This window comes from Haliotis cracherodii, unplaced genomic scaffold (assembly GCF_022045235.1).
Source record: "Haliotis cracherodii isolate W230 unplaced genomic scaffold, xgHalCrac1.p SCAF_4, whole genome shotgun sequence".
Taxonomy (NCBI): domain Eukaryota; kingdom Metazoa; phylum Mollusca; class Gastropoda; order Lepetellida; family Haliotidae; genus Haliotis; species Haliotis cracherodii.
Genome location: NW_027266297.1, coordinates 364,650 through 473,152, shown reverse-complemented (window position 1 = coordinate 473,152; position 108,503 = coordinate 364,650). Strand labels below are relative to the sequence as shown.

Here is a 108,503-nt window from a genome sequence, read left to right as displayed (position 1 = left end):
CAGGATTCATATACCTATACTGCTACTACAGGGGGGATTTTTTATGTGTAAATGACTATGCGATTCAACGATAGTCATGAGATTCAGCTCCAGCTCACCACCACCTGGGGCCAATCATTGCTTTAGATGAGTCTAAATGGTAATAAAAATATTCTTTATTATTTTTATCGATAAAGCGATATTCAACATTTTTATTAAGTTCTTCGTTCATTTTACTAGGAGACCAGACTATATAACTACACTCTTTTTGTAAATTGATAAGAAACAATTGATTACCGTATTTGGTTGGTTTGACATCACTGATATAATAAAAACCTTGTGGTAATTCTCTCCATTTAATAGTTTTTTCCATTATTATATATTTATGTAAGCATTTGTCTAAATGTAATCACACGATAGTAAGCAATTTATTTTTAATCTCCAACCAGTTCTTTGGTTTTGGCACGGAATAATTGACGCGCTTGTTGCCTCCCTTGTTCTATGAACTTTTTTTTCTCGTCTTCGCTAATACCATTGGTCTTACGAGATTTTGATCGAATCTCCTGCTTCATTTCGTTGTATTTGGTGAGTTCCGACAGCACTAAACGAAACTCATCCTCGGATATCTTACAATCGGCCACTGCTGTCGAAATATGATCCTCGATGCTGTTCAACTTTGCATCGGCGAGTATCCGAATACTATCGTGTTTTAATGCTTTCTTTTGCAACCTACGAGAAATGAATTTTATCGCTATTCCTGCCAGTCCCGAGACTCCGGCGGTTATTTCCATGCCGAGCACGATAGGCGCGGCGATTATAGTTGATAGTAAACCGACACCGGCTACACCGAGTCCCATGCCAGCTGCTACAAGCGCGGTGTCAACTCCGTCCAGAGCATTCACGGCTCTGCGATACTTTTTATACAATCAAAGTCTCAACTCCCTATCCTTTTCTATTCGATGTTTTATGTCGCTTATTTGATGTAATCGAAATCCATCAACAGTTTCCATCATTTCATCGAGCGCTGGATATAAACTCATAGTGTATATTACGAATATATAATAGTCTTTAATTGGTCTTGCTTAAATGTTTTGAGAGTATACATCAACCTTATCAAATGTATATTATACGGCAAGAATATCTTAGAAAGAGAAATACTACCACTTTTAATAATTTGAACCCCCTCGAGGGATGTAACGGGTGATGCACCGACATGAATAATACTGCAACGTTGACGCTCGTGTTTCTTGAGCCATTTAATCGATAGACCTGGTAATATTTCGAAGGCATCTACCGGTGCATCTCCGAACAAGACTTCAATAATAAGCGTAGAAATATTAGGTATTGCACTCAAGTTCTGTTTAATATCATCGAATTCTGTAACCAAATTTAAACTAACATTTTGGATTGCCGGACGACTATATAACATATGACCTGGTTTTTCTGGCAGGGGAGTGACTAACACACTTTTTCGTTTTGACGGGATATAGGCCGCGAGTACGATACCACTATTTATTATCTTAGTTAAATTATGTCCCTTACCCATCATCGCATAAGGTGGGGTAATGACGATATTCAGTAGCCACTTGATGTTTGCCTCGACCATAGTCCATTTATTCTCACTGTTGTAAATAATATTGTACGGAGTGGTTTTAAGGAGTCTACTAACGTCGACATCGCTTAAATCTTCTAGATTACCCGTGAATGTGACTTCTTTCCGCTTGTATACATTATCATGTAAGTGTAAAGCGTATAACTTACCATTGGTACCGGGTTTACCGAATCCTTCCGTGTCTCCAAGATCGGAAAGCGCAATTGTATAACATTGTCTTATCGTTCCAGGGCCTGATGCATCAACCATTATTTATAATATGGAGTGTTACACTTAAGTATCCTATATGTACAGGTCGGTGTTTTACATCTAATACAGAAATTTTAAGGTCTGAAATAATTCCCTGCTTTAATTTTTTATATTGTAATAACGAGAAAGATTCCGTTCTACCGCTATTGTATTTTTCATTTTTCACTGGAACACTTCTGAGTAGAGTTGAAGGACTTTCGTGTTGAATATTATCCGTCGTTCTGATTTGATCAAGATGGATGCACAGCTCTTTATAGGGAGCTAAATCGGGTAAATAGAGTCCCTGATCTGTTGTCTTGATTACTGTTATTTCTCCTCTCCATCCAAGTGTGTATGCTAAGATCCTGTAAAGCTTTACATCCTTTTTTCCAGAGTTTAAAATCAGTAACCCATTTGACTCATTTTGTGTTAGACTAATTCCATTAGGCTTAAAAAATTCATCATTGAGTGAGCATACGCTGTAATACCCATCAGGTATAATGTATTTTTGACCATTTATTTCTGTCTCATTATTATAACCTCTCGTAGCATTTATATTGGTCCACCGCGGGTAATACGTTACATCGCATAGAGCGACTTCGAGTTGTCCATCCGAGTTATCGATAGTACGAAGCAGTTCAATAGACTGACTATTTGTTATTCCCAGGAGTGTAACATACATATCAAATATACAATGATACTATATCATAACTTAAATATGGAATCAACCATTATTTATAATATGGAGTGTTACACTTAAATATCCTACATGCACAGGTTGGTGTTTTACATCTAATACAGAAATTTTGAGGTCTGAAATAATACCACGCTTCAATTTTTTATATTGTTATAACGAGAAAGATTCCGTTCTACAGCTATTGTATTTTACATCTTTGACCGGAACACTTCTGAGTAGAGTTGAAGGACTTTCTAGTTGAATATTATCCGTCGTGCTTATTTGATCAAGATGAATGAACAACTCTTTATAGGGAACTAAATCGGGTATGCTGCCTGCAGTAAATTTTACGCCGCGTGTTAATGTTATTGCCCGACCCAATCCAAGTGTGTGTGCTAAGTTCTCACCAATAATTATATCTGCGTCTCCATTGATGATTTTCAATCTCCCAGCGGCCTCACTTTGTGTGATACTAATTTCATTATGAAATAAATTATTAAAAATTCCCTCCTTAAAATATTCATCATTGAGTGAGCTTATGCTGTAATACCCATCAGGTATAGTAGTAATTCTATTATTGTCATATGTTAATATTATCTCATTATTACCTCTCGCAGCACTTATATTGGTCCACCGCGGGTAATACGTTATATCGCATAGAGCTACTTCGAGTTGTCCATCCCAGTTATCGATAGTATGAAGCAGTTGAATAGACTGGCCATTTGTTATTCCCGGGAGTGTAACATACATATTAAATATACAATGATACTATATCATAACTTAAATATGAAATCAACTAACATTACTAATCAATCGATTATAGTAACTGCCTCTGGTGCTGAATTTTTAGTTAAATTCCCCGATATCTTTGAAAAGTACAGGGTCACGGCAACTAGCGATAAAATGGTTCACGATTGGTTTCACAATCCGATGCAATTTTGGCAGAATCAGTTAAACTTTGCCGTATGGTGTGCCACAACGGGATGTGGCGTATCTCTTTACGCTCCAGGATTTGAACTGAATAAGTCTGTTATGTCATTTCACGTGTACTATCAGATTAGACGTATACTTAAAGAAATTAGTGCTCCATTACCGCAGGATCGAGCGTGGAATTCCACAAATAATAATTATGATAGGTCCGCGTATGAGCGTATTTGTCAGGAATTTAATGTTTCTACGAGTAAAGATTGGCGTATTAAAGGAGCAAACCATGGTCTAGGTGTTCCTTACACAGAGGAAAATAAATCCGTCAAAGAAGAAAGCGATTATGTATATAAAGTACTTAATAAACCTCCAGTTAATTTTGGTAAGTTGTATAGTACCAGCAAACTTTACGCAAGAATATATGATCATTGGCATAAAACCGGTGATTGGTATAAAGGCTGGGAACTTTATAGTAACGATTGGAGAGGGGATATTATGAGTTTTAAGAGTGGTTTAATTTACATTGTTACAAAATTTATACAAATGAACGATACCGCAAACGCTTGGAATGAATTTCTTAATGATAAAACTGAAAATAATTTTACTAACCCAGGATTTGTAAGAGTTAATGAATCGATAAGAACTTATGTATGGGCAATTCTCGGAGCGCAATCTCAAACACGAACGTCCATTATCGGTTCTGGGACGGCGCTCGATGCGCAAAAACAGTTTGTCGCAAACGTGGAGGACGCCATTAATTCGCCAGTTGACATACCATCGTCTATAAAGCGTTTTCAAGATGCATTACAGTACGCTCAATCCAAAGTGGACTTTGTTTATGCGCCGGGACTATACATGTCTCCGAGTAATATGGAACTTAAGATCGGTCAAGTGATAGGCTATAATAATAAAATTGTTATCGCTACCGATCAACAAAAACCAGGTATAAATTCAGATATGAACGTCGAATTAATAACGCAAACGATCACGGGTGAAAAGGGAATAGTCAAGCCGCAAACATCTTTTAATGCGCAACCATCTACTGATGCGCAAGTGTCACCGCATATTGCGGCTAAAAATCAACAACATATCGATGAAAAAACAGCGCTTGTAGTGGGTGGAGTCTCGGTTGGCTTACTCATGATTTGGTTAAATAGTCTTTAGCGAATACGTACAACAACCCTGCAATTGCTACGATCAACCCCCACAAGTTTTGACTAAGCCAAGTGGTGGTCTTAGCTAATAAATTCAATAGCCAGGAAACAACACTCCCTATTATACCGGGAAGTGCAGCCGCGGCTTTCTCGGCTAGCTTTCCCAGTGCTGAACCTAATGCTTTTAAATGCTTTTTTATCCACTCTCTTATACCGTTTTTATCGTTAGGCGGTGATCCGCCTCCACCACCTGTTAACGAGAGAGTCAAAGTCGATATGATAAATCCCAACGCGGTTAAAATACTAGCAATTGTTATTCCCTGTTCTCTGAACAATGTTTTAATTTTATCGGCCAGTGTAGTGTCATCGTTGAGGACTTGATCGATAGTTTCTCGAATACGACTGATTTGCGAACGAAGTGCCTTTCTATTACTGGAAGCAGCTTCGAGGCGGGCCAATCTTTCCTCTTCTAGGTTACGCAATCTTTCAGCAACGCGGCGTCTACTGAACTCATCGCCCGCCTGTTCGAGTTTTGTTTTCTCTTGAGCTATATGCTTGTCGATTTCGGATAGCTTGGCTGTATTATTGATGAGTTCTCCCCGCATAGTTTGCATTGCCTTGTCAAGACCTCGTAATTCCCTAATACTGAACTCTGAATATGGTGGTACCTGTAACGTGGAATTATCGTAATAGGTATCTAAGATTTCTCCGAGTCCGTTCGAGGCCACCATCGAGGCTGCTTCCAAATCATCTGTATTAACGAGTTCTTTCCTCATAGTCTGAAGAGCCTTAGTAGTCTTCGCGGGAAGTCGTCCGTATTCTACAAAACCTAATTTATCACGAACAAACTGGCGGCTATATCTGCCGGCTATAGTAGACAAGGCTAGGGGCTTACGAGTACTATAATGCATAAGCTCAATATGCGGAGAGTCACGCACTCGCAATGTTCCTTTACTATCTAGCATAAACTTTGAATAGTCACGACCTATTGGGATAACATAATTTTTATCATCTTTTAATGCATCGTAATAATCATCAACGGCTGATTGTAAAAGTTCATCATTTACGGTTGGGATCATAAAGCTTGTTTCATCAGTACCCTCTTCGATGGTACTAGTATCAGTTATGTTATCTAGATCAAAGTCATTATGTTCAAAATTAGTCATTTTTATATTAAACATAGGGTACATGTTTTCAATATAACAATGTCTTCGCAATACGGACGCAAGTTAAACCCACAACGTAGATTTCGGGATCCATTAGGGGTCAAAGCAATTCGTCAGTCTGTAACTATAACTAATAACCCTAGTACCATCGATCAGAATCAAACGCTTCTGGTTCGCTTTCCTAATCTCGGCGCACACGATGTGTTAGTTCCGGGAACTGTCCGACTATCATTTACGATTATTTTGAATTCTACCGACGTTAACAGGGAGCCGGTTCAGAACTAACGTGCTATCGTTAAGAAAATCGCGATTAAAATTAGCGGTAATGAGGTTTTGAGTATCGACGATAGCGATGTATACTATTGTTACATGGATCTCTGGAGAACGGATAAAGAGCGGGAAAACTTACAGTACCAAGGTATTTGTAATAAGAACACTTTGAGACTGCGCGTAGATGCTTCTAGTGGTGATGGTACTGTCGTAAAAGATCAGGCCGTTGCCGACGCATTAGGTAACAGATTCTATATTCCCCTAGACTTTGAATTACTAGATTCCCACATGCCTTTTTATCAAGCATCCCTAGGAGATAGGTTAGAATACGAACTCACTTTTAACGACTACGGTAGAGTAATCAGAGCTGCTGAAGATGCTAGCTATTCCATTGACAATATCTCGCTCGAGTACGATATGATAACGGATCCCGAATTAGCCAGACAAATTCGTAACCAGTATTCGGGAAGTTTAGCCATTTTGTACGATCGCGTGCTGCGACACCGAAAGATCACGAGGGACAAAAAAGATACGTTGTGGAATATCAATCTAAACGTCCCCACGAGGTCGTTGAAGGGTATTTTAATGTAGTTCGAGGACCCCTCCGATGCGTTTAAAAGAAATACCGAGAAGTTCTACAATCCCAAGATTACGAAAGTAGAATTGACTATCGAGGGCGTTCCTAATCAACTATATAGCCAAGGAATGCTATCGCATCAACAATGGGATGAGATTAAAAAACTTCCTTCTATAAAACGTTCTCCAGAAGTTAACGCGGTCGTGAAAGATCTGTCTCTCGGGAGTGTATCGATGGGTGAATACCTCACCTCGAAGTACGCGCTATGGCTCGACATGCGAACAACGGACGATGACCAATTACACGGCAGTGGGAGGAGAATAGAAAATGCTAGCGAGGGTGTCACCATACAGATATCGAAGCTCCTCGAAGCGGCTGGTAAATTAAACATATATTTGTACGTGATTATGGATGCGCAACTTAATATACAAAATGGGAGATTCGTGCAAGCGATCTATTGATAATCTTTTACCTAAAGATCCGCACTGCGCTATCATATGCGGGCAAACGGGCTGCGGAAAAACAGCCTTTATTCTAGATATTTTAGAAAGTCATTATCGGGACGTTTTCGATCATATTATTATTCTGTGCCCGACTATAAGCGTTAATAAAACATACTTATCGAGAGATTGGGTAATGAATGACGACGGAATACACAGAGTCGATCCGGGCGATCGTTTACAAGACTGTCTCCGAGTATGTCACGAAAAATACAAAGGAGAATCAACCCTCTTCGTAATAGACGACTGCAGCGCGAGTAAAGAGCTCACAAAAAAGAAAGATATGCTTTCGTATTTAGCATTCTCCGGTCGGCATACTCAACATAGCGTTTGGGTACTTACTCAAAAATACAACTCTGTCCTGAAAGATCTCAGAGAGCAGACCAAATGGGTAGCGCTGTTTCATTGCAAAGACCGAGATTCATTCGAGGAATGTTTACGCGAAAATGATGTCATTTATACCAAGAATGAACGTGACAAAGTCAGAAAAGTGTTAGCAGCAACGAAGCACTGTAAACTCGTATTAAAAACCGATCAACCAGCTGCTTACGCAATTGCTTAGCAAAATGTAGCAAAATTATAGCAAAATTATAGCAAATATAGCAAAATTGTAGCAAAATGTAGCAAAATTATAGCAAATTGAACATTAGCGGTTAATATTACATAAAATGTGGTTCGAAATCCTCATTCTTTCGCAACAGTTCATTATTACGGGATGTATTGGATACGTCATATTATATTATGTTAGACTTAAATATCTCCTTAGGTATTACATTATGGAATGCGACGAACTCATCGAACAAATGCTCAAAGAATCTGATCAAAATGTAGATACACATACATATCAACATGCAGATAAACATAGAGAAAGACTCGCTGCTTTGGTAGCCGGTGGAAAATGTTCCCAATATTTGGGAGAAAATTATACCAACGAAAAAATTGATAACATGACCGACGAAGATATTAAAAAACTGTACGCGCGTTACGAGTCTAGACTGGGAGCTACCATGACTAAAACTATAGGGTCGTCTATATTACAACTATACACAGTCGTAGCTAGTACGTTTCTCCCCATCCCGGCAGAACATCGCATGTATTTATGCGAATCTCTAGAGAAAGACCCATTCATCGAACACGCTATAAGCTCAGTGAGCTGTGAGTTTTATCATAGATTCGGAATGTTCTTAGCTCCGTTCACCACAGCTTTAATAACGGCTAGGTATTGTCAATTTAAACATACGTGCCCACTAAATAATATAAATGGAGACTCAACAGATTGCGGAAACACAACAGGTGACACCACAACAGATTGCGCAACCACAACAGATTACGGAAACGCAACAACAGATTGCGGAAACAGAACCACAAGTGAATGAGGATGAACCACAAGTGAATGCACCACAAACACAAAAACAAGCTAGAGTTACTAAGAACCCCAAAAAAATAGCTGCAGGACGGAAGGGAGGGCTGGCGCGCAAAGCAAAGTTCATAAATTATTCAAATCCGATTAAAACATGGGCACTAGTAGGAGTTGCTGGTATAGCGGCTGTATGGTTCTTTTATAAGACCGGAGAAGAGAAAACGTCACCCCCGCCGCAACAACAAGTTCAATTAGAGGTTAGTCCTCATATAATGCTATAAGAAGCATGACTACTCCAGTTACAGACGGTAAAATGTTGGTAAACGCGACTTATCATTCAGCGGTGGTCACCGGCTTGGCCATTGGCTATGCCCGTATGGCTAAAATGCTTACTAAAGCCACACCTCCCAAGCTAGATTTTAATGGATATGACATAGGTATGATGATTCTGGATATTGGATTAGCAATGGCAACGAAGGATATGCTCATCAAACAAGGACTTATCCCGGAAGACATAATGAAGTAATTAAACATTTGAATATTTATATTCATATAAACATTTGAATATTTTATATGGCATCAATTGCGATGATGGTCGGTGGAGCTGTTGTTAATGCTCTAGCTTTTTCGGGGAGTAATTATTTATTTTCCAGTATGAGGGAATCAAACGCTACAGAAGTTGAAGAGGAGCGTAAACGACATAATAAAGCATTAGAACAATACCAAGCAGCTCAGTTACAATATACGCAGCAGAGAATGAAGAGATTAGACTTTATTCATGAAAAACTGATTAAGGAAGGACATTCAATTCAAACGTTTAAGGATGTCGAATCTGCCATGCACGAATACTACCTCGTTTATGGGAAAAAACTCGACCCAATACCTAGACCAACAATGAGTCAGTTTTATACACCGTCAGAGGCTCAGAAAGACCGAGAGGTCGCATTTGTTATTATGGGGATATCCGCTGTATTGATTTTCAGCTATACAATAGTTTAGATGTGATTTGCATTTAGACAAATGATATGATAGATGTATATACCATGAATAACTGCAAGTTTACACTCATGGGGAAGACGACTCTATGTAACCGCCGCTGTGTTGATGTTTACTGCGGTATACACAATTATTACATCAAGCGTGGACACATAAACTATAAGTGTTCTGAATGCGGGATAGGGGTCAAAGGTCATTATTGTTTATGTAAGAAACACGGTGCTGATAGGGTCAGGAATCAGATTATTTATGCTAGGAAGAGAGATTACATCAATGAGAGGAATAGGTTGGGGAGGATACGTATTTAGATATATGAAAACAACCAATTAGACAAATGAATCATTTTGCATATACCATTCAACCACAATGGTTTTTGTCAGAGAGTTAAAAGCTATGGCAAAGCAACGTGGTCTACGTGGATATTCTCGAATGAGAAAAGCTGAATTGATTACCTTACTCGGTTTGGAACCACCCCAGACTGTTAGAGAACTCAGAGTTCGAGCGAGAAACAGTGGGCTGAGAGGTTATTCTCGAATGAGAAGAGCTGAATTGATCGCTTTACTAGATAATAATGATGATGATAATCAACAACAAGAATTAATATTTGTACCCACATCCGCCGGCGTTGGTAAATATCTAAGAGGTTGGAAGATGGATATTAATTCCAACATGGATGTTAACGATATTAAGCCCATCATATTGAGTAAAATTAACGAGGAATTAGATGATTTACAAAGTATAAAATACCAGCTGACGATTAAAATGACATTGAGTAAAAGTAACGCAGACGATAGCGTCGAATATACCGAACCATATTTCCGTAGCAATCAAGAAGTTATAACCGAATCCGTTACTATAAACGCATCATTAGATACATCAATTCAGAGGATACAGGAAACCTTAGAACGCTGGACTAATAGAGGTTCGGGTTGGGGTGTGGATAGAATCGATAGTTTATATTTAGATATAGCAAATTATATGCCTTTCAAAGGTGGATCTTATATAGATTTACCCCCGTATTATAAGAAGAAAAAAGCCATAATTAACATCAAAAATAAATCCGATGATTGTTTAAGAATGATGATAAGATCTGCATTGTTCCCCGTAGACAAGCATCCGGATAGACCTTCTAGCTATCCCCAAAACGATGGACTCAACTTCCATGGTATAGACGAACCTACACCAATATCGCAAATTGATAAGGTGGAAAAGCAAAATAATTTAGCTATAAATGTTTTCGGACATTCTAAAGGAATTGTTGTACACAGAATAAGCTCCGCTCCGGAACATATTCCCAGAATCAATTCATTTCTGATCGAAAAAGATGGTAAATATCATTATACGTGGATAAAGAGTTTAAACAGGGTGCTATACGATCAAACTAAATATAAGGGAAAGAAATATTTCTGCGAAAGATGCCTGCATGGGTACAGCAGACAAGATCTATTAGAATCGCATAAAGAAGACTGTAGAGGTGTTGGACAGACCGCTATCAGGATCGATATGCCTAAAGAGGGAAAAAATATATTAAAATTTGAACATTATTGTAATCAAATGCCAGTACCGTACGTAATTTATGCCGACTTCGAAGCGCTTATCAAGCCCATAAAAAATACCAACCATAATAATCAAGAGAGTAGTTTTACGTACAAAACTCAAGAACATATTCCTTGTGGGTTTGGATATATAGTTGTAAGGTATGATGGGAAAACAAACACTCCCGTGATTTACAGAGGTCCCGATGCAGCTGGAAAGTTCCTAGAATATCTACAAAATGAAGAGAGAATAATCAGGGAAGAATTATCGTGTAAGAAACCCATGCGTATGTCGATAGATGATTGGAGGGCCCACAAGAAGTCAACGAGTTGTCACGTTTGTAATAAACCTCTGGATGGGGATTCCGTAAGAGATCATTGCCACGTCACGGGTAATTATCGGGGAGCCGCTCATAACGAGTGTAACTTGAAACTAAAAATGAATGCTCAAACAATACCCATCCCCGTTGTGTTTCATAACCTTAGAGGATACGATTCACATCTCATTATGCAAGCTATCTCAAAGACCGACGGCGGTTTAACGTGCATTCCTAACAATATGGAAAAATACATATCGTTCTCGTTGACTAAACCTATACATTATAGGGACAAGGATGGGAAATCTAGAATAAAGCAAAGTAATGGGCTTAGATTCATAGACTCCGTACAGTTTCTGTTATCTTCCCTGGACAATTTAGCTAAAGCGAACAATCCCGATGACTTCGCTATAACAAATCAATATACAGATAAGATAACTCGTCATTTGCTGCTGAGAAAAGGTGTATATCCTTACGAATATATGGATGATTGGTCTAGCTTCGAAGAAACTGAATTACCACCCCTCGAATCATTCTATAGTAACTTAACGGAATCTAGAATAACAGATGCCGATTATGAACACGCTCTTAAGGTCTGGGATAAATTATGTTGTAAGAATTTAGGTGATTATCACGATCTGTACTTAAAAACCGATGTACTGTTACTCGCTGATATATTCGAGATATTTAGAAAGACGTGTTTAAAACAATACGGCTTGGACCCGGCATGGTACTATTCCAGTCCCGGACTATCGTGGGATGCATTGTTGAAGAAGACCGGCGTAGAACTAAAACTACTCACAGATTACGATATGCACTTGTTTATTGAGAAAGGATTAAGAGGGGGTATATCGATGGCGGCCAAAAGGTATTCCAAGGCTAATAATAAATTAGTGGAAGGATATGATCCGAGTAAACCCGACACGCACATATTATATCTCGACGCTAACAATTTGTACGGATGGGCTATGAGTCAACCTTTACCCACGGGTGGTTTTGAGTGGGTCAATGTGAATGATATCAATAATAATGATGAGAATAAAGGGTACATACTAGAAGTTGACTTGGAATATCCGAGTTCCTTACATAAAGACCATAACAGTTATCCGCTAGCTCCCGAAAGATTAATGGTTAATAAAGACTGGATGTCGGAATATCAACGTTCATTGATGGGTAATAATAGGTTAGCTAACGTAGAAAAACTCGTACCAAATTTGATGGATAAGACAAAATATATAGTTCACTACAGAAATCTCCAGTTGTATCTATCGTTAGGTATGAAACTTAAGAAAATACACAGAGTTCTTAAGTTTGATCAAAGCCCTTGGATGGAGCCCTATATAAGGTTGAACATAGATTTAAGAAAGATAGCCACCAGCGATTTCGAAAAGAATCTATATAAGCTCATGAATAACTCGGTATTCGGTAAAACTATGGAGAATCTAAGGAAGCGTGTTGATGTTAAATTAGTCAGATCTAATGAGGAAGAAAGACTCAGGAAACTCATAGCCAGTCCGGCTTTTAACAGAAGCAAGATATTCGATAACGACTTAGCAGCGTTGCATATGCAAAAGAGTAATATAAAATTCAACAGACCGGTGTACGTCGGTATGAGTATTCTCGACTTGTCAAAACACTTAATGTATGACTTTTATTACAACGAACTTAAGAAGCAATACGGCGATAGATGCGAGGTGTTATATACCGACACAGATTCTTTGTTGATGGAAATACAAACCGAGGATGTGTATAAAGATATGGCAGAAAAAATAGATATGTACGACACGAGCGATTACCCAAAAGATAATCCACTGCACAGCGTAGTAAATAAAAAGGTGTTAGGTAAGATGAAGGATGAATGTGCTGGGACTCCTATAGCGGAGTATGTAGGATTAAGACCTAAGATGTATTCTATAAAAAAGTCCGATAATGGAGAGATAAGAAAAGCTAAGGGTGTTAAGAAGTATGTGGTAAAAAAGCATATCAAACACGAACAGTATAAAGAATCATTATTCAATGGTAGAACGTTCAAACACGAGATGAACTCTTTAAGAAGTTATGATCATAGGATATATGGATTAAGAATGAACAAGACATCATTATCCCCCTTAGATACAAAGAGATGGATTGATAATGATGGTGTAACTACCTATGCTTATGGTTATGGTGGTAATACCGTACCGTCGGGAACTATGAACAACTCTTCTCGTACAAATGCCCTGCCCGGTCCATCTTGAAGATAATAAAGAATAGGCTCTCCTTCTTTCGTAACCAATCGACTAATGTTATACGTCTTAAGGGACCATATGGGATCGGTTGCGCGACGTAGGCCTCCTTCGAGTTCACCGGGCTGGTATAAATATCTTACCCTTACTCTATCCGGAAGTTTTTGTTCTTTGCCTCTCCTCGGTGCTGAAGATTCGGAAGTCACGGATTTCATTTTAATCGCATCGGATGGTTTCTTCCCTATTAATCTCGTTACTTCATTATTCAGCGCTGATACAACGGCTGATAATCGTGTCACCCATTCGGTTGATCTCAATCGCTCGGATTTCATTTCGATCCCATACTGATAGCCAAACAAACGTTCCGCTAGAGTCCGGTTAAATCTTTCGACGATAGCTTGACTGCGGTGGGCCTCTCTTTCACCATGGACGATTTTGACATCGTGCTTTGTTAAAAGTTGAGTTACCGATCCCATAAACTCTCGACCGGGATCTACTTGAAATAGCTTAGGCCATTTTAGCGGTCCGCGTTTATATATGCGACTCAGTGCATTAGCTACTTCTGTTGAATCTTTCGAGGTTAATGGCTCAGCCTCTTTGTATCGACTAGCCACATCCACTACTGTTAAAGCGTATTTATACGTTTTGCGTTTTACCTTATCGTGAGGAAGAAACAAGAGGTCAGCCTGATGAACTTCATTCGTCGTAGAAATATCAAACTTCTTCCTCGGTATATAACGCGGTGCCGGTAAATATATTTGCCACATCGCTTGTTTCTTTAACCAATCCTTGGCCACATCTTTAGATACCTTAGCAGCGGTGGCTAATTTTTTTATTGCTCCTACACCTTTCCAATATCCTCGTGGGCTATAGTAAATTTTATTCATTATTAATTAATATTGATATTTCGTTTAATACAAATCATGACTATCGTTGAATCGCATAGTCATTTACACATAAAAAATTCCCCCTGTAGTAGCAGTATAGGTATATGAATCCAGCTCCAGTGGAAGTGGTCCAGAACCCCTATTACCTATACTACTCTCTAATGTCTCTTTCCGCATAACTTGCAGATGACTGTTGTTAATCGTACACATAATGTTTGCAGATGTTAGAACAATTTACAGAATGCCGGTTTATTTTACTCCATATTATATATTCGTATTTCTTTATTCAGGATAATTTCTAGTGACTGTGACTTGCCGTTTGACCTTAATATTATCTGGCGAGCAGACTGGTCTATATAATGACGAAGTATTTTCTTAGCATTAAAATATTATTTCATTTATGTTGGCATGATTGCAAATTTGAAATCCTGTATATGTTACTGTCAATGTGTTAAATGACCGATTTGGCTCAAGCAATATTTACAAAAAGCAAAAATATTTCAGTCTTTTTACAATTATTTTCCTGTCAGATTGACTAAAAGTTATTAAGAAGTTCAAAAGATCTTAAAAACATAACAGTAGACTAATTATGCTGGGATTAGAAGCCAAACAATTAAAATCCGATTGACACAAGATACACTGACTTTCGTTTTCTTTTAATCCAGTCATTTTCAGTCACTGCATGGGTGAAGAAATAGTCCATAAAATGTGTAGAACTGGTTATCATAATTAAATAAACGGGAAAATAACTCTGAAATATTTTGGCGTTTTGTTAATTCCCGAAGTGGTTTAAACATAGTTATGTTCACAAAAGTGTGAAAATGGATTGGTAAACAAGCGAAGCGCTTATGTTAATTCCCCTCCATTACGCACAGGACATATTTACAATAAATACATAAATGAAGGTTAGACGTAACAAATAAATTGTACATTACAAGCTAGATGTGTATATATACTGAACAGCACTGAAAACGCACCACCATGAAAAATGGATATATTTTTATCTGGGCTTAAGTCATATGAAAATATATAAGTGAATGCGTAATATACAACGTTCTGGACGAAGCATGAAGAAGAACGTACAGCTCGTCAAAACCCCTGCCTAATTTTTTTGTGAGCGAAATCACCAAAACGCAACAAATTGCGTGCACATCATGGAAAACGTGTTTTGTTTCACGGGAAGCATGCAGAATAGGGCTATAAAAGACAGACTTTTAAAAGCCACGTCACTTATTGCTGCAGACGTAAAGGGTACTCACACAAGAAATGCCAAGATTAACAGCAGAGGAACGTGAACGTGCCTTGAGCATGCTTCAAGTTGGTACCTCAAGTAGAGTCGTTGCACAACGGTTTCAATGCCATCATTCAACAGTCCTCAGGCTACTGAGCAGATACCAGCAGACAAGAACCACCAGAGATCGACCACGTCCGGGTCAACGTCGTGTAACTACAACAAGTCAGGATCGCCATATTGTTCCTCGGCATCTTCGTGATCGTACTCTTCCGGCTACCAGGACTGCAGCAACCGTACAAGGCCGACGGGGTTTGATCAGCGTTGACACCGTACGTCGACGTCTCCGCTCAGCAGGGCTACGTGCTCGACGTCCATATGCTGGACCCACACTCACTGATCGACATCGAAATGAACGTCTGTGTTGGGCCAAAAGGCATCGTCATTGGAGATGGCGGCAGTGGCATGGTGTGCTGTTCTCTGATGAGTCCCGTTTTCATTTACGGAATGCTGACGGTCGCCTGCGAGTGTGGCGTCGACGTGGAGAACGTTACCACAATGACTGCGTTGTACAGACAAATCGATGGGGGGAGGGAGTGTCATGGTGTGGGGCCATCGAACAGAGCTCCATGTTTGTCGTGGAAGAGTTAATGCCCTTTACTACAGGAATAACATATTGGCAAATCACGTCATCCCATTCTTTTATCAGCACCAGGATATGCACACCTTCCAGCTAGATAATGCAAGAGCGCACACGGCACGTGTTTCAACACAGTACCTAGCGAACAATAATGTGCCTCTGCTTCAATGGCCAGCCCTGTCACCCGATCTATCGCCAATTGAACATCTATGGGATTACCTGGGAGCATATAAACGTGTAATTTTTCCAATAAGTTAGCTTGTTCATTAGTACCGTTGTCCCAAATATAACAACAATAATCAAAATTGGTAAAATAAATTATTTGTACATAGTTTCTAATAGTGTAGTTCGGGATAGACGATATTTATAACTTCTTAAACAATTAACCAGAGGACAAAATTTCCTTACAATACTTAGGTGCTTATGACGCTGTGCATCTTTGATTTCTGTACCATTCATATATAATTTAGGTTTGCGACTAGGGTTTACTTTCCCGATAAATTGAAAGGATTCAGTTTTTTTTCGGGACTAAAGTTAACTTGCCATCCAGCAGATCGATTGCAAACCGCGCTCTCCTCTCCTAATGTTGAAGGTATCATTCTGTAGTATTCGGGCCTGGCCTGTCTTTGTCACATGTCACACAATACCTCATTTTCATTCGTTAAAAAATTAGATCTGACCATGAACTCATGTGTGTCGTAATCGGAAAAATACAGAGGCCTACGTGCCAGATTGCTCATCTCTCTATTGATTTTCTGACTCACCCCGGATGCTACAAATGAAACATATCTTGCCTCTCTGCTTGTTTCATTAACTAATATAAGGGTAACACTATTTTTCAGGGCATTATCCTTTGCAGAAGCCCGAGGTTTTCCATTAACTGCCCGACGAAGGAGTCCCGTACACTATCAACGTCTGTCACAATTCCCGAAGTGAACATTTCAGTCATTTTACACATTGACTGTAACACATACATGGAGGAGAGTTCATATGTCTGTTGGAACATTTTGTTTCTCACATCGAGTGACGGGGAGAGAGGAGATAGTTTCCATGAGTGAGGCCTGCAGCTGTGTGAGTCATTTTTTGGCCGGACATAGGGCGTCAATGTCACGTCACGGCCTGTGGCGTTCATAATATTAACCACTGGTTTGTCTCATCAAGACAAGTGAACGTACAGACCGACGTCAACCACCAGGCTACCACACCGCCCGTATTATGAAGGGATAAGAAGCGTGTAAATAAACAATTGTATGTGATAATCGTTTCTTATTTAAACAACAACAATGTCGTTTTGCTCGATATTTGACATATTTTGCATTTCGTTTGTCAAAACAAAATTCGGTATATCAACTGACGGCCAAAAGAAACGTTACCAACGATATTTCTAGGATAAAATATGACCAACACAATTTGAAGCAGCAATAACAATTGTATTGTAGAAATTCATCATTCAGAACAGTAAAATGCGAATTTACTAATTCAACAACAAAGTCCTTGACCTCCAACAGGGACATTTCTTGACAAGGGGTCATTCGTCCAGTATTCGATCAACAACATTAGTTACAACTTTAAGGTGACGACGGCCTAGACCGTTCAATACGGGATATGACCTCCATGAGCGTCAATGCATCTCCGAATGCGGCGTCGAACTGAGTAGACAAGCGTCCTCACATCAACTGCAGGTATGCGATTCCATTCCTCACGGAGGGCAACGACCAACGCTTATCTCGTGAAGGGAGGATGTTGACGTTTCCGAAGACGACGCCCCAGCTAGTTCCAGAGATGTTCTATGGGTGACAGATCTGGTGATCGAGCTGGCCACGGCAGGACAGTCACGTTGTTGGCGTTGAGGAAGTCTCTAGTAATACGGGCTTTATGGGATGTGGCGTTATCTTGTTGGAATACCATCCGTTGTTGACGCTGGATGAAAGGAAGAACCACTGGCCGTAAGATATTGTCAATGTAGCGTTGTGGTGTCAGATTGCCTTCGATGTTGACAAGTTCCGTCTTCTCGCACTGCAAATGCCGCCCCCGACCATCACACTTCGCCCCCGTAAGGTTCCACCTCCTGGACACAACAAGGAGCCGTACGTTCCCCACGTCGTCGATAAACTCGCGTCCGCCAATCAGGTTTGAAGAGTTGGAACCTGCTCTCGTCACTAAACAGCACTCGCCGCCATTACCTTTGTTGCCATCGCTGAGTTTGCCTGCACCACGTCAATCTGGCACGTCGATGATGACTGGTCAAGGTCATGCCCTTAAAAGGGCGATAAGCCCGGAGACCACAATGTCGTAGTCGTCTGGTCACTGTTTGTCTGCCGATCGGATGTCCTAAGCTGTTGGCAGTAAGAAATCACAGTAAGAAATTTGTTCCTCAGATGAAGTACCCGTATGTCGCCGAATTTATTTAGGGTTAGTTGCTAAGAGTTATCTCTGTTTCATTTTACGGACGCTTCATCTCTCAATCTCACTCCTGGTTGTCTTACCAGCAGTATCTCGTGCTGATACCTGGGGTGTGACGTGGACACTTTCAAATACCACTTTATGTCACGCCATTGCCGAGGGAAGACATTCTTTCTTCCTCGACTCATCAATTCTTGTTGATGTAATTTATATATTTTTACAGGTAATAAATCCTTTTATACCTCATCCGCACCGCCTCAGTTCCCTCAATTACATCGTTGGCAGAACCCGCGACACGTAAAAAGCGGTCATCCTGCGGGGTCGTGACCTTTGGTCTGCCACTTCGTGCTCTGTCTGCGGTTCTGCCAGTCTGTAGGAGACGTGCGACCAGTCTGGTAATGGTCATCTTGGAGCAGTTCTTGTTAATGGCAACCGCTCTCTGTGTCGCTCCCATGTGCAGCATACCTATGGCTCTCTCCCTCTGGACAGCGGTCAGTCTTGGCATGTTCGTTGGTGTAAATCATCGCAACCAATGATAGGGAACAGATCCGTGAGTAATTTATACCCGGAAATTGCACGATAATTTGGGAAAGAATGTTTTAAAAAATTGCTGAAGAACACCAATATCTCCCAAAATCCACAAAGCACGTGCAAAGAACGACAGAGAACATGAAGACTGTATTCGTGAGATGTGTTTTTAACTGTTTGTGAACAGTTTGGCATCTTTGTTTCAAAGTGGCAACTCAGTTAATGTTGGTAACGTTTCTTTTGGCCCTCAGTTTAGATAAAACATTCCCTCTAGTTGTGCCTAATCGTTATCTATAGAGGAGAGAGCTTTGGGAGTAGATCTCTGTCTTCATAGTTCTACCCTCGTGTTTTACAAGCCCAGTCATAGACTGGGAATGGTTCTTTACGCTACAGGTACAGACAGCCACGGGTTCAACCAAGACAACAGAGGGAGTCGTACAGTGTACGAGCGTTTCGAATGCAGTTTTGACAGTCTTTTTCTTGTCAACCTAGACTGACATTTAGTCCCAGAAGTTTAAAAAACGTATCTACAAATTAAAAAACCCGAATAAAATCCAAATGGAGCCCAGAACAATCTTTACTTTCAGGCAGAGCTGAGGCAATCTAGACTTAACAAATCATTCTAGACTTGTGTTGGACTTTTTAAAATTTATTCTCTCGGGTCTGGGAGACGCATGACATCGCGTACAATAAATGTTTTATTTTCTACTGGTTTTGGTGTATATGTCAGGCAGTTGGAAATGTAAATATCTTTCTTAATGAATTTCGAAATCAGTTTATAAATATGTTCTTCCAAGAATGGCATTCCACTTTAGAGGATAGTTAAAAACATTCAAGACTAAATCTTTACTTTAACCAGAAATATATTTATCAGTACTCACTACGAAAACTTAGAAAACTTTTAATTAAATATCGACTTGGTTTACTAGACCTATTTGTAAATGAAGGAAGAAAACTGTTCATTGCAAAACTGAAATTAATTTGTCCATTAAATAATCTAGAGATAGAATATGAAATTCATTTGGTGTTTGTCTATCCATTTTACAATGATCTTTGGAAGAAATATATAAAAGATTATTTAATAGCAATGTCATCGATAAACGCCTTAGCAGTTATTCTAACGACAAAGAACGAATAAAATATATTACATCGTTCTCGACATATTAAGCATGCATTAGCCAAATGAAATGAATTAATAAAAAAAACGTGTATATCCCAATGTGTAACATTTATCAAGTCTTTGAAAGGCATTTAGAAGAGATACACATGAGGAAGAAAATTTATGGAAGTCAACTTTTTTATTATGAGGACCACAACGTTTCTTGAGTATGTAATGCCACACATGTCATGTGTCATACAGGCCATCAGTCATACAGGCCATGTGTCATAAGGCCATGTGTCATACAGGCCATGTGTCATACAGGCCATCAGTCATACAGGCCATGTGTCATACAGGCCATGTGTCATACAGGCCATGTGTCATACAGGCCATCAGTCATACAGGCCATGTGTCAAACAGGCCATGTGTCATACAGGCCATCAGTCATACAGACCATGTGTCATACAGGCTATGTGTCATAAAGGCCATGTGTCATACAGGCCATCAGTCATACAGGCCATGTGTCATACAAGCCATCAGTCATACAGGCCATGTGTCATACAGGCCACATGGCCTGTATGACTGATGGCCTGTATGACACATGGCCTGTATGACACATGGCCTGTATGACACATGGCCTGTATGACACATGGCCTGTATGACTGATGGCCTGTATGACACATGGCCTTTATGACACATGGCCTGAATGACACATGGCCTGTATGACACATGGCTTGTATGACACATGACCTGTATGACACATGGCCTGTATGACACATGGCCTGTATGACTGATGGCCTGTATGACAGATGGCCTGTTTGACACATGGCCTGTATGACTGATGGCCTGTATGACACATGGCCTGTATGACACATGGCCTGTATGACACATGGCCTGTATGACTGATGGCCTGTATGACACATGGCATGTATGACTGATGGCCTGTATGACACATGGCCTGTATGACTGATGGCTTGTATGACACATGGCCTGTATGACTGATGGCCTGTATGACACATGGCCTGTATGACACATGGCTTGTATGACAGATAGCCTGTGTGACACATGGTCTGTATGACTGATGGCCTGTATGACACATGGCCTGTATGACACATGGCCTGTATGACTGATGGCCTGTATGACACATGGCCTGTATGACACATGGTCTGTACACGCCATGTGTCATACAGGCCATCAGTCATACAGGCCATGTGTCATACAGGCCATCAGTCATATAGGCCATGTGTCATACAGGTCATCAGTCATACAGGCCATGTGTCATACAGGCCATGTGTCATACAGGCCATCAGTCATACAGGCCATCGGTCACACGGGCCATTTGTCATACAGCTTATAACAACATAGGATATGCATGACTGGGCCACTAATCCCCTGCCTTCTACCTATCAATATGGACTGTTCCACACAGATCATTAAAGGGGCACTTATCCAAAGCAATTCTTCGGGACTGGCTGTTGCCTTTGTTAATGTTTTTTCCCGTGAATGATATAGCAGAAACCTAGACTAGTTCGCGACCTGTGCTGCACAATTCGTAAGCGCATTTGTCACTTTTATTGATAGTATAACGGCGTATGGTCACATTGATCAATAAAATGAAATACAGTTTTGGAAATAATAAGAAAATGTAGGTATCTTTGTGGGTAGCATAGGTAATGGTGACGAAGTTTTGATAAGTCACTTGTTTGGTAGTTGTGCGATTTTCGTTTACACTATTTGACTTGCAACACAAAGTAAATATTTCTCCTGAGCATTGCGTATTTCTATATTGTTTGGCTTCTAATCCTACATGATAATCTTTTGTGACGTTTGTAGGCCCTATTGACCGTCTTAATCTATTTTGGTCAATCTGTTAAAGAAATGGACAGATTTTTCAGTCAAAATGACTGAAATACTTACACATTTTATAAATTGCCTAAGAGAATCACATTTTGCAAATTGACTGTAATGTATACACGCTTACAAAAAAAATACTTGTGAAAACAACGTCTATCGCGCATTGAAGAATTTCCCAACCAAGACGTAGAGGAACAAGAATGAATCTGTCCAATGCTACTGCAAATGAAGGAAAACAAAATGCGAATATCATAATTACAACCTACCAAATTTATGTGTATGATTTTAGGCAGCTTCCTTGTTCGAGGAATATATTTGTGAATATCCACACAAAGGAACAATATCCCAAACGTCTGCAGCTGTACAAAGAAACGTATTCGATGTCACGTGTCTCTGTAACAATCAAATATTTTAAAATATACATATCGTTTCGGGATATTGTAACCCGTGTTCGTTTCTCAACTGATCACTTAGATTGTTTCAAGTGTTTCACATAGGTGTCAAGTCTCTAAGGTCGGCTGAGAAAGCCCACGTTACAACTATTTTCATAACGTCCACGGTTCCTAAAATAATCCGTTGAGTTGGATAACAATGAGCAATTAATCAACGTATTATCGGTTAACCCTTTACAAAGTATGTTGTTTTTACATCGGCACTTCACGCAAAGATATGAGTGTATGCCCTTTGTTTTTGTAAACCTAGACATGTAAACACTCACTTTTGAGATATCCACCGTGCAAGATAACAGTGATTAATCAATCAACGTATTTTCTGTTTTGATGACTACGAACGATCCTCTGATTTACAAAAAAAAGTAAATCAGCTGATCATTCATCTCTTGCTCGGCTGCCACGTGCATATTAAATAACACAAATTTCACCTCACTTCAAACCTGTATTTAGATTGAATAATTACCCCAGACACAAATGCCAAATGGGAACCTTCGTCAGGTATTCGGAGTGGTGCTACCACTAATTATACCTGTAATAAATTCATTAACTGAGCTTCAAGTGAATCACGACAAATACACAAGTGTAGGGTTATACCAGAAAACGTGGATGACAACAAGGGAGTAGTAATCGTATTATCGACGCAATCCGAAATCCGAAAATGCTTTCACTGCGTGGATACTTTTTTAAAAACTTTAACAATCAGGGGTATTTCCAAATGACGACAACCGATGAGCTCCGCCGTTCTTTTTGTTTGTTTAGGCTGAAGAAATTAATTAACATGCACCCTGTGTCGAAATCTTTATTGGTTAACCAATCAGTATTCAAAAATAGGTAAAACAAATATTGTCCCAAGTTTATTTTGCTGTCCTTCAGCCTGATTGCAAGATGGACAAACCTTGTCATAGTGCTTTTTGTGACTGAGTCTGAGGAGTGAGATGGCAATTTCAACTTTTCCTTTTATTTGAGTATGAGTTTGGCTTTTGGTGGATCTTGAGTTGAATTTTGTATAGCCTAGAGTTTGTGTTTCTGCCGCTGGTGGCTTGAAGTCACTTAGCGAGTATGATAGAACGACTGCCTTTGCTTCCGGTAGTTCCGTTTTGAGTTGCATGATGAATTGTCGCCAATTCAGCGGTGAATCCTGACTGACCATCAGGCAGGCGGACCGAAAGTGTTTGGGGTTTTGAGCTGTGGATATGGATCTTGTAACCAGCACTGTTGTTGATAGGATTCTTGGATCCATCAGTGTATATATGGGGCCATATAGTTTGAATTGTAGTGATAGTTACTGATCGTAGTAGGGTTGGGCTTTCGTTTTTAGTGACTTCTGATGTTAACTTGGGAGTTTTTAAAATTCAGAGAGGGTGTAACACTTTGTAGTGACTTTCTGGTGGCTGAAAGAAATCACAATTGTGACTTCGGATGAGTTCTGGTACTAATCACTTATCATACAGGGCAGAGACACAGTTGTCTTTATCATAAGGACAGATACACTTGTCTTTATCATACTGGGCAGAGACACCGTTGTCTTTATTATACAGGGCAGAGACACCGTTGTATTTATTACACAGGGTAGATACACTGTTGTCTTTATCATACTGGACAGACACCGTTGTCTTTATTATACAGGGCAGAGACACCGTTGTCTTTATCATACAGGGTAGATACACTGTTGTCTTTATCATACAGGGTAGATACACTGTTGTCTTTATTGTACAGGGCAGAGACACCGTTGTCTTTATCATACAGGGTAGATACACTGTTGTCTTTATCATACAGGGTAGATACACTGTTGTCTTTATTATACAGGACAGAGACACCGTTGTCTTTATCATACAGGGTAGATACACTGTTGTCTTTATTGTACAGGGCAGAGACACCGTTGTATTTATCATACAGGGCAGACACCGTTGTCTTTATTATACAGGGCAGAGACACCGTTGTCTTTATCATACAGGGTAGATACACTGTTGACTTTATCATAAGGACAGATACACTTGTCTTTATTATACTGGGCAGAGACACCGTTGTCTTTATCATACAGGGTAGATACACTGTTGTCTTTATCATACAGGGTAGATACACTGTTGTCTTTATTGTACAGGGCAGAGACACCGTTGTATTTATTATACAGGACAGAGACACCGTTGTCTTTATCATACAGGGTAGATACACTGTTCAGAGCTCCAGATAAGCTTTTGGTGTTGTGCGTATTTTACCCATGCATTTTAAAATCATTGGGTATCAGTAATTCTACCTGCGTATTCAAATTTCTGTTACCCACTAGTTTTTACACATGTGGGTATTTAAGTTAAATATTTAAAAACACTATTCATCTAGTCCCTGCAAACTGGTGTCGTGTGGGTTTGTGAGCTTTATACCACGATACTTCCACAAGAAAGTGTGATGGCAAATGATCATGATGTAACTGTCATCATGGAGTTTGGCAAGGTTGACGGAATGCCCCTTTATAATTTCAAAATAAGTTGCTGATTTGCTAATCGAATACGCAGGGTTACTTCACAATATTTTGATGATACGCACAAGTTTTATTTTTGTAGCGTATCTGTAATGTTCGTTGCGTATTTGATACGCTTGGATTATATTTTACTGTGTATTTCTGCATTTCTGATGCGTATTTCACGCAGATACGCAGCTTATCTGGAGCTCTGACTGTTGTCTTTATTATACAGGGCAGAGACACCGTTGTCTTTGGAGGGGTCATGTGAACCTCGAGGCCAGGGTCATGTATTACTTGTGGTGGAGGGAGTCATGTGAACCTTGAGGCCAGGGTCATGTATTACTTGTGGTGGTAGAGGGGTCATGTAAACCTCGAGGCCAGGGTCATGTTTTACTTGTGGTTGTCGATGGGTCATGTAAACCTGGAGGCCAGGGCAATGTATTACTCGTGGTGGTGGAGGGGTCATGGTAACCTTGAGGCCAGGGTCATGTATTACTTGTGGTGGATGGGGTCATGTAAACCTCGAGGACACGGTAGACACACTGTTGTCTTTATTATACAGGGCAGAGACACCGTTGTCTTTATCATACTGGGCAGAGACACCGTTGTATTTATTATACAGGGCAGAGACACCGTTGTTTTTATCATACTGGGCAGACACCGTTGTCTTTATTATACAGGACAGAGACACCGTTGTCTTTATCATACAGGGTAGATACACTGTTGTCTTTATTATACAGGACAGAGACACCGTTGTCTTTATCATACAGGGTAGATACACTGTTGTCTTTATTGTACAGGGCAGAGACACCGTTGTATTTATTATACAGGACAGAGACACCGTTGTATTTATCATACAGGGCAGAGACACCGTTGTCTTTATCATAAGGACAGATACACTTGTCTTTATCATACTGGGCAGAGACACCGTTGTCTTTATTATATAGGGCAGAGACACCGTTGTCTTTATTGTACAGGGCAGAGACACCGTTGTTTTTATCATACAGGGCAGAGACACCGTTGTCCTTATCATACAGGGCAGAGACACTGTTGTCTTTATCATACAGGGTAGATACACTGTTGTCTTTATTGTACAGGGCAGAGACACCGTTGTATTTATTATATAGGGCAGAGACACCGTTGTCTTTATTATATAGGGCAGAGACACCGTTGTATTTATTGTACAGGACAGAGACACCGTTGTCTTTATTGTACTGGGCAGAGACACCGTTGTCTTTATTATACAGGGCAGAGACACCGTTGTCTTTATTGTACAGGACAGAGACACCGTTGTCTTTATTGTACAGGGCAGAGACACCGTTGTATTTATTATATAGGGCAGAGACACCGTTGTCTTTATTATACAGGGCAGAGACACCGTTGTATTTATTAAACATGGTAGATACACTGTTGTCTTTATTGTACAGGGCAGAGACACCGTTGTCTTTATTATACAGGGAAGAGACACCGTTGTATTTATTAAACATGGTAGATACACTGTTGTCTTTATTGTACTGGGCAGAGACACCGTTGTATTTATTAAACATGGTAGATACACTGTTGTCTTTATTGTACAGGGCAGAGACACCGTTGTCTTTATTATACAGGGCAGAGACACCGTTGTATTTATTAAACATGGTAGATACACTGTTGTCTTTATTGTACTGGGCAGAGACACCGTTGTATTTATTAAACATGGTAGATACACTGTTGTCTTTATTGTACAGGGCAGAGACACCGTTGTCTTTATTATACAGGGAAGAGACACCGTTGTATTTATTATACAGGGCAGAGACACCGTTGTCTTTATTATACAGGACAGAGACACTGTTGTCTTTATTATACTGGGCAGAGACACCGTTGTCTTTATCATACAGGACAGAGACATCGTTGTCTTTATTGTACAGGGCAGAGGCAATGTTGTCTTTATTATTACTTGTGGTGGTGGAGTGGGTCATGTTAATCTCGAGGCAAGGGTCATGTTTTACTTGTGGTGGTGGGGTCATGTAAACCTTAAAGCCAGGGTCATGTATTACTTGTGGTGGAGGGGGTCATGTAAACCTTGAGGCCAGGGTCATGTTTTACTTGTGGTTGTGGAGGGGTCATGTAAACCTCGAGGCCAGGGTCATGTTTTACTTGTGGTTGTGGAGGGGTCATGTAAACCTATGGGCCAGGGTCATGTTTTACTTGTGGTTGTTTGAGGGGTCATGTAAACCATGAGGCCAGGGTCATGTATTACTCCGGGTGGTGGAGGGGTCATGGTAGCCTCGAGGCCATGGTCATGTATTACTTGTGGTGGTGGAGGGGTCATGTTAACCTCGAGGCCATGGTCATGTATTACTTGTGTTGGTGGAGGGGTCATGGTAACCTTGAGGCCAGGGTCATGTATTACTTGTGGTGGTGGAGGGGTCATGTCAACCTCGAGGCCAGGGTCATGTATTACTTGTGGTGGTGGAGGGGTCATGTCAACCTCGAGGCCAGGGTCATGTATTACTTGTGGTGGAGGGGGTCATGTGAACCTTGAGGCCAGGGTCATGTATTACTTGTGGTGGTGGAGGGGTCATGTAAACCTCGAGGCCAGGGTCATGTTTTACTTGTGGTTGTGGATGGGTCATGTAAACCTGGAGGCCAGGGCCATGTATTATTTGTGGTGGTGGAGGGGTCATGGTAACCTTGAGGCCAGGGTCATGTATTACTTGTGGTGGAGGGGGTCATGTAAACCTCGAGGACAGGGTCATGTATAACTCATGTTGGTGTAGGGTCATGGTAACCTCGAGGCCAGGGTCATGTTTTACTCGTGGTGGTGGAGGGGTCATGTTAACCTCGAGGCAGGGGCCATGTATTACTCGTGGTGGTGGAGGAGGGGGTCATATAAACCTCGTGGCACGGGCCATGTTATTCTCGTGGCAGGGGCCATGTTATTCTCATAGCAGGGGCCATGTTATTCTCGTGGCAGGGGCCATGTTATTCTCGTGGCAGGGGCCATGTTTCTCTCGTGGCAGGGGCCATGTTATTCTCACTGCAGAGGTCATGTGAGCCTCACGGCTACCATCCTACCCTTCAAAGACAAATAAAACATGGAGGCATAAAACTGTTTATAACTTGAAGGCAAAAACAGGATCCTGTACAGTTCTAATAAAGAAAAGTACTTCAACAAGAAAATATATCAAATAACAGACACTTGCTGCTGACAAACATATGACACTGGACATTGAGTAATGTGAGAATTGTGATAAGAAAATTGTGCTGACTTCTAAACAATGTTATCACCAAGTTCATGACACAAGTTCTCAGAGAACAAAGTTACCATTAAACAAAACATTTCTAAAATTCTGAAACAACAATAGACTTTTCAACCCCAAATCAGTAACTGGCATCTTCTGTAAAACACCAGCGTCACACTCGGCCTGAGACAGGAAGCCAACCATTACCCCGATAGTTCCTAAATGGTCAGTAGGATGCCTGACCATGTACAGCTGACGTACCGATTCTGGTTACTGATGTGGCATCGATGTGACCTACCAATCTGGTCACTGATGTGGCATCAATGTGACATACCGATCTGGTCACTGACGTGGCATCAATGTGACCTACCAATCTGGTCACTGATGTGGCATCAGTGTGACATACCGATCTGGTCACTGATGTGGCATCGATGTGACCTACCAATCTGGTCACTGATGTGGCATCAATGTGACATACCGATCTGGTCATTGATGTGGCATCAATGTGACGTACCAATGTGGTCACTGATGAGGGATCGATGTGACGTACCAATGTGGTCACTGATGTGGCATCGATGTGATGTACCGATCTGGTCACTGATGTGGCATCGATGTGATGTACCAATGTGGTCACTGATGAGGGATCGATGTGACGTACCAATGTGGTCACTGATGTGGCATCAATGTGACGTACCAATGTGGTCACTGATGTGGCATCAATGTGACATACCAATGTGGTAACTGATGAGGGATCGATGTGACGTACCAATGTGGTCACTGATGTGGCATCGATGTGACGTACCGATCTGGTGACTGATCTGGTGACTGATGTGGCATTGATGTGACCTACTGGCCTGGTCACTGATGTTACATCGATGTGACGTACCAATGTGGTCACTGATGTGGCATCGATGTGATGTACCGATCTGGTCACTGATGTTGCATCGATGTGACCTACCAATCTGGTCACTGATGTGGCATCGATGTGACGTACTGATCTGGTCACTGATGTGGCATAGATGTGACATACCCATCTGGTCACTGATGTGGTATCGATGTGACATACCGATCTGGTCACTGATGTGGCATAGATGTGACCTACCAATCTGGTCACTGATGTTGCATTGATGTGACGTACTGATCTGGTCACTGATATGGCATCGATGTGACCTACCGATCTGACAGCTTATTCACGAAGCGGTCTTAGCAAAACAAGACAAAACTAAATGCCTTACTATAAAAACAAGAGTTGGCCATTAACGTGGCTATATCCCCCGCCCCTGTTGCAGAATTTATGACATAATTAAATCTAAACGAACTGCAACCTTTTTTAACCGAGGTGGAACTTGTCATGGAAATTGTAAAAAAAGAAGAGTTTGAAACCTATGTCCATCTTGCTGCCATGGAAACGTAAAAAATAAAAAATGTCTAAAATTTCTAAATAGCAAAAGGCACCAGTTCAGCATGTACCTGACAAACCTGCAAAGTTTCATGAAAAAATATTGAACGGTTTGAGTTATGCTCCGGAAACGAACCCTACCCTCACAGAACCTAAGTCCATCTTGCTGCCATGGAAACATTAAAAATAAAAAATTCTAAAGTTTCGAAATAGCAAAAGGCACCAGTTCAGCATGTACCTGACAGACCTGCAAAGTTTGATGAAGAAAAAAAATATTGAACGGTTTCTGAGTTATGATCTGGAAACGAAACATGACGGACGGACGTTATGACTGCCATATGAGCCAGAAGTGGTCTTAAATCTTTCACATTATCTTACTCACGACACAAGTCACAAATCTTACCTCTTTTGTGATGGAGGCAAAATAAGCTTGGTGTTTCCCAATGACGTCAGCAATTTATTCAGGAAATTCCCAAGATTGAAATTTTATAACTCTTATTTATTAAATGTAACGTAAGTTTAAAAGATAAAACAATTTAACTGCTTTTAAAGATCAATGTTGATGTTATGATCAATGCTGTAGCCTCATGTTACTGTGATGCACAACTGATCAGTGAAGGATATTACAGTAAAGCTGTTGTCCTTTATAGACAGATGTAGCAAGTACTGAAGACTACTGTCAGAAGTGGAAAGGAAGATGCCAAAGGAAAAACGAAAATGAGATAAATTAATATGCGTAAGTACAGTTGCAATTATCGCAAACTTGCGACATGTGCAACAACGATTTTGCTTTCAGAGAATGTTGCATTAGCCATGTCGCAGTTGCAGGACGTTGCAAATATGTCATATTTTTGCGAAATATACAGGGACTAACATTTTACATTCTTTTCATTCAGTTTAAAAACACACCTGCAACCAAAATAATTTGAAAACAAATCTTGGACAATAGCCATGCACGGCTTCACCTAGAAACAGCAATGTTCAACTCCAGCATTAAGTACCGTGAATGCTCCACAGGGAAATGATTCAACTGATATTGTTTACGATATTATTTCTGACTGCAGTGTGAGTGAGTGTGTGAGTTTATTTAGATTTCTAGTCACATGGACAATATTTCAGCCTTATTGTGACTAAGACTGCAGTGTGAGATAACCATTCTACCACTGGGGCTAGTGAACAATCACAAGGACAAGTAAAAGCCTTTGGACACTTAGCTTAGATTCTTTTGCTATGACACTATTATGCCAATATTAGCACTAAGACTGCTTCGTGAATAGGCCGCCAGGTCGCTGATGTTTTACAGACATCGATAGTTTCATCCATCATGGCCACCAGGCAAGTGTCTCAGTCAAACACTGTGAACAGGACAATTATACAGGTTATGAATAAAACATGTATTAATTCTGGATAATCAAAGTTCTATAAACAGCAAGAATAATAAATGTGATAAGTAAAACATAAGTATTGTGCCATGTTATTATGTATCAAAAAATATCCAATGGACAAAAACTGATAAGAAATGTTGATGTTTGTAAACACATGGACGGAATAGCAGCAAACACTTCAGTAAACACATATTGGCAGTTTGACGGACGATGATGACACAGCATGATGAAGGAAATGAGCAAGGCCACAAAGGTCAATAGTGCATCTTCGTCTTTGGATTAAGACTGGTCACAACCACTGCCAGTGTATCACATCAGCTCAGAGATTATTGCTCGACACTTCCTAGAGGGAGGGGACACACATCAGTCAGTAGTTTCAGAAGCCTCAATGAGAATATGAATAATGCTTCATGTTGACTGGCTACTTCAATCCTATAGTTGTAATTGTGAAGCTTATCAACATGAACATGCATCAGTACCCTGTGCTTGGTAATCTCAGATAGCTTTCGCATTACACAAAATAACTGATGACTCTTATGTTGAGACAAACAATATAATCTAATTTTACTTACTCTGGGAAACATAGAATGACCTTATTGCAACTGAAAGTTTCGGATCATCTGTCGGACACGAAATAGTGTTGGCAGTCCACGACCATGGCTGATGTAAGTTGTACTGGCAATATGAAGTACACCTCTCAAATAGCAGCAGATACACAAGCAAGGAACCCTGTTCAGTTCTTTTCTACTCACACAAACAACACGACAAATACCTTCTTCATAAGGTCAATGTGTGTGTGTGTGTGTGTGTGTGTGTGTGTGTGTGTGTGTGTGTGCGTGTGCGAGGTGTGTGGTGTATGTCAGTGTGTATGAGTGTGTGTGTGTGAGTGGTGTATGTGTGTGGTGTGTGTATGTGGTGTGTGTGTATATGTGGTGGTGTGTGTGTATATGTGGTGTGGGTGTATGTGGTGTGGGTGTGGTGTGCATGGTGGTGTGTGTGTGTGTGTATGTGGTGTGCGTGTGTGCGAGCGTGCGTGTGTGGTGTGCGTGCGTGTGTGTGTGGTGTGCGTGTGTGTATGTGGTGTGTGTGGTGTGCGTGTGTGGTGGTGTGTGTGTATGTGTGATGTGGTGCGTGTGTGTGTGTGGTGTGTGTGTATGTGTGGTGTGTGTGTATGTGGTGTGTGGGTGTGTGGTGGTGTGTGTGTATGTGTGGTGTGTGTGTGTATGTGTGGTGTGTGTGTGTGTATCTGGTGTGTGTGTGTATGGTGTGCGTGTGTGGTGGTGTGTGTGTATGTGTGTGTGGTGTGCGTGTGTGTATGTGTGGTGTGTGTGTGTATGTGTATGTGTGGTGTGTGTGTATGTGGTGTGTGGTGGTGTGTGTGTATGTGTGGTGTGTGTGTGTATGTGTATGTGTGGTGTGTGTGTGTGTGTATGTGGTGTGTGTGTGTGTATGTGGTGTGTGTGTGTGTATGGTGTGCGTGTGTGGTGGTGTGTGTGTATGTGTGTGTGGTGTGTGTGTATGTGTGTGTGGTGTGTGTGTGTGTGTATGTGGTGTGTGTGTGTGTATGGTGTGCGTGTGTGGTGGTGTGTGTGTATGTGTGTGTGGTGTGTGTGTGTGTGTATGTGGTGTGTGTGTGTGTATGGTGTGCGTGTGTGGTGGTGTGTGTGTATGTGTGTGTGGTGTGTGTGCGTGCGTGTGTGTGTGTGGTGGTGTGTGTGTATGTGTGTATGTGGTGTGCGTGCGTGTGTGTGTGTGAGAGGTGAACACAGAAGTCTCTACCCTGATCAGTTGTCACACTCCTTCAGTCCATGCGGCCCCAGGATCACACGACCTGCTGAACGTGGAGCGACTCTGCCTTCCAATACACATCCAATTATCATACATATAACACTGACCATTTGTGTTTACTACTGCATCACAAGTCTCTGTAGAATACATGATGCATCACCTATCTTGACAAGTATCACACTGTGGGTCAAACATCTAGACAAGTACTATGTCCTGGACGTACAAGGCAGAGAACTGTCCTTTTCTCAAGTATGTACATATTACAGCAAAATATCAATTTAACATTGTAGAAAAATAAATAAGCATATACAATTCTTGCAGGCACATGGTTGGAAAGACGATGAAATCCATCTACTCATTGTTAATCTGGACGGTCTGCTAGTACCGCTATATACGGCAGTCAGTCAGTCAGTCAGTCATGTCCGTCATGCTTCACTGCCCATTTACTTTGAAACAGGTAAAATGTCTCCACAAGTATATATTCAGTGAAACCCTAACAAAACAAGATCAGCTTTTACCACCTGCCATTGTAGAATATCATCAAAGACTTACACACACTGAGGCTGAAACAATTCACTACAATAACAATTCAATGATACGATTCATTGTAAGGTTCATTCTGTATCACTATGTATTGTTTGACAAATCAGTGATGTATATCACTGACGTATCTGCTAGTGAACACACTGATATATATCACTGACGTATCTGCTTGTGAACGCACTGATGTATATCACTGACGTATCTGCTTGTGAACACACTGATGTATATCACTGACGTATCTGCTAGTGAACACACTGATGTATATCACTGACGTATCTGCTAGTGAACACACTGATGTATATCACTGACGTATCTGCTAGTGAACGCACTGATGTATATCACTGACGTATCTGCTAGTGAACACACTGATGTATATCACTGACGTATCTGCTAGTGAACGCACTGATGTATATTGACAGACATTTGATCTTTGAAGTCTGATCATGTGAGGCTGTATCAAATACTGCATTCCCATGACCTGACTCCAGACCAGCATGGTGGGATACATACTACAGGGAGCTGGTTCTACAGTTCCGCCATCATGGCAGCTTTGCAAGGCAGACAAGGCCGAAGTGATGTGGGTCTTACACGTTTACCCCTTTAATGAAACACAGTATCACAGACATATCCTCTCGTGGCCTCAGTGAATTCTTTCAGCCGACAGATACAGGGACATTCTACAGTGCAGAGTTGTGTCCCTTGCTTATGCCAGGATCACAGTCTTCTGTAGAGGAAGTTCATAGGTTCCTGTTCCGGTGACAGTGTAACGCGAGCCAGCTTCTTCCGTCGTCTCACCAGCGCCAACAGTTCCCCGAGGCCGATCTGCATCAGCAGTCCACACCCTAACAACAGATGGGGAACTGGTCAACAATCACAGTACCAAAGTACACTGAAGTTTTCAATTCTATATCATTTCATATCTAATCAAAAACATGTTATTAACACATGGCCGGTGTGTGCCAAGTTTCAGCTTTATTGGAACAAAGTTTCAGAGCAAAATGATGACAACGCCACAGACAAATGATACGGCGGTCTGTAAATAATCAAGCCTGGACCAGATAATCCAGTGATCCATGCCCTCAGGGTGCGATGACACACATTACATCAAGTCACTGAGTCTGACCACTTGACTCCTTTTGTCGCCTTCTACGACCAGCATGCTGGGGACGTATTCTCATCCCCAATCCCCACGGGGACACGTTGTCGAGACAAAGTTACAGATAACATTAGCAACAGGGCACCATGAGGCAATATACAGAATAGAATTATGACAACTTGATATGTCCTCATTTATAATAGCAATAAGCATTACTGCAGTCAGTAACTTATTCAATGTAAACAACAAAGCATATATAGTGAACAACAAAAGTTCCTGTGACATTGAATAAGATTTAAAGAAAAGTTATGATTTTTCCCAAATCTGAAACAATTTTGGTTTGCAACAGATAAAAGACTCCTGTAAGTGTTCAAATGGTTTAATTTGCCATACTGGCTGCAGAAAATGCGTGATTTCATAAAAAACATGAACATGCCAAAACGTCAATTTACAAATCAACAGTGTGTGTGTCCACCTCTGGTTGCAATGCAAGCAACAAATCTTCGTTTCATGGAATGGACCAGGCGTCCCACAAAGTCCTGCTGGAGCATGTTTCGAAGTTCCTGGAGTGTCTGTGGAACATGTGGTTGACGTCGAAGGCGCCAATCCATCTCATCCCACATGTGCTCAATTGGTGAGAAATCAGGGGAGCGAGCTGGCCAGGGGATGACATTCACGTTGTTTTGTTGAAGAGAATCCTGAACAAGTCGAGCAATATGAGGCCGGGCGTTGTCATGTTGAAAGGTAATGCCTGGGCCATGACGATGCAAAATCAGTAGAACAACAGGGCCGATAATCTCGTCGCAGTAGCGCTGTCCATTGAGATTTCCCTCTACCACCATCCCCTTGCTGTAATCCCACCCCATACCATAACGCTGCCGCCCCCGAACTGATCTTCTTCCATGACACAATGATTGACGTAACGTTCACCTCGACGTTGGTACACACGAATCCGTCCATCGCTGTGGCTGAGGTGAAAACGAGACTAGTCAGTGAATAGAACTTGTCCCCATTGCATGGCTGTCCAGCGTAGACGCTGTCTGCACCACTGTAGACGTGCTTGACGGTGGTTTCCTGTCAAAATGGGACGTCTGGCGGGTCTTCTGGCGACAATCCCTGCAGATCTGAGGCGACGACGTACGGTTTGTGAAGATATTCGTCGAAGGCCAGGGATGCTTCTTGCAGTCACTGTTGCTGGCTGGAATCGATTTTGTATGTGTGTTGTTTTAATCCAGTTGTCTTGTCGATTATTGGTTATGCGTGGCCTGCCACTCCGAGGATGGTCTCTGACTGCATTCGTCTGTTGCCAACGTTGCCATAAACACCAAATCGTGTTTCTGTGGACGTTAAATTGTCTTGCAACATCACTTTGACTCGATCCTGCTTCAAGCATACAAATGGCTCGCAGACACTTATTTTCAGACAGGCGTTGCTTTTCGTAATGTTGAATAATTGCGTAATTTTGTGGTTTTTCTGAGTGGTTGTTGTCAGCACGATGCATGTTTTTATCCCCTTTCCTGGGTAGTGAAATGCATGGGCCTTGCATAAAAGTCAACTGTTGCATGGAATGCATGCTTTTCTGTAGCAGTTGCGTTTTTGTGACTTGATTCCATACATGTACTACAATATTGAAAACCGAACTTTAATTGTTTGAAAAATACACTAAAATATTGGTGTCACAGGAACTTTTGTTGTTGAGTATATGTAAAATACTCTCACCTAAACAGATCCACCATGACCAGTTCACCGGGAAGTTCAGCATCACTGACAAAAGCAAAACATATTGTTATGTGGCAGATTACTGTATTGCGATATCTTATGATTGTTAGCAGAAGCAATTACATAAACCACTTGTACAATATCTGGTGGCCAACCTGCACCGGTAGTGTGATTGAGTTACCTCCCTTTGTTGTTGAAAACACCAGACAGACTACATCATTCTAGAAGTTTCATGAGCGGATGTTCTTGAATGCTGGAATTACGAGCAAGGTGTGGGTAGTTGAAGCCTTCTGCTCTCTGACTTGTGTCTCATCGACTGGACAAGAGAGAGAGGGATACCAAGGGATGAAACAATACATCGGTACACCGGTGCATCATGAGTGTTCATGTGACAATATGATACATTTTTTCCTGTATCGATACAAGATGATACACTTGCTAAAAGAAATCACATCCCGGGTATTACTTTAATGACTCTCCAGTGTTTTTGTCAGTCAGATATTGCAAAATGTGTTGTAATTAGAGTTTCAAGTTCACTATTACAAAGAGCCACTGCACACATGAGTCTACAACTAGCTTTTGAACCTGCTCTGAAATATTTATAGTCAAGACATTTAGACATGATTTGATGTAAATATGTGTACCGCGATACGTATGTGTGGCCACTTTGAAGACATGCGACAGTGACAGATTTTGGACATTCGTGAGTGCATGGACGTATGTGACACATGCATTGTGTTGCATTTTATACAATATCAGCACATTGTGTGAATTATGGAACAACACAGACATGCACAGGTTCACAGTTACACAGTTTATTCCTACTGAAATGCATCTGACACTGCTGAAACAGTTACATAAATTGTTTATCATAAGATAAATTGCTCTTAACAATGTTTCAAAGCTTAACCCCCTGGATGCCACAGGGACATATATGTCCCTCCTCTACAACCCTCACTTTGAAGTCGAATAAATTTCAAAATACATCACTCACACAAATACACTTCACAGTTTTGCATAAGGTGGGAAATTCCCTATTCAGTGATATCATCCACTGGCATTTTAGGCCAAGCAAAAGTACTGAAAATGACCTCTGAAAATTAGGTACATCTTTAATGTCACCATTTTTTAAACATTACTAAATCACCACTCACGGCGTTATTTACAGCATGTTTTGAAAGATTTAGATATTTACTCAGAGAAATGAATTTAAAAAATAGCATATTAGTGATCACGGGTATCTGTCTTTTATGAAATCACCAATGATCATTCCAAAACGTCTCCGATAACCCTAGAATCGTTTAGAATGTTTTGGAAAATACACATACACGAACACCAAAGTGAACTTTCCGCCATATTGGATAGTGTTTACAAAATCACGTTTCAGGTACACCGGTTATGAGACGTCTGTAACATCACGTATATTTCAAACTTAGATTCGATACATCCTTGAATTCCTCATACATTTTAGAATCAAATGACCAGTGGTCTTTGTCACCAATACAAAGTGGCTGGATGAAATCAAGCAAAATAAGTTAGGTGAGAAAACGAATGCTGTGTAGCATTTTCTCCTATTTTGAGCTATCCATTCGTCTATTCGTTCAAGATATTGGCTCAACATTTTCAGAATATGCATGGGACGAGAATCGTAGGAAGAATTAAGGAATTTAAAAATAGATATATTTCAATGATTTGATATTTTCAACAGAAATTGTCAAAGTTACCGTCCTGTGTGACGCCATGACTGACACAATCACGCACAACGACAACAGTATTTATCAGAATTTCTGACTATTTCTGTTTGTTTCAATGCAAATTATAACAACAAATAACAGTACATACATTGTCAGAATGTTTCTGATTTCTTTCATGTCACATTTATGATCCCTGAATCAACGAAAGTCCCCTTTTAAAATTCCGCGTACTGTTGACAGTGAACACACCATTTTGTCGGTCACAGTTAGTGATGTCATACGTCAACATTGTTGTACATATTTGGTAATTTCTTTGAGGTGAAGGTCCTTGAATGCGAGTGCACACGATCATTGTACTATGCTGTTTACAGTTTCAGTTATGATGTAGATTTTGCATATCTTTTATAAAAATTTTCACACAATTAATTTCACTTTGGATATCTGTCAATGTTCAAAATGATATCATACGTAAATATAGGCCACGACATGTATGAACAAATCTTTGATAATCTCCTGTTTGTTTGAACATTGTTTACATAACAATTAATATGTTTATAGTGTCGAATACAATATTTCTTTCCTTGGGACAAGTGTTGCAAGATGAGGTGTATTATAAATTCATATAACCAATGTCCATGAATAGCCATTTCATTTTATAACTAAAACTGAATATATTACTTTAACAAAATGGATAATATTTTTCGTTAAAATATATGTGTACATTTCTGAAAGAACTGTCTTGGTCTTGGAATTATTTTTTATGCTGTTTGATACACAGAACAGCGATATCTAACGATTCGCCAGGTGCACTTTAGTCACAAACAATTTACGAATTATTCCTCTCGTTTTTCATTATATAATCAATGGGTTCATTCTTTTTTCAATATTGCGATCACAGGATATTAAACTGTTTACTTTCTTTCTCCAGGTAATTATCCTGATAATTCTATAGGAATAGAGCTTTCTTCTCATCTTTTATTGTGTAATTCTGAGACGAGATGAAGAGAAATAATAACATAATAATGAACAGATATATCCAATATTGAATATAATTTTGGTTGTTTTGAAATATTGTTTTGGGTATTTCATTATGTACATTGATGCCAAACAGGTGCGTGTCTTGTCCAGTAAGATACACGATAAACTATCTAAATGTTTACATATTCAAGACATTATTTAGTTGGTGAAAGCAGTCATTTTATGTCGTGTCGAAAAAGCGTCAAATACCGTTTTACACATCAAGATTTTCCATACCACGAACGAAAATTAGGGGAGATATATATTAATCAAAATACCAGTGTCGTCTTTCTCTGATGTTATCAAAGACATAAAACCAGCCATGACGTCAAAAGGAATGGTGTTATATTTTTGGTATTTCATTTCATTTGATGATAAGACTAGTGCTCCATTAATAATGATGCAACATTAGTCAAATTACACTTACACAATCAGGAGAATGTTGGAATCTAAGGACTAAGTTATAGCTTAGAAAGGGCCATCCATTTCTCTATTACCTCTTTTTTATAAAGTGCGATTTCATCATTTCTTATGTTTTTTTTAATAACTAAATGTAAATAGTTTCAATATCGATATTCTTGTAGAAATAGTTTGGTTTCCTCGTGAACAAAACACCACGAAAATATATTGTCCTTACCCACAGCTAATTCTCACCAAGTGACCTGAGTTACAATTAACTGGTGCTGAGCATAGCAGAGTTATGCCCCCTTTTCTTTGTATGTGTGTAACCTCTCTGTCTCCTTTTGAAGTTATAAGAGAAAAATCAGTTTTTTGTCATTTACGGCATGCTATTTTTGGCATTGAATGAATGTCGTTATGCATACGCATATAACTCCATTTGATATGTAGTTATGTCGTTCAGTTTTTCCTTGTAGAATAAATTCTCGGTCAACACTTAGAAGTGTCTTTATTTAAAACCGTTGTAATTTTTGCAGTTAAGGAAATTTAATATACATATAGTATAGTAATTTTATAGCCAGAGGTAGATCCAGTGCCACGTGAGCGCAATTCTCGCTCAACCTTCACTTTTCCGATCTTAGGAAAATGTGAGTCAGAAAAAAACCTCGGCATCCAAAGGGTTAGCAGCAGAAAGCACAAAAAGGGTTTATAATATCAGAAACAAAACAATAGCAAGCACATCTCCTGGTGAACCTGTCAGACACAAAACAATAGCAAGCACGTCTCCTGGTGAACCTGTCAGACACAAAACAATAGGAAGCACGTCTCCTGGTGAACCTGTCAGACACAAAACAATAGCAAGCACGTCTCCTGGTGAACCTGTCAGACACAAAACAATAGCAAGCACGTCTCCTGGTGAACCTGTCAGACACAAAACAATAGGAAGCACGTCTCCTGGTGAACCTGTCAGACACAAAACAATAGCAAGCACGTCTCCTGGTGAACCTGTCAGACACAAAACAATAGCAAGCACGTCTCCTGGTGAACCTGTCAGACACAAAACAATAGCAAGCACGTCTTCTGGTGAACCTGTCAGACACAAAAAAATACCAAGCACGTCTCCTGGTGAACCTGTCAGACACAAAACAATAGCAAGTATGTCTCCTGGTGAACCTGTCAGACACAAAACAATAGCAAGCACGTCTCCTGGTGAACCTGTCAGACACAAAAAATAGCAAGTATGTCTCCTGGTGAACCTGTCAGACACAAAACAATAGCAAGTATGTCTCCTGGTGAACCTGTCAGACACAAAACAATAGCAAGTATGTCTCCTGGTGAACCTGTCAGACACAAAACAATAGCAAGCACGTCTCCTGGTGAACCTGTCAGACACAAAAAATAGCAAGTATGTCTCCTGGTGAACCTGTCAGACACAAAACAATAGCAAGTATGTCTCCTGGTGAACCTGTCAGACACAAAACAATAGCAAGCACGTCTCCTGGTGAACCTGTCAGACACAAAACAATAGGAAGCACGTCTCCTGGTGAACCTGTCAGACACAAAAAATAGCAAGCACGTCTCCTGGTGAACCTGTCTGAAACTACACCAGTCATATCTAGCTGTGATGATAAATGTTTCATGCTCTATCGCTGCAGGTGCAAATTCAGAGTTACCTCCCTTTCATACAAGTTGCAAGCTCCTTCCCAGCGCGTGACACCTTCGTTACACTCTCGGTAACATCGCTGCCACCTGTGTGGGGGCGCAGCCATTACAAGAATCTTGAAATTTGCCCTCCAACCCAATATGTAGTAACGTTTATACTTTTGTTTATGTCTTTGGGAATGCCATCATATTTCAATTTGAAAAGGTTTATGACTGACCATGTTTTCCAGATGAATTTACTTTGTTGTTTTGATAATCAGATTGGTTCTAGATTGCAGACTAACGGAAAATCAACCAACTTCTCCCTTACATTCTTACTATATCAATAACATGATAGTTTTAATGAAACAGAAATTCAAATTGACAAACGAAGAAAGTAATTTAGCAGCGATAAGTGTATTAGGCGTCACGACAGTCGTCACTTGTTTGTAAACATGACGGTCATTCGGTTGCGAGTTCAACTCCAAGCATGGTTGTGGCCACCTATTCACAGTGGGGAGTTTTGACTGGTGGCAGCGATAGTATAGAGAGCTCTGGGAACGTACTGTCGATGTGAGGAGCTTGCACCCAGTTGGTGTGCCATAGTTCTGGTGAATTGGCACATATTACTGTTCTTTATGTTGATTTCAATACCTAAACGTTTTATCTGACTAATTTCCATAGTCAGAAGTTCAGTGAAAAGAATGAATTTTAAACTTATATTTGTCTGCATAACTTTTGGCCACTGATTTTGTATGTCTTATGGATGAGTTAAAATTTTGCAAACTTTTTATAAATTATTTACATAGATGCTGAAATCCTTATGTTTACATTTCTAGGGATTTCACCTTGAATCAACTCCTGTCTCGCGGACGGTACATCTGTTTCTCTTACAACAGGTCTGCCATTGAATTGCCATGTCTTCACACATAGCTCCCCAGGATTAAGGCCAAAGAATGTCTTCTACATTCAAACAGCAGTGAATGTTATGGACTCACCCGCGCTGCAGAGGAGGATGTGGATGATGATGGTGGTGACAGAGTAGTCCCACACCCAGTGGTAGCTGACACAGCTGTACCCCAGGCCACTCACAGCGTACGTCACCTCCATCGAGATCAGGTTCACTAGAAACACAGCAGTAAGGTAACTTCACAACACAGATGGAAGATGAGCCTTGCCTCTTTCAATGACCCTCATGTTATACCTTCCTAGTCTGAACAACAACATGTTATACCTTCCTAGTCTGAACAACAACATGTTATACCTTCCTAGTCTGAACAACAACATGTTATACCTTCCTAGTCTGAACAACAACATGTTATAACTTCCTAGTCTGAACAACAACATGTTATACCTTCCTAGTCTGAACAACATGTTATACCTTCCTAGTCTGAACAACAACATGTTATACCTTCCTAGTCTGCACAACATGTTATACCTTCCAAATCCTAACAACATGTTATACCTTCCTAGTCTGAACATGTTATACATTCCTAGTCTGAACAACAACATGTTATACCTTCCTAGTCTGAACAACAACATGTTATACCTTCCTAGTCTGAACAACATGTTATACCTTCCAAGTCTGAACAACATGTTATACCTCCCTAGTCTGAACAACATTATTTTATACCTTCCTAGTCTGAACAACTTGTCATACCTTCCTAGTCTGAACAACATGTTATACCTTCCTAGTCTGAACAACAACATGTTATACCTTCCTAGTCTGAACAACATGTTATACATTCCTAGTCTGAACAACAACATGTTATACCTTCCTAGTCTGAACAACATGTTATACCTTCCAAGTCTGAACAACATGTTATACCTCCCTAGTCTGAACAACATTATTTTATACCTTCCTAGTCTGAACAACTTGTCATACCTTCCTAGTCTGAACAACATGTTATACCTTCCTAGTCTGAACAACAACATGTTATACCTTCCTAGTCTGAACAACATGTTATACATTCCTAGTCTGAACAACAACATGTTATACCTCCCTAGTCTGAACATGTTATACTTTCCAAGTCTGAACAACAACATGTTATACCTCCCTAGTCTGAACATGTTATACTTTCCAAGTCTGAACAACATGTTATACCTTCATAGTCTGAACAACATGTTATACCATCCTAGTCTGAACAACAACATTTTATACCTTCCAAGTCTGAACAACATGTTATACCATCCTAGTCTGAACAACAACATTTAATACCTTTCTAGTCTGAACAACTTGTTATACCTTCCTAGTCTGAACAACAACATTTTATACCTTCCTAGTCTGAACAACAACATGTTATACCTCCCTAGTCTGAACAACATGTTATACCTTCCTAGTCTGATCAACATGTTATACCTTCCTGGTCTGAACAACATGTTATACCTTCCTAGTCTGAACAACAACATGTTATACCTTCCTAGTCTGAACAACAAAATGTTATTAAAAACAACAACAATATGTTGTAACCTTCCTAGTCTGATCAACATGATAACACCAACCCAACTTTCACAAATCAACTTTTATCTTTGACATGTACCGAGTGATTTGAGCCAAGACAACTTTGACATGGGAACGTCAAAGATCACAGCTGGATCAACAATCAGAACATGCCCCGAAACACATTATTCTGCATGCTACAAAATTACTGTTGTGTAGGTCAAGCTCTCTGCTTACCCATCTGTTGTGTAGGTCAAGCTCTCTGCTTACCCATCTGTTGTGTATGTCAAGCTCTCTGTTTACCCATCTGCTGTGTATGGCATAATATATGCTTACCTATCTGTTGTGTACGTCAAGCTCTCTGCTTACCCATCTGTTGTGTGTAATGCTCTCTGCTTACCTATCTGTTGTGTATGTCAAGCTCTCTGCTTACCCATCTGTTGTGTGTAGTGATCTCTGCTTACCCATCTAATGTGTATAATGCTCTCTGCTTACCTATCTGTTGTGTATGTCAAGCTCTCTGCTTACCCATCTGTTGTGTGTAGTGATCTCTGCTTACCCATCTGTTGTGTGTAATTCTCTCTGCTTACCCATCTGTTGTGTGTAGTGATCTCTGCTTACCCATCTAATGTGTCTAATGCTCTCTGCTTACCCATCAGTTGTGTGTCAAGCTCTGCTTACCCATCTGTTGTGTGTAATGCTCTCTGCTTATCCATCTAATGTGTGTAATGCTCTCTGCTTACCCATCTGTTTTGATGTGTAGTTATTGCAGCATTGGGTCAGGTCTATCCAGGTGTGGAAATCGAATGGGATCTTGCCATCAAATGTGTCCAGTCTGTGGACGACCACAAAACAAAAACAGATAATTGCATACAAATGACACAAACAGCATGTGTGAAATATTTATAAGTCATAACAAAACAGTCATCATGTCTTCATCTCTAACGGTGTATTCAGTCCTCTATTCTATCTATATACACAATGAGTGAGCGAGTGAGTGAGTGAGTTTGAGTCATGAGAACGCTGTGAAAACATGAAGTGGTGCAGGTCTTAAACATGAAACCCACAAGCATGGTCTTGGTGCTGACAAACCTCGAAGCACAAGCATGGTCCTGGTGCTGACAAACCTCGAAGCACAAGCATGGTAATCCTGGGATTCAAACCCAGAATAACTGGTTTCTGACAAACCCGTCACATTGAATCATAGTGTTTGGGGTGATGAGACCAGAGACTACCAGTAGGCCAGCAGTGCCCCTCTACAACTACAGACGACTAAAGGCGATGAGACCCCCTCTAATGTATCATGCATCCCTAAGAATGACATCAAGAAACTCAGAATATTTTCTGTGGCTGATATGTCCTACCTGTAGGCTGCGAAGCAGATACTGCTGACAACATAGTAAAGTGAATAGAAAATTACTAAACACTTCAGTACATTCAGCAAGACCTCCTGCAATGAAAAAATAAAGCATGAAACTATGAACACCATGGACTTGTTACACCATAACATAATGCCATGCCTCCCTCAATAATTGTATCATGGTGTATGTAACTTATCATGGAGTATGTAACTTGTTATCATGGTGTATGTAACTTATCATGGAGTATGTAACTTGTTATCATGGTGTATGTAACTTATCATGGAGTATGTAACTTGTTATCATGGTGTATGTAACTAGTTATCATGGTGTATGTAACTTGTGATCATGGTGTATGTAACTAGTTATCATGGTGTATGTAACTTGTTTTCATGGTGTATATAACTTGTGATCATGGTATATATAACTTGTTATCATGGTATATATAACTTGTCATGGTGTATGTAACTTGTGATCATGGTGTATATAACTTATTATCATGGTGTATGTAACTTATGGTGTATGGAACTTATCATGGTGTATGTAACTAGTTATCATGGTGTATGTAACTAGTTATCATGGTGTATGTAACTAGTTATCATGGTGTATGTAACTTGTTATCATGGTATATGTAACTTATCATGAAGTATGTTACTTGTTATCATGGTGTATGTAACTTGTGATCATGGTGTATGGAGCTTGTTATCAAGATGTATGTAACTTGTTATCATGGTGTATGTAATTTGTTACCATGGTGCACGTAACTTGTTATCATGGTGTATGGAACTTATGATGTATGTAACTTATTATCATGGTGTATGTAACTTATGGTGTATGTAACTAGTTATCATGGTGTATGTAACTTGTTATCATGGTATATGTAACTTATCACGATGTATGTAACTTGTTATCATGGTGCACGTAACTTGTTATCACGATGTATGTAACTTGTTATCATGGTGTATGTAACTTGTGATCATGGTGTATGGAGCTTGTTATCACGATGTATGTAACTTGTTATCATGGTGTATGTAACTTGTGATCATGGTGTATGGAGCTTGTTATCACGATGTATGTAACTTGTTATCATGGTACACAATTATGCAAAATAATATGTAAAGCCCACTGAAAGGCTTGCTTAGGCCTGTCAGTTCTTATTTCAGAATAAGTGTGTTTGTTTACAAACGAGGAAAGTCTGGTCATGTGATAGGCCTACACCCACGGTGTGGTAACTGGAGCAGAAACTTCTCTCGCTTTATTTGGTGAGCAGAGCAGAGCAGAGTAAGCTTGGCGGTTATCAGCTATTGTTTACAAACAAAGCTTCAGAACGGTTGACGTCCTGCCTCTAACTGAATGTTGTTTTCACAATTTAGAGTTAGTTAAAAGTTTTACTTTTGAGACAAGATTTTCATGTTGTCACCATATGTATTCAGAACATTCTTGAAAATAAGTACGCTGACCATAGTTTGATCATGGGACATAGATACATTGTTGGATCATGGGACAAAGGTACATGGTTTGATCTGGGACAAAGGTACATGGTTTGATCTTGGGACAAAGGTACATGGTTTGATCTTGGGACAAAGGTACATGGTTTGATCTTGGGACAAAGGTACATGGTTTGATCTTGGGACAAAGGTACATGGTTTGATCATGGCAAAAAGGCACATGGTTTGATCATGGGACAAGATAAATGGTTTGATCATGGCAAAGAGGTACATGGTTTGATCATGGGACAAAGATATATTGTTGGATCTTGGGACAAAGGTACATGGTTTGATCTTGGGACAAAGGTACATGGTTTGATCATGGGACAAAGGTACATGGTTTGATCATGGGACAAAGGTACATGGTTTGATCATGGGACAAAGATACATGGTTTGATCTTGTTACAAAGGTACATGGTTTGATCATGGGACAAAGATACATGGTTTGATCATGGGACAAAGATATATTGTTGGATCTTGGGACAAAGGTACATGGTTTGATCTTGGGACAAAGGTACATGGTTTGATCATGGCAAAAAGGCACATGGTTTGATCATGGGACAAGATAAATGGTTTGATCATGGCAAAGAGGTACATGGTTTGATCATGGGACAAAGATATATTGTTGGATCTTGGGACAAAGGTACATGGTTTGATCTTGGGACAAAGGTACATGCTTTGATCTTGGGACAAAGGTACATGCTTTGATCTTGGGACAAAGGTACATGGTTTGATCATGGGACAAAGGTACATGGTTTGATCATGGGACAAAGGTACATGGTTTGATCATGGGACAAAGATACATGGTTTGATCTTGTTACAAAGGTACATGGTTTGATCATGGGACAAAGATACATGGTTTGATCATGGGACAAAGATATATTGTTGGATCTTGGGACAAAGGTACATGGTTTGATCTTGGGACAAAGGTACATGGTTTGATCATGGGACAAAGGTACATGGTTTGATCATGGGACAAAGGTACATGGTTTGATCATGGGACAAAGATACATGATTTGATCTTGTTACAAAGGTACATGGTTTGATCATGGGACAAAGATACATGGTTTGATCATGGGACAAAGATATATTGTTGGATCTTGGGACAAAGGTACATGGTTTGATCTTGGGACAAAGGTACATGGTTTGATCTTGGGACAAAGGTACATGGTTTGATCTGGGACAAAGGTACATGGTTTGATCTTGGGACAAAGGTACATGGTTTGATCATGGGACAAAGATACATGGTTTGATCTTGTTACAAAGGTACATGGTTTGATCATGGGACAAAGATACATGGTTTGATCATGGGACAAAGATATATTGTTGGATCTTGGGACAAAGGTACATGGTTTGATCTTGGGACAAAGGTACATGGTTTGATCTTGGGACAAAGGTACATGGTTTGATCGTTACCTTAGGTATGTGTTGATTTGAATTGTACGATACTTGGATGGGATGAAGAAAACTAAAAACCCTTGGTGAATTTGTAGCCACAGGAAATTAGAATACATATCACACATATCATTTGTACATAACAGAAGTTTGACAAAAAATGTAATAGTGATTTAGTGAGTTTAGTTTGGTGTTACTGTCAGCTCAATCAGTACACAATAAATACAAAATATATCTTAGCTAAAATGTTGCTAAGATGCTTTGTGCATTTCATATTCACATGGAGAGGTTTCAGTAATAACATTCCCAAATGTCAAAGTATTCCTGACTCATCAACATAGAAGGTGATCTATGATCAACAGAAATGACACACATGGAAATGTCAGGACAGAAATGATCCAATAAACCATCTTGCAGAGCAGCCATAGCTTCCTGTAACAGTAAGGATGATGTAGTAAAAGAGTTGTTTTGTCCCACTGGAAATGTCAAATTGGATGGTGACTAGGCTTTGAAATATCACCATGAAATGATCAAACAAGATAAAATGACCGAAAACTAGCCTTTTTTGTGTTTATTACATTAGTAAGATCAGGTTTATACATCCTTATGGCTCGAATGAGTGAAAAAAGACAATTTGTCTCACTTCAAGAGAAAAATCAGACTGTGAGCAAGTCCTTATCCCATGATGAAGTTTTTACCACATGTTTGTACTGTCTTTATCTACATCGAAGAAAATTAGCTTGGGTCAAAGATTTGCTCATGGTCAAACGTCCTATATACCTCTAAAATCAGCTTTTCCAACATATTTAAGCTGCAAGTATACATTTAGAGTTCTTACAAATCGAAACATGCATGTGTAGAAATGAACAAAGACTGAAATTCCCAAACAAAAAAGTTCATAAATAAACTATCATGTAAATTAGCATTTCTGTAAAATCTTACCTCTTGCACTTGCACTATACAGGTCAAGATGTTTAACACATTTACCAGACTCTGTGTCTAATTATATGTCAATATGTCAGTAAATTTTCACTATTGCAGTGGTTTGAATTCTGCATAAGGCACACATTTATTTATTTATTTGTTTACACTTACAATTGTTAAAACTAGAGAGAAATTTACAAAATGCAATATTAATATTTACTTTCATCTGGGTCAATCAATTGAAACCGAGTTTTAAAATATATGTTTTGACAGCTGGATGTCAGGGCCACTTCGTAATAATTAGGCCTAAACGTATTTGCTATTTACCCATGTATCCTACCATGGACATTTAATACTTATTTAGGGTCCACGATCCTACGAGGTCGAAGGACACATGGGTCAATATAAACTATGTTCATTTGCATGCAGCTACTAATTCCCAAGGGTCTCGGAAATACATGGGTCAAGAAAAAATATGTTTATTTGTGTACAGCTACGAATTCCTGTGGTACAACCAAAAAATCTACTTTACAATAACCAATGAACATTGACACACTATCCTATTTTAGGCAACAATACTGTGTAAAATATCTTTCTTTAGAACAGTTCACGAAAATAGCAGTAGATCCCCCAAATATAAGAAAAGATAAGAGTTCAAGACCTTTGTTGACAATCTTGCACCCATAACACAGGATGTACCGGCTGCCCATGCGCAATCCATGTTTCCGCTATATCGACAAAGTATGGACAAAGAAACATAATGCAGAATATATTTGTCCTACTTATGCAAATTGGTGACATGCAATTTTATCAATATCACTTCTGAGAGCAATAAAATACATTGTTTTTTAATGTAATGCACTAGCTGTTCAGTCCCCAGAAAATTTTTCCGCAATAATTTTTCGAACAGACTTCCCGCCATCACCTAAGACTATTTGCAGCATCATAATCGTCACCCTCATGCAGATGGTACGTAGAGTGATTTGTTCTACAAGACGAATTTAATATTAACATTTAATATCTAACAACCGTCACACCATCAGAGTTATGCAAATGTCATTAATAAGGAATTTATTCATTGTCAAGGACACGTTTTTGTGTACTATTTGACCTCGCGCTTTGTCGATTGACAGGGCGTTACGCGGTTTTGCAAGATGGAGTCCAGTGAATGAGCTGAACAGAAATTTTGTGAAATATGGTGCGAACACGACATCACCCTGGAGAGTACAAGGATAATGGCGACTCTCCGGTTGACTTTTTGTGTTTGGAAAGCAAAGCCGGTCGAAGAACACAAAAAACATCGAGAGATGTAAGTTAAAACCGAGTTGTGAATCGCGCAAACCCAACGGTTATTTCCTCACCCAACCGTCAAAGGAAAATTCTAACAAATGTTTATGTTGTTCCAAATACCATTACTTGATGGAAATGATGCACCAACATTAATGATCATTTAGAGGTTTATTGATGGGTTATTTGAATTTGACGCAATTTGTGTATGAAGAGGGATAAAATCCACAGGGAATCCGGTGGTACCTAAGTGCAAGTTCAGTTTCATCTCCGTGTATACTTTGTTGAGCATGTAACAAAACATTATTGCACTGTCGTAATAACTGCCCGTTGGTTAATGACACCCGAGCGACAAATATAGAAGCAGGTGTGTCCATACTCTTTGTTTGTTATAACTATTGTTATATAATGCAATGGCGTTTTCGAGGTAATCGTAAGTTAATCCCAAGTTTGATACTGTTACAGACTTAATTTGGTGTTTGTAAATAAATGATAAGTCAGAAGGTAAATATCTGGTGACACCGTAAAACGTGTCTGATTCAACAATGTACACAGACACAGTTGATAGATGTCTGCATTTCTATGCACAGTCACTGATCATTGGGGGGATTGGTGCTGTCTTTTCTCAGTGAAAAGAGGCAACTACAATCCAATATCTATATAGACCGTAGGCTAGACATGTGATATGAATATGGGAGCTCACAGTATAGAATAATGATTAACCGGTTATGGTCATACCCTTCAGATTGCTACAGCTGTTGAACAGTGTTTTGAACTCACTATATTTGTTCCATGAAATGGAAGGGGGATATTGGGATGGGTGCTGTCATTCAGTCCATAACATTTCATTTCCTGAGCTCAACTTGGAAAGAGTTTAATATTTAATTGTGAAACTTTGCATATGTATCAATCACAAGCTGAACTGGTGCCTTTTCGTGTATGGTAATTCTAGAAAAAAAGCTTTTAGGTTTCCTTGTTTTATTTTATGTATGTTGTGTCTGCAGTGGGAACAAGTTTTCTCAGAAACTGCCAGAGCTCGACATAACTTTTTTGAGCAATTGAGTTTTTACTCTAGGGTTTCTATTTTAACGGGGTCATTACATTTTCCATTGGGTAACCAATATTTATTCACTCATCAATTTATTGATCACTCTATTGGGTTTTCCCCCAAATTAGTGAACATTTTAAGATTAAAAAATAATAATAATATAATGTTTTAGATGTATATATAACTGTTCTAAATATATAGGCTTGACTCGGATAGTAAATTAGCTCATAATTGTGTTTTGGAAATCAGCTCCATTGTACGCATGCTGAAAAAGCTTCATTGGGTATATATACCCTGCTGTATATACACATGCTGTTTATATAAATTTGAGTTTTTCATTTAATACATGCGTTTCTGTACGCAAGTTAATTGAAAGTAATTTGGTTTTTAATATTTTTGGGAAGTATTTTGCGCAAATACGCAGCTTATCTGTAACTCTGAACTACTGAAATTACATGCACTTTGCAGGATTATCTAAGACATATTTATCAAAACTGAGTTCAAAAATTGGTGCTATGAATATAAGTGATGTAGTAGCAAGTCATTATTACATGATGTCAACTTTCAGTCATTAAGTGACCTTGACCTTAATGTAAACATAGCCCATGTGGCTGCCTATCTTTAGAATACAGTACCACAAAATTTTCAAACACATGACAATACCCTATGACGTAAATTGTAGTATTTTGTTGCCATTCACACCCGTGGAACTATGCCCTATGACGTCAGTGGTCATTGAGTGTGCATAAGCGCCTCCCAGTGATCTATCATCTCTGTACGCAATGTCATGGAATATGCCCTGTGATGTTGAGAGTTTTGAATATTTGTTTACTAAATATACACCGGCACGTTTTATAGCAAGTGCTAGTTTATGAAAGCACTTTTATTTTCAATATCTTTTTTATTTTGTCTTTTTTTGTAATTCACTCGGCTAAAATGATTATAAATGGGAACTAATATACATATATTATTTTTTCGGTTTATTAATTTTCATTATTATGCACAAGAAGGCAGTTTATTAGGTACATTATATTGGCGCTGAACACATCCAAATGTAGCTGGTGTTGGGGTAGGTACCTGTTTAGTGGCTATTATAGATTCTATAGCAGCTCCTAATATTCTTCAAGCAAAAAACGTTGAGTACAAAGGATGAAACGATTAAATGTCAAATATTTTGGCTACTGGAAACTGTCCTGGAACATTCACACAAGCCACTTTCACACTCTACATTTATTCAGTACTGATTCAAAAGCGAACTCACCCTTGTGTCGTCACTAGCCATGCTCATGCCTCCCTTTTTCCTTACGATGATCCAGACCGCCTCCATGGTCTAGTGGTAGATCGTCTGCCCGGAGAGCGTAAGGTCCGTGGTTTGATCCCCGGCCGTGTCATAACAAAAGACGTTAAAAGATGATACTTGTTGTTACCCTGTCTGGCGCTCGGCATTAAGGGGGTGAAACAATAACTTGTCGGCTTGGAGTCAGTATGCTGTGTCTGAGTGGGGTATTCATGTTCAACAGCGGCATGGTATCTCAGTGAGCTAGCACTATAAATCAACATCAGTCCGGACTTGTACAAGCAGCCACACAAACACACACACACGTACATGCACTTCGCTATATAAGTGCAATAATCTTGTTGTGGTACTGTATTCTGTATTCTAAAGGTGCTGCCATGTGGCTTATCAGTAAAGTGGGACTAACATATAACAACACCCAGTGTATTAGGGCTGAGATGATACACCAACTGTGAGATCCGATATATATTACATTACCTTCCTCACGATCTGAAACATATTACAATACTTGCATGTGCTCCGCTCGTCACTCCGAAGACTCGGGTTTGATTCCTGACATGGGTACAATATGTGAAGCCCATTTCTGGTGTCCCCTGCCGTGATATTGGTGGATTATTGCTAAAAGCAGCATAAAACCATACTCACTCACTCACTTTTCTGTGGTGTGTAAGCCATCTATTTGTTAGACAGGATGGCCAAATACCTGGCACACTGATGATTTACAGTTGGCAGTGTCGAGTATGGTGCAATGGTTGAAAATATTTACATTTTCACAACTAATTAGTAATTCTTTAACAATTATTAAGGCAGACATTTAAGGTAACAAGAAATATTTTTTTACTCTTTACTTAGTGTGTGACTCTGATCGATACTTGTATCAAGAAGTAAACAAATCACGATGCATCGTCTGTCCCACTGCTACGATGTATTCTCTTTGACTTGCGTTCCTGTATTTCTTTGAAGATCTATATCAACAGGCAACATATCACACATAAATGAACTCTTCTTCAGTGAATAATGCATGAAAATAGATGCTAGGCCACGATTATTGGTAATTACTAATTAGACATGTATATCGTCAAGAGTTTATGCGACATGTCACACACTTGTGGCGGCAAACAGATACAAATCAGAAGTCCCATGAAACGGCCATTCACACAGACTTTTGTAAAAGAAGTCTTCTCACTGGCCAGAAGACGCCCAATGGACTATATTGAATACCAAATGAAAACTATCAATACCCAATGTGAATGATAACATTTGAGTAAAGACTCAATAGTGAACAAATTATCTGGAACCTTGATACAAGATAAACACAAATTGATTGTCAAGAATATCTCGTAGAAATAATGGCGTATGTCTATACACATATTATGACGTATATACATGAAATGTCTCAACACATGAGGTAAGCATTAATATCTTAATGCCTTAATGGTATTGTTTCATGTTTCACAATAATGATAATAAGTATCAAGTGTAATTGAAATAACTACTGGGACATTCATGTGCAGTTAACTAGTGACTGTCTTCTGTGGTTCTATGCAGAAAGTCAAGTTTTCATGTTTTATTTTGTAACCCAATACCGTCTCCTCAGACATTATTAAGATTGATAGGTGTCCTTTCTACTGTGGCCATCTGTCTTACTATATTTAGGGAATAATCACCTAGACCCATCACATTACCATGAAATCTGCTGGATTCTGTACAATTCTATAGATAAAAAAATGCCTTATCAAGAAAACTGGTTTCACTGTTGGTGGCTACTCACGGGCAGGCATCATTGGTCAAATCCAGCTCATTTCGGGCTAGTGGTTTATGTAAAATAGCCAGATTTTGGAAGTATCATGGAAGTATCAGAAACTAGTCCCTCTGGATGTTCGCTATTCTTGGACTAACCAGGATTCACCTCGACCTTCTCATAGGCTGACACTCGGCCACAAGTCAGAAGCAAATGTCAGTAAATATTCCTAAATTGGAATAACAAATTTCCTAATTCACGTTATGCAACGATAACTAATGTTATGACTTTGATGTGGCGATTTGTGTTTCAATGACCAATGTTCTTAGCAGATAGAATAGTCAGTTCACAAAACAAGCAAGACTGTAGGCTGTAAGTTTATTTATCTTTTCAACATGCTTGTTTGTCAGTTGCATGTACATGATATCAGAGTTCAGTTCATGTTCTATAGAGTTTGCAGTTGAAGTAACGCTTGTGTTAGATAGACTGGAAATTATAGCAAGGTATAATGCTATTTTAGTATAAATTTACATTGTTATACTTTCACAATATTATGTATCGAACTTCACCAATAAAGATACATTTTTGACAAAGTCTACATTTTTGAAATACTAGAGAATTGAACCATGTCACAGTCAGCTCATATAACCAAGATTTCTATAAATAAGCTTTTATGGTTAACTAATAAGTTTGAAAAGCCCTCAAAACAAATGTGTTGTATTAATCTAGTTTTACTCCTGGTGCAAGGTGAGTGAGTTCTGATAACTTTTGACTGCAGCAAACTTCTAAAGCCAGTGAAAATAAAGACTATATAACATGACAGAATTCTACAGAAAGTGCTGCTGATAAGTTAATTGTGTTAGACACAATATCAGAGCTTCAGATAAGCTGCGTATCTACGTGAAATACGCAGAAATGCAGAAATACGCAGTAAAATATAATCCAAGCGTATCAAATACGCAACGAACATTACGGATACGCTACAAAAATAAAATTTGTGCGTATCATCAAAATATTGTGAAGTAACCCTGCATATTCAATTAGCAAATCAGCAACTTATTTTGAAAACAGGCATTCGGTCAACCTGCCAAACTCCACGATGACAGTCACATCATGATCATTTGCCATCACACTTTCGTGTGGAAGTATCGTGGTATTTTTGAGTCCTATAAAGCTCTCAAACCCACACGACACCAGTTTGCAGGGACTAGATGAATAGTGTTTTTAAATATTTAACTTAAATACCCACGTGTAAAAGTGTAAAAAATTGTGGGTAACAGAAATTTGAATACGCAGATAGAATTACTGATACCCAATGATTTTAAAAGGCATGGGTAAAATACCCACAACACCTAAAGCTTATCTGGAGCTCTGCAATATGCTTCCAGAACTCAGCCATATTCCAACTATATGACAGCGGTCTATAAATAATCGAATCTGGATCAGATAATCCAGTGATTGAAATCATGAGCATCGCTCTACGCATTTGAGATACGATAACATGCCTCAACCAAGTCAGCGAGTCTGACCATCTGATCCCTATAGTCACCTAACAAGCATGGGTTGCTGAAGACCAATTCTAAACCGGAATCTTCGTGGGCCGCCAGTAATGTTATTCCTACCATTTGTAGACCATCTGCTCTTCCAAATAAATACAACCTATATGATTTGCAGGCGACATACTTCTAGAATAAAACATACCTCATCTCAGAAGTTTTCCCCTTGTAACCACTATAACCTGCTTAAAACTTGACAACAAATCAACGCTATGTGTTACTGGGTTAACCATAGCAATTCTCGGACAATCTTACAAGAACACATGAAAACCAAATAGATATACCATATTTATCTTTTTGTCTGTAACAACCAATTTAAGCAAAATAACTATTTTCTCCCCAATTGCCTACAAATGGCACTCGGTTAGGAGTCCTGGATAAGCCCATGCCAACAGACTAGGGGCCCTGCTATTTAGTAAATATAACTGCGCCGAGACAAACATCAACAGGGCTGTCAATGGATTACATAAGCTCCAGCACTATGGGACATGTGGAAGTCTCCTCCACCATAAATAAACAAATCCCTATCAATGTTATGAGGCATTTTGCAGGTGCAATAGTCATATGACATGGGGTGTAAATACCCGACCTATATTATGTCTGCTTGTGGCTGGGACACCTACCCCTCACACTTGGAATCGTATCCTCCTTGGTGTGATTATCCTTAAGCTTCGCCCTGTCCTGACGTCCGCTCCCACACTGATTGTACCGCTCTCATCGGGATCAACGCTTTGATCGTCTTCGTCATGAAGAGCCTCAACGTCCCTCTCCTTCCTGTAGATGTTTGTCTCTGTTGGTCGCTCCTGTGGTTCGCCATTCACTGAGCCCCACTTGTGATGCTGCCTTCATCCACACAGCCGCTACCAACCTCATGGGACCATCTAGACCAGGCTAACGATCCATCGCCAAACCTATAATGGTTCCTGCAGGAAGTGACCTCAGCCCCCTAGAATTGTCCAGGGCTACGGTGGTGCCCCATCTTACTAATTCAACTTTTGCTCTTGCTCCAGCACAGAACGTTACTCTTAGCTAGCTGTTCCTACCGAAGGGAAGCAATGTCGACACCCCTCTCCTCGGGGTAACATCATCATCGATGTCAAGGCACATGTTTTATCCATAAATGATGTCAGCAATGTTGCCAGCTCTCCGAGACGGATTTATAACCTGTCTTCGCTATTGTGAAGCGGTCGGTTGATCAGTGTTTTAAGCCTTCATTGAAGAATTCTGTACTATCATAAACCAAGAAACCTTACCGGGCAGGCTTTTTTTTTTAAAGACCATGTCATCAACCATCTCTTCCCTATCAATGAAGGTATCGCTCCCAGCCTACAGCAATTCGTTGGCGTCACCGGGACTGCTCCTGCTCCTACGACTCCCAACTCGCAGCGCCCAGATTTCCTGTCTTCATCTGGTATACCAACGAAAAGGCTCCACCAAGTCAATGTCCCTGTTGTCCCTGATGCTTGATTTCCGGATTGATTGATTTTTAACCATTCAGATCATATTAACCATAGCACATTCCCGGGATCCACAATGTCTCTGCTGACTCCCTTTCCTGACCAGAATAATTGTCACACATGGGATGGTGCCTCCAGGATCAATGCTCACCACCCAAGGTTTGTCTCACCCAACCCTGATCCACTGGCATGGGACCACGCCGCTCTGGCCATCTCGTGTGAGAACTTTACCCCCTACACTTTTTTCCCCGAGTAGCCAAGACCATCACGGAGGCTCACTGTTCCTCTACTAAGACCCTCTACGACCACAAGTAGAAGGCGTTTGAGGCCTATTGTCTCGCTTGTGATATCTCCACTACCACCTTTTTTTTTCTGCTACAGATCACTGATTATCTCCATCATTTAAGATCTACGTGAAAGCTTTAGGCATCTACTTTGGTCGCTTATGTTTCTGCGATCAACTCCGTCATTGCTGTTACCAAGGGATTGAAGGTTTCTACTGTTGCTGAACTCCAGCCCCTTATCCGGATCCTACAAGTTGGCGGACTATTCCTCCTGTTTTCCAACCTCCCACCTGTGATCTTAACATCATCCTTCTGGCTCCGCTTGATCATCCTATGGGTGTTTCCACCTTTGCTGTATGGCCTCCACCTGTTATGTCTAATTCTAAAGTTCTGAGCTTCTGCCATGGACCTTCATAGCAACTGTTCTCTCTCTGCCATAAAGGAATGGCGTTATTGGATGTCAGACACAGTCTTTGCTTCCCACTACCTCGGTGACATCTTCGTCACTGACGTCCAGGGCTTACATCAATTTGGTCCCTTGGTCCTTGCACAGCAGCTGATGATTGCACACTAGTGCAGATAAGTGATGCGTGTTCCTGCTCCTGCTCTCTCGTACTATGCTTGTGTATATACAGTATAAATCTTGGAACTTTAGCACCTGTGCTTATTGTTCTTTGAATGTTCGGGTTCCCAAAACGAGTACCCAGTTGGAGTGGCAATTCACTTGTCTGTAGAGGCAAGATGGTCTTCTGTCTTGTACATCTTTGTTGACGGGTATTGGTTCGAAGATCTTCTTGCTGATGTTGTCAATCTTCCACTTCTCTCATCCTGGCTCGCTTTCTTTCACTCAGGTGTGTCTGATAGCCTTGACGAAGCGCGAAAAGAGATGCCGAGTTTGTGCATGCTGTTGTTCTTGGGAGATAGTGGTGTGCCCGTCTGTAGAATCAATTGGCTGGAGTCCCATTCCAGATTTATGATAAGTCATATACTGTATTGATTGCTCTTTAGAACCCGTTTCCCCGTGTTCCCTCCCAGTTGTAGTCGCAAGAGCTAGGGTATCTGCTCCCACCTTCCAACCGTAGGATGAATGCATAGTGAGGGATAGGATAAGTTTTTAAATTTGGAAATTTTCCTATGAATTGTATATTTATATACTTGTCCTATCTGACACGCTCTATACCCACCAGAACATGGATGAATGCATAGTGAGGGATAGGATAAGTTTTTAAATTTGGAAATTTTTCTATGAATTGTATATTTATATTCTTCAATACTTGTCCTATCTGACACGCTCTATACCCACCAGAACATCCCCGCATTGCAGTTTCTGGGATAGATAAACATGTGGTCAGGTTGTGTAGGGTCGCTGTGCACAGGATCATGTACATGGTCCAGTTGTTGAATGGTAACCATGCTGTTGCTGGGATGTGTTTCGGTGAATTGTTTATTAGAAGCTGTAAACTTTGTTCAAGCGCGTTTCCACATAAGATCGAAGAGGAAAGAGATGATAAGTGTGACATATTTTCTTGAGTATAGTGCGCACCCATGTATAATGCGCACCCCCCTCTAGCGGGTTCAATATTTGGGGAAAAAAAGAAATTTGAATATTATGCGCAGAAAAAATTTACACCGTAGCCTTTCAGCGAAGTGCGGCAAACGAACGGGTGCTGAGAAACTTTGTCAGTACAAATTCGAAATTTGAGATAAATAATCACCAGACATGTTTATTTACCGTATAAATAGTATTTATTGTTCTGCTAGGCATTGTGTTATATCTAGGGATTAAGATTACCTTGTGTATTTTCTTGTAAACTAAGCCGGAAACAGCAATCAGCTGTACACATGTTTTCTTGGAATCGACACACCCAATGATATAACTTTATAGGATTTTTAATGCAAGGATCGGCAACAATTGTATCTGAAACTATTTTTTTCTATCAGGAATGATATATTCCATTATTTTCTTAATTATATGCAGCCTTTACTAAACATATTTCAAATAATAATAACCCTAAGCTAAGCAGCATATCGCTATTCCCGGGTATTATTTTTTATATGGAACCAGTCTGACCAGTCACTGTCAAGGCTTACGTGCACGTGATCGTGAGAATTTCATGTTGACATAGAATCGTCAAACAAAAACAAATATGACTTTTAAGTCAAAGTAAGTCATTTATGATATATGTATCCATTCTCTGTCAACTAAAGTTCGTTTCAAGGCGTCAATAGCGGTATTCTGACCGTGGTTGCTGTTAATAACGGTGAGTTGTGCGATCTTCCGATCGCTTCACACACGATTTCGCCGAAATTAATAAAAACAATATTATAAGGAATTTTGAATAAAATTAATGAAATAAGTTACAAACATAAGTCCAGATATACAAAGAACACTTTTTATAGTCAGACAGTGTAATTACATGATTATTTTGCGTACTTCAGTATGGATTTGTTGACATGGTATTTCCGTTGTTTCGTGCTCACCGTAATGTCTTTCCATGGGGGGAAAAAACATCCAAACTCATAATTCGTGTATAATGCGCACCCCCTTCAACACAGCTGTGTTTTTTTCGAAAAAAAGTGCGCACTATACTCAAGAAAATACAGTATATAAATATACAATGAACAGGAAAATTAGCTATTTTGTCATTTCCATGTGTTGGCTAGTATGGTTTGGGGACAATTTTGGTGGTACATCCTCACTTCTTACATTTATTATCGTGTAATAAGGTGAGCTTCTGTACCTCTGTGACTGTGGTGGTTTATGCTCAACACAGAATGGTGTCAGTGGTGTTGCATGTCATTAAGTCTGTCATTGTTTGGTGCACTTCAATACATGATGAAACATGACACATACTGTATAATTAGCGGCTGTGTTGATGCAAAACTACGGACACATCCTTTTTATCATTAGGTCTGGAAAATGTTTATTTTCGTACTTTGGTCACATTTCATATATGCTACTGTGCTCTTATTTTTGTGTAACAATCTGTTTCGGAAACATGATGTGAAACTGTCAGTCAGTACTTTGTTGTGTTTTATACAATACTGAAAGTTATTTCTTTGAATAATGAATCCTTATGCCATGAATAAGTAATTAGTGTTTTGAAAGTGAGTTTAGTTGAGTTTCTGGAATTATTCGACCTAAAGTCAAGGTCATATATATATTGTTTATGAAGTTTATTTAAGAACATGATGTCGAATCAGAAGAGTTCTAGTCTTTATGAAATAAATAATTTATTTCTACTAATAAGAAACTATAACATATCAGAGTCAGATCCTTGGGATAGCTTGGATACCCAGCAAGCTATGCTGGTCTTCCGGGCAACTGCATAGATGGGGTAGTTGGTCTCACTGACTTAGTTGATTGTGTAACACATCGTTCGCTGATGGTGTGGGACGTTGCTCATTTTAAGTATCTATCATTGCTTTGTCTGGTCCAGACTCAGTTTTTCAAAACGGGGATATAGTGATCAGCATGTCCATCTGTGTGTCCATCTGTGTGTCCATCAGCCGTCAGTTTTCTGTTTCCAGAGCAGAACTCCTAAACTGTTAAGTTTTCTTGTGGAACATGCTATACAGATCAGTCTTGTGGTTAACTGGTGCCTTTCGTTGATTTGGGATTTATGTTTATTTATTTTTTTCATGACAACAACATGGACTCAAAACGAGGTTAGTGCTCATTTCCAGAGAGCAGAACACCAAAAACCTCTGAATATTTGTAAATGAAACTTGCTATGCAGATCACTAGTGTTGAACTGGTGCCTTTTGATGATTTTGGATGTTGAAAAATACTGAACAGCCTTATGTGTTTCTTCACTGAACCGAACATATCCAAAGGCAATAAACCAAAAGTGGGGTATAAGTAGCCCAACTCCATGTCTGAATTGCACCAGACTGGGGGATAGGTCATCTCCTGATGATTCTTGTTTATAGAATGATGTCATATAGATGGAATATTGTTCAATAATGACTTTGTGTTTTTCTTACCAAGTGTTATCTTTTGAAGATTTTGAATCATTTCCAAAAAGGAATTTGACCTTTTTCTACCATTGTAACCCTGAGTTTTGTTGTAGGACTACAACAGTGATGACAGCGGAGTAGTTCACAACTCTCGCAGCGCTGGAAGAGGGAAGCAGACATCGGAGCATGATCAGACGTCCTTCCAGTCCAGGCTCCGGCCAAAGATACGATCGAGGTAGACATGAATTTAGAATGACTTGATTTGATGGCATGATTGACTAGTAATACGAAAGATTGAAAAAAATTTCAGTAAGTACTATGTGTTACATTGGGTCCAGAAATCTGAAGATTTCAAAGTGAACCAATATTATTAGATGTCAGCATCTTGTCTGGGGATGGTGGGTCAGAATAAGTCCCAAGTATTTCAAGCTTGGTGCAGAGCAAATTTCCTGCTATGAGTAGCAATCACTAGTTAACCTTGAGCAGCACACTCCAATATATACATGCCCTTGTCATAATGCTGGAATATTGCCAATTGTGGATTACAACAGTTAACAAACAGAGAAACAAGTCTAATCTTTGTAAATCATGAAAATAAAGCAAGTATATTTTTATTGTCGCAAGTTACTTTGTTGATGTACAACTGTTTTTCTCTCTAAAGAATGCTAAATTTATAAATCTTTTAAAGTTATCATGAGTCGTTGATTCATTGATAGAGGAGAAACATATGTTAGGACCCAAGAAAGGTATTCTATACAGTGGTTGAAATTTTGAACACTGACACATTTGATACAGATTGTTTAGTTCAAACTCAGTGATCTACATGGACCCAATGGCACACATGCCATTGATCATCTTGAAGGCGATGTTAAACCCCATTTGACGACACCTCACTTCCAAACTAAATCTTGCAAGTTGTCAAGCATTTCTGTCTTCATGTATAATACTTGTTGCTTGTTTGTTACAGTGGGGCATACTTCATTGGAGAAGGAATGTCAAGTGATGAAGAAGGTTGGTTTAAATGTTTTCTTGATGTCTATATGGATGAAACAAAGTTATTGTAGTTATCATATAACAAATATTATATTTGGGGTAACACTTTCTTAGTCAAGTACAGATTCTAGTACATTTTTTTTTGGTTGAGTCCCATCCGGGAGACCCGTGAAGATACCGGGGTAGAATAGGTCTTCAGAAACCCATGCTTCCTGTAAAAGGCGACTATGCTTGTCGTAAAAGGCGACTAACGGGATCGGGTGGTCAGGCTCGCTGACTTGGTTGATGCATGTCATCGATCCCAATTGCGTGGCTCGATGCTCATGATATTAAATTAATCACTGGATTGTCTGGTCCAGACTCGATTATTTACAGACCACCGTCATATAGCTGGTATATTGCTGAGTGCGGCGTTAAACAACAAACCAACCAACCAACCAACCCATCCGGGATTTGCACATTGTATTGTATTGTATTATTGTATTGTATTGTATTGTATTGTATTGTATTGTATTGTATTGTATTGTATTGTATTGTATTGTTAGTGGTATCTTTTTAATGTTGTTGTCAGTAGAACACGGATATGTTGTGAGGTTTAGTTCTAACTCATGAAAATTCACATAAATAAAATTTATAATGTGTTGATAGGGTATTTTATGCAGATTATGTCATAGGGACCCATGGGTGTAAGAGTAAATCTGCAGTAGTGACCTTGATCTTGTGATCATGGGTTTGAATCTCAGACCCTGATTATGATCCTTGGCCTGTCGGCACCGCTCCTGTTGCCAGTTTCTAGGACCTGCCTAACTTTGAGCTCTTCTCCCACATCAAGTTGATCTGTGATGAGTACATGGAAGACCCGTTAGTGATCAAGCTTGGGTAAACTGGGAGCTGGGGGTGCTGCTATGTCCTACTCACAGACTTGCAACCCTGCTCACTCTGATTTGTAGTTGATTGTGTTTGTAATGGTAGTCTGCATTCAAAGCTGGTTGCTGTTATTTGTTCAGAATTTCCCTGTGTCTCTACAGATTCCCCATCCCGAGGTCGGCGAGTTGGGCGCCCCAGTAAGCCAAGGAGGAAACGAAATTCTAGTGGTGGTCGTAGAGACAGCAAAGCAAGCACAGACAACTCTCCTATCACAATAGAGGGACATGATGGTGATGAGGATGAACCTGGGTATGATCATGATGATGATGGTGGGCGGCGACGCAGCACACGGCAGAAGAAGAATACATTTGATACACTGAACCAGAATTTCTTGGATAAGGCCGTTGTAAGTGCGAAAGATAATGACAATGAGGATGGGAGAGGGAAGAAGAGGAGGAAAGCAAACTTTATGAAACCAACTGAAAAGGAAGAGGTATGGTATATATATGTATTTCAAAATTCAGGGGAATCCTGCTGACAGTGCTTTTACTATGAATGAATTCATTTTATACCTGTTATGAACCTGTAAAAAGCATTATCATACCTCCATGTCAGAATGGTGAGATCTGATTGGACCAAGTGATCTTGATAAAATACTATGTAACCTGCATTGGAGGGGAATAATCCCTTACACCCCGCTTCAAAGCAAAAAGCAGCACGCTTTTTCCGAGCCAATGGGTGTCACGTGACATAGTCCCAGCTAATCTCAGCTCAATCAAGCAGCTGTTTCCTATCAATTTGGAATTTATTTGAATTATTTTACATTGTCATATGAAAACATGTCAGTAAGATAAATTTGTTGTCGCAAGATCAATCGGGATAGATGGGGTTTTATGCTTGCCTCGTTAGATTTTATACCACTTGTCTCCGGCTCATGGTATAAAAGCGTACGTGTGACGCATAAAACCCCATGTACCCCTCGTGATCCTTGTAATATAGACTTAGCTTTAACTCCCATACTTTAACATCGATGTATGTCAGGTGTAGGGTGACTCGGTGACTTGTTAAACCAGTTCCCCAGATTGGATTATTACCCAATTGTGATTTATTATCTTAAAAATTAGGAATAAAAATTGTAGAAGGCAAACATATTTTTTTCCCCTAATATTTTATTTTTTCTAAGGTAATGATCACTTTATCATGTGTTATCTTTACATTTTTTACTTATCCTGCATTACTCCTTAATGCATATTACTGCTTGTTCTTGACAGAGAAAAGAGCTGTGTGAAGGTCTTTGCTTGAAGAAGTTGTTCCAACTAGCTGAGAGGCCCGCCCATCACGCAGCTCCCACGTTACCAAAGGAAGTGACGTCACGGATCCTCACATTACTCTTGTCACTTGCTGAGAGAAGACCTATTTTTGATCTGAAGCATAAACTTGTTCAAACCCTTACGTGTTTTGCTTCTTGAGTTCATGTTCATTGTGCTTGTATTGTGCACACGGTTTGTATCTGGTGAAACATTGTATGTCTTAACATGTGCATAACTTTTGTACACCTGCTGGCGTTTCTTAAGAAAGAAAACAATGGTAAACCCAGGTGTGTTGTTGTTACAAGTAGCCATCTTGAATATTTTACGTGGCCAGTTATTAACTGGCTTGCGTTCTATATTCTTCTTGCTTTGTACCCCACCATTGGCTTACCCTTGCAAGTATTTTGTCTTCATTTTGTATGTTGTCTTACGTTTGTCGTAATAATTGTTTCATAAACCCACACAGTGGGATAAACAAATTATAGCATACATAATCAGGCAGGGACGCAATGTGATTTTACCCTACGGCCCAGACGCCTATGATGGATGCCCCTCTCCCCCAGTACATCCAGTACTTGAGAGCCATGCAACAGACGCCGACGTCTATTGCCCCAGCGCCTATACAGACGCCTCTACAAGCGCTGTCCACAGAGCCTCTACTAGCGCCTATACAGATAGTGAACGATTGGAGAAAGCGAAACATACTCTCAAAGATTTCCCTACCTATGGCGTCTGGTAGATATTATCTGCACCACAGTTGACGATCACAACCCCATGACCAATTCGGCATTCAACAGATTTTTCATATGCTCCCGGGTACCCAACTGGGTCATCATTCACAACATCAGACCAGTCGTCACTCTTGTCATGGGGAACAACTTGCCCCTACACCGGCAACGTCACAGTTCCTACTCTGTCTGTCTCAGAGGTTCACAGAGGCCGTGTGTGGAGCTTGAACTAGTCCACTCAGCATACGGGGTTACAGTTTACTGCGCTGGACGACATACATGTCACGTTTCAAGAACTATGACTGTTTACATCGTCGACCGTAATCATGTCAACTGGCCTTATGGGATCCGTGCAGTGTATTTGTACAGACTGGCTTGCATGATCGCTTATGTGTAACAATGCAACCACTCGACCAGACGCCTGTCGCTGTACATTATGCAGAGGCAGAGGAAAAGTCAAGGCATCGGGCGCATCACAGTCCCGCCGCGGCCACTCACAGGGAGGTAACGCCGACCGCAGGGACTTCAAGGGAATAGCCAGACAAGCACGACTGGGACTTTAACCCCCAGCTGTCCAAGTTGTTGACACTCCAGTACACGGGAGGCTGGGTCGTTTCTGGCAGAATTGTGAGATCCTGCGGAACCCATATGTCACCAACATCATCCGACATGGGTACAACCTGGCGCTTATAGACGACCCGCCGCTCACATCGTCGCCCAAAGCCACCTACCCCCCTACTCAACAGCAGCTACCAAGCCAGTACTAAGCCAGTACATCTCGTCGCTGCTGGACAAGAAAGTGATAGAGGTTATACAGGCCCCAGCCATAACACCAGGCTTCTATTCACCTGTCTCCCTTGTCCCCAAGAAGGACTCAAACACAGGATGTTCCACAACCGTGCCGCTTTCAACAAACGCTAACTGGCGCATCCACCTTATTTCAGGATGACCACGTCAGGCTGCTGCGATCATGGATCCAGTCACAGGATGTATTCATCAGCCTGGATATCGAGGATGCCTATCAACATGTCCCTATACATCCCGACGACCGGGTCCATTGCCAATGGGCGGTTCCCCCATTTGGATTTTCTTCGGCACCATGGCTACATGATAGCCTCATACCTCCATCTCCGGGACATTCAGTTCGAGGCATACATAGACGACTGTCTCCTGAATCATTGGGACACCGTCACTCTACTTTGCCACAGGGACTTCACCTGGCTCCTGTACCTGTTGGGGTGGAAGATTAACCTCAGGAGGTCAGAGTTGACACCCTCAGATCGCCTTCAGTTCATCGTGGCCTCTCTCAGACGGACCTTGATATCTTCTCTGTACCCAGAGACCGGTGGGAGAGCATGCAGGCGCACCTGACTGCAGCTCTCCACCTACCACGCACTCTGCGCCAATGGCAAGTTCTCCTGGGCCTCCTAACCTCAGCGCAGGACTTGACCTACAGAGGAAGGCTCCAACTGCGCCCAGTTCAGATGTTCCATCGTCCTCACAGATCATCTCAAGCAGCATCTCAGATGGTGGAATCGAATGTCTTAGGCGGCGTCTCCTTGACAGGGCTTACGACCCCTCTGCACCTATTCATAGACACGCCCCTGCAGTGATGGGGCACACAGCTGGAGGGAAGGGTTGCCTCGGGGCTGTGGTCCACCGAACAGCGCCTATAGCACATCATCAACCTTGAACTGGAGGCGCGCTTATCTTGGCCATCACTCACTGGAAGCAGGACCTCGGACACGCCCGTCTCTCCATCTCGACGGACAACATAACCATCGTATGGTGCCTACGGAACCATGTAACAACTCATTTGACCTCGCTCCTTCCACAGACTTTTCGATTGTTTCACCTGGTGGATCATCTTGGGATTCAGTTCCAGGTTCAACACATTCCGGGCTGCCGAAACAGGCCATGCAAAGTCGCTCTCACAGAGTGGAAGCTTCACCCAGACACCTTTGCTCTTGTTTGTCGAGACCACAGTCTCCCCAACATAGATCTATTTGCCACCAGCCAGAACTACCAGATCCTGACCTACATATCTCCAGTCCCGGATCCACTGGCTTGGGCAGTCGACGCTTTCAGTGTCCCCGGGGAAGGACACGCTTTTCTGCCACCTGTACTCCTTCCCAAAGTCGTCCAGAAGAGGAGATTGACGCAGAACCTCGATCTGTCTTTGGTCACGCCCTGGTGGCCAGCGAGGGCATGATGTAAATCCCGGAACTACAGGCTCTGCCCCGCTCATTCAGGATGCAAGACCAAAAGGCGAAATCTTGTACACCAGCTTGGGGCTTGAATGTCATTCACGTGCGGAAGATGAACTAGAGCTCCGTCTATAACCGGTTAGAGTGCTCTGTTGCTATATCAGACGATCCAAGGAACGCCATAGACAATGACAACGCCTCTTCATTCCGGTATAGAGCTGCGACCTCGCAAGCGGAAGGTAGCCGCAACACGATCGCCCTCTGGCTACGAGCCTTCATTCTCCAGGTCTACAAGGCCGCGGGATTGGACCCCCATGCTCCAACAACCCACATGAGACCATGGCAATCAAACACATTCGTCGCCAGTCACCATATACGAGATGTCGCATTGGAGGATGTGCTAGGCACGCACAACTTTGTCCGTTAGTAGTGCCCAACAGGCTCCTCTACTACACGTCACTGACCTTGCCTCCAAGTCCAGAGCCGGCCTATCGACCTCCTCTGACGTAAGCCCTGGACTAGAAGGTTCATGGCCCACTTGCATACGGCTCGGTACTCCAGCCTCGACCTGACTGAGAGTTATTGTCAGGCTGCGCAGTACCAGGACACAACGCATACCTGACGCTTCCCTTCCAAGTAATGATCATCCAGGCCGACCATACAGCCGAAGACAGGCTGAGGGAATCAGAGTTTGCCCGCCTCCGGTGCTGTCGGATAAAGATGCATTAAGGGGTAATGCAGGATAAGTAAAGAATCTAGTAAAATCCTAGATATTTTTTATATTTGTATACTTATCCTGCATTACTGCATCTAAAGGGACCCACCCATCGCAGATCTACCTCCCCACGATGCCTTCCGATGTCCTGACTCCAGAGTAATGTGAGGATCCATGACGTCACTTCCTTTGGTCACGTGGGAGCTGTGTGACAGGGTTGGCCTCTGAGCTAGGAGTAATGCAGGATAAGTATATAAATATAAAAAATATCTAGGATTTTACTAGAATTATCAAAGATTAAGCCGTATTTTCACTCACTAAGTAACTTCAGCCACAGATTTGGCTCAGCAACTTTCGTCATCGGGAAATTCTTCCTAAATGTTTTTTGGAATGTTAGCAAATAGTTTTGTAAGCAAATAAGCGTGACATGTAATTATGGGACTTACCTGCATATTTATTGGATTGTGATATGACTTCAGTGACACTGATGAATGTTAACAGTATATTTTGTAGGATTCAGTTTAGGATTGTTTCAGTCATATGGTTAGTTCCACTGCCCTCCTCCTCATCAAAGTCATGGTAGTACACCTCTACAACATGTAAAGTGGGTCTCTTACTTCCCTACAGTTTTCTGACATGTACAGCCGAGTCAAAAGGCAGCGGAAGCAGGTGGAGCGGGATATGTATGGCGTCCCAATACAGGGCTCGGACTCCGAGTCTGGAGGTAAGTGGAGTTTAAGACTTATTTCAAAGTATTGAAAACTTTTCAAAAATCATTTTGGTTTTTTTCTTTGAGAAAATTACAGATGAATTGTTGATAGGCATTTCTTAGAAGTTGACGAATGACAAAGTAGAGATAACTTGTGGATGACAACGTCTTCATTTACTGTAAAGGCGTCTTTCGGTATAGATCCTTACACCTTTGTCAAGCAAGGCCTCTTTGACAATAGTATAAGGATCTATACCGAAATGATGAGAAGTGTCATCCATAATTTATCTCTACTTTGACAAAATTACAGACATTAGGTTAAAATACAGTATAATGTTTGAGTGGGGAAAATCAGAGTAGAAATGACGAGCTGTGAGGAATCATGAATTATCTTGTATTTAAAAACTAGGGAAGACATTGTCCTTGTCCGATCTCCATGAATTATGTGACGGCACATGACCTTGTATGTCTCATGTTGATCCTGCTCCTCAGACTCCAATGATGAACAGGAAGGAGATGGAACACCCGTGCAGCCACAAAAGAGATCATACTTCCTCCGGGAACACAAGCCTCGTACACAACTGTTTGAGGCACCGCCTATAGGTCAGTTTGTGGTCATCAGTTGCTGTCATTACATGGTATGGGGCCTGACAATACTGATATGTGGGTTATATATGCAGAGGGCACATGAATTGTTTTTACCCAACTGATTCATATACTTGCTGTTGATCCAATAATGATGATAGGATAAGTTTAAACATTTAACTTTTCAATCTCACACTATGCATTTCTTCTTCCTTCTTCGATTGCGATTGGGTATGAATCCCGGTTCACCCCGATTATGTTTCTAGGTTTGTCAGCACCATACCCGTGCTCATGGGTTTCACCGAACGTTTGAGACCTGCATCACTTGCTCCCACATTAAGCTGACAGATGTTTCCAGCTTATTAAACAAAATAATTCACCCGAACACACCCCAACATCCCTCTGTCATCCCCTCCATCTTTGGTCAGTCTAAAAACTGTCAGACTGCATCGCCGGGAACAGAAAAGACAGACGCCTGTCCGAGTGAGCGAGAGGACGAGATGTGACTTCTTAGCTGACATCGTCTTCTTGTGAGAGTCTTTAGATTTGGACCGACGGCCCAAGTGGGGACACTTTTGGAGGGAAAGGACTCATCGCACGGCGATTAGAGAATGAGTTGGCAGAGAGACAGATGTGATGAGGTCCACAGAGCATGTAATTGACCCAATAATTGGTCAGTAACCAGATGAATGCTGGGGTGTGTTTGGGTGAAGTATTTTGTTTAAGAAGCTGTAAACTTGGTTCAAGCACGTTTCCACATAGGATCGATGAAGAAAGAGGAAATGCATAATGTGAGATAGCATATGTACAGAGACATACTATTTATAATAAAATTTTCAATTTTATCAGATATACTGGAGACTGCATTCTCCTATATGTATGATGGTTAGCTTTGTTCCTCTCCTATATGTATGATAGTAAGCTTTGTTCCTCTCCTATTTGTTAGATGGTTAGCTTTGTTCCTCTCCTATATGTATGATGGTAAGCTTTGTTCCTCTCCTTTTTGTATGATGGTAAGCTTTGTTCCTCTCCTATATGTATGATGGTTAGCTTTGTTCCTCTCCTATATGTATGATGGTAAGCTTTGTTCCTCTCCTATTTGTATGATGGTTAGCTTTGTTCCTCTCCTATATGTATGATGGTAAGCTTTGTTCCTCTCCTATTTGTATGATGGTTAGCTTTGTTCCTCTCCTATTTGTATGATGGTTAGCTTTGTTCCTCTCCTATTTGTATGATGGTTAGCTTTGTTCCTCTCCTATTTGTATGATGGTAAGCTTTGTTCCTCTCCTATATGTATGATGGTAAGCTTTGTTCCTCTCCTATATGTATGATGGTAAGCTTTTTTCCTCTCCTATATGTATGATGGTAAGCTTTGTTCCTCTCCTTTATGTATGATGGTTAGCTTTGTTCCTCTCCTATATGTATGGCGGTAAGCTTTGTTCCTCTCCTATATGTATGATGGTAAGCTTTGTTCCTCTCCAATTTGTAAAATGGTAAGCTTTGTTCCTCTCCTATTTGTATCATGGTTAGCTTTGTTCCTCTCCTATATGTGTGATGGTTAGCTTTGTTCCTCTCCTATATGTATGATGGTTTGCTTTGTTCCTCTCCTATTTGTATGATGGTAAGCTTTGTTCCTCTCCTATATGTATGATGGTAAGCTTTGTTCCTCTCCTATTTGTATGATGGTAAGCTTTGTTCCTCTCCTATTTGTATGATGGTTAGCTTTGTTCCTCTCCTATATGTATGATGGTAAGCTTTGTTCTTCTCCTATTTGTATGATGGTTAGCTTTGTTCCTCTCCTATATGTATGATGGTAAGCTTTGTTCCTCTCCTATTTGTATGATGGTAAGCTTTGTTCCTCTCCTATTTGTATGATGGTTAGCTTTGTTCCTCTCCTATATGTATGATGGTAAGCTTTGTTCTTCTCCTATTTGTATGATGGTTAGCTTTGTTCCTCTCCTATATGTATGATGGTTTGCTTTGTTCTTCTCCTATTTGTATGATGGTAAGCTTTGTTCCTCTCCTATATGTATGATGGTTAGCTTTGTTCCTCTCCTATATGTATGATGGTTAGCTTTGTTCCTCTCCTATATGTATGATGGTAAGCTTTGTTCCTCTCCTATATGTATGATGGTAAGCTTTGTTCCTCTCCTATATGTATGATGGTAAGCTTTGTTCTTCTCCTATTTGTATGATGGTTAGCTTTGTTCCTCTCCTATATGTATGATGGTAAGCTTTGTTCTTCTCCTATTTGTATGATGGTTAGCTTTGTTCCTCTCCTATATGTATGATGGTTTGCTTTGTTCCTCTCCTATTTGTATGATGGTTAGCTTTGTTCTTCTCCTATTTGTATGATGGTTAGCTTTGTTCCTCTCCTATATGTATGATGGTTAGCTTTGTTCCTCTCCTATTTGAATGATGGTAAGCTTTGTTCCTCTCCTATATGTATGATGGTAAGCTTTGTTCCTCTCCTATATGTATGATGGTAAGCTTTGTTCCTCTCCTATATGTATGATGGTAAGCTTTGTTCCTCTCCTATTTGTATGATGGTAAGCTTTGTTCCTCTCCTATATGTATGATGGTAAGCTTTGTTCCTCTCCTATATGTATGATGGTAAGCTTTGTTCCTCTCCTTTATGTATGATGGTTAGCTTTGTTCCTCTCCTATATGTATGATGGTTAGCTTTGTTCCTCTCCTATATGTATGATGGTAAGCTTTGTTCCTCTCCTATATGTATGATGGTAAGCTTTGTTCCTCTCCTATATGTATGATGGTAAGCTTTGTTCCTCTCCTATATGTATGATGGTAAGCTTTGTTCCTCTCCTATATGTATGATGGTAAGCTTTGTTCCTCTCCTATATGTATGATGGTAAGCTTTGTTCCTCTCCTATATGTATGATGGTAAGCTTTGTTCCTCTCCTATATGTATGATGGTAAGCTTTGTTCCTCTTTGTTTAAGGTAAAGAACAACATGCCATGGAAGAATGTTTTTTGAAACACTATCAGTTGTCTTGGTATAATAATTGGCAGTGATAAGTATGTGATTTCCATAAATATGTTTCTTTTAAATGCTTAAGTTAGTCATGTTAGTACATATTTGTTTCAGAGAGTCAAAAAAAGAAACAACAGTCATTGTTTAGAGAAACACCGCCAAGGTCAATACGAAGACTTGAGAGTCACCAAACATATCAATCTCCAGCACACAGGAAGAAAATTGTCAGGTACAAGAAATGTTTACAACCATGGAGTCCTTTTTGTTTGAAGCCTCAATGATGTATTGCTTCTAATTGTGTAAGATTTGAAAAAAGACAGACCATAAATTGGCAACATGCATATATTTTTGGAAGGCTGTTGATACTTCTGATGTTGCAGAATACAGGAGTATAACGTCCCACTGTTTTCACAGTTTGTGTGTAAACCTTATTGAATAATCCTCTATATACATTCCAGAAAACGACAAGCATTCCATGTTTCTAGTTCGACTTCTTCATCAGAAAGCATATCCAGTGATGAGGAGAGATTTCAGAGACGTAAAGCCAAGAGCATGGCCCGCTCAAGGAACAGGTATCACAATACTATCTTCATGATATGTCTATACTTCATGATATGATAGGTATCACAATACTGTGTTCATGATATGATAGGTATCACAGTATTATGTTCATGATATGATAGGTATCACAGTACTGTGATCATGACATGATAGGTAACACAATACTGTGTTCATGATTTAGTAGGTATCACAGTACTGTGTTCATGATATGATAGGTATGACAATAATGTGTTCATGATTTGATGGTATCAGTACTGTGGTGATATGATAGGTATCACAATACTGTGTTCATGATATGATATGTTCCACTGTACTGTGTTCATGATGTGATAGGTATCACAGTACTGTGATCATGGAGTGATAGGTATGACAATACTGATCAGACTGAATTTTGGACTCTTTAGAATGAATATCCATCAAACTGTGTCAGTCTGTACACTTCCTGTACACAAACAGAATGCAAACTGACTTGTGAAATTTTTCAAACAGTTTGCCACAAAGAGAATTGGTCTCTATTCTCACCAAGACTTTGGCTGACATTCTAGTGTTTTCAAACACATGTTGATCACTTACAATCAATCAGATCATATGTCACTTTTTGCTTACATCTGCTGAAAAATGTCGTTAGAGTTTTGAAAAGGAACTAAGAAACAGCACATATTTGTTGTGTAACAACTGCAACAACTCGTGTTGTGACGCACCTAAAGCTTGTCATGAGGAGCTACTTTTATTGTTGATTGGAAGAGTCAGTTTGATGAGGAATTTTTGCCCACCTAGGTGTCTGCCTATGAACTTGAATCAAGAAGATCTACAATCTGGGGTTGTCAAGGAGAGGTCAAAGATTGGAGCAAGTTTAGCAGACGTTGACCCAATGAATATAGATAGATCAGTAAGTAGCACCGTGAGCTGTGTGTGTCGCCCCTACTGATGACATGACAGAGTTGACTGTACCTGACATGAAAGTAGGGAGGCTTTCAAGACACCATCGCTAATGGTTGAAGTAGCTGTAGACAAATGTTAACCCATAGGATAATGGAGAATGCAAGAGGATTATCGAGGACTGTGCCGTAGAGTGAAAACAATGGCAGCGCAGACAAGGGAAAACTGGACTACTTCCATGATCTAGATTTATACGAACACACTGAGCATGTGTACAAAATGTAAACATTAAGAAAATGAAAAGTGGAAATGCAGTACAAATGGGAAAAGAATGATAAGTAGTGGAAGTTATTGCTGCACAAACCACAATGTGACAAGTTGCATAATATTTCTTTGTATGGCACTAAACTAAGAAACAAATCTGTCAAGGAAAGGTATATTTGAAGGTGCATCCTGAGCCTCTGAAATATTTACTCAGAGTCAAGGAAAATCAGTTGCTCACAACACTGGAATTCTAATGATCTCATGACTGTTTATGACCTGTGAAGATGCAGGGTAGGATAGGTCTTCAGCAACTCGTGTTTGCCGTAAACAGTGACTATGCTTGTCGTAAGAGGTGACTAACTTGATCGGATGGTCAGACTTGGTTGATGCATGTCATCATATCTCAATTGTGAGGATCGATGCTCATGATGTCAATCACTGGATTTTCTGGTCCAGAGTCGATTATTTACAGACCACCATCATATAGACGGAATATTGCTAAGTGCGGCTTTAAACAACAAACAAACAAATAAACTCATAACTGTTTCTCTTTTGTCTTTCTACAGGTAACCTTTGAAAGCATAGGGGGCTTGGGCAAGCATATACGAGCCCTAAAAGAAATGATTGTGTTTCCTATCATGTATCCCGAGATATTTGAAAGGTTCAAGATTGCCCCACCAAGAGGAGTACTTTTTCATGGGCCTCCAGGTCAGTATACCCTATCTGCTACACCCTCTCTGCTACACCCTATCTGCTACACCCTATCTGCTACACCCTGTCTGCTACACCCTGTCTGCTACACCCTATCTGCTACACCCTCTCTGCTACACCCTCTCTGCTACACCCTATCTGCTACACCCTCTCTGCTACACCCTATCTGCTACACCCTATCTGCTACACCCTGTCTGCTACACCCTATCTGCTACACCCTATCTGCTACACCCTATCTACTACACCCTGTCTGCTACACCCTATCTGCTACACCCTATCTGCTACACCCTCTCTGCTACACCCTATCTGCTACACCCTGTCTGCTACACCCTATCTGCTACACCCTATCTGCTACACCCTATCTGCTACACCCTCTCTACTACACCCTATCTGCTACACCCTATCTGCTACACCCTATCTGCTACACCCTCTCTACTACACCCTATCTGCTACACCCTATCTGCTACACTCCTCACACTGGACCTGTGAAGATTTGGATTAGAATAGATCTTCAGCAACCAGTGCTTGTCGTAAGAGGCCTCTAATGGGATCAGTGGTCAGGCTCAGTGACTTGGTTGATGCATGTCATGGTGTCCCAATTGCGTGGATCGTTGCTCATGAAGTCAATCACTGGATTGTCTGGTCCAGAATGGATATTTACAGACTGCTGTCATTATAGTTGGGATATTGCGGAGTGCAGCTGGAATATTGCAAACAAAACACACTTCCTGCAACACCCTCCCTGTCACACCCTCCCTGCTTCACCCTCCCTGCTTCACCCTCAGTCACACTTTCCCTGTCACACCCTCACTGCCACACCCTCACCGCCACGACCTCACCCCTACCTCATCGCCACATCCTCAGTGGTACACTCTCACTGTCACACCCTCACCGCCACGACCTCACCGCTATACCCTCACCGCCACACCCTCACTGCCACACCCTCACCGCCACACCCTCACTTCTACATCCTCACCGCTACACCCTCACTGTCACACCCTCACTGCCATGCCCTCACTGCCACGACCTCACCGCTACACCTATTGCCACACCCTCACTGCCACACCCTCACTTCTACACCTCACTGCTACACCCTCACCGCCACACCCTCACTTCTACACCTCACTGCTACACCCTCACCGCCACACCCTCACTTCTACATCCTCACCGCTACACCCTCACTGTCACACCCTCACTGGTACACCCTCACTGCCACACCCTCACTGCCACGACCTCACCGCTACACCTATTGCCACACCCTCACTGCCACACCCTCACTGCCAGACCCTCACCACCACACCCTCACTTCTACACCTCACTGCTACACCCTCACCGCCACACCCTCACTTCTACATCCTCACCGCTACACCCTCACTGTCACACCCTCACTGGTACACCCTCACTGCCACACCCTCACCACCACACCCTCACCACCACACCCTCACCACCACACCCTCACTTCTACACCTCACTGCTACACCCTCACCGCCACACCGTCACTGCCACACCCTCACCGCCACACCCTCACTTCTACATCCTCACCGCTACACCCTCACTGTCACACCCTCACTGGTACACCCTCACTGCCACACCCTCACTGCCACGACCTCACCGCTACACCCTCACCACCACACCCTCACCACCACACCCTCACTTCTACACCTCACTGCTACACCCTCACCGCCACACCGTCACTGCCACACCCTCACCGCCACACCCTCACTTCTACATCCTCACCGCTACACCCTCACTGTCACACCCTCACTGGTACACCCTCACTGCCACACCCTCACCGCCACGACCTCACCCCTACACCTATTGCCACACCCTCACTGCCACACCCTCACCACCACACCCTCACCACCACACCCTCACCACCACACCCTCACTTCTACACCTCACTGCTACACCCTCACCGCCACACCCTCACCGCTACACCCTCACCGCCACACCCTCACTGCCACACCCTCACCGCCACACCCTCACTGCTACACCCTCAGCACCACACCCTCACTTCTAGACCTCAGTGCTACACCCTCACCGCTACACCCTCACCGCCACACCCTCACCGCTACACCCTCACCACCACACCCTCACTTCTACACCTCACTGCTACACCCTCACCGCTACACCCTCACCGCCACACCCTCACTTCTACACCTCACTGCTACATCCTCACTGCCCCACCTTTCCTGCCACACGACCGCCTCAGTGGTCTAATGGTAGAGCGTCCGCCCAGAGAGCGGAAGGTTCGGGGTTTGATCCCCGGCCGCGTCATAACAAAAGACGTTAAAAGATGGTACTTGTTGTTACCCTGTCTGGCGCTCGGCATTAAGGGGGTGAAACAAGGACTGGTCGGCTTGGAGTCTGAGTGGGGTATTCATGTTAAACTGCGGCATGGTATCTCAGTGAGCTAGCACTATAAATTAGCATCAGTTCGGACTAGTACAAGCAGCCACACACACGTGCATGCACGTCGCTATATAAGTGCAATAATCTTGGACGCGACGTTAAACCCAATTTCACCTCACCTCATCTTCCTGCCACAGCTTCACTGCCACAGTCTCACTGCCACACCCTCCCCGTCACACCCTCACTGCCACACCCTCATTGCTACACCCTCCCTACTACAGTCTCACTGTCACAGTCTCACTGCCACACCCTCCCCGCCACACCCTCACTGCCACACCCTCATTGCTACACCCTCCCTGCTACAGTCTCACTGTCACAGTCTCACTGCCACACCCTCCCCGCCACACCTTCACTGCCACACCCTCATTGCTACACCCTCCCTACTACAGTCTCACTGTCACAGTCTCACTGCCACACCCTCCCCGCCACACCTTCACTGCCACACCCTCATTGCTACACCCTCCCTACTACAGTCTCACTGTCACAGTCTCACTGCCACACCCTCCCCGCCACACCTTCACTGCCACACCCTCATTGCTACACCCTCCCTACTACAGTCTCACTGTCACAGTCTCACTGCCACACCCTCCCCGCCACACCCTCACTGCCACACCCTCATTGCTACACCCTCCCTGCTACAGTCTCACTGTCACAGTCTCACTGCCACACCCTCCCCGCCACACCTTCACTGCCACACCCTCATTGCTACACCCTCCCTGCTACAGTCTCACTGTCACAGTCTCACTGCCACACCCTCCCCGCCACACCTTCACTGCCACACCCTCATTGCTACACCCTCCCTACTACAGTCTCACTGCCACACCCTCCCCGCCACACCTTCACTGCCACACCCTCATTGCTACACCCTCCCTGCTACAGTCTCACTGTCACAGCCTCACTGTCACAGCCTCCCTGCTGACCATGTGAAGATGCAGGGTAGGATAGGCCTTCAGCACCCTTCGTAAAAGGCGACTAACGGGATTGGGTGGTCAGGCTCGCTGACTTGATTGCTGCAGATCATCGATCCCAATTGCGTGGATCTTTGTCCATGATGTCAATCACTTGATTGTCTGGTCCAGACTCTTTATTTACACACTGCCGTCATATAACTGGAATATTGCTGAGTGCGGCATTAAACAACAAACAAACACCCTCCCTGCTACACCCTCTCTGTGTGACCCACACTGCTAAACCTACCTTGCTACACCCTCACTGTGTGACCCTCACTGTGTGACCCTCACTGCTAAACCCACCTTGCTACACCCTCACTGCTATGCCCACACTGTGTGACCCTCACTGCTACACCCTCACTGTGTGACCCTCACTGCTAAACCCACCTTGCTACACCCTCACTGCTATGCCCACACTGTGTGACCCACACTGCTATGCCCTCCCTGCTACACCCTCACTGTGTGACCCTCACTGCTAAACCTAGCTTGCTACACCCTCCCTGCTACACCCTCACTGTGTGACCCTCACTGCTAAACCCACCTTGCTACACCCTCACTGCTACACCCACACTGCTACGCCATCCCTGCTACGCCCTCCCTGTCACACCCTCCCTGTCGCATCCACCCTGTCACACCCACCCTGTTACACCCTCCCTGTCACACCCTCCCTGCTACGCCCTCCCTGCTACACCCTCCCTGTCACACCCTCCCTGTCACACCCTCACTGCTACACCCACACTGCTACGCCATCCCTGCTACACCCTCCCTGTCGCATCCACCCTGTCACACTCACCTGTTACACCCTCCCTGTCACACCCTCCCTGTCACACCCTCCCTGTCGCATCCACCCTGTCACACCCACCCTGTTACACCCTCCCTGTCACACCCTCCCTGCTACGCCCTCCCTGCTACACCCTCCCTGCCACACCCACACAGTCACACCCACACTGTCACACCCACACTGCTAAGCCTCCCTGCTGCACCTACCCTGCTACACCCACCCTGTCACACCCACACTGCTACACCTCCCTGCTACAACATCCCTGTCACACCCTCCCTGTCACACCCACCCTGTCACACCCTCCCTGTCACACCCTCCCTGTCACACTCACCTGTTACACCCTCCCTGTTACACCCTCCCTGTCACACCCTCCGTGTCACACCCTCCCTGTCACACCCACCCTGTTACACCCACCCTGTTACACCCACCGTCACACCCACCCTGTTACACCCTCCCTGTCACACCCACCCTGTCACACCCTCCCTGTCACACCCACCCTGTCACACCCACCCTGTCACACCCACCCTGCTACACCCACCCTGTCACACCCTAATGGTTAAAGCATTCGCTCGTCAAGCTGAAGACCAAGGTTCGATTCCCAAAGTGTCTACAATGTGTGAAGCCCTTTTCTGGTGTCCCTCGCCATGATATTGCTGGAATATAGCCAAAAGAAGAAAAATCATACTCAAACTCCCTGTTATACTGCTACAGACGTATAGATACAGAATATTGTAGTTGTGTCTTCCTATTACAGGAACGGGAAAAACCTTGATCGCAAGAGCTCTGGCTAACGAATGTAGCTCCTCCGACAGAAGAGTGGCTTTCTTCATGAGAAAAGGCGCTGACTGCCTCAGTAAATGGGTTGGAGAATCAGAAAGACAGCTCCGTCTGCTGTTTGATCAGGTAAATATTCTTGAATTTACAGGATCAGTTCTTGTCTGTATCAAGATGAGTTGCCACACAGACAGAATGCACAACTGATGAAGCTTGTGTTTGACCATGTCCCCAGCTTTTCTACATAACTTAAAAATTTTCAGTTGTGTGTAAGAAATTTGTTTAATTCTCGTATTATGACTAACAACATTCCCGACATTTGTGCAAACATTTTGATATGGTGTGTCAGGAATTTCAGTGATGTTTCTGAAACGTGACAATCAGATTGTAGTTAGATGTCACAACTTTTTTTTATGCAGAAGGTTTATTTGAAGATTTGGCAAAATCTTGTGTGGGTTTGATAACATCCTGCTCCCTTGCTGTTTCATCTTGACAGAATCACACACAACAGAACTTAGTGTAACTTAGAGGAACTTAGACCCCGGTGACTTGAAGCCTGGAATCATGGAAGTTTTTCAGTATAATTTGACAATCGTGAATGGTTTTACAAAATTAGTCAGGATTTTGCAAGGTGTTCTGTTCTGTTCTGACATTTTGGCTGTCTTCATATGACCCATTCATACATTTTTGACTAATTAATTATACCCCGGACCTAAAAGCAGCGTTCCTCTTTATCGGTAATTACCAGTTTTTTTACCGGTAAAAGTAGACTTGGACCAGTAATAAAGTACCTTATAAATCTTTGTTGTTGAACATAACATTGGTGATCAGGTGATATTCATATGAGTCCCTTTTTCGAACAAAGTCAGCTTGTCTGTTACCATCAGGGTTTCCCCTTGTCTATTTCTAGGTTAAAAGCGGCGTAAAAGCATACTCACTCACTCACTCACTCCGACTAGAAAGGGACTTTGGGTGATAATTACTTAAAAGATTGTCAAAATCCCCATCCTAAATACCCATGCTCATCTTCATTAGACAATACATTTGTGCTACCAGGACTGGCCCTTCTGTTCATCAGTCTGGCACTCCCAAAGGAGTTAGAACCTTGACCATAGCATGCAAACCAATATTATCCCCACCCTATAATAAACAGATACATTGTTTACATTTGTTTGTTATGAAGAGAATAATACATTTATGCCATTAGGATTCACCCTGGGGTGCAGTTTGCCTCTGGAAACTTAGATGCTGGATCATAACATGGAAACAGTTCAGATCAGTATTATATGCATTTACAATGCAAATGTATATTTTGTCATGATTGCGTAAATATCCAGGTGGGTGATATCGGCCCTATGGGCCTCTTGTTTTACTTGAACATTTGTGTGACCTATAACTTGAGACCTACTGTATATAGTTGCTATTCCAGTAGGAGAGGAGCAGTTCAAAGTTTGCTTTCAATACTTGGATTTTCTGAAAAAATATTGTTTGTTTTTTTGTTTTGAACTTAGAAATGTGTTAGTGAGCCACTTTTTTCCTTGTTGCCAAAGGTTTACACGAGAATGGATAGTAAAATTGTCAGGTTGCAATACTATAAGACTGCACTGATTTGCCCTCAACACTCTACAATAATGTTCCTATAACAAATGACAGCATCCCAACAATCTGTATGAGTCTGTTTTCTTCCTAGGCATACCAGATGCGTCCTTCCATAATTTTCTTTGATGAGATTGATGGTCTTGCCCCTGTACGCTCAAGTCGCCAGGACCAGATTCACAGCTCAATTGTTTCCACTCTGCTTGCTCTCATGGACGGCCTTGATAGCAGAGGAGAAATAGTTGTCATTGGCGCCACCAACAGGATTGACTCGATCGACCCAGCGCTGAGGAGACCTGGCAGATTTGACAGGGAGTTCCTCTTCCCATTGCCGTCACATTCGGCAAGGAAGCAGATACTGAAAATTCACACCAAGGCATGGAGTCCCAAGTTGGCTGACGGCTTTGTCACAGAACTAGCCCAGAGATGTGTTGGTAAGATCCTAAAGATAGTGTTATAGTTCAGGTGTCTGGTGTGCATTATGCACTCTTAGTCTTACTTTAGTTTATACTGATTTGTTCAGTGCCAAGTGTACAGCAGACAAATTGAGGGGCATTACTCATCAGGAACATCAGGAACATCAGGAACATATTTGCATTCAAAGATTCTTAATAGGATTTCATATGTTTAGATATGTTTAGGCTAAAAAAAAGTATTCTTGGTTCTCAGGCACCGTCTGCCGCACATTTCGTTTTTATTTCCATTTTCAAAATTAAAAAAAAAATCTTTAAATATTCTGTATCTCGAACAGACGACCCCAACAGTGGAATGCTTCAATACTTAAAAACAGTGTGATCCAATATAGCGTGCAGTTACTTCCCTTTTCATGGGCACTGCTTTATTGGGAAGCTCATGTGTTATGGTCATGGCGGCAATATAGGAGTCTGTGTGCTTGTTTTGCCGTTTGCAAATTTGGTCAATGAAAATATGAAATTTGCGATAAAACATCACTAGACATGATGATTTATAAATTCAATGGTATCAGTGTACTATATGCTGAACAATGTTTCATACGCAGAGGTTAAGATTTAGATTTGTCTCATAAAATAAGCGGGAAATAGATGCTAATTTATATACCCTGTCTTTAAAGTGAATCAGTATGAAGCATGTCACCAGCGCATCCTATCCCTTCAGCGAATTTGGGGAAATTAACAGATTATAACAATTACACTTGGTCTATACAAATTTGAATATAAATTTGAGATAAAACATTTCAAGACAGGATGTCAATTAAATTGTATATCCTGTTCTGATTGGCATTGTTTTATATGCAGAGATTAAGATTACCGTGTGTCTTTTTACAAAAACTAAATGGTAAGTAGCAATCAGCTGTACACACTTTTCTCGGAATCTACCGGTGATTCGGTAAAAAATTACCCATTATTATATAACTTTGAAGAATTTTGATACATTGAGCGGAAGAATTGTATCTAAAACGATTATGTTATCAGGAATAATTTTTTCCAACATCATGTAATTTTATTATATACATGTATTTAAAATAAATGAATAACCATAAACATAGCACCCTAGTACAGCTGATCACTAGTGACGGATATCTTTTCGTATGGAAGAATTTGACCAATCACAGTCGATGCTCCTGCACCTGCTATTGCAAAAACCTTTTGTTGACATATATAAGTCAAACTACAACAAATATGACTTTCAGCGAGTCAATGTATGGCATTAAAGATATATATATTTACTCTCTCTATCAACCAAAGTTTGTTTCAAGGCGTCAATAGCGATAATATGTTCATGGTTGCTGTAAATAACCGTGAGTTGTGCGATCTTCCGATCACTTACACATACGATTCCGCTGAAATGAATTGAAACAATATTGAATGTAACTTTAAATAAAAGTAATAAAATAGATTACAAACATATGTCCATATATATAAAGAACTCTTTTTACAACCAGACAGTGTAATTACATGATTAATGTTTCACTTATCCTGCAATACTCCTTCATGCATTCACTGCTTTCCTTTCGACAAACAATGGGACGGTGATGGTCCTGGGTGAAGAAATAAAATGCTGTAGTTCGCAGTCAACATTTCAAGACCTGGGGTCACCTCTTCACATCACTGCCTGTCACGCTACAGCACGGACGTGTACTAGCAGAGCTCTCATTTTGGATTAATTTAGACCTTCAGTTTTCGTCTACAATTCTAAAATTGATCTGCGACGGGTGGTGCATTTTTTTCATATTACTCACCATGTTGTGCAGTTTTATATGATTTATTTAGGTGTAAAAAAGACTTCGTCTTTTTCCCCGCCACGTGCTGTTTGTTCACCACCATTTTGAATTGTGTTACAATTGTTTGCCTGCCAGGGTAGTCAATTTGTTTACAGTTCTCATATGTGTTCTTACTAGCTTTGGTGTTACATTGAGTTGGGTATATACAAATTATTGAATACACTTTCAACTTGCTATAATATTTTTCCTGATAGATTAATTAAATTCTATGGCACTCTTCCGCTTCATCAAGAAGTCTTTATTTGCGTACCTTCTGCTTGCGCATTGTACCAATTGTCATGGAAACCAATCTGCCAAGGATCCTCATACATGTTGTTTGGCATACACACAAATTTGTGGACCGAACTCTAAATATGTCTTTTGAGTAAATCTCTCTCCAACAAGTTTTACAACTTATAGGCAGGTCACTCACAAACATATTTTGCAGCAATCCCGTCTTGAGAATAGGAAGATGTCGCAATCGCTGATTAGCGAGGGACATGGTTCGGTCATTAGTACGCAACCATTATCTTTGGCGGGTAATATGTCGGCTGTTACTGTCACCGCTGAAGTGTACGTTCTGTCGAAAACATTTTGTGAGTATCATAACCGACCCTAATTTTCAGCCGCCTGAGACATCTAGATCTGCTAGATCGGTGATGCCTGCACCAGAGTCTCAAGATGCTTCGATGGGGGAAGCGCAGACCCAAGCCACGATCCAGCCAACACCATTGAGCATTGCATCTCACTTACCTGCACCGAGGGCAGCCCCAGCCCCTGCCTGCTACCCAAGCGCATCGACAATGACCTCAGCCCCAGGGCTATCAGCGTACAATGCTACGCAGGCAGTGCATGATAAGCATAGCGCTGTACCAACATATCCACCGCAGCAGATACACGCTCAGACGCCAACACTGTTACGGAACACTAATTAGATGCAAGTCCATGTGGCAGCAGTCCATGACGCAGTTGTATCCTGCGCCCACGCCTACGCCTATTTATCAGATGCCATACATCTGTGGCACAGATCTACGCTGGCGCCTAAAGTATGCATTGCACCTTTTGTATGTTATAATATACAGCGCATTCATTGTTGAGTAGTGCCAGTATGCCTGCACGTACTTGGACATCAATGCATGACTCCTATTCACCAGGCGGATCATCTAAACCCTCGGTCAGAGGTAGCACTACACATTGGAGTAGAAGTCCTTCACCATCTAGACGTTCACATGTACAGTCCTTTTGACTCCAAATGAGAACAATGAATTGCAAAATAACTCGAAATCCAGAAAAGTGTATGAAACATCAATACGGTACTTGACCATGAATACCCTATACCCAACAAAATCTGAATTTTGTCTATTGTAAGACCCATGACTGATGAAGTTCTTTAAGAAAACTATCATGTAATTTTGTATAGAAATGTGTACATGACACGTAGGGGGACAAACTGTGGAAGGCACAGTGCAAGCATGGTCTGCACGTGCTACACAGTGACCGTGTTCATTCAATGACAAGATGCGCTACTCAGCAGATGTTAAACAGTTGATGTTGAATGTGCATGATTTCTTTAGAAGAGAAGCAGAAAGAGCAAAGCCTTTTTATGCAATTAATAAATACCTTTTTGCAACTTGCCAAAATTACCACCTTTGACGTATACCTTTGACGTATATATGCAGGCTTGGGCAGTGGACGCGTCCAGCATCCCTTGGGAATTTCCGATTTCCGATTTGCTAGTGGAAGAATATTAGACAATTGATTATGTACAAGGGCTCTATGTTGTAGTAAGTACGACTTAGCTGGTAAGATAATTTGATCTTTATTGCTATGGTGTACAGGGAGTTACTAATTCATATGTTCAATTGTTATTTTACATTGAAATATCCTGACCGTAATGGCGTTTTTTCCGCTTCAGGGTTTATGACTGCTGATGTCGTTTCTTCAGGGTGTGAATTATTGAGGTTTCTGTAATTTAAGGGTTTCCCACCTCCAAACTGTCCGATACAGATGCATTAAGGAATAATGCAGGATAAGTAAAACATTTAGTAAAATCTAAATATTGTTTACATTTGTATACTTATCCTGCATAACTACGTTTAAGGCCCACCATTCACAGACTTGCCTCCCCACTTTGGCTTCAGAAACCTCAAAAGTGTGTTTTTGTAAAAGCTAGGACTCAGGTCATCAAGGTCACAGGATAGCGGCGGTGGTCTTGGAAAGTGGGAATACAAACTACAGCATTTTATTTCTTCACCCGACCGCCTCCGTGGTCTTGTGGTAGAGCGTCCGCCCGGAGAGCGGAAGGTCTGGGGTTCGATCCCCGGACGCGTCGTACAAAAAGATGTTAAAAGATGGTACTTGTTGTTACCCTGTCTGTCACTTGGCATTAAGGGGCTAAAACAAGGACTGGTCGGCTCGGAGTCAGTATGCTGTGTCTGAGTGGGGTATTCATGTTAAACTGCGGCATGGTATCTCAGTGAGCTAGCACTATAAATCAGCATCAGTCCGGACTAGTACAAGCATACACACACACACACGTGCATGCACGTCACTATATAAGTGCAATAATCTTGGAAGCGACGTTTAACCCAATCTCACCTCACCTCACCTCACCTCACCTCACCTCACCTCACCTCACCTCACCTCACCTCACCTCACCTCACCTCACCTCACCTCACCTCACCTCACCTCACCTATTTCTTCACCCAGGACCATCACCGTTACACTGTCCTGCTTCTTGTCACCAGGGAAGCAGTGAATGCATTGAGGAGTAATGCAGGATAAGTATACAAATGGAAAAAATATTTACATTTTATAACATTTGCACACTTCAGAACGGATTTGTTGACATGGTATGGAATTTCCGGTGTTACATGCTCACACTAATGTCATTGTGTTGGGGAAAAAAACATAGAAAACTCTTCAACCCCGTGTATTTGATGATCCCTCCCTCTTGAAAGTTCCCTAATTCTAGTTACGAAAAACTAGCATTCTGTGCAGCAGTATACCGATTTGGATTCTTACTAGTTTGTAATCAACAAAAAAACGAACAATATTTTTCAAAGCCATTGCCTGAGAACCAATTCTTTTATTTTTTTTAGCCTTAGATATGTTGACTACATATGGATTAAAACTGGAGCATGATTTCCATATGTCAAGAAAATTATCAAAACTTGGAAATAATTCTCAATGTCAGCTTGAGATTTGACTGATAACATTTTAATTACTATCACATAAATCTCAACCTCCCAAAAGAGGGTTTGTCAGATCAGTGATGTTATTGTTGGACATGTTAGAGAAGCTGCCCAAGGTCTAGACCACTGATAGATAGGGTTTCAATGACGTGTTAATGTGCCTTTGTTGATGTCTTGTAGGTTACTGTGGTGCTGACTTGAAGGCGCTGTGTACTGAGGCTGCCCTACATGCTTCAAGGCGGCGTTACCCACAGATTTACACCAGCAATGAGAAGCTGCAACTCAACGTCTCTTCTATACATGTCTCGGCCAAGGACTTCTTCAAAGGCATGCAGGCTATAGTCCCAACTGCACAACGATCTGTCTCATCACCGTCCCGATCTTTGACCTTTGCTGTGGAGCCGCTGTTAAAACGCCAGTTCCAGAAATCGCTTAGCTTACTACAGGATGTGTTTCCAAGCGTTCTTTCTACACTTGCTTCTTTAGACATCCCTGGTAAGTTGTCTTATATACTGGGGCAGTTGGGTAGCCTATAGTACTCACGGAAATGACCTCAGATCTGAAATTATTGCAGTTAATATACAAAATATGTAAATATTCAAACAACTAAATTAGTACTAATTGGGCCGTGGCACAAATACAGCGTATCAAATGTTTTTATGCCTTTTTACACGTAAAAGTGTGTAAAAATGTGAATAAAACAGACTATTGTGAAACAGGGCATATACAGGTGTAAGTAGATCAAGGTGACCTATGACACCTTGACGACAGGTGAGAACAGGTGCATAATGCCTATAGTCTGTTTCTGCTTTGTCAATTTGGACTCAGTTTTATTTTTGAATGTTGAAAGTGCCGACAAATTACCTCCTGTAAAGTACATTTTGTATTGTTCACTGAGATCAAACTAGCAAATCCAGACTAGTACTTTTCGAGTTGTTTTGTTATTTCGTATATACAGCTACGTAACTCTTTGTGTCGATTTTTAAATTGAGAAAAACAATTTTTTTTCCATTTCCGTGAGTACTTTAGTGGTTAAAGCCTTCACTCGTCACACCGAAGATCCGGGTTCGATTCCCGACAAGGGTCCAATGTGTGAAGCCCATTTCTGGTGTCCCCCGCCGTGATATTGCTGGAATATTGCTAAAAGCGGCGTAAAACCATACTCACTCACACACAGTCTTATATACTGTAAATCATGAAATAATGTGAGCATGAAATTACTGTGAAACATGTAAGTGTTCCATGCTTGCATTAATAAAGTGAAGCATTTGATGGGGATAGTTTGAAGTATAGCCTCCTCGGGGTCACACTAGATGGGCAGGAACAATGACACACATAACAATGCTTATAATTAGCACCAGTTTTAGACAGTGCTTCCAAAAGTAGTGTTGTCAATTTGTTTCAAACAGTTATAAATAACAAGAAGTTGTGTGTGTGTGTGGGTGGGTGGATGTGTGTGTGTGGGTGGGTGGGTGTGTGTGGGTGGGTGTGTGTGTGTGGGTGGGTGTGGGTGGGCTTCTGCAAATGGTAATGCCCTGAAAAATAGCATTACCGTTATTGTAGCTAAAATGGATGGAATCTATTATCAAATAAAAATAAACAATATCGGTTTTGAAACATTTAGTGCAATCAGCACGAATGTCACTGACCCACTTTTACAAATATTTAAACGTCATAGAACAAACCAGATGATGGCACTATTGAGCGTGACGTCACCTATCCCTATCCTATGACGTCACCTAAAAACGGGCGTGATAATGGCCTGTCGTCAAGCAATATGAGGGCATTATCAAGTCACAGTGGCCCGCTCAATTCTTTATAACATGTGGGCGATTTAATGATAATTCTATCCATTTTAGCTATAAAATCTTTTAATGTCTTTTGATGTGTGAAGATCTGAAAGTCAAACCATGCCCCACACTATACATATCGTAGATTGTTTTCCACGGACAATTAGCTGAGTTTACTAGCCGGGGCCCCATTCCACAAAGTGATGAAGCACTAAGACGATCGTAACTCCATACTTTATATAGATTTACGGCAGTCTTAGAGCTAAGATCGCTTTGTGAAACGTGGCGCTGGAGTACATTCGACTAGATATGGGCTTCAGACTACTGTCTTGACTGCTTTATTGACTTTAGCCATGTTTACTTCTCAGTTTCCCTGATTATATTATCCTCTTCTGATCATCCTCATCCTCATCATCTTGTGTCAGCATCTTGACATGAATATATGTCTTGTATAAAGTGTCGGCCTGATTGGTCATGAGTATTAACTTGATATTTTGCAGCAACCAATTCTCAGGCGGAGAACCAAAAAGGGGAGGTAACCCTGGATGAGTTGGCCAGTGATGATGATGAGGAGATGCCATCAATCTACGAGAAATGTCGTAATCGAAAGCGGTCGAGTCTGGAACCTCCCATCCCTGATCATGCTCCAGCCTATCTCAACTTTGGCAGGTTAGCTATTAAAGATGGGCTACTATACACCTCTCTCTGCAGCGACAGAAACTAACATTTTTGGTCCACTAGTCTTTATGATGATAACATATAGCAAAACCCTTAAAACCCGCAAATTTCTACTGGTCCTTTTGATAACTTAACTATTGGGCAGTTTGGCAAGGAATATAGGATTAGTGCCAATATATAAAGCTGTTTTGAGCTAAGTCGAAATGTATAATGGATCTAGAAAGATGAATGGAGTTTTAGGGATTATTTTTCCCCCAAACCACTGGACAAGGAGGCTGAGTGTTACAGTGTTCATGTGTGACAGCTACAACCAAAGTGGAGTCCTGTCCTAGATGGCAATGTGGAGCCTCTCTGACCACCCTGCTGACCGGTCAAGTGGTAGGGCGTATGCCATCAGATCACAACAAAAGATGTTAAAAGATAGTACTTGTTGTTACCCTGCCAGGGGCTTGGCATTAAGCGCAAGGATTGGTCGGCTCTGAGTATTCTGTGTCTGAATGGGGTATTCATGTTAAACTGCGTCATGGTAGCACCACGTTTCACCTCACCTGAGCACCCCTGCCATAGTGCGAAACCAGACAGAAAACCTACACACCATTTTGCCCAATTTCACATAACAGAAACTAAAATAATAACTAGTACAAAATAATTTGGATGGTCAAAGAACATTACCTTTTTTCAAAATTCATGTGAAAAACATGAGGATTCTTTAAATTTTAAATTTCCGCATTTATTAAATCTGCAATAACGCAAACAAAATTTAACAATGCATAATCTATTAGTGTGTTATAATCCAATGTGGGTATTTTTCTAAGACAATCGTACCAGGTTCCAACAACGTATCGGCCACGACTGTTACTGTGTGGGAGTCGTGGGCAGGGCCAGACGTCTCATCTGGGACCAGCTATTCTCCATCATCTGGAACAGCTGCCGGTGCAAGTGCTTGACCTTCCTACAGTGTATGCAGCCTCTGCCAAGACGCCCGAGGAGTCATGTGCTCAGGTATTTCCAGCAGCTGATTTCAGTTCATAAAGAAGCAAAACTTAACCTTGAATTACCATTCTTTGACCTTGACCTTGACCTCAAAGAACATTCCCAAGGCCTGTACAGCATATAAACCACATATCACGTCTCTGAACGTAGAATTCCGTGTAACAACAAGAATGTAGATCACAGATCCACTCCCAGGATGACATGTACCATGTTTCATTTGTCGACAGTAAATTTTCTTGAGTTATATTTTTTTCAATCTCTTACCCTTGATGATGATCTTGACTTTTGACAGGACTGATCAATGACTCTAAATAATTCTGTAAGGCTGTAAATGACATGTCCATGTGTGGCAGTAGTTTCAGCACTCAAATTCTGACGAGACCCTGAGGCATCTCCATTTACATGAGCTGCTTCATACTTGGGTGTTAACCTGAGTCTTTCATTTATTTCAGAATTCTAGGTCACAGTAAATCAGTTTCATGGTTATGCTTTTACCGCAGAATTTTGTTATTTATGCCGCAGAATTTTTTACCTTTTACCACAGAATTCATTTTGTGAGGAGACTACAATTCAGGCATCAATTAACACCAATTCCAATTGTGTTGCAGGTGTTCCGCGAAGCACGCCGGTGTTCGCCCAGCATTGTGTACATGCCGTACGTTGACCAGTGGTGGGAGGTGCTCAGCGAGACACTGCGAGCCACATTTCTCACCATGATCCAGGACCTGGACCCGACCACACCCATCCTCATCCTGGCCACCAGTGAGGTCCCTTACCCACAGATAGACTGCCTGGTTAGTTTACCTGCTCTTGTTCTTGTGTACTCACGCTTTGGGATGTTGAAGTGAAGTACTGTGACAAGTGTCTGTATTTTCGTGTGTACTTCTTGTCATCTTCCCAAGGCAGGAGTGTCCACTTACCTGTACCAAAGCCTAGTTTTCACCCTTGCCCTTTCAAACCAACTTTTTTTGTGCTAAAACAACTCCCACGAGTCATTTATTTCTTTTATGAGATATCAACATTATGTAAAGCTTTAGAAATTATTACCCATATTTTAATAATGATGACTCCCTCAATAGAATCCGACCTCGGCAATGTCGGACAAGTCCAAGTTATGCACAGGTGGGTATTTCTGTCATATTCTCAGGAAGATTACCTGTACCTTTTCTCCCAATACCAACTGTCGTATCTCTCCCAATATTGGATGCTATTGTTCTGCCATCAAGTTGATCTGCGTTACCAAGCTACATCTATAGGGAACAACTCACAAGGTCATCCAGTATACAACGTCATCAAGTTGCGAGCGTATGTTCTTATCTTCAGAATTGACGTCATGATAGAACAATGCTTTATCGTGAAATAAACCACACTTAGTTTTCACTGTTCTTTGCAATTTATCGCATAGATATATTATTTAAGTATATAAACCGCTGTAAGATATCAACCACAAATACATTGAATGACCTGAAAACAATAGATGACGTTTTATTCTTACATGGCGACCAAACAATGATGGTAAATGTTTCCACCAGATGTTTAGGAAACTGAATGCAACATTAATGAATAACATATTTAGGTCGTTTGGCGGAAGTCCACGCTGTTTTTGGGCTGCGAGTCCCATTTAACAGCTTTTCAGTCAGGCAGCTGATGTTGCATCCACACATTTGTTTCACTGCAGCTACAGCTTCTGTTTGACTCTCATGCTGGGGAGGTCCTGGAGATGCGAGACCCCCAGGCTGATGAACGAAGAGAATACTTCCAGGATCTTTTGCTCAATCAAGCCATCAAACCTCCGCCTCTCAAGAAGCAGGCAGGTATGTTCATCAGAGGCTGACAACATGGCTGACTTCCACCAGCTCATGCTGCAGAAGCTTGTATCTCGTTACCTTCACCATCCTAACAGTGTAACGGTAGTGTAAGATGCACTAATTGAACAATCAGTTCTTTCTGATCTAGATCTGAATTGATCCCCATTTGAACCTCTCATTAATGCATGCTTAATGGCTGCTAGTTCCTTTCTTGTATAGAACTGAACCAAGCCTTGCTACTGCTACACTCCCGCCTTCTTGTCCCCCTGCTGTACTTGACGCATGTTCCTTCTGATGTGTGTCTCACCCTTGTCTTGCATGTGTCTCACCCTGTCTCACCCTGTCTCACAGTCTCACCCTCTCACTGTGTATGTGTTTGTTTGTGTGGTAGGGAATGAGAATCTGCGAAAGTTACAACTTAAGCTCAGAGCAAAGTCACCATTGTTGAAACCCTCTGAGGTGGAGGACGGTATGTACAAGAGGATATAAAGAAACCTTGAGTTGACTTGAGTTTGCAAGTGGTTATGTCTACGGTTGACATGTTTGCCTAATGCACTTTCCTCTGTGATCACTGGACCATGAAAAGGAAGAAAATGTTTCTCATCAGTTTGCAGGTCATTGAGACTGCAGCATTTGAGCTTGAAGCTTGTATTTCTGTTAATCTGGAGACTTTATTTTCCCTTGACTTAAATATCATGCATTGGTTGCAAAAGAGTTCATGTCTTCACTGAAAAGCCAAATAATTGGTCATTTTGAAAACAATCTTCTGATGAGAAACATTATTTATCTTTGATGGAAGTATTGATCTGCAGGTAATTCAGTATTTTGATTTTGATTTCTTTCTCCAAGTGACATCTTTTTGCCCAATTAATACCTGACTATCAAATATTGAGCTCCTTTTATCTGTTGTATCAGTATCACTATTAATATTTTCCTTGAAGAGTTCTATGTAGAGCTTAGCGGTTAAAGCAACCAAGTTCAGTCCCTTACATGGCTCAAGTGTAGGAAGTCCATTCTTTGTGGCCTGTCCTAACCCTAACCCTAACCCTAACCCTAACCACAGTTTTGCTGACTGTGACGTAAAACAAATTTCAAATATCTGTCTTCACATGTCACGACACAAGTCACTTGCTGGAATTTCTTGTTATGTTTGTAATTCCATGATATATTAAATGATGTATTCTGTGGGTGTTTAGCACTGCGAATGTTGGAGGTCCTACCCAAGGCACCTCCTCCGGTCCCGGCCAAACTGACAGAAGCTGAGTCCAAGAAACTCAAGCAGCAAGAGGAGGCCACGTTTCGGGAGCTGCGCATCTTCCTCCGCGACGTCCTCAACAAACTGGGCAGAGACAGAAAGTTCTCCATATTCACCAAGCCAGTGGATGTGGAGGATGTAAGTACCTTGGTAAAGTAGAAAATCTAAACTAACTGATGAAGAAAGATGCTCATCATCTTTTTTGTGATAGTACATGTATGTGACATTTTCTAAATGAACATGGGGGGCACGGGTGACCCAGTCGTCTAAGGCGCTGTGATTCGCTGTGCATAGTTGCGTCCCTTGGGCATGCCAGAAACCTATGATTGTGGGTTCGAATCCTGGTTTGCCCCGATTATCTTTCTAGGCTTGTCAGCACCATACCCATGCTCCTGGGTTTCACTTCGGGCTTTACTCCCACATTAAGCTGACACGCCGCGATATAACTGGAATACTGTTAAAAGTGGCGTCAAACTTACTTTATTTTCCTCTGTAGCTGCTTTAGAGTACCATTTAATTATCTTGTCAGGTGCCGGACTACTATGAAATCATTCAGAGTCCAATGGACCTGTCGACCATGATGTCCAAGATTGATCTACATGAATACCAGACAGTCGCTGATTTCCTGGGTGACATCAATCAGATCAGTCTCAACGCTCTGGAGTACAACCCGGACAGAGACCCTTCAGGTAGAGATCCTACTCCGTCAGGCAACGTCCTCTAATCCCATGATATGGCTCCACTGATTCCAGCAGATACTGGTGTATTGTGAGATTTCTTGTCCTCATTGTAACAACAGGATCTGCATATACTTGAACAGCAGGTGTATTCTGAATTCAATAGAAAATGTTTTGTTTGGGGTGGGCGTTGAAGATAATAATCACACTCCCTGTAAAGTGCTTGGGTATCAATTAAAGTACAGGGCCCCGTTCCACAGAGCAATCTTAGCTCTAAGACTTGTAAGTCTATGTGAAAGTTATGATTGTCTCTGGCTATGACTGTCGTAAGTCAATGTTAAAGTATGGTGATGATCGTCTAAGCTCTGACTGTCTAAGTCTATGTCAAAGCTATGATTGTCTCTGGCTATAACTGTCGTAAGTCAATGTAAAGTATGGTGATGATTGTCTTAGCGGGCCAAGATCCATGAGATCATCAGTTCATTGAAATGTCGTAAGAGGTAACTTACAGGATGGTGTGTGGTCAGGCTCAATGTTTTAGTTGATACTTGTCATCATATCCCAATTACGTGGATCGATGCTCATGATATCAATCACTGGATTGTCTGGTCCAGACTTGATTATTTACAGATCGCCAATATATAGCTGGAATATTGCTGTGTGCAGTGTTAAACAACAAACAGTTAATGAACCAAACAGGTTTTGATGTTGATCTCTACCATGTTCTGTAAAGCTTTTTGATGTCAGTTTACTCCTGTGGCATTCTTATGCTGAACACTTTCCCTGGCCCTCCAAGAATGTGTCCTTACTTCAGTCAGACACAGTTTGCTTCGTTTACTGGTTGTAATTTCTTTTCGATCACTGCTTCAAGACATGCAGTCTCTGAAGGAAGAGTCAAACACACTCGCTGTCCCAACTCTTCACTTGTGTCGTTTGAGCAGATTTAAACATTGTTGATCTGTATTTGTGTCAAATGTGCTTCCAGATAAAGCAATTCGTCACAGAGCGTGTGCCTTGAGAGACACAGCCCAGGCAATAATTGAAGCTGAACTTGATCCAGAGTTTGAAAAACTCTGTCACAGTATAGCTCAGAGTCAAAAGAGGAGAGGTGAGTGTGAAAATATTTCCTAAACTGATGTGCGAGATATGGTGTTGAGCACAAATATCAACCATAAACTATTATGAAAAAAGATTTGTCTACAGCATGCATACTGGGAATGGAATCCTGGAAAAGTCATGGAAAAATAACAAAAATAATGTAAGTATAGAAAAGAACATGAAAGAATATGACTTTAATGATTGTGATCAACATTTTATGGGACCAAATAAATTCTGACAAAAACAACATTTACAGTCTTGATAGTTTTGTTTTGCACAGTACAGAATGGGTATTATTGCCATCGTTCTTTGTCAATTTTTGATATATGTTTCCTTATATTACACAGAGGTTGACCCAGTTTGAAACTGGTTTGGTTGACATGAACATGTTGATGAGTGGGAGTTTGTTAATGTCCTCCCAAGTTGTTAATGACGTTTTTGATGATGCTACCAGCATCTGTACCTAAACATTGTGTGGAAAGGAGAAAGCAAAAATCCCCAAATCAACAGTTTTCTAAAATGCCACTTAAAGATAATTTTTTAACTTATCCTGCATTACTCCGTATTTACTGCTGCCTTTTGACAGCGAGACGAACTGTGTGAATTCTAGCTGCTGAAGAAAGTTGTTCCAACCAGTACAGGAGGCAGCACCCTTGCACAGTCTGCACGTGACCCGGAAGTCATGACGTCACATCAAAACACATAACTGCGTTGTCAGCCACCACAGACAGACGTATCTGTATCCCTTGTGGAAATATAAAGCTTTATGATCCAAACTTTGCGTTGTTTCCTCAACAAAAATCTGCTGTATTTTTTATGTTTTAGTCTGTTTTCAGTCGTACAAATGGGTATCTCTCATACCCTCACGTCTAGTCGCACCTATGACATGTCACAAATATCTCAGCGCGCCTCTGAGCTGGTCGCTCGAGAAAGTCTTTCGGGGTAGACTGCTAGTTTGTATTCTACTAGTGCTTATCGCTTATCTACAGTTGTTCTAATAAAGTAATAATAAAAATATGTCTTACCTGTAGACTCCTGGAATGTAATCCCTGGTAATCCATTGTTGTGTTCAACGAGTGTTTCGCTGTTTGACAGTGATTCTACATGTGGCAATATGTCGGGCATTTGTGCCTCGTGTCAACGAAAACTGTCTAAAGTAGATCCTCACAAGTATTGTCCTTCCTGCATGATTAAGGACGGGTTTTCAACGTGTTCGTGGGATAAACGTTGTAAAGAATGTGAGAACTTGTCTTCTATAAACTTTAACTTGTATATTCGTGCGTTGGCGAAGCGGGCCACTGACCAGCGCTACAAGCAGAGAAGGACATCGGTTGGATCCTTGGACTATGCACCCTCCACATCAGGCCCTGGGGGTGGCGGGTCGGCCACACCTAAGAAATCAGTTGATAAAGACCCGCCTCAGTCAACTTCTGTTTTCGACAAGTCACGTGAGTGACCGTTCGCCTGCTGACAATAATACCCGCACGACTGATCTTCGTCAATCGGTTGATCGAGAGCGTCACTCAACCTCCCCTGTTCCGACGGGACCGGGTGGTGACGAAGACCATGAGGGGACTACGGTCCCCAGTCAGTCCGTATCTTGTTCTTCCAACGACGATAGGGACGTCGTGCGGGACGACACTGGACACAGAAGTCGTTCCCGATTAAGTCGGGACGACAGGTCGAGTGCCTCGTTGAGAGACAGTACACGACACGAGGGCGTTCATCGCCATCGTGGTTGTCGTAGGTACGATTTGGATGATAACTACGATGGGGATTGTAGTACTTCTACAGTTAGAGATCGTAGCCCTCGTCCCCACGGGGACGTGCGACGTTCTCGCAGGGAGTTTTGGGGAGTTAAGCGTCGTAGTGAAGATAGTGACAGAACGACAACCTCGTCTCACTTTCATATCGACCCGGCTTTGATAGCCCAGATCACGGCGGCCGTACTCGCCTCGACGGCGTCGACCAAGAAGGATACGACTACGTCGGGGGTCCATGGCCCGTCAACTAGTACACCAGCTCCTTCATCTACGCCTCCACAATCGACGTCGACGATGGATTGTGACGACAGCCCTCCTAGGCCTCCCAAAGACATTGAGTTGTTTGATTGGCTATCTAACTTTCTACCTGAGTTATCACAAGATGACAAACCGACGCGTGCGGGCTTTAAGGTCGGAGATACACCGCAGTCTCTTCAGTTTTCTCCTCCCGATGTCTTCAGAGCCATGGCTCACGATATGGACCAGAACTTTGCCTCTGCTCTGCCTGGACAGAGCTTCTGCAAGCCGCCTTGTCGATCTCGTTACCCGATCTATGGCATGCCGTTTTCGTCACCCATGACTAGGGATTTGGATTGGGGCCCACTCTTCAAGAAACCAGCGCCCTCCAAAATTCTTGTAGAAGACAGGCATTTGCAATCCATGGACACTGCTGTTCGTCACCAGCTACAACTGCTTGCTATGCTGTCGACAGCGATTGAGGCCCTCTCAGTGTACTTCGAGGAGAAAGAACCCCAGGACGAGGACGGCAGGACGGTGCCATCGCTCCTCACCTGTATGCAACGGTGGATCTCGGACGTCCTCGCTCAGTCCCGATATGTATCGGGCCAGATTACTACGGCACGTCGCCATCGACTGCACTGACCTACCTGATCGTCATGGCATGTCACTCCTACGGGCCCCGTGGTCATCGCAACAGTTGTTTGACGGTCGTACCAACGACGTTCTTGACAACCGTCCCGCAAGAGAGATTCCGACAGGAAAGGTTGCCAGGTCTCCTTTTCCAAGTATCCCAGAGGGGGAAAGTGCCAGCGGGGGAGGAAGTCTCACCCGGTGACACTACCTTTAGACAAGCTACCGGTAGGGGGGAGATTTCATCACTATGCCCACAAGTGGGTTTTCCTCAACGACCCTTACGTTCAGAACATTTTGACAACAGGCTACGCCCCACGCCTGAGATTGACGCCACCACTGACGTCATCCCCGACATTGCACATTCCACCAACGGATCGGCTGACGGAGGCCATCGATTTGTTGGTGGAAAAGGCAGCCGTACTTCGCCTAGGGACATCGGCACCATCGCCGGGGTACTACTCGCCCATCTTTCTAGTACCCAAGAAAAACTCCACAAAGATGCGGCTTATTTTCATTCTCAAAAAGTTCAACGCAACATACCTCTAACAACCCGACACATTCACCATGATATCCCTCAGCTCTCTGCGTCGGATGATATTAATGAACGACTTCCTCGTCTCGATAGACCTTCAGGACGCGTATCTACATGTACCAATAGCTTCCGAGTTCCATAAGTACCTCCGATTCGAATACCAAGGTATTCATTACCAGTGGGCGGCCCTCCCGTTTGGAATTTCTATGCCCCGTGCATTTTCACACGGATCATGAAGACGGTCGTAGAATGGCTCCATCGGCAGGCGATCAGGGTCGCCTTCTACCTAGATGACGGGCTCCAAGCTCACCAATTCACAGAAGCCCTTCAAGAAGAGTTGGCGACCACCCTGAGTGTACTACGGTACCTCGGGTGGATCGTCAACTTTCAAAAGTCGGACTTGGTACCAACTCTGGATCTACAGTACATCGGGATATGCTTCCAGACGGGAGTCAATCTGGTCATGGTACCTCAAGACCGTTGGGACAAGATTGTCAGCAGCGTTCCGAGACTTCTACATGCCCTGGCGTCGGTGCACACGTGGCAGGAAGTCCTCGGTCTGTTGACATCGGCCCAAGACCTGACTCGTCGAGGTCGTCTTCAACTTCGTCCGCTGCAGAGATTGCTGTACCCCCACCTGGAGTTTCCCAATCTCCTGGTTCCACTTCTGGCGCAGCTACGTTGTCATCAGGAGTGGTGGCTCCAGCCGTCGAACGTTTGCGAAGGCGTCTTTATGAGCGAGCCTCCGTTCATACTACACTTATTCATAGACGCGTCATTGGAAGGCTGGGGAGCGCACTTCGGGGACGCCCAAGCGGCCGGGCTGTGGTCGCCAGTAGAAAAGGTCCTCCACATCAACTGCCTCGAAATGGAAGCAGTGATTCGGCGGTCGAGTTCTGGAAACTTCGACTCCGTCGGAAACGGCTGATGATACAGTCAGACAACTCCACAGTCGTCCACTGCGTCAACAAACAGGGAACGACTCGGTCGGCGGCCCTTCTGGACCGGACATTCAGGTTCTTCGTCCTCGTTGACGACTTGGACATGGGCATACACGCCCGTCACATCTCGGGGGCCAAGAATGTGATAGCCGATGCCCTGTCGAGACCATCGAGGCCGTCTCCCATGGAGTGGATGATCCATCCGACAGTCTTTCATCTGCTGACAGATCGACTCTGGTTGCCCCAAGTAGATCTCTTCGCAACCCGGTACAACAACCGCCTCCCTCGATTCGTGTCGCCGGTTCCAGACCCACTAGCATGGGACCACGATGCGATATCGTGGGAGGGTCTAGACGCTTACGCATTTCCGCCAACGGTGCTGTTACCATCGATACTGGTAAAAGTTCCCGGAACTTCTTCAGATCATCGATCAACCACCGTTCCCGTTGCCAGATCGAGACGACCTCCTTCCTCATCCTCACACCGACGACTTGCATCTGGGGATAAAGAACTTCCAGCTTCACGCCTGGGTTTGCTTAAGACCTCGTTATTGAAGAAAGGCTATTCGGCTAAAGCGGCAGCGCTTGTCTCGTCGGCACATCGAGTTACGACTCGTAAGCTGTACGATGACAAGTGGACCACTTTCTCCATTTTAGCCAGGTCTCATGGCTTCAACCCAGCGGTAGCGACCCCTACACAGGTGGCGAAGTTCCTAGTCTCTCTCCGGTCATCTCGGCGTCTGAAAGGGTCGACGATCTTGACATATCTGGCAGCTTTGGCTTCAGTGGTGCCGTCTCCTACGGGCAAGAAGCTCACTAAAGTACCGCAGTTGCAGAAGATTCTACGTGCCTTCATGGTTGAAGATCAGTCACGTAAATTCCGACCGCCGGCCTGGGACCTCGATGTCGTTCTGCGCAACCAGTCTAGTCAGGCTTACGAGCCTCTCGATCAGGTCGCGTTCGATTTATTGTCTCAGAAAACGTCTTTCCTTCTCTCGCTGGCTATGGCTGCGAGAATTTCTGAAATACATGCCATTGACGTCGGTCGGATTACGTTCGATCAGCGTAACCATGGCAACGTCCATCTTGGTCTCAGATGGGATTTTTTAGCGAAAAATCAACTTCCTGGCCAAGATTCGAGTATGTTCCACATTCCTTCCTTGTCCGCTATTATGGGCCCTCATGATCACGCTGATCTCACCCTGTGCCCAGTTCGGGCGCTTCGTATTTACCTGCAGCGATGTGAACAGCGACGACAACATTTTCGACGGCTGTTCATACCGCTCTCAACCAATGCAAAGAAAGAGATTACACGTAATACTCTCTCATTTTGGTTGAGAGCGGTAATTCTCAGAGCTTACGAGGCGCAAGGACTCGCACCTCCTCTCATCCGCACGAAGTTCGAGCCATCGCTTCAACATTAGCACTCCTAGTAATTGTTCGCTACAAGCTATTATGGAGGGCTGCTTTTGGAGATCTACTTCAGTGTTTGCTTCGCATTATCTCAGAGATATCTCCACAGAAGATGTTGAAGTTTGGTCCACTCGTGGTGGCACAAGAGATCTCTCAGAAAAGACAGTGAATTTGTGTTTTATTCACTTTGGAGTTTTTGCTCGACACTTCGTGACATATAACAGGTTACAATAAAAGCTGTTGGTGAATGAACGCATTCTTATCGTTTTTTGTTGCGTGCAGTACTTCTGCTTTTTATTATGGTTATTCGGTGTATGCATCGTCTTCCCATACTTCATAGTACTGCTCGTATTTTTTTTTGTAGTTACCTTGTATACTGTGAGTTGCTCTGTAACTAAATTATGCGCCGACCTCACTTCGATCGCAATTCAACTGACGTGTGCAGTTGTCCTGTCGCTTCGATAATCAGTTGTGAGTCGAAGAGCATTAAACATGCTGTTTTAGTTACCTTGTATACTGCGAGTTGCTCTGTAACTAAACTATCCGTCGACCACACTTCGATCGCAGTTCAACTGACGCGTGCAGTTGGCCTGTCGCATCGATAATTAGTTGTGTGTCGAAGAGCATTAACCATGCTGTGCGTTCGTGATAAACAACTTGTCTCGTCCGTGCATCTGGTCGAATGTTCTATTGTCACTACAGGGGTGAGGAACTTGGTACATTCGACGTGAAAGAGGTCACTGCCTGATTTCTTTCCCAACCCTCCTTCCAGTGTTCTGTCGAATTCTACCCATTTGTACAGCTGAAAACAGACTAAAACATGGGTTTTTCAGATTAAAAACGATGTTTTATTGGTCTGTTTTCAGTCGTACGTTCCCACCCAGCCATCCCCACAGAGAAGTAATCCAGTCCAGTCCTGCTTGGTGGCTTATTCTTCGAGATTTGTGACATGTCATAGGGAGGTGCGTGCACAACCGGATGGAAACAAGTTTAATGTTTACATTCCAGCTTCTGGCTTCCTCTTAAACGTGCGACTGGACGTGAGGGTATGAGAGATACCCATGTGTACGACTGAAAACAGACCAATAAAACATCGTTTTTAATCTGAAAAAAACATTTTTTATGGTTCGTTACCTTTGGGTTCATCCTATTCATAATTGGTAGCCTTTATCGCTCGTCGTTATCGGCGTCGTTACTCTCGCTTGGCTTCATCAGAGGAATCTTTTTTAACCGATTTTGATCCTCCATCTCCCGAGATTGACACACACATGGGCCCATCCATTGGTCCTCCATCTCCCGAGATTGACACACACATGGGCCCATCCATTGGTCCTCCATCTCCCGAGATTGACACACACATGGGCCCATCCATTGGTCCTCCTTCTCCCGAGATTGACACACACATGGGCCCATCCATTGGTCCTCCATCTCCCGAGATTGACACACACATGGGCCCATCCATTGGTCCTCCATCTCCCGAGATTGACACACACATGGGCCCATCCATTGGTCCTCCTTCGCTCCAAGGGCTCCTATGTTGACAAATAGTCTACGATCTGGTCTAACCGCTACCACCCGACTCTATGTTGACAGACCTTGTTAAGGCGTTGGACGAGGACTTCGCTAGGCTGTCCCTCACGCCGTCGTTCAAGGCTCCTCGCTTTCGGCGTGATGATTTCCCTGTCCACTCCTTCGATGTGGCTGACGGTGTGCACTTCCTAGAAGAGGACCTACATCAAATGACCGGGTCATCCCAGTCTGCCACCGCCCGTATGCCGGACTCCCATTTGCTTTCGTAGAAAAGGAACTTCGGCGTTTGTTAAAACTACTGTCTTCTCTCGCCTCCTCTGCTAGAACCATTGACGAAGATCTCTCGGAGTCCATTCCTAGTAGGATCGACCACCTACGGAACTTTCAGTTGACCATCTGCAAAATTACCTGAGGGCAGCTTTGGTGGAGATAACCGCTACATAGCGTTTAGGCTACTTGACACTCACAGAATGGGATTCAGAGTTGAAGCGTTCCTTACTATGTCAACTTTGGTCGGGACCTACCCTCTTTGGCACCTACCAGCCCCTGCGTGATCGTCATCCTGGCAAGGGTGCTGATTCGAACTCCAAGCGTTACCCGGCTGGACCTCAACGACTGGGACCTCCAACCCCCAGTTGTTTCGGTCACCGACACACCTGTGGGTGGGAGACTAGGCCAGTTTGGGAGAAATTGGTGCATACTATAAGACCCGTTCATGACAATGTCCTCCGTCTGGGGTACCAGCTCCCGTTGGCACTACATCCTCCCCTGACATCCACTCCGACGGCAGCTGCGTATTCACCACACCAATATCAGCTCCTTCACAACAGCGTCGACACTTTGCTTCGGAAAGAGACCATAGAGGTTGTACACAACCCAGCTCGAAAACTCAGGATTTTACTCCCCAGTGTTTTTGGTTCCCAAGAAGGCAACCGCCAAATTGCGCATGATCCACAACCTCTCCATTTTTAACCGGCACTACCGGGTACATCCTCTTTACTTCTGAATGGCGACGTTGAGGCTGCTCAGGACAAGAATCAAAGCAGGCAATTCCCTGATCAGCCTTGACATCCAGGACGCCTATCTTCATGTGACCATCCACCCCAATAACCGGCGCTTCCTCAGGTCCTTTTTCAATGGTACCCATTACCAGTTGGTGGTCCTACCATTTGGGATTTTCGACGGCCTTGTAGCTTTTCCGTTGGCTGCCTACCTACACCTGAGGAACATCAACTTCGATCCCTACTTTGACGACTGTCTCCTCAACAACCAGCACTCAGATTTTACCCAGCGGCTCTTCAATCAGTTTGATACGATTGTGGGTTCGAATTCCGGTTCGCATCGATTATGTTTCTAGGTTTGTCAGCACCACACCTTCGTGTGTGCTCGCGGGTTTCACCGAAGAGGTAAACGTCTGAAGCATCACTTCGGGCTTTCCTCCCACATTAAGCTGACACGCCGCGATATGACTGGAATACTGTTAAAAGCGGTGTTAAACCCAACTCACTCACTCACTCACTCACTCAGTTTGGAGTGGATTGTCGATCAGACGAAGTCGGAGCTGACCCCATCGTTTCCTTCATCGGGGCCCTGTTTCTCACGGACCAAGACCTCCTTCAAGTTCCCAGGCACAGGTGGTTGAAAATCCTCACCAGCAGGTTCGAACCCTCCGCCAATGGGTCTCCTGGGTCTCCTCACCTCGGCTCAAGATCTGACTGCCAGGGGTCGCCTCTAACTCTGTCCCATTCAACGGTTTCTCGCTCCCTTCATTCGGCGGCAGGATCCGGAGTCCCTCATCATCCTCCCGGTTCACCTACACCCATTTCTCTGGTGGTGGAATCCAACGTCTGCGGCGGTGTCTCCTTGACCGCTTAAGCCCACCCTCCACCTGTTCGTCACCGCATCCAAACAGGGTTGGGGGGCTCACCTGGGGACTCAAACAGTTGCAGCGCTGTGGTCCGAAGATCGACTCCACTGGCACAGCAACAACCTCAACCTCGAAGCTTTCATCTTGGCTGTCTCCCATTGGCAGAGCATTCTTCGTCACGCCCAGTTGTCCATCTCCACGGACAACATCACCGTGGTATCTGAGAAATCAGGGTACTCTTCACTCTCAGTCCCTGCTAAACCAGACCTTCCGATTCTTCGACATGGTGGACTGATGAGACATGCAATTCCTAGTTAAACACATTTCAGGTTGCAAGAATGTCCAGGCCGGACAAGGTGGCTCCCACCGAATGGAAGCTCCACCTAGAGGTCTTCACCGGACTTTGTCAGACGTTCGACACCCCAGACAACCATCTGTTTGCCATATCTCACAATTGCCAGCTGTCGACTTACATCTCACAGGATCCAGATGCTGTGGCAGTTATCGCCTTCAGTGTTCCCTGGGAAGGATTAAGCACTTTTGCTTTTCCGCCTCCGGTTCTCCTTCCCAGGGTTCTTCAAAAGATCCAGACCACTCGGCACCTGACACTGATTTTGGTTGCACCTTGGTGGCTGTCTAGTTTTTGGCTATTCGCCTCATTCTATTTCTGTCACCTATTTTGGGTTCCCTCTTTTTGCATCAACTCTCGTTTCCTTTGACAGGAATGGTCGTAGATGTTCCGGTCAGCATTTGGATTTTGTCGAACTTTGACAAGGGTTTCTTATGGTTTGCATCTGAAGGTCTGCCCACCGGCTGTGCCGTCTGATAAAGATGCAGGACGGAGTAATGCAGGATCAGCAGTACGAAGTTCCCTCCCTTTGCTACGCTGCCTCCCCACCAAGTTTCAGATGTTATGTTTAAAGCAGTTATGTGTTTTGATGTGACGTCATGACTTCTGGGTCACGTGCCGACTGTGCGAGGGGGCTGCCTCCTGTACTGGCTGGAACAACTTTTCTTCACTCAGTTCGTCTCTCTGTCAAAAGACAGCAGTAAATGCAATACGGGGTAATGCAGGATAAGTATACAATGTTACAAATATTTAGATTTACACTAATTTTCACTGGAAAGTAAGTAAATGTAATACTTAATCTTCTTTCAGACGTTCATGTTTCTTATCCATTGAAAGTGCTACCAGTGTCTCTTCCTAACACTTCCATCCTATGTTGTAGGTGTAGTGAAAGAACCTGTCACACCAGCTTTCTACTTTACCAGACCTTTGCACAAGCAGGGTGAACAACAGCAACAGCAGCATCCATCCAACTCGACCCCCCATGACCCAGCAGCTCCTGGTGTGCGACACAGTCGTAGGGTAAAGGGTTTGGTAGCTGAAGATCTTCCTGCCCTAGAATTAGTTGAAAAACGGTGGCAGGTAGACAAACGTGTCAGTAGGACTTCACAGAAGGAATCTCCATCCCACTCATCTCCCAAATACAAAAAGAGCAGTCCAAGTTCAAGGCAGCATCAAGATACACACAATAGTGCAGCACCTAACTCAGCTTCAAAGACTCCATCTTCAGGGAAAAAAGCGAAGCCTAAAAAGAAGTGTATTTGGGCAGTAACCAAGCGACGGAAAAAGCGAGGTGCTGCAGCGAAGAAACAGAAGACTTCTGATGTGACAAATGATGCTACAAGTCTGTATGTGGACATTGAGGAAGAGGTCAGTGATGATTCGGACAGTGAGATTATCATTGCTGAGAGCCCTTGTAGGAGAGAAATTGACTCTGGGTCTAAACACTCACCGTGCCAACCATCCTCCTCAGGGAAAGATACACCTGCATCTAATTTTATGTCATGCAAAAAATCACCTACCTCAAGATGTCTGGAACTGATGCCTGGTCATGACAGTGGAGTTGGCAGCTCTGTTGACTCAAATGGAGACTCGGTAGACAGTATTGATCATGCTAAGGAAAAAGACCGAAAGGTATATTAGCTATTATTTTAAATTCAAATACAACCTTATATCTCTACAAGCTGTTCCTTTACATGTCTCAGTAGCAGATATTTGATACCACATGTTTAACATTGCAGGAATCAGTTTGAGGTGACATATCTGCTGGCTTCTTCCACTTAAATTGATTTTGATTTGTAAAATATTTTGTAGCAGGAAACCCTTCCTGACTGGTATCTCTTGTTCCTCTGGAGGACCTCTTGCATTTCTCCTGTATAGTATCGAAGCTCAAAGACTGAGTAGGCCTCATCTTGAAACCTTAACCCATCTCTTCTTTGTTGTTTCCCTCTTCTGTACCTGATTCTTGTGTTTCAGCTGTTAGAACATTCCTCTGGGGCAACAGACATGGTCGGAAATGAAGAAGAATCTCAGGATCTAGGTCAGTAGATGACACCAAGTCTTAAATGCCACTGGGAGAAGCCTGAATATTGCCGACTGTGGTGTAAAACAACATTCACTCACACACTGAGGACACTTCTTTAATGGTGGTGGTTATCACTCAATGTCGATTTCATATCAATCATTAATTGGTTAGAATTATTTCATTTCACTACACATTACGTTAAGGCTACTTACATAACAGATGCGGTTTCATGACACTACTATCCACTGCTATTCTCTGCTTCTGCTGACGTAGACAGAGCCCAGTTTTCTAAGGTGATGCATCAATACCAGCATGGTCTTGAATGACAACTAGTTAATTATATCTGTCTGCTACTCATGCTGCTGAATGTTACTTATCAAGAAGAAATTCAAGCAGATTGATGTTTGCCTTGACAGTCAACTCACTGACCACTAATGTGATCAATCTCAGCACTCGCTGCCACTGTTAATGAGCATGTCTTGTGTTGTTTTGCTGGAACAGAATCACAGAAGAAGTTCCGCTCAACAAAATCGCGCCTTCAGACACAGCAGCAACAACGAGCACTGGAGCTCCTGGAGGAAAGTTTACCTCCGCTTGTCTTTGATCTTCCTCGCCTACAACGATTACTAGACAAAGTAGTGATTGTTACAGACAATTACTGTCTAGAACGACTGGAAAAGCTGTACAGTGTCTTCAGTCAGTGCATTTACAGACACAGGAAAGATTATGACAAGACAGAGCTATCTGAGGTATGCCATGTTTTACTCCTTGTGCCAAGTAGAAATGACCTTGTGGGAATTACAGGGTAGAAGAGCTCTCCATGTGAGCCTTTAGGCAGACATGCATTATGTTTATGTTGTCAATGTGTCATGTTTACAGCAGCCAAAACACTCCAGGGCCTCATTCCTCAAAGCGATCTTAGCGCTACAGTGATCGTAAGCCTATGTTAAAGTATGGGACTTACGATCACCTTAGCGCTATGATTGCTTTGAGGAACGGGGCCCAGGGTAATATAATCTATGATGTCATTCTTAAAATAATGGCAGTTTAAGACATGTTTTCATTTCATTAAGGAAACGTTGGGAACTGAGTATAGACACACCCTACACATTAGATAGTGGCAAATGTTTTACAGCCATGGTTACAGAAGTGCTCACATATATGGAAACTCTTTCTGAACTTATTGGGAACATTAAGTAAGTTTGTTGAAGTGGGCATCACATCGAGGTGCGGGGATAATTAAACCTGTTGGGTGACCTCATTTGCATATTTCTCAGATCACAATTAATGTCACTGTCCATTATATGATACATGTACTGTAAGTGCACTGCATATATATAGATGTGTGTTTCTTTTTCTTTTAAGGAACTTGAGACCAAGTTGGACCACCACTCCAAGCAATGGCCCTCAAGTGTGTAAACATCAGAGCAGGATCCTGTGTGTGCGTGTGTGGGCGTGTGTGTGTGTGTGTGTGGGCGTGTTTGTGTGGACGTGTGTGTGTGTGGGCGGGCGGGCGGGCGGGCATGTGTGTGTGTTGGCGGGCGGGCATGTGTGTGGGTGTGTTTGTGCATGTGTGTATGTGTGTGTATGTGTTTGTGCGTGTGTGTATGTGTTTGTATGTATGGAGACATAATGTGTGAATGAGAATACAAGTGTGAGAGAGTTGTATGTTTGTTTTGTGCTCAAATATGCAAGTGCCTCAAACCCAGGTAAAAATCAGGTCAACTTTACAAAGTCGAGAATACTTTCAGGAGAGGTTTTTACACATTTCAATTCCATACTGACTTTTTATGAATGCAGCTCAACCGTGCCAATACCACCGACCATTTGAAGTATATATACCTCATATCAGGTCAAGGACATAATAAGTGCAGCATAATCATCATTCATCTGCACCATGTGGACCATCCTCCCTCGGCTGCGCGGCCTCGTCTCCAGTAACATCGTGGAGAGTCTTACTACCTGTTTGTATCATAGCATCATATTTATTAGGTCATATTTATTGTGTACAGTGTAAGTAGGCTATGATGTGTGTGATAGACTCTCTAGGGCAATTGATTGTTGGCATAGATGTTTCAATCTGAATATTGCAATCATGTTTTTATTAGACTCTTCTAAAATGTCGCGAAAAAATACGGTACTTTGAATCATGTATTGTTAAATGTATGATGTTTTAGTAATGAACATGTATGTATCTAGTATTGTAATAAAACATGCTGATTTCATGGGAAAACAAT

At 42.0% G+C, this 108,503-nt stretch overlaps 3 protein-coding genes across 4 annotated transcripts; 1 reads left to right on the top strand and 2 right to left on the bottom strand.

Moving 5' to 3' along the window:
* Nucleotides 1–25,715: 25,715 nt before the first annotated feature.
* LOC139478337 (uncharacterized protein DDB_G0283357-like) lies at nucleotides 25,716–27,029 on the bottom strand. Its single transcript, XM_071260771.1, has one exon. The coding sequence runs from the start codon at nucleotides 27,027–27,029 to the stop codon at nucleotides 25,716–25,718; it is 1,314 nt and encodes a 437-aa protein (XP_071116872.1).
* Nucleotides 27,030–32,415: 5,386 nt separating this feature from the next.
* Nucleotides 32,416–49,301, bottom strand: LOC139479194 (putative transmembrane protein 244). The gene is made up of 6 exons (XM_071262027.1): nucleotides 49,242–49,301; nucleotides 44,781–44,866; nucleotides 44,160–44,251; nucleotides 41,975–42,100; nucleotides 36,226–36,270; nucleotides 32,416–34,252 (listed from the first exon to the last, which is right to left on the bottom strand). Exons 1-6 carry the CDS (start codon nucleotides 49,299–49,301, stop codon nucleotides 34,125–34,127), a joined length of 537 nt encoding a protein of 178 aa, XP_071118128.1. The 3' UTR covers nucleotides 32,416–34,124.
* A 208-nt stretch (nucleotides 49,302–49,509) lies between these two features.
* On the top strand, nucleotides 49,510–107,764 carry LOC139478770 (ATPase family AAA domain-containing protein 2-like). 2 transcript variants are annotated; one of them, XM_071261385.1, is made up of 24 exons: nucleotides 49,510–49,549; nucleotides 61,324–61,445; nucleotides 62,178–62,221; nucleotides 63,232–63,563; nucleotides 68,658–68,754; nucleotides 69,232–69,342; nucleotides 72,431–72,545; nucleotides 72,775–72,888; nucleotides 73,655–73,766; nucleotides 74,587–74,728; nucleotides 79,629–79,777; nucleotides 81,339–81,678; nucleotides 86,858–87,172; nucleotides 88,968–89,136; nucleotides 89,961–90,147; nucleotides 90,747–90,932; nucleotides 91,817–91,952; nucleotides 93,143–93,339; nucleotides 93,731–93,890; nucleotides 94,864–94,986; nucleotides 105,124–105,875; nucleotides 106,218–106,281; nucleotides 106,768–107,015; nucleotides 107,632–107,764. In XM_071261385.1, exons 1-24 carry the CDS (start codon nucleotides 49,541–49,543, stop codon nucleotides 107,683–107,685), a joined length of 4,278 nt encoding a protein of 1,425 aa, XP_071117486.1. In that variant the 5' UTR covers nucleotides 49,510–49,540; the 3' UTR covers nucleotides 107,686–107,764. The 2 variants fall into 2 exon arrangements, with proteins under 2 accessions (XP_071117486.1, XP_071117485.1); XM_071261384.1 differs by lacking the exon at nucleotides 49,510–49,549 and adding an exon at nucleotides 49,727–49,889.
* Nucleotides 107,765–108,503: the final 739 nt, after the last annotated feature.

Bases quoted from the DNA above. Each gene is read 5' to 3' on its own strand.
- LOC139479194 (XM_071262027.1), bottom strand. From the start codon at position 49,301: ATGGATTGCGCATGGGCAGCCGGTACATCCTGTGTTATGGGTGCAAGA. The intron at 44,252-44,780 runs GTAGGACATATC...GGTCGTCCACAG, and splicing joins ATCTGCTTCGCAGCCTACAG to ACTGGACACATTTGATGGCA. The intron at 42,101-44,159 runs GTAAGCAGAGAG...CTGTGTTTCTAG, and splicing joins CTACACATCAAAACAGATGG to TGAACCTGATCTCGATGGAG.
- LOC139478770 (XM_071261384.1), top strand. From the start codon at position 49,776: ATGGTGCGAACACGACATCACCCTGGAGAGTACAAGGATAATGGCGAC. The intron at 93,340-93,730 runs GTAAGTACCTTG...TTATCTTGTCAG, and splicing joins AGCCAGTGGATGTGGAGGAT to GTGCCGGACTACTATGAAAT. The intron at 94,987-105,123 runs GTGAGTGTGAAA...CCTATGTTGTAG, and splicing joins TCAGAGTCAAAAGAGGAGAG to GTGTAGTGAAAGAACCTGTC.
- LOC139478337 (XM_071260771.1), bottom strand. From the start codon at position 27,029: ATGACCCACTCCACCACCACAAGTAATAATAAAGACAACATTGCCTCT.